General features: G+C 43.9%; 1 protein-coding gene across 1 annotated transcript; it reads right to left on the bottom strand.

The window, feature by feature from the left end:
* Positions 1 to 54,194: 54,194 nt before the first annotated feature.
* NFE2L3 (NFE2 like bZIP transcription factor 3) lies at positions 54,195 to 126,907 on the bottom strand. Its single transcript, XM_077491310.1, has 5 exons — positions 126,203 to 126,907; positions 91,796 to 91,969; positions 85,348 to 85,428; positions 64,759 to 64,860; positions 54,195 to 63,670 (listed from the first exon to the last, which is right to left on the bottom strand). Exons 1-5 carry the CDS (start codon positions 126,683 to 126,685, stop codon positions 62,420 to 62,422), a joined length of 2,091 nt encoding a protein of 696 aa, XP_077347436.1. The 5' UTR covers positions 126,686 to 126,907; the 3' UTR covers positions 54,195 to 62,419.
* Positions 126,908 to 144,179: the final 17,272 nt, after the last annotated feature.

Raw genomic sequence — 144,179 nt, 5'->3', positions numbered from 1 at the left:
TAACAAAAATTATAAAAAAAATAAATAAAAATAAAGGGACAGCGTAAAAATAAAAAAAATTCTCACACCCAAAGGCAAACGCAAGCATTGGTGTTGTGTCAATTGCACAATGCATGTGAGGTATCACTGCAAACGTCAGATCGAGAACAGTAATTCTACAAGTAGACCTCCGTAAATCTAAAGCGATAACCTGTAAAGGCTTTAAAAGGATTTTAAAAATTTATATAGTTTATCGCCACTGCGCAATTTTAAAGCATGTCTTGTTTGGTATCTATGTACTCGGCATAAGATCATCTTTTATAGTTTACCAAACATTTGGGAAATAAGATTTTTGCCTATTTTCCCAAAACTTGTGGCAAAATATAAAATATTCCATGGAGTCAACATGCCTCTCAGCAAATAGCTTGGGGTGTCTACTTTCCAAAAAGGGGTCATTGGGGGGGGGGGGGGGGTTGAACTGTCCTGGCATTTGATGCCCAACATTAGATGCTTATGCCACACGTCACCCACTTTTCTAACCACTTGAAGACCAAGCTCTGACAATTTTTGTTTCCATGAAAAAAAATGTATTTTGCTACAAAATTACTTTGAACCCCTAAACAATATATTTCTCTTATGTTCGCTGACTGACACAGCTCCTTTCTTAGACCACCGGGTTGTTACGCCACCTTCAGGAGAGGACTAGGCAGAACATGCCCCAGCCTGCCTCTTGCAGCTTCAGTTTTTTTCTGCCTAGTGAAGGAGAAGGACCTAGGAACCCTGCGGGCCCATCGGTCCGTGGATTTTTCTGCAGAAGTTTGCCTTTTGTGCAAGATTAAAGATCCTGTGATCTGCTATCAACAGCCGGCTGGGTGACAGGCTGGATACCCTTATCCTTGTAGTCTCCCCAACCTGGCCAGCGAGCGTGTGCAGACCAGAGCTCCACGCTGGGTCGGCCACGACATGCCCCCAGCTCCAGGGGCGGCCGGTGGGTGTAATGCCCCGGGCACACATATGACTGGGCTAATGATGTCTGCGTCACAGTGTGCCGGGCCAGCAGCCACCCCGTACTGATCGGAGAGTGGGTCTGTGATGGAATGTCTCCCAGCTCATCAGGACTGGTAAGTACAGCTCTCCCTGCCTTGGTGGGGCTGAGCAGCTGGACATTCCCTGGGAGGTCAATTCGGGGTTCCCTCACCTCCCTCTCTTCTCTCCCTGTTCCTATCTTCCACCCCTTCCCTGTGGGGGTTGCTGCATGGGCTGCTGAGCGGTGTGTGTGCCATAGACAGGGGTTCCCTGGGGGGCTCTCACCTGGGGTGGGGACTGCACTGGGTAGCTGTGCCCTGGATGTCTGTAGGTCTCTCCCCTGGGTGTCTGGAGGCTGTGTCTGCTGATCGCTGTAGAGCTGTGTACCTATTTCTCTGCCTGTTTTTCACTGTCCTTTATTGCATACAGTGTTCGGCGGCCATTTTTGGTGTGACCAGGGAGCAGCATGCTCTGACTCCATTTTACTGTAGTCCGGCGGCCATTTTCCCTGTGATTATGTTCTTTATACTGGATGCTCGGAAATGCATGCTCGGAAATACCATTTTGTTGAAGCCTGAACACGTTTTTCAGCTTCAACGATGTACACTGGAGCTCAGCACAGCACAGTTTTCTCTCATAAGCATCTGGGAGCTGGCACAGGACACAGGCACACCTATCTGGATGACGCAGAACTCGGTCAGGGTGGTGAGTCCTGCGGTGGGAGCCCCTCAGCCTACAGCAGTTAGGAGGGTGGGACCATCACTGTCCTAAGTCCCCAACAGGTGGCAGACAGGTTAGGGTCAGCATGCTTCAGAAACTGGTGTTTCTTCCCCCAAAATCTAGACAATTGGAACCGGTTCACCTGCAGACAATGCAGTGCCTCTGGATGCTTTTTCAGTGGTCCTTAATACGTTCGTTGCCAAGATGGAGGCGATGCGTGGGCACAAAGGTGGTAAAAAGCAGCCCCTGCCCCCCATCCTCCGGGGAGAGCTCTGATGCAGACTCGGGCTCTGCTGAGTCTGGTGACCCCTGTTCTGTCGTTTCAGATGACGCTGACCAGGACCGTTCAGACAGTGAGGATGATTCCTCGTCCGGGTCCGTGCACGATAAAGCGCTTGTTGGAGCACTTATCACAGCTGTACGTGAAACCCTGAAAATTCAGCAGATCCCTCTGCAGATGTAGTGGTCCCTTTTGGGTCCCGTAAGCCAGCCCGTACACCTAAGGTGTTTCCGTATCTGACTTATTTTGATAAGTTCCTTTTCGGTCCCCAAATAAATGAATGTTATCCCTTTGAGGAGAGCCTTTTCAAAAAATGGTCAGCTCCTCCGGTCGTGGACCCCCCAGTTAAACAAAGTAACCACGATCCCAGTAGAGGGGACTCCTGCCTTTAAGGATCTCACGGACAGGAAGGCCGAAGCAGTGGCTCGTTACTTGTTTACGGTTGTGGGGTCAGCAATGCGACCAGTACTGGCATCTGCATTTGTGTCACAGACACTTACTGAGTGGGCAAAACTTTTGCACCGTGAATTGGGGGAACAACAGGCTTCTCCTGTCTGCATGGAACTAGCAGACCAGTTAGTGCAAGACCTTAAGTACGTTTGTGATACCCTCCCTCTGTTTTCCAGGGCTTCAGTATCAGCTGTGGTGCTGAGGCGCCTGATTTGGCTAAGATGCTGGTCGGCTGATCAGGCATCTGACGGATTTACCCTTCCTTGGCGAGTGGCTCTTTGGTGCCTCGTTGGATGAAATTATTAAAAATGCCACAGGTGGTAAGAGTACTCTACTCCACAGGCCAGGAAGGGTAAGGAGTCACGCCGTAGGCAAGGGCCCTCATTTTCTGCTCACAAGCGACTTTTTCGACTGCCCGGGGCTTCGGGTAAACGTCCCCAGCCCGACAGGACGACCTCTGAAGGACAAAAACGTCCCTGGAACCGCAAGCCTAACAAGCCTGTGAGCAAAAGTGCTACCGCATGAAGGTTTGCTCCCACCCCCAACACGGGTGGGGAGTCGCCTTTGGGAGTTTGCAGCCCGGTGGGCCTCTCGGTTGTCCGACCAATGGGTCTGCGATCTGATCTTCTCTGGCTACAAGATAGAGCTCCTCTCTTGGCCGCCAAACAGGTTCTTCCCCTCCAGCATTCCCATACTCCCGGCTCACCGGGAGGCCCTGATGGGGGCAGTAAGGGACCTGCTGAGTCGCGGGTGATAGTACCTGTTCCGGAGCCGGAAAGATTCCAGGGGCTCTACTCCAATCTGTTTGTAGCCCTCAATTACTTTGTAAAAGTACAGAGGTTCAGAATGGAATCAGTTCGCTCAGTAGTCGCTGCACTCCATCTAGGGGATTCCCTGGTGTCTTTGGACATCCAGGATGCGTACCTATACATACCCATATGCCTTCAGCATCAGAAATTTCTGCAATTTGCAGTTGGGCAAGCCCACTACCAGTTTGTGGCTCTCCACTTTGGCTTGGCATCAGCCCCCCGAGTCTTTACCAAGGTATTGTCTCCTGTTTTGGCATTGCTGCGACAGCGCGAGACCGCGATCGTAGATAAACCTAGACGATCTCCTCCTGAGAGCATCTTCCACCTCAGAATTAGAGGAGGATGTGGCGATCACCATGCAGAGCCTGCAGGAATTTGGAAGAAAGGAAGTCGGTGGTTGTACCTACTCAGCGCTTGGAGTACCTAGGCTTACTGTTGGACTCCATGGAAGCAAGAGTTTTTCTCCCTTCAGACAAGCTGCAGACTCAGAGCTGCGGTAAAACTGCTGATGAACCGCAGGTGGTCGTCACTAGGCATCTGCATGCGAGTCCTGGGGCTCATGGGGCCTCCTTCGAGGCAGTACCATATGCCCAGTTTCACACCAGAGTCTTGCAGAAGGAGATCATGATGAAATGGGACAAATCTCCGTTATCCCTGGATCAGCAGATTCAGATGAGCCAGTTAGTCAGGGACTCCCTGCTCTGGTGGCTGAGGTCCCCAGTGCTTCGGTCTGGGAAGTCGTTCCTACTGCTACATTGGACAGTGATCACAACGGACGCCAGCCTAACCGGCTGGGGTGGACTAATGGGAGTTCAGTCGGCCCAGGGCCTCTGGATGGAGGAGGAATCCAAGTTGCCAATCAATGTGCTCGAGCTGCGAGCGATCAGGCTATGCCTCTCCACATGGTTGATAAGACTTCAAGGGCGTCCGATCAGGATCCAGTCAGATAACGCCATGGCGTGGGATATGTCAATCACAAAGGAGGAACAAGAAGCTTGGCCGCCGCACGGGAGGTCACTCACATCCTTCAGTGGGCAGAGCGACATGTACCGGCCCTATCGGGCCATTTACATCACGGGAGTGGAGAACTGACAGGCGGACTATCTAAATCGCCAGATGCTGGACCCAGGAGAATGGGCGTTGGATCGGGAAGTGTTTAGGCTACTGTGCCTGTGATGGAGCACACCAGACGTGGATCTTCTGGCCTCCTGTCTCCAGACGTGGATCTTCTGGCCTCCTGTCTCAATCAGAAGGTGCCAAGATTCGTATCCAGGACAAGAGATCCTTAGACAGATGCGTCAGGCGCACTGGTGGCTCCGTGGGATCAGTACCAGCTGATCTATGCCTTTCCTCCACTGAAACTGTTACCACGTCTGCTCTGCAGAGTGGAGGCCGAGGGGATTCCAGTAATTCTGATTGCCCCAGATTGGCCCCAGCGTCCCTGGTACGCAGACCTAGTGCGCCTGGTGGCAGACGCCCCATGGCAACTGCCGTTACGAGAGGACCTTCTGTCTCAAGGTCCAATTCTCCATCCTGCTTTACCATCACTGGTTTTAACGGCATGGCTATTGAGAGCCAGGTGTTGAGGAACCGGGGTCTTTCGGACTCCAGGATCCTAGTAGAGAGATCCCGAGTACACCAGAAATGGGCTTTAAGCACCATTAAGGGACAAATATCAGCTTTGGCTGTCTTTTTTCAGCGACCCCTGGCATCTCACTCTCTAGTGAGCACTTTTGTTCAAGGGGTCCGACATGTAGTTCCTCCGGTGCGTCCACCGTTACCCCTGTGGCATCTGAACCTGGTGTTATCGGCGCTTCAGAAACTGTCATTTGAAAATATCAGAGAGATCCCTCTGTTGACTCTTTCTCAGAAAGTGGTCTTTCTAGTGGCCATTACATTGGCCAGGAGGGTTTCGGAACTGGCGGCCTTGTCTTGCAAGTCACCCTATCTGGTTATCCACAAGGATAAAGTGGTGTTGCGTCCGCAACCTTTTTTTCTGCCGAACATGGTTTCGGCGTTCCACATCAATGAAGACACTGTGCTACCATCTCGCTGTCCTAAACCATTTCCAGGTGGATCAGACAGATTGTTTTACAGGCCTATGCCTTGAAGGGGCAGGTGCCCCCCTTTCCGGTCACGGCCCACTCCACCAGGGCAATTGGAACATCTTGGGCCTTCCGACATCAAGCGTCTGTTGCTCAAGTGTGTAAAGCGGCCACTTGGTCCTCTGTTCACACCTTTACAAAATTCTATAAGGTAGATGTCGGTGTATCGGCTAAAGCCTGTTTTGGCCACAAAGTTTTGCAGGCAGCCGTGTAATTTGCAATTGCACAAAAAAAAATTCTGGGTTTTTGGTAAAAACACAGTACCTTTTAGTAAATGCACTGTTGCATTTGTTACCGCAAGTTTTGAGGCAATTTGTGAGGTCGTGACTCCCAGATTGAGGAGCACTCTGTTTTTTTGTGGGAAAAAAGTTCTTGCTGTTCCCACACTCTGTTTTTTTTTGTGGGTGAAGTTTTATACTGGTTCTCACATGCCATTGTGGGTGAAGTTTTATGCTGTTTCCCACCCCTCGTTTTGGCACTGCTTGGGGACATCCCAGTGGTCTAAGAAAGGAGCTGTGTCAGTCGGTGAACATAAGAGAAAATAGGATTTTTTATACTCACCGTAAAATCCTCTTCTCTGTAGTTCACCGACTGACACAGCACCCTCCCCTCCTATTTTTTACGTTATACTGCTTGTTGACATACTGAAGCTGCAGGAGGCAGGCTGGGGGTTTGTTACCTAAGGTAACCCTTGAGCGGAACTAGAAAGTTCTAGTTTTGTTATAACATGTTAACATGTTTTGCCTAGTCCTCTCCTGAAGGTGACGTAACAACCTGATGGTCTAAGCCCTTGTACACACGGTCAGAGAATCCGTCGGAATGTGTCCTATCGGACCGTGTTGTCGGATAATCCGACTGTGTGTGGTATGCATCGGACTGATTCCGTCGGAATATCCGTCGGACCCAATTTTCCAACATGTTGGAAATATTTCCCGACCAACTGGTTCGATCGGACATACTCCGATCATGTGTAGAGAATTTTGATCGGACCAAGTGCCACGCATCAGATCAAATTCCTACATCAAAGCTATTGGCTACTAGACTGAACGTAGTCCCATCGTAACGAAATTACGTCATCACGTTCTGAATGATCGGATTTTTCGACAACTTAGTCCGACCGTGTGTATGCAACAGTTTCGGACAAGATCCGATGGATTTGGTTGTCGAAATCTCCGACCGTGTGTACAGGGGCTTAGAAAGGAGCTGTGTCAGTCTGTGAACTACAGAGAAAAGGATTTTACGGTGAGTACAAAAAATCCTATTATTTTTTTTAAAGCAGAGGCCCTACAGATTAAAATGGTGAGTGCTGCAATTTTCTTTTTCACACAGCATTTGTGCATCGATTAAAAAAAACAAAACACTTTTTTGAATTTAAATTTGCAAAAACACACTATTTTACACAAAGTTGTCACTAAATGATATATTGCTCAATAGTGATGGCCGAACGGTTCGCCCGGCGGTCGTTTCGCGGCGAATTTCCGACATTCGCGGTCCGCACGTTCGAACGCCTTTTTCCGTCGTTCGCCGCGGCGGACTTACGTGTTTAATGTATACAAGAACTTTAACCTTTGGTGACACGTTTATCATGTGATACAGGACAGCCAATTGAGACATGACAGCACATGGACACTTGTACATTCCCCCTAACCTATAAATACACCCGATCCGGTGGCCATTTTACATTCTTTCTTCTGTTAAGATAGGGACAGGTTCCTGTGTGGAGTAGGGAGAGATAAACCACTAGCTATTTGGTACACAAAAGTTCTTTTCAGGACTGGTATAGGTGTTAGGTGTTGATAGGTTTGCTGTGCTGCTGATTCTTGCAGCAGCCTGAGTGTCTTTTGTTAGTTTAGAGAAAGGGAAAGGACGGTGTATGCTACAGGGACAGCCAGATTAGTCTTTCATCATCATCATCATCATCATCATCATTAGCTGTTACTATCAAGGTCCACAAAAGAGCTGTTCCAGTAACCACTAATCGTTCTCTTTTTTTGCCAATTTGTATAGGGACAGGAAGGAAGCAGTGTTGTCAGGCAGTGAGGGTAATTTTAAAGACTTGCTGTTATTATTAGTTCCACAAAGGTTCTTTTCAGGACTGGTATCAGTGGTACAGTAATAGGCTTGTACATGTATAATATTCTTTCTTCCAAATATAGAAAGGATATTATACTTGACTGCTGCCCTTCTGCTGCAGTCTGCTAAACATTCACAACTCACTTGTTCCACAAAAGTTCTTATAAGGACTGGTAACTTGGTATAGGGTGCTACGGTACATAGGCTTGAGTGCGGTACAGTCTGCTGTTCTGTAAGGACCGCTATCGGTCCACAATAGATAGGGTTGACGTGCACCACTGCTGACCGCTGCCCTATACTGCAGCAGTCCTTCAGCGGTATAGGGACTGACGTACAGTCTGCTAATCACTAACACACAACCTGCTTGTTCCACAAAAGTTCTTATAAGGACTGGTAACTTGGTATAGGGTGCTACGGTACATAGGCTTGAGTGCGGTACAGTCTGCTGTTCTGTAAGGACCGCTATCGGTCCACAATAGATAGGGTTGACGTGCACCACTGCTGACCGCTGCCCTATACTGCAGCAGTCCTTCAGCGGTATAGGGACTGACGTACAGTCTGCTAAACACTAATACACAACCTGCTTGGTCCACAAAAGTTCTTATAAGGACTGGTAACTTGGTATAGGGTGCTACGGTACATAGGCTTGAGTGCGGTACAGTCTGCTGTTCTGTAAGGACCGCTATCGGTCCACAATAGATAGGGTTGACGTGCACCACTGCTGACCGCTGCCCTATACTGCAGCAGTCCTTCAGCGGTATAGGGACTGACGTACAGTCTGCTAAACACTAATACACAACCTGCTTGGTCCACAAAAGTTCTTATAAGGACTGGTAACTTGGTATAGGGTGCTACGGTACATAGGCTTGAGTGCGGTACAGTCTGCTGTTCTGTAAGGACCGCTATCGGTCCACAATAGATAGGGTTGACGTGCACCACTGCTGACCGCTCACCTATACTGCAGCAGTCCTTCAGCGGTATAGGGACTGACGTACAGTCTGCTAATCACTAACACACAACCTGCTTGTTCCACAAAAGTTCTTATAAGGACTGGTAACTTGGTATAGGGTGCTACGGTACATAGGCTTGAGTGCGGTACAGTCTGCTGTTCTGTAAGGACCGCTATCGGTCCACAATAGATAGGGTTGACGTGCACCACTGCTGACCGCTGCCCTATACTGCAGCAGTCCTTCAGCGGTATAGGGACTGACGTACAGTCTGCTAATCACTAACACACAACCTGCTTGTTCCACAAAAGTTCTTATAAGGACTGGTAACTTGGTATAGGGTGCTACGGTACATAGGCTTGAGTGCGGTACAGTCTGCTGTTCTGTAAGGACCGCTATCGGTCCACAATAGATAGGGTTGACGTGCACCACTGCTGACCGCTGCCCTATACTGCAGCAGTCCTTCAGCGGTATAGGGACTGACGTACAGTCTGCTAAACACTAATACACAACCTGCTTGGTCCACAAAAGTTCTTATAAGGACTGGTAACTTGGTATAGGGTGCTACGGTACATAGGCTTGAGTGCGGTACAGTCTGCTGTTCTGTAAGGACCGCTATCGGTCCACAATAGATAGGGTTGACGTGCACCACTGCTGACCGCTCACCTATACTGCAGCAGTCCTTCAGCGGTATAGGGACTGACGTACAGTCTGCTAATCACTAACACACAACCTGCTTGTTCCACAAAAGTTCTTATAAGGACTGGTAACTTGGTATAGGGTGCTACGGTACATAGGCTTGAGTGCGGTACAGTCTGCTGTTCTGTAAGGACCGCTATCGGTCCACAATAGATAGGGTTGACGTGCACCACTGCTGACCGCTGCCCTATACTGCAGCAGTCCTTCAGCGGTATAGGGACTGACGTACAGTCTGCTAATCACTAACACACAACCTGCTTGTTCCACAAAAGTTCTTATAAGGACTGGTAACTTGGTATAGGGTGCTACGGTACATAGGCTTGAGTGCGGTACAGTCTGCTGTTCTGTAAGGACCGCTATCGGTCCACAATAGATAGGGTTGACGTGCACCACTGCTGACCGCTGCCCTATACTGCAGCAGTCCTTCAGCGGTATAGGGACTGACGTACAGTCTGCTAAACACTAATACACAACCTGCTTGGTCCACAAAAGTTCTTATAAGGACTGGTAACTTGGTATAGGGTGCTACGGTACATAGGCTTGAGTGCGGTACAGTCTGCTGTTCTGTAAGGACCGCTATCGGTCCACAATAGATAGGGTTGACGTGCACCACTGCTGACCGCTCACCTATACTGCAGCAGTCCTTCAGCGGTATAGGGACTGACGTACAGTCTGCTAATCACTAACACACAACCTGCTTGTTCCACAAAAGTTCTTATAAGGACTGGTAACTTGGTATAGGGTGCTACGGTACATAGGCTTGAGTGCGGTACAGTCTGCTGTTCTGTAAGGACCGCTATCGGTCCACAATAGATAGGGTTGACGTGCACCACTGCTGACCGCTCACCTATACTGCAGCAGTCCTTCAGCGGTATAGGGACTGACGTACAGTCTGCTAATCACTAACACACAACCTGCTTGTTCCACAAAAGTTCTTATAAGGACTGGTAACTTGGTATAGGGTGCTACGGTACATAGGCTTGAGTGCGGTACAGTCTGCTGTTCTGTAAGGACCGCTATCGGTCCACAATAGATAGGGTTGACGTGCACCACTGCTGACCGCTGCCCTATACTGCAGCAGTCCTTCAGCGGTATAGGGACTGACGTACAGTCTGCTAAACACTAATACACAACCTGCTTGGTCCACAAAAGTTCTTATAAGGACTGGTAACTTGGTATAGGGTGCTACGGTACATAGGCTTGAGTGCGGTACAGTCTGCTGTTCTGTAAGGACCGCTATCGGTCCACAATAGATAGGGTTGACGTGCACCACTGCTGACCGCTGCCCTATACTGCAGCAGTCCTTCAGCGGTATAGGGACTGACGTACAGTCTGCTAAACACTAATACACAACCTGCTTGGTCCACAAAAGTTCTTATAAGGACTGGTAACTTGGTATAGGGTGCTACGGTACATAGGCTTGAGTGCGGTACAGTCTGCTGTTCTGTAAGGACCGCTATAGGTCCACAATAGATAGGGTTGACGTGCACCACTGCTGACCGCTCACCTATACTGCAGCAGTCCTTCAGCGGTATAGGGACTAAGAGTTTTGTCACAGGGTCATTTAAAAAATGACATGCAGAGGAAGAGGCAGGCCCTTCCGCAGGGGTGGTAGGGGTAGGGCAGGAGCAACAGGCTTGAGCCAAAGTGGGAAGTTGCAGAAGGTGCGTTCAATTACTTTAAAGGATGCACCAGACTTGGTTGAGTGGCTCGCTCAGCCTTACTCTTCTGCACCCTCCTCATCCTCTCGATCTGCACCCTCTTCTTCACTCTCTGCTATGTGCACCCCCAAAGACACTACCACCAACAACACGACCACCACCACCACCACCACATACCTTCCGCTTGAGTCACTGGAATTATTTTCCGATCCATATCAAGAGGACATTTCTGATGCGCAGCCACTCTTGGTATTGGATCAGGAAGAGGAGGTAGCAACAAGCGCTACTCAGCAGTCTGACGCCAGTACCCAGATCAGCCCAAGGAGGAGGTTGGTCCCCGGTGTTGCTGCCTACTCTACTTATAGCGGTGGGGAAGGTGACGTTGATGATGACGTGTCTAGTGATGTCACGTGGGTGCCCACAAGAGAGGAAGAGGAGGGGAGTTCAGAGGGAGATATGGACCAGCAGATAGGGAGGAGAAGCAGCAATGACTTACATTGCACAGCAGGGACAAAGCAGACTGCAAATGTATCAGGAGCGAGTCATCGACCATGTACGGTCACATCTGGCGCTCCCAGGACACCGGCACATGGCTCCGCAGTGTGGGCTTTTTTTAACGTGTCCGCTGCTGACAATAGCGTTGCCATCTGCAATCTTTGCAGTCAACGCGTTAGTCGCGGTAAGCCCAATACTCACCTAGGGACGACCGCCTTAAGAAGGCACATGAGCAGCCATCACCGAGCCCAGTGGGAGCAACGGAACACACAAAGCCACACTGCAGGCTCTCACCGTCCAGCCTCGTCTTCTACTTCTCCTTCTCCTCTCTCCTCACAATTGTCCTCCACTCCACCTTCCATCACGCCAAGCTCACATTTTTCTGCAAAAAGGCAGGCTTCCGTGGGCCTAATGTTTGAGCGTAAAAAAATGATGACGCCGGATAACCCTCTTGCCCAACGGTTGGCGGCTGGCTTGTCAGAACTCATAGCCCGCCAACTACTGCCATATAAACTGGTGGACTCGGAGGCCTTTCGCAAATTTGTGGCCATTGGAACACCACAATGGAAGGTCCCAGGAAGGAAGTATTTCTCAGAGAAGGGCATCCCAGAGCTATATGGCCATGTTCAGCGGCAAGTGAATGTATCTCTGGCACACAGTGTCGGTGCCAAGATACATCTGACCACAGACACGTGGTCTAGCAAACACGGGCAGGGAAGGTATATCAGTTTTACTGCCCACTGGGTGAACCTTCTGACGGCCGTCAAGCATGTAACCCGTGGCACCCGTGTAGATTTGGTTTTACCGCCACGGATTGCATGCAGGCCTGACTCTTCTTCTCCTCCTCCTACTCCATCCTCCTCCCTCTCCTCCTCAGCTGCCTCCTCCTTTTCCGCTGCTAGCGTCTCTTCCACTGCACCGCCCAAGCTCCCCAGAACCTATTCCACATGCCAGGTGAGACGTTGCCATGCCGTGCTGCGTCTGTTGTGCCTGGAAGCAAAGAGCCACACTGGCCCGGCACTCCTTTCAGCTTTGCGTTCACAGGCAGATGAGTGGCTAACACCGCTCAATTTGACAGTTGGTAAAGTGGTGTGTGACAACGGTGCCAATCTGCTTAGCGCATTGAAACAGGGCAAAATCACGCACGTGCCGTGCATGGCACACGTCTTAAACTTGGTCGTGCAGCGATTCCTTGTCAAATACCCTGGGGTCCAGGACATCTTGCGGCAGGCAAGGAAAATCTCGGCCCATTTCAGAAGATCTTACACGGCCATGGCTCGCCTTGCTGACATTCAGCGGCGACACCATCTGCCGGTCAGACGTCTTATTTGCGATTGCCCGACGCGATGGAACTCAACCTTCTATATGCTTGATAGGCTGCTCCAGCAGAAACGTGCAGTTAACGTCTACCTGTATGAACTCTGCGAAAGAAACGGTTCTGGGGAGCTGGGTTTTTTTTCACCGCGCCAGTGGCTGCTCATGCGCGACACATGCAGACTTCTGCGGCCATTTGAGGAGATCACCAAACTGGTCAGTCGCAGCCATGGCGCCATCAGTGACATGGTACCTTATGCCTTCTTTCTGGAGCGTGCATTGCGTCGTGTCATTGATCAGGCTGTGGAGGAGCAGGAGCGGGAAGATGAGGAAGTCGCAATGCTGGATGAATTCCCAGGGGGGGCTACTCTATCTGAGACAAGTCAACAACAGGAGTCTGATGAGGAGTCAGAGGAGGATGGTGCCGGGGCGGATGAGCAGGAGCAAGAAGAGCATGCTTTAAACCTTTCTGGGATCCCTGTTGTGCGAGGATGGGGAGAGGAGAATGAAGAGGACGACATTATCCTGGATGATGAGCAGGAGCCAGGCCACCACACCGCTTCCACTTTAGTGCAAATGGGGGCCTTCATGCTCCAGTGTTTTAATAGGGACCCCCGTATAAAAAGCATGAGGGTCAAGGACCAGTACTGGGTGGCAACGTACTTAGACCCCCGGTACAAACACAAAATGGCGGAAATGTTACCGCCGTCGCAGAGGGCTGTCAGAATGCAGCACTTCCAGGCCTTGCTTCGAGAAATGCTGCATTCTGCTTTTGCGTGCGCTGGCAGAGGAGCAATTCCCACTCCCAGAGAAGGATTTGCGGGTACCAATCCAACAGCGCCTGCAAGAAGAGGCCGGTTTGAAGATGTGTTGGTGACTTCGGATATGAGGTCATTCTTTCAGCCGACCCATCGACAGGTGTCATCCGGATCCAGCATCAGGGAACGCCTAGACCGTCAGGTGTCCGACTACATTGGGTTAACGGCCGATGTGGACGCTCTGAGGAGTGATGAACCCCTAGACTACTGGGTGGGCAGGCTTGACCTCTGGCCAGAGCTTGCCCAATTTGCAATCGAACTGTTGGCTTGCCCCTCATCCAGTGTCCTGTCCGAAAGGACGTTCAGCGCAGCAGGGGGGATTGTGACCGATAAGCGTACTCGCCTAGCTCACCACAGTGTTAACTACCTCACATTTCTAAAAATGAATGAGGCATGGATCTCGGAGGAATTCAACACATGTGATCAGTAGACCATGTATATGTCTATAAACAATTTTTGGAATCAAGCACACAGACCTTCTTAATTCATTTGGCTCACTTCCCTGACCCAAAAAAGCACACCGTACTATATGCCCCTACCCTCCTCTTTGAAGAGGTTGAGCGGTGTCATATTTCTACTGGGGCTGCTTATTATGAGGGGTTCCCACCATCCCTGTGCTGTGCTGACTTCCTCCTGGGTGTTCTTATTATGAGGGGCTCCCACCATCCCTGTGCTGTGCTGACTTCCTCCTGGGGGTTCTTATTATGAGGGGATCACACCATCCCTGTGCTGTGCTGACTTCCTCCTGGGGCTGCTTACGGTGCTGCTGTCAGCGCTGTATGTCACGGAGCTGCTGTCAGCGCTGTATGTCACGGAGCTGCTGTCAGCGCTGTATGTCACGGAGCTGCTGTCAGCGCTGTATGTCACGGAGCTGCTGTCAGCGCTGTATGTCACGGAGCTGCTGTCAGCGCTGTATGTCACGGAGCTGCTGTCAGCGCTGTATGTCACGGAGCTGCTGTCAGCGCTGTATGTCACGGAGCTGCTGTCAGCGCTGTATGTCACGGAGCTGCTGTCAGCGCTGTATGTCACGGAGCTGCTGTCAGCGCTGTATGTCACGGAGCTGCTGTCAGCGCTGTATGTCACGGTGCTGCTGTCAGCGCTGTATGTCACGGAGCTGCTGTCAGCGCTGTATGTCACGGAGCTGCTGTCAGTGCTGTATGTCACGGAGCTGCTGTCAGCGCTGTATGTCACGGAGCTGCTGTCAGCGCTGTATGTCACGGAGCTGCTGTCAGCGCTGTATGTCACGGTGCTGCTGTCAGCGCTGTATGTCACGGAGCTGCTGTCAGCGCTGTATGTCACGGAGCTGCTGTCAGCGCTGTATGTCACGGAGCTGCTGTCAGCGCTGTATGTCACGGAGCTGCTGTCAGCGCTGTATGTCACGGAGCTGCTGTCAGCGCTGTATGTCACGGTGCTGATGTCAGTGCTCTGTATTACGGTGCTGCTGTCAGTGCTCTGTATCTCCTGCACCCTCTTGTTTGCCTACCCTGGTCCCTGACCTTCCCTCTCCTCCATTGCCTTCATTAGCTCCATAGTCCTGAATTGTCAGAACAATTTCCCAAATAAAAAAAAAATGCTTGTAGTTATCGATCCCAAATTCACCTCATACATGTATTATGCTATTGTCCAGGTGGTGGGACTACGTGCTACCCCCTAATAATTACCCCGTGGCCGCAAATTCGACCTAAAGGTTTGCGAAATTCGCCTCCCATTGAAGTCAATGGAGCCCGCGGCGAACGGTCGTTTTCGCGAACGTTTGTGTCCGTTCGCGTTTCGCGTTCGCGAAACGTCCCGTCGGAAGTTCGTCCATCACTATTGCTCAATGCTCACACATACCATTGAAATATGTGGAATTACACCCAAAAATATATTCTGCTGCTTCTCCTGAGTACAGGCATACCACATTCAGGCTTTCTAAGGGCGTAAAATGGTGATTTCACTGGATGTTACCTATCACAGTTTCGGAGGCCATGAAATGCCAAGATAATTTTTTCAGTTTTCAAAACTTTGTGACAAAAAGCGAGATCTGCAAAATACTCAACATGCCTCTCAGAAAATAGCTTGGGGTGTCTACTTTCTGAAAAGGGTTCATTTGGGGGGGGGGGGGGTTGTGCTAGCTTGATATTTCATGGCCTCCAAAAAACTGTGATAGGCAGTGAGGAGTGAAATCAACAATTAATGCCCTTAGAAAGACTGAAGGTGGTGATTGGTTTTTCGGGGTCCTGTACGTGGCTGTAAATTTTTATTTATTTGTTATTTTTCAATCACTTGTGACAAAAAAAAATACTCAATGGGCTCAACAAGTCTCTCAGCAAATTCCTTGGGGGGTCTACTTTCTAAAAAGGGGTAATGGGGGGGGGGGGGGTGTTGTACTGCCCTGTCATTTTAGAAATCACTTTGTTTAACATTCATGTTATTTCAGTATTTCCACATTCACATAAAAACAGACAGTAAAAAAAAAGTACACATTGGGTGCCCGACCGGATCGATCTTAAATATCCCGAGAGGGATAAAAAAAGAAAGAAAAAAAAGAAAAAAAAACACACACCCCCTCCTCCTCTCCTCATGTGTTCAGAATTGTCCTTTTGTGATTTTATCTTGCCCATATTGTTACCCCTCCCACGTGACGCTTTTTCTTAATTCCAATTTGTGATTTGTGTAAGGTGGGGATTCCTCTCCTTCCATCCCCACTCCCTTCTACCCAAAAAAAAAAAAACCCCAGACAAACCCCCTAAAGGACCCTAAAACAAGGGGTCCCCCCATCTCCTCCCCCCACAAAAAAAAAAAAAAAAAAAAGGAAAAAAAAAGAAAAAAAAAGGCTACCGGAAGTGACGCAATCGAGCTCGAGGCTCGTTTATACACCATACAAAAACTCTGTCTGTTTGTGAGTACCAAAGCTGTTTTTATAAATAAATTTCAATACTGTTGAAAAATACTATACTATGGGGCTCCCTTCCTCCTTATCTGTTTAACCCCTTGCATAAAACCGCCGAGGTATACCACCAATTCCCCCCCCCACGCTGAAGTACCGCTGAGGGACCACTTACAGAGCCCAATACGGCACAGTAGGCAGGAGACGCCAGGACCCGGGGACACGTGAATAGGACCTCGAGGGATAAGGACCACCAGGAACCCTGAGGATACATATACCATATGCTGTTACCTTACAGCTGTAAGGTAAGGGGACACCCATATTCTGATTACACAGGACCACGTGGGAGATATCCACCATCACCATTATCACTGTTTAAATCTCTACCTTATAGTGCACATATATTTTAAGCACCAGCATTGCAGGCGATTGTCTTGTTACATGCGATTTTGGGCTAATCGCCACTTGTTGTTGCACCAGCTGAATGGACAATTTTAACTAGGATTACTGTTCCATTGTTGTTTTTTTATATTTTTTATAGCTTCAAACACTGTGCACCTTTTTCCTTCTGTTTTGGATTATTCCCAGAGGGTTGTTTCCCTCTCACCAACACTTGGATCGTTTATGCGTTTTGTTTTGATTCAACAATTTGATTTATTTTCTTTGATTGTATGATTCAATTTAGTGCACTGCACCGATATTTAAGTCTATGGTATAAAGACACCCGCACAGAGTCACTTTGCTTAACCCTCCCTTGGCTTTAACACCATATGCGATTTCTTTAGTCACAAGGCAAGCATTACTTACATCTTTTGCCTTATCTAGCTAATGATTACTTTTGTACACTGTTACACATATACTTTAACTTAGCAGATTTTCTTTTCAGATCTTTTTATTGTTCAGCACTAGCACTTTGTATGCGTTTTTCGTCATTTTTAACAAATCGCATGGTGATTCACTTTATATATTTTTTATTTCGTCCACTATTTTATGTATAGTACTTTAGTCACTGAAACAAATACAGTAGTAGTTATTTTCACGGACCTTCTTTATATTCAGCACTGCCACTTTATGCAACTCTGCTACCTAAAAAATCGCATTGGGACCACCAGTCTTATTTATCATTAATTGTTTTTCTTATCCATTTGTCTACCACTCAAAATACTACTACGCATAGGAGTGAGGGTCCCTCACTATATATACATATATATATATTTTTTATATTTTTTATATACATATATTGTCTTTTCTTTTTCTACGTTCCATTTATCACCTGTAGTGGAGACGATATTACATTTATCTTCTAATCTTTTGAGTACCTATTGAATATATTAAACCTGTTTTAACTAGATTCTTCACCATAGTACCGCGCACCACTACCTTTTTACCTTTTGTCTTCTCCAATTGGGGTTCAAGTACCCCATTTCAGTGTGTGCAGCGGTGCAACAATTAGATTACTCTTTGATTAGGCGCAGGAATATTTTCTTTTATAATAAACATTAAATATTCCTTTAAATATTGTGCCTGGGGGTCCCCTTAGTCTGCCTGTAAAGTGGTGCACCTGTGTGATGAGTAGAACAGTGCCGCAGCAAAAATACGTTTCTAAATGAAAAAACTGAATTAAAACTTGCTAGCGGCTGTAATGTGTTGCTGGATTCCGGCAATATAGATGAAAAATCAAGGTATATCAAGGCCCTTAGGTTCTGGTATGGATTTTAAGGGGAACGCCACGCTAAAATAAAAAAATAAAAATTAGCGTGGGGGTCCCCCCCAAAATCCATACCAGACCCTTATCCAAGCATGTAGCTTGGAGGTCAGGATATGGGGGATGAGCGAGCAACCCCCCTCCTGAACCATACCAGGCCACATGCCCTAAACATAAGGAGGGTGCGTTGGGGCCCCCCCAAAGCACCTTGTCCCCATGTTGATTTGGACAAGAGCCTCCTCCCGACAACCCTGGCCATTGGTTGTCGGGGTCTGCGGGTGGGGGGCTTATCGAAATGTGGAAGCCCCCTTTAACAAGGGGGCCCCCAGATCCCGCCCCCCATGTGAATGGGTATCGGGTACATTGTACCCCTACCCATTCACCAAAACAAAGCGTCAAAAAGTAAAAACCGCCCGATGGATCCGAAAAATAGAAAGAAAAAAAAACTCTGCCTCCATGGGAGGTCTCCAGGTGACTGCTGTCTTTTTGCTTTGACAGCTCTTATATAGGCAAAGGCGGGGCCACCCACTGACGTAACTGGATGACCCCCCCTCCTCTGACATCACATGACATTAGAAGGTGGTGGGATCACCGGTTATGTCACTGGGTGGCCCCGCCCTTGCCTATATAACAGCTGTCAAAGCTAAGAGACAGCAGTTGCCGGGAAGCCTCCCATCGAGGTGGAGCTTTTTTTATTTTTTTCTATTATTCAGGTCCGTCAGACGGCATTATTGAAGATGGATGTACATCGCGAGACACTTTTTTTTGGGGTTCCTCTTAAAGTGGTGTTGCCACCAAAAAAAAAAAAATAGTTTAAAATTCTTTAAAAAAATTAATAAAAAATAATTGTAAAAAAAAAAAAAAAATGTTTTACTCACCTCTAAATGCCTGTTGCTAGGGGGTCCCTCGTAGTCTGCCTTCTTCAATGCCCAGGCTGGTGACATCACTTCCCCTCGCGCCGCACAGTCATATGGGACCTGACACGTGTCCCAGATGACTGTGCAGCGTATCCCGGCGCCCTGCGCCGCTCGCGCATGCACAGTGGGTGCCTGGCTGTGAAGCCACAGCCGGGTGCCCACAGTAAGAAAGACGGCGCCACGAGCAGAGCGGGGAACGAGGGGGGCTTTGTTACCCCGCATCGCTGGACCCTGGGACAGGTAAGTGTCCGATTATTAAAAGTCAGCAGCTGCAGTATTTGCAGTACTTTTTTTAGGGGGCACCCCACTTTAACCACTTCAATACACTGTATTATATACTCTGCACTATATACCCTGACTTGAATTATATATACTACACTGACTGCACTTTATATATACTCTACTGTATTATATATACTACACTGACTGCACTATATACTTTCCACTGTATTATATATACAGTAGGGGATGCTGAGTGTTGTGGCCCACCTGTCACTCTGTCCAGCCCAGCATTCAATCCTCAGTCACTCCAAGGCAATGAACAGTCCATTAGCTTTGTTTTTATTATATAGAAATATATAATATTATATATACTATACAGACTGCACTACAGTATATACTCTGAACTGCATTATATACTCTGAACTATATTATATATACTATACAGAATATATATATATATATATATATATATATATATATATATATATATATATATATATATATATATATATATATTACACTAACTTCTCTATATACTCTGAACTGAATTATATAATATAAATATTACACTAACTGCACTATACACTCTGAACTGTATTTTACAGTTGTGTGAAAAAATATTTGCCCCTTCCTGATTTTCAATTTTTTTGCATATTTCTCACACAAATTTTAATATTACACAAAGATAACTGGAGTAAATCCAAGATGCAGTTTTTTTTATTTATTATTATTTAATTTATTAAGGGAAGTAAGCTGTTCAAACCTGCCTGGCCCTATATGAAAAGTAATTGCCCCCTCCCACGCTGAATCATGAATGAATTGTGATTAATCAAGTTTTTTTGGAAAGGAGTTAAATTTCACTTGCCACACCCAGGCTTGATTACTGCCAGATCTGTTGAATCAGGAAATCACATAAATAGAAGCTGTTTGACAAAGTGAAGCACGCTAACAGATCACAAAAAGCCACACATCATGCCACAATCTAAAAAAAATCAAGAACAGATTATATTAGTAATAGTAATGTATATGTATCGGCCTAGGAACGGTTTCAAAGCCGTTTCTAATGCCGCGTACACACGACTGGACTTTTGACAGCAAAGGTCAGACGGAACGAGTCCGTCGGACCTTTGCTTGCTAAAAATCCGGCGGACTTTAGAAATAGAACATGTTTTAAATTTTCTTGCCGCAACTCCGCCAGACCAAGAAATCCGTTCGTGTGTATGCTAGTCCGAAGGACAAAAAACGACGCTAGGGCAGCTATTGGCTACTGGCTATGAACTTCCTTATTCTAGTTCGGTCATACGTCATCATGTTCAAATCCGTCGGACTTTGGTTTGATTGTGTGAGTTCAAGTCCATTTATTCAGAAAGTCCGCCGGAACTCCGCCAAAAGTCAGTCGGGAAGACTGTTGGACCTAGTCCATTGAAAAGTCCGGTAGTGTGTACACGGCATAAGGCTTTGGAACTTCAGTGGACCACGGAAAGAGCCATTATCCACAAATGGAGATAACTTGGAACAGTGGTAAACCTTCCCAGTGGCCAGCCGACAAAAATTACTCCAAGAGCATGACAACGACTCATCCAGGAGGTCATAAAAGAACCCAGAACAACATGACTGTAGGCCTCACTTGCCTCAGGTAACATCAGTGTTCATGGTTCAACAAAAAGAAAGAGACTGGGCAAAAATGGCATCCATGGGAGAGTTCCAAGGCCAAAGCGACCGCTGACCAAAAAGAACACAAAGGCTCATTTCACATTTACCAAAAAACATCTTGATTATCCCCAAGACTTTTAGGCAAATATTCTGTGGAATGATGTGACAAAAATGTAACTTTTTGAAAGGTGTGCATCCCGTTACATCTGGCATAAAATTAATACAGCATTTCATAATAAGAAAATTGTCATGGTGGCTGATTACTGCCAGGCCTGTTGAATCAAGAAATCATATAAATAGAAGCTATCTGACAAAGTGAAGCACGCTAAAAAATCACAAAAAGCTACACATCTTGCCACAATCCAAAAAAATTCAAGAACAGTTTAGAAACAAAGTAATGTACATGTATCGGTCTAGGAAGGGTTTCAAAGTCATTTCTAAGGCTTTGGAACTCCAGTGAACCACGGGGAGATCCATTATCCACAAATGGAGATAACTTGGAAATGTGGTGAACCTTCCCATGAGTGGCTGTCCTACAAAAATTACTCCAAGTGCATGACGACAACTCATCCAGGAGGTCATAATAGAACCAAGAATAACATCTAAAGAACTGCAGGCCTCACTTACTTCAGGTAAGATCAGTGTTCATGATTCAACAATTAGAAAGAGACTCTGCAAAAATGGCATCCATAGGAGAGTTCCAAGGCCAAAGCCACTGCTAACCAAAAAGAACACAAAGGCTCATCTCACATTTACTCATTTACTAAAAAACATCATGATTATCCCCAAGACTTTTAGGCAAATATTCTGTGGAATGATGAGACAAAAATGTAACTTTTTGGAAGGCGTGCGTCCCGTTACATCTGGCATAAAACAAATACAGCATTTCATAACAAGAACATCATACCAACAGTCAGACATGGTGGTGGTAGCGTGATGGACTGGGGCTGCTTTGCAGCTTCAGGACCTGGGCGACTTACCATAATTGATGGAACCATGAATTCTGAGCTGTACCAGAAAATCCTAAAGGAGAATGTCCGGGCCATCAGTTTGTGACCTCAAGCTCAAGTGCACTTGGGTTAAGCAGCAGGACAATGATCCGAAACACAACAGCAAGTCCACCTCCAATGATTCAAACAAAGCAAAATGTAGGTTTTGGAGTGGTCTAGTCAAAGCCCAGACTTAAACCAATTGAGATGCTGAATCATGACCTTACACAGGCTGTTCAAGCTGGAAAATCCTCCAATGTGGTTGAATTAAAACAATTCTGAAAAGAAGAGTGGGCCAAAATTCCTCCACAGCAATGTGAAAGACTCATTGGCAGTTATCACAAACGCTTTATTGCAGTTGTTGCCGCCAAGGGTGGCACAACCAGTTATTAGGTTTAGGGGGCAATTACTTTTTCACACAAAACCAGGCAAGTTTGGACAGCTTTTTTGCCTTAATAAATGAAACCATCATTTAAAAACTGCATTTTGTATTTACTCGGGTTATCTTTGTGTAATAATACATTTTTGATGATCTGAGTCATTAAAATGTGACAAATATGCAAAAAAATTTGTCTTTGGCCTACCATGGCTCTCACAGCATGTCACGCTGTGATTGGCCAAAGCATGCAGGTCAGGTGCATGCTTTTGCCAATCAGCAGCCGTCAATGCACTGTGATCTCGCAGTGCATTATGGGGCACTCCGCGGCACTCGAATTTGCTGCGAACGCCCCATATGTTTGTTTGTTCTACAAACAAACAAACTTTGGGACCATCCCTACCTCTGGGATATGAGTTTTTTAATGGTACATACATTTTAAAAACACATTTTACATTTCACTCACTGTGACAACTGATAACAGGCATATTACTGAGGTTGATCCTTGTCCTTATGTGTTTACCGATTGATATTTGTTACACTCTGGTAACCATGTGGGTTGATTTTGGGTTTTGGGTTTCCCAATGCCCCTGGTGGTCATTTAGGTTTTTTCTTTAGAATCTGTATTTTTTTCACCCCCCAGCTCACAAGGCTATTGAGTGCACCATGGGCTATTTCTATTTTCTGCTTCTGGGGCTCCTGCATGCCAGGGCTATTCCTGTTATAGTATACATCGACAACATACTTCTGAGGGAGCAATCCTCTTCACTGCTGGAGACTAATGTGTCTCACACAGAGCACAATCTGGGGCAGTTTGGATGGGTTATGAATGTACAGAAGTCAGCCTTAGTCCCAACCCAGAGGTTTGAATTTGAATATTTAGGCCTGACTGTGGATACTATCCTGGTGAGAGTGTTTGTCTCCAGACAAATGTCTTGCTCTAAGGACTCAGGTAGTCTTGCTGATGACATTTTCAATACCATTGATTCATCTTTGCATGAGGGTTCTGTAAAAGGTTGTAGCCTCCTTCAAAGTAGTGCCCTTTGCTCAGTTTCATTCCAAGCCTATCCAGTGGAATGTCTTGGTGTCATAGAACAGGAGGATGTTGTCATTGGATTCCCTGATGTCCTTAATCCCCAGCACAAGACTGGGATATCCACACAGATGGAGGCAATGAAAAACACATTCCTCCCTCTATTTTGGAGAGTCCTGACAATGGATGCTCGCCTAATGGGCTGGGGTGGAGTTCTGGAAAATCTCTTGGTCAAAGGAACTTTGTCACCACTTGCTGTTAAAGCCAAGGCCTTAAGAGATGGGAATCTTTGATTCCGTAATTTCTACCCTACTGAAAGCGACTTCAAGGAAGATTTACTACAGAACTTTGAAATATTACTTTGCCTGGTGTGAGTCTAGGGGATTTCATCCTCGCATGTAGGTTGTGGGCCACATATTTGCTTTCATCCAATCTGGAGTTGATCAGAGTTTGGCCTTGGGTATAATCAAGGGTCAGATTTTGGCCTTGATTGTCCTTTTTCAAACAACACATTACTTGGTGTGTGCCTTTGTGCAAGGCGTTTCGTGTATTGTCCACCAGTCAGGACTGTTGACTATGAACTTGTTATTTTCTGTATTGCAGAAATCTCCATTTGAACTCACCCAGGATATTCCTTTAGTCTTTCTGGACATGGATGGTTGTTTTTCTGGTTGACATTACTTTGGCTCAAAGAGTTTCAGAATTGGTTACTCTTTCCTCTAGGGAACCTTCCTGGATCTCCACCGTGACAAGATGGTTCTACAACCTCAGCTGTCATTTTACCTAAGGTTATTTCTTTGTTCCATCTCATCCAGGACATTGTGTTGCCATCTTTCTGTCCTAAGCCTCAGATGCCCTTCACACCTTCAATGCAGTTGTGCTATCAGGTGTTACCTGAAGTTGACTGCTACAATTCATCAATTGGATTACCCCTTTGAGCTCCCTGAAAGCCCAATGAAGGGTCACGCAGTTTCCAAATCTATCATTTCTCGATAGCTTATTTCTCAAGCCCACAGTCTAAAAGACAAAGTTCCATCATTTTTAAAGATGGCTCATTCTGCCAGGAGTTTTGGTGCTTCCTGGGCTATTCAACATCGGGCTTCAGTAGATCAAGTTTGTAAAGCTGCTACCGGGTACTTAGTTCGTACTTTTACAAAGTTTTACCAAGTGGATGTTAGAGCCGCTGGGTTTGCTGCGTTTGGTCAGCTTGTCTTCCAGGCTGCTGCATGTGGTTCTAACCTGTTTTTATTTAATCGTTTGGGGCCAGTTGGCTTGTTGCCCTCCTTTTAGATTCAGTGCCTTGGGACCTCCCTATCGTTATGAATATGAAGATGCTCTGTGTCCTTTGTACGATAAAGAAAATGGGATAACTGGTTTACCTGTAAAATAATTTTCTTGGAGTACACTGTGGAACATGCAGGACACTTTAGAAAAACCCTGCCAGCCATAGCTTTTTCCATTTTAATGGAACCTTTCTGTTTTAGTTGGCTTGGAATGGTAACAAGCCAATTAAAGTATAAATTATCAGATCTATCTGCCCATTCTGACCTGGCTGGTGAAAAAATCTTAAACTTCTTCTGCCACATAAATGAAGGCACTGGAAATAAGGAAAATTTATTGTGTTAAAACCTAAATGCGCATCTTTCTGGCCCTGTTTATATCATGGGTTTAACACTTGCCCTTCGAAGCAAAACTAATGTGCACTGGCCTCAAAGTCAGCTATTGGGCGAAAGAACAATGTCTGGAAAGTCAGACAAAAGTTTCCACAGAAACCTTATCACAGAGATGTCCTTTTTTTAAAAAAAATTGGTGCATGTGTCTTGCTGTCCTATGTGCTGTTCTTCAGTATCTCTTGTAAACTGAGGGGTTCACGAGAATCAGTTACAGCTTATGGTGCATAACGGCACATTCACAGAGTTGAATAGGATGTCTTGGCAATTGCGTTCCTATGGAAACCTGATTGTTGGCTTTTATGACTGAATGCAGCGGCTTCTGCTTCAGAAGGTTTAGGGATTTGTTCATTTTCTTTTAAAGGGAAGAAAAACAAAGATAAAGAAAAAAAATGGCTGTTCAAGAAAATGGCACTTTCCAGTTTACCTCATAGTAAACCTATATGTATAGTGCTGATCACTCTTGAAACAGTCAATAGCCTTATCGTCGCACTTACTCCATTTGCATGACATGAGGTTTGCCTTTAGGCCTAGTTTGCATGGACTCCAGCTTGTTTGTTCACATGTGTTATTGGGAGGCAATAAAACCAGGTAGTGGAGCCGCATGGTGATAGTTGCAATTTATATGTCGCATGATATTGTCGCAATGGTTTTATAAAGCGCAGATTTTCAATAAAAATTACACAACATTTTGGTGCACACAAACACAATATGTTCCCTAATTTTTAAAATATAATATATATAAAATAGAAAACATAAGTAAATAGATAGTGAGCATATCAAGTTTTAAAATTGGATGGTATAGCTTTAAATTTAAAAACCTTTTTTGAGAAGTATGGCTTTGGAAAAAAAAACATTTATACTGACCTAGGTGGATGCAGCATTGATCCGATGCTGCATCTGTCCCCTGCCAGCTCTGTAGTGACAACTGAGTGAACAAACACCACTGATCACTCAGTTATCCCCCTCCAATCTGAGCTGAGAGCCATGACTGTCAGTCACTGGCTCTCTATTCTCCCCTCCAGCGCTCACTGGAGCACTGGGCTGTGGAGGAATGGGGGAGGGGCTGGCTCAGAATCTTGTCGGATCGCTGAAACCAGGTGCCCATCCAGGCTTCTGAATGGATCCCGATCATATGGTCTAGATCTTTCCAGAGACTGTACCCAATCTGTGACGTCAGCTGAAGCCCGCTATTGGCTGAAAATGGATCACAGGAGTGCAGATCAAACTGCTCTCCTGTGATTCACAGAAGAAGTATAGACAAAAAAGCTTTGGCTATACTTCTCATTTAACTTTATTAAACATTTTTATCATGTTTTTTCCCACAAATAGAGCTTTCTTTTGGTGGTATTTGATTATTTTTTGTTAAAAAAATTAAAAAAGACAGAATAAAAAAAAAAAATACAAAACTGTTTTATATTTTGTTAATAAATTTTGCAAACAGGTATTTTTTCTCTTTCATTAACCACTTAAGGACCGCCGTATTGCCATTGTACGTCATTACAATGGCACAGGCAGGCACAAGCACGTACATGTACGTGCCTGCCTTCCAGCGGGTGGGGGGTCCGATCGGACCCCCTCCCGCTGGATACGGCGGTCCGGTTCGCTGCAGGAGCGATCCGTGATGAGGGGATGGCCGTTGGTTTCTGGCCATACCCTCTCAATCGCTCCTGGCCAATGACAAGCTTCCTCCCACTGTGTATTGTATACACAGGAAGGAGGAAGTGATGTCATTCTCCTCGGGGCTGTCTTTTTGACCGGACTACGAGGAGAAGACAAAAAGTATGTGTGCACCAACACTACACTGAAATGTAGGTACACACAGGCACACAAACCCCCCCCCCCCCCCGATCGCCCCCCGATCCCCCCCCCCCCCCCCCCCCTCAGTCACAGTGTCACTGATTGCATTGATCATTTATTTACTGATCACTGCATTCAGTGTCAGTTGTAAAAGTAAAAACTGTCAGGGCAGTTAGTGTTAGGTCCAGGGTAGTCCCCTATCACCCCCCAATAAAGATTTAACCCCCTGATTGCCCCTAGAGTTAACCATTTCACCCCCTTTTGCCAGTGTCACTAAGCGATCTTTTTTCTGATCGCTGCATTAGTGTCGCTATTGTCGCTAGGTAGCTAGTTATTTTTTTAGGTTCACGCCAGGTTTTTATAGCGCTAGGTACCCCGATATACTACCCAATAATGGTTTTAACCCCCTGATTGCCCCTAGAGTTAACCCTTTCACCCCCTTTTGCCAGTGTCACTAAGCGATCATTTTTCTGATCGCTGCATTAGTGTCGCTAGGTAGCTAGTTATTTTTTTAGGTTCACCGCCAGGTTTTTATAGCGCTAGGTACCCCGATATACTACCCAATAATGGTTTTAACCCCCTGATTGCCCCTAGTTAACCCTTTCACCCCCTTTTGCCAGTGTCACTAAGCGATAATTTTTCTGATCGCTGCATTAGTGTCGCTATTGTCGCTAGGTAGCTAGTTATTTTTTTAGGTTCACCGCCAGGTTTTTATAGCGCTAGGTACCCCGATATACTACCCAATAATGGTTTTAACCCCTTGATTGCCCTAGTTAACCCTTTCACCCCCTTTTGCCAGTGTCACTAAGCGATCATTTTTCTGATCGCTGCATTAGTGTCGCTAGTGTCGCTAGGTAGCTAGTTATTTTTTTAGGTTCACCGCCAGGTTTTTATAGCGCTAGGTACCCCGATATACTATCCAATAATGGTTTTAACCCCCTGATTGCCCTAGTTAACCCTTTCACCCCCTTTTGCCAGTGTCACTAAGCGATCATTTTTCTGATCGCTGCATTAGTGTCGCTAGTGTCGCTAGGTAGCTAGTTATTTTTTTAGGTTCACCGCCAGGTTTTTATAGCGCTAGGTACCCCGATATACTACCCAATAATGGTTTTAACCCCCTGATTGCCCTAGTTAACCCTTTCACCCCCTTTTGCCAGTGTCACTAAGCGATCATTTTTCTGATCGCTGCATTAGTGTCGCTAGTGTCGCTAGGTAGCTAGTTATTTTTTTAAGGTTCACCGCCAGGTTTTTATAGCGCTAGGTACCCCGATATACTACCCAATAATGGTTTTAACCCCCTGATTGCCCCTAGTTAACCCTTTCACCAGTGATCACAGTATAAGTGTCACTGGTGACGCTGGTTAGCCAGTTAGTTATTTAGGTTCCCCGTCAGGTTTTTTATATAGCGCCAGGGACCCCCATATACTACCTAATAAAAATTTGAACCCCTGATTGCCCCTAGTTAACCCTTTCACCAGTGATCACCGTATAAGTGTTACGGGTGACTCTGGTTAGTTTGCTTTTTATTGCATCAGGGCACCCACCATTTATTACCCAATAAAGGTTTAACCCCCCGATCACCCAACGGGTGATATCAATTAGGTTTTAGGGTCAGGGTCTGTGTCGCCCCAGGCAGCGCTAGGTTAGTGCCAGTACCGCTAACACCCACACGCAAAGCATAAACCTCCCGTAGTGGTATAGAATCTGAACAGATCAATATCTGATCTGATCAGATCTATACTAGCGTCCCCAGCAGTTTAGGGTTCCAAAAAAAACGCATTGTTAGCGGGATCAGCCCAGATACCTGCTGGCACCTGCGTTTTGCCCCTCCGCCCAGCCCACCCAAGTGCAGTATTGATTGATCACTGTCACTTACAAAACACTAAACACATAACTGCAGCGATCGCAGAGTCAGGCCTGATCCCTGCGATCGCTAAGTTTTTTTTGGTAGCATTTTATATTTAAATCCGGAAGGCAGTGCTTGGGTTTTCGGGGTCCCGTACGTGGCTAGGCTCCCAAAAAGTCCCCCACATGTGGTATCCCCGTACTCGGGAGAAGCAGCAGAATTTATTTTGGGGTGTAATTTGACTTATGCCCATAGCATGTGTGAGCAATATATCATTTAGTGACAACTTTGTGCAAAAAAAAAATTTTTTTTTAAATTCCTGCAACTTGTGGCAAAATATAAAATATTTCATGGACTCAACATGCCTCTCAGGAAATAGATTGGGGTGTCTACTTTCCAAAATGGGGTAATTTGGGGGGGTTTTGTGCTATTTTGGCATTTTATGGCCTTCGAAACTGTGATAGGTAGTGAGGAGTGAAATCAAAAATTTGCACCCTTAGAAATCCTGAAGGCAGTGATTAGTTTTCGGGTGCCCGTACGCGACTAGACTCCCAAAAAGTCCCACATATGTGGTATCCCCGTACTCAGGAGAAGCAGCAGAATATATTTTGGGGTGCAATTCCACATATAACTATGGCATGTGTGAGCAATATATCATTTAGTGACAACTTTTTGTAAACTTTTTTTTTGTGTCATTATTCAATCACTTGGGACAAAAAAAAAAAATTCAATGGGCTCAACATGCCTCTCCACAACTTCCTTGGGGTGTCTTCTTTCCAAAATGGGGTCATTTGGGGGGTTTTGTGTTATTTTGGCATTTTATGGCCTTCGAAACTGTGATAGGTAGTGAGGAGTGAAATCAAAAATTTGCACCCTTAGAAATCCTGAAGGCAGTGATTAGTTTTCGGGGTGCCGTACGCGGCTAGACTCCCAAAAAGTCCCACATATGTGGTATCCCCGTACTCAGGAGAAGCAGCAGAATATATTTTGGGGTGCAATTCCACATATAACTATGGCATGTGTGAGCAATATATCATTTAGTGACAACTTTTTGTAAACTTTTTTTTTTTTTGTGTCATTATTCAATCACTTCGGCCAAAAAAAAAAATATTCAATGGGCTCAATATGCCTCTCCACAACTTCCTTGGGGTGTCTACTTTCCAAAATGGTATCATTTGGGGGGGTTTGTACTGCCTTGCCATTTTAGCACCTCAAGAAATGAGATAGGCAGTCGTAAATTAAAAGCTGTGTAAATTCCAGAAAATGTACTCTAGTTTGTAGACGCTATAACTTTTGCGCAAACCAATAAATATACGCTTATTGACATTTTTTTTTACTAAAGACATGTAGCTGAATAAATTTTGCCCTAAATGTATGACTAAAATTGAGTTTATTCGATTTTTCTTATAACAAAAAGTAGAAAATATCATTTTTTCTCAAAATTTTCAGTCTTTTTCCATTTATATCGCAAAAAATAAAAATCGCAGAGGCAATCAAATACCATCAAAAGAAAGCTCTATTTGTGGGAAGAAAGGGACGCAAATTTCGTTTGGGTGCAATATTGCATGACCGCGCAATTACCAGTTAAAGCAGCGCAGTGCGAAATTGTAAAAAGACCTCTGGTCCTTAGGGTGTTTATTGGTCCGGGACTGAAGTGGTTAATGTAGGCTGATGAGGCTACACTGATGGGCAAACATAGACTGCACTGATGGGCACCAATAGGCTACATTGATGGGCACTGATAAGGCAGCACTGGTGGGCACTGAGAGGTGGCACTGATAGGTGGCACTGCTGGGTGGAAGTGATGGGCACTGATTGGCACTGGTGGGTGAAACGGATAGGTAGCACCGCTAGGTGGCACTACTGGTGGGCATTGATAAGTGCCACTGATTGCTGGCACTTATGTACTGGTGGTCTCTAATTCATGGCACTAGCAGGCGTTACTGGTGGGCACATATGAGGTGACTTTGCCTCTTCCTCTTCGGGACCGGTGTCCCTTCAACAGAAGCCAGCAATTGTCTTTTTTTTTTCTCCTCACGCTGTCAGAGTGAGAAGAAAAAAAAACAATTACCGATCTTCTGTCACATGATCAGCTGTCATTGGCTGACAGCTGATCACGTGGTAAGGGGTCAGGATTGATCCCTTACTCCAATCTGTGATCACCCGAGTCTCATTGACTCGGGTGATCACAGTGCTCTCCATGCACACCCTTCAGGGGTGTGGACAAAGGGGAGGACATCTATTGACGGCCTCCTGGCAAAGCAGATCCGCGCTGTAGCTTTCGTTCGGCTATAGTGTGGATCTGAAGGGGTTAATGGCTGTGTGTTGAGTTATTTTAAGGGGACAGGCAATTTACACTGTTATACAAGCTGTACACTAACTATTTTACATTGTAGTAATGTACACTGTTTTTTCAGTGTTGTCACATGAAAAGATATAAAATATTTTGAAAAATGTGAGGGGTGTACTCACTTTTGTGAGATACTGTAAATGTACACACACACACATACACACACACACAATGCCTTGGAAAAGTATTCATGCCCCTTGAAATTTTCCACATTTTGTCATGTTACAACCAAAAACGTAAATATATTTTATTGGGATTTTTATGTGATAGACAAACACAAAGTGGCAAATATTTGTGAAATGGAAGGAAAATGATAAATGGTTTTCAATTTTTTTTACAAATAAATATGTGAAAAGTGTGGCGTGCATTTGTATTTAGCCCCCCTGAGTCAATACTTTGTAGAACCACCTTTCGCTGCAATTAAAGCTGCAAGTCTTTTTGGGGATGTCTCTACCAGCTCTGCACATCTAGAGAGTGACATTTTGCCTATTCTTCTTCAAAAAATAGCTCAAGCTCTGTCTGATTGGATAGAGAGCATCTGGGAACAGCAATTTTCAAGTCTTACACAGATTCTCAATTGGATTTAGGTCTGGACTTTGACTTCGCCATTCTAACACATGAATATACTTTGATCCAAACCATTGGGGCCGTTTTCCTGCTGGAAGGTGAAACCTCCGCCACAGTCACAAGTCTTCTGCAGACTCTTAACAGGTTTTCTTCTAAGATTGCCCTGTATTTGGCTTCATCTACCTTTCCATAAACTCTGAAAAGTTTCCCTGTCCCTTCTGAAGAAAAGGGATCCCCACAACATGATGCTGCCACCACCATGTTTAACGGTGGGGATAGTGTGTTCAGGGTGATGTGCAGTGTTTGTTTTCAGCCACACAGTGTTGCTTTTAGACCAGAGCACCTTCTTCCACATTTACTATGTCCCCCACATGGTTTTTTGCAAACGGGACTTCTTATGGCTTTCTTTCAACAATGGCCTTCTTGCTTCTCTTCCATAAAGTGCACACCTAATAGTTGTACTGTGGACAGATTCTCCCACCTGAGCTGTGGATCTCTGCAGCTCCGCCAGAGTTAGGCCGCGTACACACGGGCGGATTGTCTGGCCAACTAAGTTCGTCAGACAATCCGACAGACAGTCCGTCCTACTTTTGAATGAACGGACTTGACCACACACGACGAACAGACAGTCCGCTGAAAGCTTGCGCGATGACGTGTACGGCATGTACGACGGGACTAGAAATTCGACGTCCAATACACTGCAATGCAACCTTCGGCCGTGTAAATCCTTTCTGAGCATGCGCCATACTTAGTCCGTCCAACTTGCCTACTCACGAGCGGACTGTCCGCTGAAACCAAGTTTGGACGGACTGTATTACGGAAATTCCGAAAGACTTAGTCCGCCAGACTGTCCGCTGAAAAAGTGCGCTGAAGCCCACACACGAGCGGATTGTCCGCTGAAACACGTTTCAGCAGACTAAGTTGGCCAGACAATCCGCCCGTGTGTACGCGGCCTTACTATGGATTTCATGGCTGCTTCTCTGATTAATGCTCTCCTTGCACATCCTGTCAGTTTAGGTGGATGGCCATATCTTGGTAGATTTGCAGTTGTGCCATACTCTTTCCATATTGAATGATGGATTGAACAGTGCTCCGTGAGATGTTCAAAGCGTGGGATATTTTATAACCTAACCCTGCTTTAAACTTTCCACAACTGTATCCCTGACCTTTCTGGTGTGTTACTTGGCCTTTATGATGCTTTTTGTTCACTAAGGTTCTCTAAGAAACCTCTGAGGGCTTCACAGAATGGCTGTATTTATACTGAGATTAAATTACACACAGGGGGATTCTATTTACTAATTAGGTGACCTCTGAAGGCAATTGGTTCCAATAGATTTTAATTATGGGTATCAGAGTAAAGGGGGCTGAATATAAATGCATGCCACATTTTTTCAGATATTTGTAAGAACATTTCAAAACCATTTAGAATTTTCTTTCCACTTCGCAATTATGTGCCACTGTGTGATGGTCTATCACATAAAATCCAAATAAAATACATTTACGTTTATGGTTGTAACTTGACAAAATATAGAACATTGCAAGGGGTATGAATACTTTTTCAAGGCACTGTATATAGATATATTTCTATACACACACACATATATATATATATATATATATATATATATATATATATAATTGAGAGAAGGGAAGTGTCTCTAAGTATCCTGTCACACACGCACACGCACACGCACACGCACACACACACAGTTAGGTCCATATATATTTGGACACAGGCACAATTTTCATGCTTTGGCCCTGTATGCCACCAGAATAAAATTAAAACAAAACAATCCAAAATGAAGTGCAGACTTTCAGCTTTAATTCAAGGTGTTGAACATAAATATTAAGCACAAATTTTAGGAACTGCAATAGTTTTTATACACGGTCCCCCTATTTTCAGGGGCCGAAATGTAATTGGACAAATTAATATAATCATAAAGTGTTACTTTTTAATATTTTGTTGAGAATCCTTTTACTGGCAATGACTGCCTGAATTCTGGAACCCATGGACATTACCAAAGACTGGGTTTGGCTGAATCTGGACTCACAGTATATCAGTAAACACTGCAGAATTAATTTGGCTGCTTCTGTCTTCTGTCACATCATCAATAATCACCAATGACCGAGTGCCACTGGAAGCCATGCATGTCTATGCCATCACACTTGCATCTACCATGTTTTACAGATGACGTTGTGTGCTTTGGGCCATGAGCTGTTCCAAGCCTTCTCCACACTTTTTTCTTCCCGTCATTCTGTTACAGATTAATCTTATGCCGCGTACACACGATCAAACAATCCGGTGGAAAAGTCCGGCAAACTCAAGTCCGCCAAACAATCCCCCCGTGTGTAGCCTCCGGCATACTTTTTTGACCCGAAAGTACGGCGGACTTAGAATGCCGTGTTGCACACCAATCTATCCGTCGGACTCGCATTTCAGCGAACAATCCGGCCGTGTGTGTGCCAGTCCGCCGTACTTTTGAAAGGAGCGGACTTTTCCCGCCCGGAGGAAAGTCCGCTAATTTCGAGCGGGTCTCCAGGTAGGCGGGGCCCGCAAAGGAGACGTTGCTGGCCCCGCCGCCTGGTATGGACTTAAAGGGGAACCCCAACGCCGAAAAAAATCGGCGTGGGGGTCCCCCCCAAGTCCACAACAGACCCTTGTCCGAGCACGCTACCCGGCCGGCCAGGAAAGGGGGCGAGCGAGCGCCCCCCCTCCTGAGCCGTACCAGGCCGCGTGCCCTCAACATGGGGGGTGCTTAGGGGAAGGGGGGGCCACGCGGCCCCCCCACCCCAAAGCACCTTGTCCCCATGTTGATGAGGACAAGGGCCTCTTCCCGACAACCCTGGCCGTTGGTTGTCGGGGTCTGCGGGCGGGGGGCTTATCGGAATCCGGGAGCCCCCTTTAATAAGGGGGCCCCCGGATACCGGCCCCCCACCCTATGTGAATGAGTATGGGGTACAATGTACCCCTACCCATTTACCTGTAAAATAAAAGTACAAAAAAAAACACAACACACAAGATAAAATACTTTATTGCACAGCTCCGGGGGTCTTCCGTCTTCGGGGGTCTTCTCGCCGGACTCCTCCGCTATCTTCTTGTAGCTCTTTTGCTAGCAGAGGAGTCCGGCTTTCTTCCTCCCCGCCGCCGGCCTCTTCTCCCGACTTCGGGGGTCTTGTCCCCCTCTTCGGTTCTTCTGCCGGGTCACCGCGCCTTCTTATAGCTCTTTTACAGGCGGTGGCCCGGTCTTCTGTCGCCGCCGCCTTCCGTACTTCTTCTTCTTCTCCAGGAGATGTTGACTCGACGATCTCTCCGGCCGCAATGCCAGGGAAGCGCTGCGCTGCCACTTATATAGGGACAAGGGGCGGTGTCACATGGCTTTATGTCACATGGGTTGGTCACATGGGTTGATGTCACATGGGGACTGTGACATCGTAAGGGGGCGGGGTCACCATGTGACACCAACCCATGTGACATAAAGCCATGTGACACCGCCCCTTGTCCCTATATAACTGGCCGCGCAGCGCTTCCCTGGCATTGCGGCCGGAGAGATCGTCGAGTCAACATCTCCTGGAGAAGAAGAAGAAGAAGAAGAAGAAGAAGAAGAAGAATGGAAGGCGGCGGCGACAGAAGACCGGGCCACCGCCTGTAAAAGAGCTATAAGAAGGCGCGGTGGCCCGGCAGAAGAACCGAAGAGGGGGACAAGACCCCCGAAGTCGGAAGAAGAGGCCGGCGGCGAGGAAGAAAGCCGGACTCCTCCGCTAGCAAAAGAGCTACAAGAAGATAGCGGAGGAGTCCGGCGAGAAGACCCCTGAAGACGGAAGACCCCCGGAGCTGTGCAATAAAGTATTTTATCTCGTGTGTTGTGTTTTTTTTTGTACATTTATTTTACAGGTGAATGGGTAGGGGTGCATTGTACCCCATACTCATTCACATAGGGTGGGGGGGCCGGTATCCGGGGGCCCCCTTATTAAAGGGGGCTCCCGGATTCCGATAAGCCCCCCGCCCGCAGACCCTGACAACCAACGGCCAGGGTTGTCGGGAAGAGGCCCTTGTCCTCATCAACATGGGGACAAGGTGCCTTGGGATGGGGGGGGCCGCGCGGCCCCCCTTCCCCAAGGCACCCCCCATGTTGAGGGCACGCGGCCTGGTACGGCTCAGGAGGGGGGGCGCTCGCTCGCCCCCCTTTCCTGGCCGGCCGGGTAGCGTGCTCGGACAAGGGTCTGTTGTGGATTTGGAGGGGACCCCCACACCGATTTTTTTCGGCGTTGGGGTTCCCCTTTAAGTCCATACCAGGCGACGGGGCCAGCGACGTCTCCTTCGCGGGCCCCGCCTACCTGGAGACGCGCTCGAAATGAGCGGACTTTCCTCCGCGTGTGTGGGCGAGTCCGTTCATTTCGAAAGTACGGCGGACTTAGTACGCCGTATTAGTCCGCTGAAAAATTGCCGTGTGTGGGCAAGTAGCCCGTTCGGAAATTCCGACGGACAGTCTGGCGGAAGTCTGCCAGACTAAGTACGTCGGACAGACGGCTCAAAGAATGCTTTTCCAGAACTGGTCTGGCTTTTTTAGATTTTTTTGGGCAAAGTCTATCTGACTTTTCTATTCTACAGGCTTATGAATGGTTTGCACTTTGTGGTGAACCCGCTGTATTTGCTCTTGATTGTAGACTTTGATAATGATGCGCATACCTCTGGGAGAGTATCCTTTACTGGATTTGTGAATGGGGTTTTCTTTACCATAGAGAGGATCCTGTGATCATCCACCCCTGTTGTCTTCCGTGGTAGTCCAGGCTTTTTTATGTTGCTGAGCTCCCGAGTGCCTTCTTCTTTCCTCAGAATGTACCAAACTGTTGCATGAATCAAAAAACAAGAGAGGGAATTAGGGATTTTAACGGTGCAAATAGCGACTAGATAGTAAACATTATTGAATAGGATACAGAATTATAATACAAATATTTATTGAATTCAAAGTTAAAATCATTAACAAATTATGCTTGAAATATAAAAACACAGGACAATGCAGTGCAGTGGTTGTTCTCATTAAACACACATAATCCCGACATGTTTTTCGCAATAGGTTGCTTCTTCTTTTTTTTTTTTAATCTTTAAATTTTTTTATTTTATTTGCTTTATATTCAAATTTACAAATATTGCCACAAGATAATCACATACAATAATTCCCCTTACAAACAAATTTCCCTTATCCCCCCCTCCCATCCTCCCTCCCCTATCAACCCTCTCCCCCTCCCATTCCCTCCGCCGATAATATTCAATTCACAATTTATACAAAAGAACATTTTTAAATAACATCAAACTTAAACAAATTACTCATTCCCTTCTCCCATCCCCCTTCCCACCTCTCATTCATTCCCTCCTTCATCCATCACTCTTACAACTTACTCACCCTTTCTCATTGCTCACCCCACTTTCCCCATATTTTAACAAACTTCCCATAATTACCTCTTTTCCTATATATGTATTCCTCCTTTTTTATGTTATCTTTCACCCTTTCCATCCATTCCTTTACTGTAGGCGCTTCCCTCCTCTGCCATTTAAACGCAATTAATTTCCTCCCCTGAAAAAGGCATCTAATAACCGCTGTGTGGATATCCCCTCGTACCTCCTCCTCTTCTATCAATCCCATTATACAGATTTTAGCTTCTACTTCCAATGATAACCCAAACACTTTATTAATTTTCCCTATTATTCCTACCCAATATCTATATAATCTTGGGCATCGCCAAATCATATGTATTAAATCTCCTCTTCGGTCCCCACACCTTAGGCATTCTGCGTCCTGTCTACTCCCAAATCTAAACAATTTAAGAGGAGTGTAATATACCCTATGGATTAAATACATTTGAGATATACTATGTGATGGAGATAAGGAAACTTTTGCCCCCAATGCTAGAACCTTTTCCCACTGTTCTACCGATATTGGGCCCACCTCTCTTTCCCATTTTGCCTTTTTTTCTCCTCTATTACCCCTTCTTGTTCTGTTCCCTTTAGATACCTATAGATCTCAGAAATACCTCCTTTCGATATATTATAGCTTATGATTCTCCTGAGTGCAGGCATCTTACTCCATTCCAACTTCCTGTCTCTAAATTGTGCCTCTAACGCATGTTTAATTTGTATATAATTAAGGAGGTAATAAGCCGGTAACCCATATTCATCCCTTAGTTCCTGAAATGTTTTCAGTCTCCCGTCCTTATATAGTTGTACTAAGAAGTGTACACCCCTCCGATCCCATTCTACTAATCTCCCCATTTTCTTAATTTCCTCTAAGTTTTTATTTTCCCATATTAGTGAGAATTCTGTATATCCTCTATACCCCAATATTACTTTTACCTCCTCCCAACACTTTACCATCAGTTGGACTGTGGGGCAGCTGGTCCTAAATGAGTCGGCTTCCACGGCTTCCGCGACCGTATTATGTGGAGTATCCCTCCCCAGGGGACCACCCCCCCCTTCCTGTCACTGCTACCTGGTTACCTCCCCTCATATACTGTAATTGGGCAGCCAGAAAGTAGTATCTCATATTAGGTAGTGCCATCCCACCCATTTCCCTTGGTCTCTGTAGTACTTGTAAGCTAATTCTTGCCACACTGTTCTTCCATATCACCTCTCTAAACAAACTTTCCATTTTTTTAAACCAATATTTTGGAATCCAAACCGGTGAGTTTTGTATAACATATAATATTTGAGGCATCCACACCATCTTAATTAAGTTGCACCTACCGGCTACTGACAAGGGGAGGTTCTTCCATATTCTAATTTTATGCTTTAATTTTGACATAAGTGCAACTAAATTCCCTGCTATATACTGCCTTGGGTCTGCCGTCATATTCACTCCCAAGTACTTCATTTGTTTAACTATTTCTATTTGGGATACCTGTACTGGCAGTGGGGTATCGAGGGGATCCACTGGTAGGAGGGCAGATTTTTCCCAGTTAATTTCAAGTCCAGAGAAATACCCGAATTCTTTTATCAGGGTCATTGCCGCCACCAATGAGGGCCCCGTGTCCCCTAATAACAACAATACATCGTCTGCATACAAAGCAACCTTTTCCTCTTCGTTCCCTCTTTTAAACCCCCGGATATCCTGTGCCTCTCTCAAGGCTATAGCCAGAGGCTCCATCAAGAGGGCGAAAAGCAGGGGCGACAAAGGGCACCCCTGTCTTGTCCCCCTCTCCAAATGGAACCCCTCTGAACATTCCCCATTTATTCTCACTTTCGCCCTAGGACCTGTATACAGTACTCTTATCCATTGCATAAATCTCGGATCAAATTGAAATTCCGCCAACACCCTCCTCAAATAATGCCACTCCACGCTATCGAAGGCTTTTTTTGCATCTAAGGACATAACTGCTCTATTCCCTTTGTTTTCTGAAGGAATCTGAATGTTTAAATAGGTGCGTCTCACATTCATATTTGTGGACCGCCCTGGGATAAACCCAGTTTGGTCCTGATGTATTAGTTTTGATATTATATTTTTTACCCTTGTTGCAAGTACTTTTGCCAAGATTTTAACATCTGAACACAGTAACGATATAGGTCTATATGATGCGGTCTCCAATTGGTTTTTCCCTTCTTTTGCTAGGACCACCACTGTGGCCTCCATCATTGATTGCGGCAACTGTCCCGCTTCAAAAGCGCCATTGAACACCTGTAGGAGAGCCGGTAAAAGTATCTCCCCAAATTTTTTATAAATCTCTATCGGCAGTCCGTCCGGACCTGGTGCTTTCTGATTTGTCATTTCTGCTGTTACTTTTTGCAGCTCCTCCAGGGTCAATGGTGCTTCCAAGCCCTCCCTATCTTCCTCCGACAGCCTGGGTAATGTTATTTTCCCAAAAAATTCCTGCATCTCCCCCTCTACTTCAGAGTTTGAAACTTAATATAGTTCCTCATAATATTTTCTAAACTCTTCCACTATTTCAGGTGTTGACTTCCTCATACCTCCCTCCCTGTCCAATATCGCCGGTATTATTGGGGACGAACTATTTGATTTAGCAATCAATGACAATACCCTCCCCACTTGTTCCCCTTCGCCAAAGAAGGACTGCCTCTGGAACTGCCTTTTCTTCTCTTCTTTCTCCCATATAAGTCGTTTATATTCTACCTGATTTTTCTCCCATTCCTTGGAACTTTCTTCTGAGGGGGCCCTTATATACCTCTCTTCTGACCTCCTTACCCTTTCTTTTGCTTCTATTTCCTTTGCTAACCCATTCTTCTTAATCTGCGATATCTTTTTTATTAGTTCCCCCCTTAAGAAGGCTTTCAAGGTATCCCACATTATTCCCAGGGACGTAGATCCCGCATTTATGCTCAAAAATTATTTTAGATTTTCTTTTACCCCCTCCATGTTATCCATTAGTTCTAACCAAAATGGGTTTATCTTCCATTCCCTTCTACTACATCCTCTCCCTATTGTCATTAAAAACATTACCGGTGAATGGTCCGAAATTCCCCTTGGCTCGTACTCCACTTTCTCCACCATCCCCAGCGCCTCTTCATTACACAGCACCATATCGATCCTGGACAAGGTGGAGTACGTCTTAGAGTGACAAGAATACTGTTTTTTTTAAGGGGTTCCACCTTCTCCATATATCCACAAAACCTGTTTCTTCACAGAATTGAAATAACAACCCATTAGGTCCCTCCCTACTACCGACCTTCTGTGGGAACCTATCTATTTTTTGATCCATTATCATATTAAAGTCCCCTGCTATTATGACTGGGATTCTAGGCTTATCCTTTATAAACTTCAGCAGTTCATATAATATTTCTGCATTAAATGGTGGTGGGATATACACAGTTGCAATCACACATACTCTATCTTCTATACCACAAAAAAGGAACACATATCTCCCTTTAACATCTATGATGCTCTGCCTGCAGGTTAGGCCCGACCCAGGATCTATTAAGACACTCACTCCCCTTGAGTAGGAGGTGTATGTAGAATGATATTGTATCCTATATTTTCTGTGTCTTAGCACACTGATTGTATCACGGTCCAGGTGGGTCTCCTGCAAACAGAGCATCCCATAATTACCCATATTCCCCATGGAAAATAACGCACGTCTCTTCAGCTGTTCCTTCACCCCCCGTATATTCCAAGAACAAATTTTAACCTTTTTAGTGAAGTTCCCTACCTTACTGCTTACTCCCATATTTAAAGCCTAAATCACAATATCATACTTTTATTCTCCATTCTACGTGCTTTCTCTGTGTTTTCATACGTGATCTCCCCCTTACTTTTTTCTTTTTTCCCTGTGCGCCAAAATTTTAGTCCCACACATATTTTGTATCTCAAATTTACCATATTTCTTATGCACATTTTACACACATTTTATATAAATTGAACAATATTATTTCCTTGTGCCTCCCTTAATTTCATTTTCTTGTGCCCTTTTTCCCTGACCACCGTATTCAATGCAATTTCACCCATCAACTTTATACTTAAATATTTTTTTTGTGTAATTAATAATCCTTTACCATGCCTGCCTATATCCTTTCCTATCCTTTCAACCTCCTTTCTCTCGCTATCATTCATCCATTCATACTCCCCATCCCTTTTTTCTTTCCCCTCCCCAACCCTCCCATGCCCCACTTGGGGCCCTTCTAAGGGGCTTCCAACATGACCGTTTTTACCTCCCAGGGTGATATATCCTCCCCACCTACTCGCCCTACCCACCCACTCCCATTACTCTTATTTCTATAACAAAAAATAGTCCACATTACTGCCGAAAAAAAAAAAAAAAAAAAAAAAAAAAGGGGGAAGGGGGGAAGACGAGAGGGAGGGAGACAAACAGAGCAATATGGGGGCATTCCCTCTTAGTCCAGAAAAAAAAAAAGGAAAAAAATGTCCATTTTCTTTCTGTTTTCATATTACAGCATTCCCCTCTGTTGCAGCAGACATTTATTTTCCTCCAACCACGACTTAACTTCTTCTGGACTATTAAAAAATTTGTTTTCCCCAAATGCTGATACCCTCAACTTTGCCGGATAAAGCAATGCATAGTTCACTTTAAGACTCTGCAATTTCTTTTTGCACTCTATAAACTTGGCTCTCTGTCCTTGCAGCTCTGGGGAAAAATCCGGATACAATGAAATCTTTATCCCATTATATTCAAGGTTACGCAGTTCTCTTGCTCTTTGAAGGATAACAACTTTATCTCTATAGGACAGCAATTGGATGATTATGGGTCTAGGATGACTTCTTTCTTCCACCATCCTAAACGGAATTCTATACGCCCTTTCAATTGCAAAAAATCTTGATAGCTTCTCACTCCCTACTTTATCCTTTATCCATATTTCCATAAATTCAGCAAGATTATTGCCTTCACTTTTCTCCGGAACACCTAAAACTCTGATATTTTTCCTGCGTATAATATTTTCCATATTGTCCATTTTAGCCATACACAAATTTAACTGGCCCTTCATCATTTGCATCTCCTGTTTCAGCGGGAGTACATCATCCTCCACCTGGCTGACTCTCTCCTCCATATCTGATATACGGGCCGCAGTTTTCTGTACTTCATTTTTAAGATTTATCCCATCTTCTCTTATCTGCTTTAATTGATCTGATACATCATCCAATGATAATTTACATGTATTCACCGCAGAAAGAATTTCTTTTAGTGATGGTTCTTTACCTTTTACCCAAATTTCTCCTTCTGTACTTATCTCAGTGTCCCGTCCAGTCCCCCTCTCCAAGGAGAGATTACTCACGGACGCTTGTGCTTCCGATATTCCACCCATTACACCCGTAGTGTCCGACCGGACTGCCACACATATTGCTTTATTTAAACTTGTCGGCTCTATTTCGGTCGTCAAGCCCTGGCTTTTCCTTCCGACTACTTCCGAGTACTCTGCGGCCGCCCCTCTCCGACTTGCGCGTTCTTTTTGGGTGTTTGGTTTGGAGTCTGATTAGGCGTATGGGCATATCGCTCCAGTTTAGAAGCGGCGGCAGCAGCAGCAACGCCTGTCAGCCCGGTCGAGTGACCAGCCTTATCTTTGGAACTACGTAATGTTTGTGATCCATTATGTGTGGTCGCCTCCTCCACCCCCCTTTTCCTAGTCATACCTTCAGGTCTTACGTCTCTTCCACCGGGGGGGGGGGGGGGTATCGCTCAATCCCTCCCTTCGCTTTGATTCCCTCTCTCACAGGGTTTCTTACGTGGGGATCGGTGTTCCTCTATGGGAGAGCTTCCTGTGGCGACCTCCACATATCTCCACTGTTGCGCCGTTCGGTCAACCGAATGTACCGTTACTCTCGCTTTGGTGGTGTCACAGCTTCGCAGCGTCCCCTCGTTTCGGCACCTCAACGCTCGGCTTCTCCTTCCCTCCTCCTCCTCCACACTACCTCGGCAGCATTAGTCTCTGGAGCGAGCGGTAGGTCTGAGCCCGCCGCGACCTCTCACCCTGACATCCAGTCACGCCCCCCCAGGTTGCTTCTTCAGGGGATGTGTGAATATTTCAACGAAATCTAAATCAAAATACAAAATACAAAATAATATAGTAACAAAATAATTTACAAAAGTGTGACGAAAATCAATAAGTACGAGTGCAGGCTTGAGAAAAAAAAACAAAAAAAACAAAAACACAAACCCACCTTAAACCACTACGTAGATGATAAAGTAGGGAATTTGTCCACCTCAGGAGTTAACCACAACCATGCTGGGTCGCAGGGGGCTAAAAAACCGGCCAAAAATTGCTGATAGGAGAAAGTATATAATGAAAGAAAGGATTGTTGGCAAGTCTCAGTAGATATAGGTAAAATTTTAAAAAATAAATAAGTAAATAAATATAAAGGTTTTTATTTTTATTTTTTTTTATTTTTTTTGTTGTTTGTTTTTTCTCAAGCCTGCACTCGTACTTATTGATTTTCGACACACTTTTGTAAATTATTTTGTTACTATATTATTTTGTATTTTGATTTAGATTTCGTTGAAATATTCACACATCCCCTGAAGAAGCAACCTATTGCGAAACATGTCGGGATTATGTGTGTTTAATGAGAACAACCACTGCACTGCATTGTCCTGTGTTTTTATATTTCAAGCATAATTTGTTAATGATTTTAACTTTGAATTCAATAAATATTTGTATTATAATTCTGTATCCTATTCAATAATGTTTACTATCTAGTCGCTATTTGCACCGTTAAAATCCCTAATTCCCTCTCTTGTTTTTTGATTCATGTTTCAATTCTCAGGGATGTGGTGCCTTATCTATTAGGTGTTCTATGATGTTGAACCACTAAAACTGTACCAAACTGTTGTTTTGGCCACTCCTAATGTTGCTACTATCTCTCTGATGGATTTGTTTAGTTTTTGAAGCCTTACAATGGTCTGTTTCACTTGCATGGACAGCTCCTTTGAACGCATGATGTAGGTTCACAGCAATAGATTCCAAATGCAAATACCACACTTAGAATCAACTCCAGATCTTTTACCTGCTGAAGTGAAGAAATAATGAAGGATTAGCCCACACCTGGCCATGAAACAGCTTTTGATTCAATTGTCCAATTACTTTTGATCCCTTAAGGGGGAATAGCTATTCTTAAGAGCTGTAATTCCTAAAACCTTCCTCCGATTTGGATGTACATACCCTCAAATATACCTTAGAGTGTGCACTTTCAGCCCATATCCATTATATAACTATAGCTTGAATATGTTTTGGTAAATACCTGAAAAAAAATTGTGCTCGTGTCCAAGTATACAGTGCTGTGAAAAAGTATTTACCCCTTCCTTTATATTTCTTTTCATATTTCTCACAATTAAATGATTCAGATCATCAAATTTAAATATTACACAAAGATAACCCCAGTAAATACAAGATGCAGTTTTTAAATTAGGGAAAAAAGCTGTTCAAACCTGCCAGGCCCTATGTGAAAAAGTAATTGCCCTCTCCCATGCTGAATCATGAATGAACTGTGATTAACCACAATTTTTTGGAAAGCGGAGTTAAATTTCACTTGCCACACCCAGGCCTGATTACTGCCAGGCCTGTTCAATCAAGAAACGCCAGACACACCGAACGTGTGGAAGAAGGTGCTCTGGTCAGATGAAACCAAAATCAAACTTTTTGCCCACAATGCAAAACTATATGTTTGGCGTAAAAGCAACACAGCTCATCACCCTCACCACACCATCCCAACTGTCAAACATGGTGGTGGCAGCATCATGGTTTGGGCCTGCTTTTCTTCAGCAGGGACAGGGAAGATGGTTAAAATTGAGGGGAAGATGGATGCAGCCAAATACAGGACCATTCTGGATGAAAACCTGTTGGAGTCTGCAAAAGACCTGAAACTTCCAACAAGACAATGATCCCAAACATACAGCAAAATCTACAAAGGGATGGTTGACAAATAAACGTATCCAGGTGTTAGAATGGCCAAGTCAAAGTCCAGACCTGAATCCAATCGAGAATCTGTGGAAAGCGCTGAAAACTGCTGTTCACAAACGCTCTCCATCCAACCTCACTGAGCTCTAGCTGTTTTGCAAGGAAGAATGGGCAAGAATTTCAGTCTCTCGATGTGCAAAACTGATAGAGACATACCCCAAGCGACTTGCAGCTTTAGTCGCAGCAAAAGGTGGCTCTACAAAGTATTAACGCAAGGGGGCCGAATAATTTTGCACGCCCCACTTTTCATTTTTTTTATTAGTTAAAAAAGTTTCCACTTCACAATTGTGTCCCACTTGTTGGTGATTCTTCACAAAAAATAAAAATGTTATATCTTTATGTTTGAAGCCTGAAATGTGGCAAAAGGTTGAAAAGTTCAAGGAGGCCGAATACTTTCGCAAGGCACTGTAAAACTCCTTAGAGGGGTGGGTGCTGTGTCTGTCAATAAACTCAGAGAAATGGATTTTATGGTAAGTCAAATATCCCATTTTCTCTTTCGTTCATTGACAGACACAGTGCTCCATTATTCAGAATCATAGGGATGTCTCAAAGCAGTACCAAACATGAGGGGTTGGACAATGAAAAATCCCAAGGCTAACAAGAGCCAAGCAGGTAACAGGAGCCCAACCTGAACAATACCCCTTCAAGAGGGAATAGACCTTCTAAACAGCAGCCTGCAAAACCTTGCGGCAAAAAAAGAGATACCAACACATCCACTTCGTAGAACATTGTGAAAGTGTACTACAACGACCAAGTGGCCGCTTTGCAAACTTACACAACAAATGTCCGATGACAGAAGGTCCAAGAGCACAAAGCGCACGAGAAGAATGTGCCGTAACAGGGAAAGGAGGGACCCGATGCCTGACAGAATAGGCCAGAGTCATCTGTCTGATCCATCCAGAAATGGTGCAAGAAGACGCAGATAGCCTCGTGCTCGGCCTGTCCATGATCACAGTCAGTCTGACATCCAAAAAGACTCAGTGGCTGCCAAATACACCCGAATCCCCCAAACCATATACAGGGCAGATAAGGCAAATTCCTTAGGATGTGTTGACCGAGGACACAAGGAAGGCAACACAATGTCCTTATTCAAAGGCAAATCAAAGGATGGAACTATGGAAAAGGGCAAAGAACCACCTTAACCTTGTGTAACATTGGGTAACGTGTACGACAAGATAACACCACCATTTTGGACACCCTGCGAGCAGAGGCGATAGCCACCAAGAGGCTACCTTCCGAGAGAGTAAGTAGTGGAATCTCCCAAATGTATTATAAGAGAGGCTTCTGTAGAACCAAAATCACCAAGTTCAGATCCCATGGCAGTAGAAGAGACTGCACCAGTGGAACCAGGCGTCGAACCCCTTGAATAAAAGGAATGCACCAGGGAGTGCGAGACCAGGGGACACTGAAGAAGACCTCCCAGGCTGACACCTGGCCCTTGATGGTACTTGAGGCCCATTCCTGCTCAACCCCCCCCCCCATGAAGGGAGGCTGGAAATCAGAGCCCCCGAGAAAGAATGAGGAAGAATGCCTGGTGACTCACCACAAAAAACGGAGGGGGCCACCAACTGTCAATGAACTTCAGAAAAAAAGATTTTACGGTGAGTACAAAAATCCTATTTTCTCTTTCGTTCATTGATGGACACAGCTCCAGTAATCTTGACACTGCTTGGGGACGTCCCTACGGTCATAAAGAGGGGTGGGAACAGCAATAAAAACTTTACCCACAACCAATGGTGCTCCCTAACAGGGGAGTCACCATCTTAACTTGCGGTCAACAAATGCAACAGTGCATTAATAATCAAAATGAACCGTTTCTTTAAAATAGAAGAAAGAGTGCAGAATTGCAACATTACACGGCCGCCTGCAAAACTTTGCGGCCAAAGCATGCATCCGAAGATGCGCTTACATCCACTTTGTAGAATTTGGTAAAGGTTTGAACGGACGACCAAGTCGTCACCTTACACACTTGAACGACTGATGCTTGATGTCGGAAAGCCCAAGAGGTCCCAATTGCCCTGGTGGAATGGGCCATGGCAGGAAAGGGGGCACTGGACCACAATAAGTCTGATCCAAATGGAAATGGTGGCCGACAAGTCCGCCATACCTTTTTTCGGACCAGCTACCGAAACGAACAGAGAGTCTGACTTCCAGAAGGGAGCCGTGGCAGACAAATATACCCTTAGAGACCAGACCACATCCAGGGAATGAAGGGACCACCTTTTTAGGATGTGTCGGTTTAGAACACAGAGATGGTAACACAATGTCTTCATTAATGTGAAAACGCCAAAACCACCTTCGGCAGAAAAGAAGGTTGCGGATGCAACACCGCCTTATCCTTATGGATAACCAGATTGGCGGCCTTGTCTTGCAAGTCGCCCTGTTACGAAACCCTCCTGGCCGATGTAATGGCCACTAGGAAGACCACTTTCTGGGAAAGAGTCAACAAGGGAATTTCCCTGATGTTGTTAAATGGCGGTTTCTGAATCGCTGATAGCACCAGGCTCGGATCCCACGGGGCAAAGGTGGAAGCACCGGAGGGACTACATGCTGGACCCCTTGTATAAAAATGCTCACTAGAGAGTGAGACGCCAGGGGTCATTGGAATAAAAACAGTCAAAGCTGATATTTGTCCCTCAATGGAGCTTAAAGACAATTTCTAGTCTACTCCTCGCTGTAGGAACAGCAGGATCCTGGAAACGGAATAGGTGCGCGGACGCCACCCCTTCTCCTCACAAATGGAGATGTAGGCCTGCCAGGTACGATGGTATATCTTCTGAGAAGAAGATTTTCGTGCCCTCAACATAGTTGAAATCACTGAGTCTGACAGGCCCCGGTTCCTTAGCACCTGGCTCTCAACAGCCATGCCGTTAAAACCAGCAATGGTAAAGCAGGATGGAGAATTGGACCTTGAGACAGAAGATCTCCTCGCAACGGTAGTCACCAGGGAGCATCCGAAACCAGTCATACTAGGTCGGCGTACCAGGGACGCCGAGGCCAATCTGGGGCAATCAGTATCACTGGAATCCCCTCGGCCTCCACTCTGCGGAGCAGACGTGGTAACAAATGATCGGAGGAAAGATTAGTCGGTACTGACCCCATGGAGCCACCAGCGCTTCTGACGCGTCTGCCCAAGGATCTCTTGTCCTGGATACGAATCTCGGGACCTTCCCATTGAGAGCGGAGGCCAGGCGATCCATGTCTGGTGTGCCCCACCACAGGCACGGCAGCCTGAACATCTCCGGATGCAATGCCCATTCTCCTGGGTCCAGCATCTGGCGACTTAGATAGTCCGATGCAGAGGTAGGAACGATTTCCCAGACCGAAGTGACCTCAGCCACCAGAGCAGGGAGTCCCTGACTGACTGGCTCACCCGAATCTTCCGATCCAGGGATAACGGAGATTTGTCCCATTTTATCAATATCTCCTTCTGCAGGACTCTGGCGTGAAACTGGGTGTACGGTACCGCCTTGAAGGAGGCCACCACGAGGCCCAGGACTCGCATGCTGAAGCGCATCAAAGACCACCTGCGGTTTATCAATAGCTTTGCCGTGGCTCTGAGAGTCTGCAGTTTGTCTGAAGGGAGAAAAACTCTCGCTTCCACGGAGTCCAGCAGTAAGCCTAGGCACTCCAAGTGCTGAGTCGGTATAAGCACCGACTTTTTAAGGTTCAACAGCCACCCAAATTCCTGCGGGGTTTGCATGGTGATCGTCACATCCTCCTTTAATTCTGAGGCGGAAGCTGCTCTCAGGAGGAGATTGTCTAGGTAACCTACGATTGCAATTCCACGTTGTTGCAACAACGCCAAAATTGGAGCCAATACCTTGGTAAAGACTCGGGGTGCTGACGCCAAGCCAAAAGGGAGAGCCACAAACTGGTAGTGGGCTTCCCTACTGCAAATCGCAGAAACCTCTGATGCCTGAGGCATATGGGTATGCGCAGGTACGCATCCTGGATGTCCAAAGACGCCAGGGAGTCCCCTTGATGGAGTGCAGCTACCACCGAGTGAACTGATTCCATTCTGAACCTCTGTACTTTTACAAAGCAATTGAGGGCTTTCAGGTCCAAGATTGGACGTACCCCTTCCTTTTTGGGGACAACAGATTGGAGTACAACCCCTGAAACTTTTCTGATTCCGGAACAGGCACTATCACCCCACGGCTTAGCAGGTCCCTTTCTGCCCCCAATAGGGCCTCCCGGCGACCTGGGAGTAAGGGTATGCTGGAAGGGAAGAATCTGTTTGGTGGCCAAGAGAGAAACTATCTTGCAGCCAGAGGAATTCAGTTCGCAGACCCATTGGTCAGACAGCTGAGAGGCCCATCAGGCTGCAAACTCCCAAAGGCGACCCCCAGAGACAGGTGGGGCAAACCTTCATGCAGTAGAACTTTTGCTCGCAGGCTTGTTAGGCTCGCTTTTGTCCCTCAGAGGTCCACCTGTCAGACTGGGAGCATTTAGCCGAAGCCCCGGACGGACGGAAAAGCCTCTTACGAGCGGAAAATGAGGGCCCTTGCCTGCGGCGTGGCTCCTTAGTCTTCCTGGTCTGTGGGAGCAAGGTATTTTTCCCACCTGCGACATTCTTAATAATGTCATCCAATGAGGCTCAAAAGAGCCGCTCACCAAGGAAGGGTAGATCCGTCAAGGCTTTTTTAAATGCCTGGTCCACAGACCAGCATTTTAACCAAATCAGGCGCCGCAGCACCACTGCTGACACTGAAGCCCTAGAGAGCAAAGGAAGCATATCCATGGCCGCTTCACAAATGAACTTAAGGTCATGCACTAACTGGTCTGCTAGTTCCACGCAGACAGGAGTAGCCTGCTCCGTCTCCAATTCGTGGGGCAGAAGTTTTGCAACACAAGCGCGGATGCCAGTACTGGTCGTATTGCTGACCCCACAACCGTAAACAAGGAACGGGCCACTGCCTCGGCCTTCCTGTCGGTAGGTTCCTTAAATGCAGGAGTCCCCTCTACCGGGATCGTGGTTACTTTGCTTAACCTGGATACTGGGGGGTCCACGACCGGAGGAGCTGACCATTTTTTAAGAAGGCTCTCCTCTAAGGGGTAGCGCACCACCATTCTTTTAGGGACTGAGAAGGTCTGTTGCGGGCTTCCCCATTCCTTGTATATGAATTTATCGAAATAAGTCAGACACAGAAGCACCTTAGGTGTACGGGCTGGCTTACGGGACCCAAAAAGGGACTGCTACTTCAGCAGAGGAACATGCTGTATCCTGAATTTTCAGGGTATCACGCACAGCTGTGATAAGTGCTCCAACTAGCGTTTTGTCTTGCACGGACCCGGACGGGGACTCATCCTCACTGTCTGAACGGTCCTGGTCAGTGTCATCTGAAACAGAGCAGGGGCTGCCAGTCTCAGCGGGGCCCGAGTCTGCGTCAGAGCTCTACCCAGAGGACGGGGCGGGGGCGCTTTTTACCACCTTTGTGCCTGCACACCGCCTCCACCCTGGCAACAAACGTTTCAAGGACCGCCGACAAAGCGTCCAAAGGCACTGTTTGCAGACGAGCCGGTTGCAATTGCAGGGAGTTCTTGGGAAGAAACACCAGTTTCTGAAGCCATGCTGACCCATCCTATCTGCCACCCTTGGGGACTTAGGACAGGTGCACAATCCCACCCTCCTAGCTGCTGTAGACTGAGGGGCCCCCACCGCAGGACTCACCACCCCAACCGAGTGCTGCACCATTCAGTTACAGGTGTCTGCATCCAGTATCAGCTCCCAGGTGTCCCGAGCAAAAAAAAAAGCGCTGTTCTGAGCAGCAGGGACCAGCGCTGAGGATAAAAACCGCACTGGGCTACAACAGAATGGCCACCGGCCACCCTGTATAAGGGACATATCACAAGGAAAATGGCCCTTGACCACGCTTTCCACTGTGGCACACAAAAAATGGCTGACAAACAACTGTACGCAGTGAATGGACAGAGATAATAGCGGCAGATCAGCGCTATGGCGATCAGCACATGCAGACCTCCAGATACCCAGCGGGGAGACCACAGACATCCAGGGACACAGACACCCAGCATAGCCCCCAATCTAAGGTCAGAGCCACCTGGAGGACCCCTGGCTCAGGTACACACACCGATCAGCAGCACCTCATGCAGCATCCCCCACAGTGTGGGGGGGGGATAGGGTCAGGGAGAGGCAGGAAGAGCTGTACTTACCATCTGGACATCCCATCACAGACCCACTCCCGAGCAGTATGGGGTGGCTGCTGGCCATGGCACACTGTGACAAGGACATCGGTAGTCCGGTCATATGTGTGCACCGGAGCCTGAGGGGCATGTCGTGGAGTCCCTGGAGTCCAATAATAAACCTAGATACTCCAGACGCTGGGTCGGTACAATCACCGAGTTCTTTAGGTTCAACAGCCACCCAAATTCTCGCAGACTCTGCATGGTCTTTGCCACATCCTCCTCTAATTGATGCCGAAGGCATATGGGTATGTGCAGGTACACATCCTGGATGTCCAAGGACGCCAGGGAGTCCCCTTGATGGAGTGCAGCGACTAGTGAGCGAACTGATTCCATTCTGAACCTCTGCACTTTTACAAAATGATTGAGGGCTTTTAAGTTCAAGATGGGACGTACCCCTTCCTTCTTGGGAACCACAAACAGGTTTGAGTAGAACCCCTGGAAGCGTTCCGATTCCAGAACTGGTACAATCACCCCCTGATTCAGCAAGTCCCTCACCGCCCCTAACAGGGCCTCCCGGCGAACCGGCGATGCTGGAGGGGGAAGAATCTGTTCGGCGGCCAAGAGAGAAACCATCTTGTAGCCTGTGGAAATCAGATAGCAGACCCATTGGTCGGATAACCGGGAGGTCCACCGGGCTGAAAACTCCCGAAGGAAACCCCCCACCCGATAGGTGGGTGGGGGCAAACCTTCATGTGGTAGCACTTTTGTTCGCAGGCTTGTTAGGCTTGCGGTTCCAGGGACGCTTTTGACCGTCCATGGACGTCCTGTTGGGCTGGGAACGTTTTGTCGAAGCACCGGGTAGACCCTTGCCTGCGGTGTGGCTCCTTAGCCTTCCTGGCCTGTGGGAGTAGCGTACTCTTACCACCCGTGGCATTTTTAATTATGTCATCCAACGAAGCTCCAAAGAGCTGGTCGCCAAGGAAGGGAAGATCCGTCAGGGCTTTCTTGGATGTCTGGTCAGCAGACCAGCATTTTAGCCAAATCAGGCGCCTCAGCACAACAGCTGACACTAAAGCCCTGGATAACAGGAGGAGAGTATCCAAGGCCGCGTCACAAACGTACTTGAGGCCTTGCACTAGTTGGTCTCCTAGTTCCACGCAGACAGGGGAGGCCTTTTGCTCTCCCAATTCACGGTGCAAATGTTTTGCCCACTCAGTCAGTGTCTGAGACACCAGTGCGGATGCCAGTACTGGTCGTATAGCTGACCCCACAACCGTAAACAAGGAATGAGCCATCGCCTCGGCCTTCCTATCCCTGGGATCCTTGAATGCAGGAGTCCCCTCAACCGGGATCGTGGTTAATTTATTTAATCTAGATACTAGGGGTCCACGACCGGAGGAGCCGACCATTTCTTGAGAAGGCTTTCCTCAAAGGGGTAACGCACCGCTATGTTTTTGGGGACCGAAAAGGTCCTTTGCGGCCGACCCCATTTCCTGTAGATGAACTTGTCAAAATAAGTCAAATACCCGAACACCTTAGGTGAACGTGCTGGCTGGCGGGACCCAAAAGGGACCGATACATCAGCAGAGGGATCCGCTGGCTCCTGAACCTTCAGGGTATCACACACAGCTGTGATAAGTGCTCCAACAAGGGCTTTGTCGCACCCGTACTCTGACGGGGAATCATCCTCGCGGTCCGAATGGTCCAGGTCAGCCTCGTCTGATAGGTCAGAGCAGGGGTCACCAGCCGCAGCAGGGCCAGAGTCTGCATCAGAGCTCTCCCCAGAGGATGGGGGAGCAGGGACCTTTCCTTCCACGCACCTCCTCTATTCTAGTAACAAATGAGTTAAGGACCGCCGTCAGGGTGTTCATGGGCACAGCGCTATCCGCAGGTGACCCGGTTGCAATAGCCTGGATTTCGGGGGGAAGAAACACCAGTTTCTGGAGCCATGCTGACCCTACCCTGTCTGCCACCTGCAAGGGGACTTAGGACAGTGAAGGTCCCACCCTCCTGCTGCCACCTGGGGGGGGGAAAGGGGGGTTCCTAGTGCCAGACTCACCACCCTGGGGCGTTCTGTGATGGTCACTAGCTGTGCCTGTAGTCCCCAGGAGGTTACCCAAGTGCAGAGTGAGGAAACTGTCGGCAGCAGCTGTAGAAAATAGCAGTGAAACGATCTGCAGATCTTGCACCAGCGTTCAGGAAATGGCCATCCAGCATCCTGTACACACAGTGGACACAGGAAACAGCATGTGAGAGCACATGTAATGCTGTCACAAGAGAACTGCGGTGAAAAGAGCACTCAGGCTTCACAAACATGGCCGCCATTGCAATAGGAAAAACTCCCAGAAAATTATCGATGAGGCTCACAAGGGGAACCTGCTCTGCCCTCCGTAAAAATGGCCGCTGGACAGCGTCATGCGGTGACAGGAAAATCAAACAGCGCTGCCTTGAACCAGCAAGAATACCCCCACAGACACCTTTTGGGACCCCCCACATAGGGACCAGGACCGTCACTAGCCGCACAGACCCCCCACATGTGAGAGACCCAGCGAACCCCATACACACACCAGTTTCAGACCTTAAATCGTATAGAACATTTATGGAGGGAGCTGAAACTTTAGAGTTGCCAATCAACAACAAAGAATCCTTAAGGATTTAGAGAGGATCTGTAGGACCAAAATCCCTCCCGTGATGTGTGCAAACCTGGTCGCCAACTGCAAGAAATGTCTAACCTCTGTGCTTGCCAACAAGGGTTTCTCCAAGTACTAAGTCACGTTTTGCTTGGGGATCAAAGATTTATTTTACTCACTGAACTGCAACTCAAATTATAGCATTTGTATTTTGTGTTTTTTTTTTCTGGATTTTTGGTTGATATTCTGTCTCCATTTAAAATACACCTATGGTAAAAATGCTAGACCCTTCATTTCTTTGTAAGTGGGCAAACTTACAAAACCTGCAGGGAATCATATAATTATTTTCCCCATTGTGCAGAATCTCCTAATTACATGAATATATTTATACACCTCACGGTCCCTCTAAGTCACCTTTTAAACTGATTTACGTGGTTAAAAAAAATCAGTTGTAACAGGTCAAACAAGTTTACGACCACAAACCATATCCTCCAGCAGAACAAGGCAAAGTAACAGATTTCCATGGTTTTGTTCTGGTAGAACACGTACAAGAGTGATATAGGATTGTCAAGCAACTTCAAATTATTAGATATTTGATTTCTATATAAAAAAAAAAATGGACACAAATACTGAAAATGGTAAATATGCAAGTTTATTGGTTGCTTATTTTTGACATTACCCCTTACTGGTAAACCAAATCTTGTAAAATTGTGAGTGAATTAGTGACTAAAAATAGTTACTCAGCTTATCTATAAAAAAAATTAATACACAGACCCAAAACAGAAAATGGTAAATATGTAAGTTTATTGGTTGTCTATTTGAAACATTACCTTTTAGTGGTAAACCAAACGCTTAAAGTACCGGTAAAGCAACCATGTTTCAAGACAACAGAGATACTAACAGACCTTTGATAGCGTTTACAAATGGTAATCAAGTAATAAGCAGAATCTCTTAATGATAACACTATCAGTATATTAGAGATTTTGAAGTGACAAATGTCTGCTTAGACATTATGTAAAAAAAACAAAAAAACAAACAAACAAAAAAGCAGGAAGTAGATATGTTTGCCCCAATTGCATACAATTGGGTTGATTTACTAAAAGGTAAATAGACTGTCCACTCTGCAGTTGCTCCAGAGCTTAGTAATTGAGGTAAAGCTTCACTTTGCAAAGAATAACCAATCACATGCAAGGTAAATAAAAAAATAAAAATAAATAAAATTTTGCTTGCATATAATTGGATAATGGAAGTTAGCAGAATTTCTGCTCATTTACTAAGCTCAGGAACAACTGCTCCTGCTCCAGTTTTCAAAGTGCACAGTCTTTTTGTCTTCTGTAAATCAATTCCAAAGTTTTTTGCTTAGTCCACACTCCTTTTAAATTATACCCAAAAAGTGGAAGATTTCCATTTTTAGTTTTGAGATATTCTTATAGCATGGCTTTTAAATAATCGTTACATATTGAAGCAAATCAGGCAAGAGAATTTTCTCTCTTTACCAAGAGGTCTAACCCCACTGGGACCCCTCCAAGAGGAGCAGGGGTACAAACACAATGTTTTCCAGATTATATTAATATAGTTTGATGGTGTACTCTTAAAGTTGGGGGCAGATTTGGTTAGGACAGCCCCATTGGTCTGGAAAATAGCTTGCATGGCATTGCCTTTGGCAGGATCCAAGGACCGGTTTAGTATATATATATATTTTTTTATTTATTAAGAACATATAAAGATAAATTTTTCTGTCTGAATGCATGTACGGTTAAAATAGACTCATCAACTATAAAAGAAGGGAAAAAATATTGATATGTGAAAAATTAGTGATAAACCTAACCTGTCCTAATATTGGGTTCTACTCTTAGATAAGGTCAGATATACAAAATCCTCTGTGTATAACCTACTGAGAAACGAGTACCGGTAATTTTTTTTCTTCTTCATTTATCTTGGTGCTTGGGCAATAGAGGCCAGTAATGGTTAATTGTTCACACGTAAAATGTCAGGCACTATTTAAGCAAAACCACATACAGTAAAAACCGGAATTTTATTATAGTTAACCAACAGATTCCATATTTCCTTAATACTATACATTTAATTTTGCCATGTATAGGTTTTAAAAACATCTGCATCATGTACAGTATACTCTATGGGCTAACCCTACAGTGTTTATATTCGAGGCAGGGATAGAAGGTCATTGTGGTGGGTTAGCAGATGTGTCTGACTTTGAATACTATATAGTACGCTTCTAAGAAATTGTGACAAGCTTTAGGAAAAAACTGTCCTCCACCACACAACAGAAATCCTTATGGAATCATGCCTTCAAGGCTAGTTCAGCACAAATGATTTTATATATATATATATATATATATATATATATATAAATAATGTATATGTAGACTGCACAGCATGTATATATGCTTGTCACTGTTTTGTGTATTTATGACATTTATTTATATTTCTAAATGTCATATAACCTGCATATTGAACTTACTAGGTGGGAAAAAATGATAGCAGTATTATTAAACTGATATTTGCTAAAGCACTGCTGGTACTGTATACAAGCAGTGAAAGATATAGTTTACAGCACTGGGAAAACTGGAATTGGTGCAGTGCTGTCTAAGCTTTTTCAGAGCTCATTGCCTCTCTGTGCTGATCCATGGGGTTATTTTGCTAACATGGTTTGAAATGCATGAAACTAAAGGAGAGTATGGATGCTGAAGTCAGCTGAGATATTGTAGGAAACACTTCAATAACAAGAAAACTGTTCACCCCTTAGTACAACTCACATTTTATAGATATCACTGGCTGGTATGGTATATATTTTCAGAGTGGTTGTAAAACATCTGAAATGAACAGAGTATATCACTCTACAGTGTGTAATTGCCTCAATCCAAAGCACCTAGGGTGATTTCCCCCCCCCCCCTCTTCTCTCTATCTGCATTAGTTACACCTGGCAGGTCATCTCGACCCAACAGAATCTTGGTAGACAGCCTGACCTCCCTCCAGTACACAGAAAACAATTAACAGCCTTAGCTCTGTGTGTTTTCTTATGAGACTGCATGAGGGGGGTGTGTCCTTTCCCTCCACTCAGGTTTCAGGTTACACTCAGTTCTCTATGCAGTGTGTGACCATCATACCTCTCCCTTGCCTTCTGGATCTTAGGAATAGTCTATAATCTAGGTGTTTTAGGGGCATGTAGAGAAGAGAGGGCTGAAGATAAACAGGTACAACTTATAAAGGAGGATTAGTTTCATCTATGTATATTAACCTGAGGCTTGTCACTTCAGTGGGGGAGATTTTCCGAAAACTGCTGCACTCAGAATATGGTGCAGCTGCACATGGTAGCCAATCAGCCTCTAACTTCAGCTAGTTCAATTAACCATTGGCAAGAACACCTGGAAGATGACTGGATTGTATGCAAAGCTGCACCAGATTTTGCACTCTCTGGTTTTAGTAAATAACCACCAGTGGGTATATGTAAGAATTTACAACCACTTTTTAACGGAATGTACCATCAAAACACAACAGTTTGAGTTTCATAAGGCCTAAAATACAGTGAGACTAAACCAGGGGTCGCCAAACTGTGGCTCAAGGGCCAGATGCAGCTTTTATCTTGCCCTTGGGGGTCAATGATGAAAGGCACTATTTCTCATGCTGATAGTTACTATGGGGCACCATTTCTTTTGCGAATACCAATGATGGGGCACTATTCCTCCCACTAATACCAATGATGGGGTACTGCTTCTCTATACATAGGAGGTAAGGTTGAATAAAGACAACAGTCCATCCAGTTCAACCCGTGTGGGTGTGTGTGTAGAAAATAATTTCCCATATCCCTGTATACAGTGTTCGCTAGGATGTCCATCTAAGAGTCTTTTTAAACTACCAATACTTCCTTCTGCTGAAAACCAACCCTGCGGCCATGTTTATTCTCAATCCAGCCCCACTAATGTTTGAAAAGTTTGGAGATCCCTGCACTAGAGAAACGAAACAGCAAATCAACACACTAAAAGATACTACTAAGCTGCCCATATGAGGTCAAATTTAAATTGATCAGATCAATAAACTGTGGAGCTAGGATGGCCATAAACAGCCTGATCCAATGGCTTGAAACATGTCTGCACAACTGGTTAAATCCTACCCCTTTCATTGCTAAGCAGTGCATGACCACAAGTTTCATACTAATCTACCAGAATGGATATGATTTGAAAAGCTTTGCCAGCAATATCGCAATTGGTAAATTTAGCTTAACTGAAAACCTTTGCATTCTTTGTATGGTCAAATTTAAGGTTTATCCCCCTTCAGATAGACTTGGAGAAAGTAAATCTGTCAAAGCCCAAACTTAAGGGAGAAAATGGTGTCCCATCAGGAGTTGAGGAAAAAAAAAAAAAACTGGCTGCAGTGCTCACCTCCTCTTCTGTGCTTTCCCTTGCAGTAACTCATTTTTTTTCCACTGGATGCCCTTAGTTCCAGGCACCATTCAATCCAAAAAGGCCATCATGTGACTTGAGAGCATCATGAACCTGTACCATGAGTGATTATAACCATGGTCCCCAGAGCATACATACAATGTTGTAGAGAGTGATGCTGACCTTGAGCATTGCCCACCAGTGGAGAAGATATGAAGAGGACCCTCTGTCACATGATCAGCCTGAAGAATGTACACCCAGGATGGAGCAATAGGATTCCAACTTATCTCTGTTGCATTTTTGGAAAAAATCCCCATGAATTCTTGACATGTCAGGAAGCGTGGGAACATTTTTTAATAAAAACCTGGCAGAGGTTTAATCCCTACCCAATTACAATAAAAAAAACGGTCTGGAGATGAGCTTTAAAGCTTCAAATAAACAGATATAGCAAAATATCAAACAGTTGGTCATGTGCAATGCATTGTGCTGATCCCCAGAAGCCTGCATGTTTCAGTATATAATTACAGTTCCTAAAAGGCACCATACACTCAGATATAGGTTGTCCCTTTTCTACTTTAAAATGCTCTGGAACATACGATTAGTGTGACCGTGGTACACAGAGCTGTATAGTAAGGGCCGGTTCACACTGCGGGCGATGCGAGGCGACACGACTTGCCTCGCCGCGATCTGACAAGTCGCCCCCGTTCTGTACAATGTAACCGTTCTGAGAGGAGCGACTCGAGTCGCTCCGACTCGGAAAAAAGGTTCCTGTACTACTTTTGGGCGACCTCGGGGCGACTTGCATTGACTTCTATACAGAAGTCATTTGCAAATCGCCGCTGAGGTCGCGGCGAGGCAAGTCGGTGTCGCCTCGCATCGCCCCGTGTGAACCGGCCCTAACTGTTCTACTGCATCCAGGAATACAGACCTGGAGTTGCAGCAAAAATAAAACTTTAGGGACTCCATAGGCCATTCCTAAATCAGAGCATTTTACAGCTACAAAGACTTTGTAATATAGTGGTGTACAGGTTTATGTACAGAGTATGGGAACATATCACTATTGCTATTTGCTAACATGCTCAATGTAATTAAGGAAACATGCTGCACTGCTGTCCTTCCATGTACTTGTTACATGTAGGCACAATGAGCAACTAGACCACTAACTGAATGGTTTGTGAACCCAATTATGTAAAATTGAATTTTCTGAGAATTATCAGAATTCTTATTGTCTTTATTACCATGTCAACTGACTTGACTACCCTCAGACTTTAATCAGAAATTTTACATTTTTTAAGTGGCCTTTGAAGATATAATGGGGGGAATTTATCAAAACTGGAGCAGACAGAATCTGGAGCAGCTGTGCATGGCAACCAATCATCTTCTATCTTCAGCTTGTTTACTTAAAGCAAGTTCCACCCCAAAGTGGAAGCTCCGCTTATCGGACTACTTTCCCCCTCCGGTGCCACATTTGGCACCTATCAGGGGGTACCTACCCCCACTTGTGAGAGATCTCGCTGTGGTGAGATCACTTGGAAGTTCGGCCCCCCTCCTCATCCCCCATTCAGAAAGTGCAGCGCACTTTGCGCATGTGCAGTAGGGAACCGACTGTGAAGCGGAAATGGCGGTCGCAGAGCAGATGGAAAAATAAGCTGGGGTGTCGACATCTCTAGATTCCAAGACAGGTAGGTGTCCTAATGTTAAAAGTCAGCAGCTGCAGAATGTGTAGCTGCCGACTTTTAATTTCTTGCAGGGGGTTTGGCAGGACGCCTCTTTAAAGTGTCATTAAACCCGCATCATAAAAAAAACTATCAATAAATGCTGAATTACACGCTGTTCACAGTCATTATGAGATTTGTTTTCTCCATTCTGCACAAAACCTGGTTGATCCTGCTGCTCTCTATCACCACCTTCTGTTCATGGCCCCAATTCAGCCAGGGATTTTGCAGCTGTGGTAGCAACTCTGCACATGCTCAGTTTTCAGAGAGGTTTCTATTCTGAGCATTTCCTCAACTAGCTAAAATCAATGGGGCAGGGAGATTACATGTAGATTAATGGAGGTTTCACCTCCCTCTTATTCTAAGACACAGGCTGGAGGGGCGTGACACAACCTGTGACTGGCAGAAATCTGCCCACATCATGTTATTGCCAAAAATAATAAAGATTTGATTCAAACATAAAATTTGTATGCCAATTTAAAACTGTTTGATATTACATTTTTACTCTTTATTCCAAAGGCTGTTTTTTTTTTTTTAACATGTGACCAGCAGCAGAAGACTAGAGGGAAAGAGCTGGGTCATGTGACAGCTGTGTATCAATTAGGAAAATGGTACTATTTTTATTAAAATAATTACATTGCCATCAACATACAGAAATAGAAGGGACAATGTAAATTACACAGTGTGCGTTTAATGTCAATTTAAGCTGTAAAAATGAAAGAAGCTGATTGGTTACCATGCACAACAACTCCCAGTTTTTGGAAATTCCTCCCAGTTTATGCAGCTTTCCTAAGCATTCAAAATGTAGTGTATTTCTAAAGCTGCAAAGCAAAGCTCAATATTCCAGAGGAAGAGGGAATTGGGTATTTGGTGGCTGAAGAAAGAACAGTTGATTATCTCTGTACACACAAATAATTTTTATTCTAAAATGATTTTTTTTTTCCAACAAATAACTGAAGGTCAGTGTAAAAATAGAAATTTCCAATCATCTGGTGATGAGCAACGAAATCATAAACTATAGGTGCCGTAGTCACTATGGAAACTGGTGCATTGCAGACAGGTAAAATGGTTATCCATGTAAAGTTTATATGATGTGAATGTTTTACATTTTTAGAGAAAGGCCAATAAGGCAGACTAGCAATTTTGTGATGTCTGATTTAGCGCCAATATTTTTTAAACCACAAATGTGGACCATACATTGTAGCCACCAAAGTTCTTTAGAAACTGGTGACATCGGTGTGGTACTGGCAAGGCTCCAAATGTTTGTCTGGCCCGTGTGGATGGAACAGGCAGACATTACAAGTTTTTTCCCATATTTTAAAATTCAACTGAATAAAAAAAAAAAAAAATAATAATAAAAAAAAAAAAAAAGTTTATGATTTAGATTTTTCTACACCGAACTGAAGGATCCAGCCTGCTACACGCCATAAAAAATTGCTAAAGGGCAGTTCTTATGCCACTGTTGCAAAGGACAGATTTGAAATGTTAAATTCACCACTAGTGATGATCTAACAAAATTCTTATAATCCATTATGTGAGGATGGAAGACAAATAATACCAGGGTAAAGTTATGGCACCATGTAAAATATAATAAAGAGGCCACACATCAGGATGTTGTGGAGATGGTCTCCATCATGGGCCCCTTTATATTAAACCGGACAATTCTTTGAAACAGCTGCTGACATCCATCCATCTCTCTCAGAATGAAAGGCCACACACTAGGGCTGAAAACAAAATACATGGGGGTGCAAATACTTTATACCGAATAAAAATCTCAGCCATACAAGTTCAAAATAACGAAACAGGATTTCTAGAAAAAAAAAAAAGCATATTATTTCCCTGTAGTATAAAATGCAAAATAAGTTGATCGTAAATGAAAAATTTCTTTAGCAAGTATTTCCATTGTAAACAAAAAAAAAAAATTGTCAGCCAACATTTATACTGGAGAAATTACATATAAAACAATACAAAATAAGCAACTCCAGCTTGCTATTTAATGATAGTCTTAAATACTGTGTATGACAAATATACCAGGATCAGCCACCAGGACTTTTTTTTTTTAGTAGAAAAAAAACACAAGATGAACAAGAACCAAAAAAAAAAAAAAAAAAAGTAGAACTCATAATTTATAGACCTATTGTATAAATTAAAAACAAACAAACACCACTTATCTTAAATGAAACAAAAAAGCAAGAATAGAACATTTAGCAATGTGCTCCAGTGCGACAGACTAAATCTAAGGTCACTTTGTAATTAGACAATTTTGTCTTTTTTGGGGTGTCAAGGTCTTTGATTTCTCATATCTCAGTATTTGTTTAAAAAGAAAATCAAATTATAAAAAATAAAAGGCAAAAGAAAAACCAAATACATTATATTGATATAAGAATGCCTCTTCTTGTACAACCTAAGTCATATTATACACCAAATGTCCACATATGAAGCAGGATAATATTGTACAGCCATGATGATATCAATTCGTAGTCACACGGTCTGTACAAGTTTAGTGCCAGATAAAAGCAGCTTCCTCATTTTTTTTAATTTTTTTTTATTCTTTTATATATTTTTTTTTTTTTTTAGGAGTGCATAGCTGTCTTGTGGAAAAAAAATATGTTAACAGCTACTTTATCATTAGCACACATAGTCCAGTGCTCAATGTCTGGCATGTTACAGTATTATATCACTGCTGCCACTGTGTTTTGGGATAGTTTGTCTCTCCTTAGAACTACTGCATTAATGAGTTCAGTGTTTATTTTTGTTTCTTGTCTTTCTGTGAATCTTTTTTTTGCTCAGATTTGAACAGTCTCCTTGGAACAACAATGATGCTACCATCACTATTACAGTGCAGTGCATATTGGCTTGGATTGACTGGTCTGCCCTGATCGTCTCGTAGTCTGCTAAACACATTGCGGTAGAGGTCATTAAGTTTCTGTTTCAAGTGGCTCATGGACTTGCTGCACTGAGCTCGCTCTTTCAAAAGCTTTTCTTTCTGTGCCTTCAACTGATTGACATCGTCCTCCAAGTTCAAAATTACATCCAGCTTACGTTTTCTGCAGTTCTGAGCAGCGACCTTGTTTTTCCCCCTACGCCGAATATCTCTTATAACAGATATCTGTGTCTCAGTCAAGTAATGCTTGGATAACATGGTGTTAAACATCTCTACGGGCATGCTAACAATTTCATCTACTGAGAAGGGAATTTTTAGGGACTTAGCCCGACGTTCATCACGGCTGAGGCTTTTCTCCATTCCACCAACACAGGGGCTTCCTAATTTACCTGATTTTGCTGTCCAGCTGTAATGATGTTCAGGACTGGACTCTGAATGGTCAGGCAGCTGATTATATGAATGGTTATGCCGGACATTATTTAACGACACTTCATCATAGTAACTTGCATCATCTTGATAATCCATCTGGCAAAGTTTGTTGATATCTGTCCAACTACCTCCAACTGCCCCTTCTAGGCCATCATAAGAGACAGATTCAGAGTCACTGCTGTAGCCAGCAGCTCCTTCATCCTCCCCATAGGTTATCGATGAAGAATCAGATATGCTTGCAGAGGCAGGGCTATGGCTTGAATTAAGGGAAAGTCCAGAATCTGAATCTGGTTCTTCAAACAACTGAGACACCTCCAGAGGATCAAATCCTTCTTCCAAGGCTAAGGACATTAAGTTGATTTCATCAAATACATTCTCATCAAGACCACAAAGAAGATCTTGATTTGTTGAGTTTCTAGAGCAGTTGTCAGTAGCTGGAAATAAAGATGTTAAATCTGTTACACTCAGGGGTCCTCCAGGAACAGTATTTGAGTTTAATTGCATGAAGCTTTCTGGTGTCTGGGTCAACTCTCCAATGGACCGGACACTGTGATTTGATGTGTACATGGCTTCCTGCAGACTTACATCTTGACTTATTGCCTCAGTAAAAACCACATTGTAGGGTGCAGTAGAGCTGATTGGATTGTTGGTATTTGAGATTGACTGGATATCCTCCAATGTAATCTGGGGGAAAAAAAAATCATGGATTCACATTACTGTTTTATTTGTAGATCTATTCTATTCTGTTCAGCCCCCATTAATTCTGCAAACTCTAAAGCACAACGTTTACTGTAGCTTTTGGTCAATCCATTTGAAACCATAAAATTAAACCATGCCATTTGTCTTGCTATCCCATCTAACAGTACTTGTGCATAGAATAAGCTCTTTATTGCTCCCTCATATGTTACAAATAGCAGCTGTGAGAACCCAGAGGGGAAATTAAATCTTTGAAGGTAAAGTTGATTTTTACAGTCTGTCTGGACACAATTATTATCTCTCCTTTACATACAGCTTAGAACTATTTGAATGCAGTATGTTGTCTAAAGGCCAACCAAAAATCCATAATTCCAGCCTATGGGGGGGGGGGGGGGAGGAAAGAAGGCTGCTATCTAGGGATTAAGAGGGCCCTGCTCAGAAGAGCTTACAATCATAGATTTACTTACACACAGTGGTGTAGTGGGTAGCACTCTCACCTAGCAGTAAAAATGGTGACTAGTTCGAATCCCAACCAAACCTACCTGGAGTTTACATGTTCTCCCTGTGCCTGTGTGGGTTTCCTCCGGGTACTTCAGTTTCCTCCCTCACTCAAAAGACATGCCGGTAGGTTAATTGGCTTCTGTCTAAAATTGGCCCTAGTATATCAGTGTGAGTTAGTGATTCGATTTGTAAGCTGCTTGAGGATGGGGACCAATATGAATGTACAATGTATATGTAAAGCTCTGTGTAAACTGACGGCGCTATACAAGTACCTTAAATAATAAAATAAGTGATCAAAGCAGAGCAGTGTTTATTTGGTACCAAAGGCTGGGTTCCTACTGTCTAGTGATGGAAATCAAGCCCCGAATGTGGCACTGCACTTCAGATCATTACATTGGGAAGTGTAATTAAACTAACTGTAACATGTACTAACAAAATGTACATTGTTATTATCATCTTGTTTTATTGGCCAAATGCTGAGGCCACTATTATTGTCAATTACATTCTCGCATTACTAATATTAATAATAATAAAACTGCAACATTTTCAGGACCAAAATACCCAAATATACTTACATTTATATCAGGCAAAGAAAGGAGGTCTTGCCATAGTTCACTGACTGAATTTCCTGTTCGGGGGGAGGGCTGAGTATTCTGAAGAGAAGTTTCACTTGTGCCCTGCACAAAGATCAAAATTCATTGTTGATATTAGCACAAATGGTACTGACGTTCAGACACACATGCAGAATATTACAAAAAATAACAGGCTTTGGGCTTAAAGTGAACTTGTCACCCACTGTAAAGTAACAAAAGTAACCCTAAATCTAGCCCTAGAGCATTCTCCTAAAGATGCTAGTTATTAGATTTCGAAGCTTGAAAACCCTTTTTTGTACCTTTCTGTTCACTTGTAAAGTGGAGTTCCATCCAAAAGTGGAAGCTTTGCTTATCTGACTCCCCTCCCCCCCTCCGGTGCCACATTTGGCCACTTTGCTCAGATGTCAAATCTCTAATAACAAAGTGAAACAAAGATCAGAGAGGTGGACAGACAAGGGTTTTCTGGCTAATAAAGGTAGAAGCAGTCATGTGCACTTAGTTTTAAAATGTTATAATGCATGTCGGGGTTGCTTTAGAGTACCCTGGATGTTGGATCACGGATACCGGATTATTACAGTGCAAGAACAAAATCTTTCAAAATCAAAATTCAGATGTGAGCAGACACCCCCAGCTAGAGGCGGGTACGCACAGATCCGAATTTTGATCTGCGTCTAACCCTACCTGTTTGAGAGAAGATGATTGGTAGATCTAACAGGTCTGTTGGAAAAACTTTCATTTGATCAGCCGCTGCAGTGCAGGTCAGTGTATTCTGGCAGCGAAGGACTCCTCCATCCACTTCGCTTGTGTGGATGGGGGAGTCAGTTTATTTTCGTTCCACCCCCCAGTTGAAGGAAAATGTTATTTTCTTGGCATGTATACCCAGCTAAAAAGATACCGAGCTTTTAAGAGCTGGTCCATGCTCTTAAAAAAAAAAATCCCAACCATATGGTTCGGGATCCACCCAGAAGCCTGGACTGCCAGTTGGTCCTCCTGTCCCTTCTGCCCCCTCCACAATCCAGTGCTCCAGTGAGCACTGGAGGGGCAGAGCAAAGAGCCGCTGACAGACGGTCATTGCTCTTTGCTTAGATCGGAGGGGGAGAACTGAGCAATCAGCAGTCTTTGTTGCTCAGTTCTCACTGCAGAGCCGGCAAGGGGATCGATCCTGCATCCACCTAGGCGAGTATAATGGTTTGGATTTTTTTAAACCCCAAACTTCTTTTAATGTTAGTCTAAGTTGGCCAACTCATTGAAAACAACCTTGTATTTTAGTGTTCAATTTACAACTCTCTATATTTAATACATTATCAAAAATACGCAGGCTGTGGCCCTTTCTTCAGAGTGCATGCACCAGTGATGTCACTGGCTGCATGTAATGTAAATATCTCCTAAACGGTGCTCGTTTAAAAGATATTTACACTACCTGTAGGTAAACCTTATTATAGGCTCACCTATAGGTAAATGTCAGTGGAGGAAGTTTACCTTCTCTTTAAGGTTAAAAACCGCCATAAGTAGTCAAGGTATACACTATAACTCCTTCAAACCCCATCTCTCATAATGTATTCATGAAATCCTAGAACACTGAAGGACTGTAGATTTGTCAATTTTCATTCCAAACCACACTACTATATGCAGATAACGTGTACAGATAGCGGCTTTTTATTGTCTTCAGCCGCTAGCCTGTAACAATTATTCTGCATTTGGCGACAATTGGAGTTTTGTAATAGAATAGCCAACATATTTTGGAATTGTCAATTAGGCCCTCCAATTGTTGACTAAACAACTGTTACCAATTACTGAATAACAAAAATTATTTTTTGTGAAAAAGCCCTAAAGTGCAGCAAAACATCTGTTTCTGTCTTACGTGTTATACATAAGAGCAGCTCTGAGACAACACTGATGCTAGACAAAAGCTTTAATCAAAAGAAATACACTTCATGGTTCCCCAATGCCAGGTCTGTTATAGTTAGCTATTGCACAACTGTGTACTCCGATTTTCTAATTTATTAAATAGGTACATGGTATACCTTCTGCAGTTTATGGAGCACGTTAATATGTCAGACGCACAAGTCATAATTATCTATAACTACATACTGTATATTTATTCAGCAAGGCAGCAAACACAATTGCAATGCAGGAGAGCTTTGTACAGCGACTCTATAGCATAAAAACAAAACAGCGTCTCCAAACCAATAACTAAACTCAGGTTAGTTACCAACAGGGTGCTCCTTAAGGAGTTCCTCAAAACAATCAGGCAGCATCTGTACCTTTTCAGAGTTCTGTCAGCACTCAGCCTTTTCACACAGCAGCAGGCTCCCATACCGGAGAGAGAGCCCTAAACATCAGTCAGCTTACATATTTAAAAGGCATGTGGACAGCTAAGACTATTAATGAGGCTTTAGCCCACCCAAAGCTCTACAAAGCCACTGAACGTCAGGGCCCAGAACAGAACAGAGCTTTGAACAATGTTAATGGCTGAACCCAATTTTGCAACTTTGACACGTGTTAGTAAAAACTGTACATCTAATCACAACTACTTTGTGTATCCAGGTGAATTATACCTTGGGCTTACTTTTATCGGTATATAATTATTAACCACTTCAATACCGGGCACTTATACACCTTCCTGCCCAGACGAATTTTGAGCTTTCAGCGCTGTCGCACTTTGAATGACAATTGCGCGGTCATGCTACACCATACTCAAACTTAATATTTATCATTTTTTTCACACAAATAGAGCTTTCTTTTGGTGGTATTTGATCACCTCTGGGATTTTTATTTTCTGCTAAACAAATAAAAAAATGCTGAAAATTTTGAAAAAAAACGTTTTTTTTTTGTTTCAGTTACAAAACTTTGTAAATAAGTAAGTTTTCTCCTTCACTGATGGGCACTGATAAGGTGGCACTGATCGGCACCAATGATGTGGCATCAATGAAGTGGCACTGATATGCGACACAGATAGACATGGATAGGCGGCACGGATAGGTGGCACAGATGGGCACTGATAGGCAGCACAGATGGGCACTGATAGGCGGCACAGATGGGCACTGATAGGCGGCACAGATGGGCATTGTAGTGTACAGTATTGTAGGGATGGATGCCAATCAGTGCCAAACAATGCATGGCAGTGATGCCCATTGTGGGCACTGATTGGCATCCATTGTGGGCACTGACTGGCATCCCTGGTGGTCTAGGGGGGGCATACCTTGTGCTGCACATCCCTGGTGGTCCAGTGAGGGCATCCTCGGGGGGGGGGGGCTGTGCTGCTAATCGATCAGCACAGACCCCCCGTCAGAGGAGTGAGGAAAAGCCGATCACCGGCTCTTCCTATTTACACTGTGATTGGACACGGCTGATCACATGGTAAAGAGTCTCCGTCAGAGACTCTTTAACGAGATCGTAGTTGCGGTGTGTCAGACTGACACACCGCAACAACGATCGCCGCGATGCGCGACCCCGGGGGCACGCAGCGGCTCAATATCCTGATCACGTCATATGACGTCCGGTCAGGATATTAAAACCACTTTGCCACCGTCATTTTGCTATATGGCGGGCGGCAAGTGGTTAAAGGAACACTGGCCCAAAATAGGAAAGAAACATCTAATTTATTTTTAAATTTAGCTGTATATTTCTTGCTATTACCATTACGTAGCACTAAAGAACAACCAAAAATAAATTCTCCTGTTCCTGATGATCGCAGTCATACCACATGTGTGTATGTTATTTGTTGCTTGTACTTGTAATAGGGCCCAGAAACAATAGTACGCATTTTGCTTTTTCTATTCTACCCAAAACCCACCGACACCAACACTACTAAAAAGGGGGTGTGGTCCAACTAGGGAGGAGTGAGGATGCGCTGTGCCTGAGCTCTATCTGGTCCACAGCTACACAAGAAGCTACAGGGGCGATTCCTCTGAGTTTTCCACCCAGGGCATGTCACAGTCGAGCATCTTCACAGCCCAAAAAAGCCCACCAACAAGGCCAGGGATCACTGGAATCGTTCCTCTCCAAAGATCCAAGATGGTGCCGGAACGAACTGTCCCACAGCAGCACCATGAGGTTCAGCCTGCGCCGCCAGCGTTGTCTCCTATCCCTTTACCCAGGGTGGTAAGCGACTCCACCCCCCCGCCTAACCCCGCTTCTCCTCATCACAAGACTAGGGCGCAGAGATAGCAAACCTGCAGGAGACAGGGATATCAAGCAGCACCTGTGGTCTCTCCCCACTAAAGAGGACTTGGAGCGTTTTACCAGCCAAATTGAAATGGCTTTTAAGCAAGACATTGAGCAATTGAAAACAGACACCACTGAGCAAGGACAGAGTAGAAACTTTGGAGCAGAAGTTTAATGAAACTGTGCCCGCTATCTCTCAGCTCAGAGAACAGTCCTTTGCCCATAGTCACCAAATTGAGGCCCTCCTATGCCAATTAGATGACATGGAAAACCACAGCAGGTGAGCGAACATTCGCATACACAGCCTACCAGAAGCCACCCCGCCTAAAGACATATCTACGCTGCAGGGGGTGATCCATGAAATCCTGAGCCTACCACCCTCAACCCCGATTGAGATAGACAGGACCCACAGAGCACTCAGGCCCTATCGGACGACCTGGAGAACCCCAGGGATATTAATTTCAAACTCCACAAATATACCCAAAAGAACGCATCATGCAAAAGATGCACAACAGACTGGTCTTTGACTTTGATGGAGCCCAGCTGTCCTAACAGGACCTCTCCAGATGCACCCTAAAGCAGCAGGCCTCACATACCCCCTGGGACTTCCCATTCAGCCTCCAGGAGTCCAAAAATGGCCTATGGGCCGTGCTGCGCACCAAGGATGACCTCCCGCGCTTCTTGCACACCCTGGAACTTGACCCAGTTGACGTCCCAGATTGGCTCAACATTCCTAATATCCCGATTCCCCAGATACCCCAACAGTGGATCCCCGGCGGCCCGTCAGGCGTTGCTCCCGTGGTCGCAAAAGGCAGACGGAGTGACCTTCCCCGGGCCCCACTGTCCCTAGAGACTGACCATGCCGCTGATGAAACTTATCAGCAGTCCCTTGAAAGGACCAAGATCATCTCCTTTCCTCTACTGGTTTCCTGGAATTTGGCATAGGAGCCAAAGACACAATGCTGTAAGCAGACCCACTCCACGAAGGGCACTGAATCTGGCTGCCCCTGTGCTATTACCCAGCATTAAGTTGAAGCTCCTGCTACATGCCTTCCCCCTTCCCCTCCTTTCTTTTTCTCTTACTCTCCTCAGTCCCCCACGTTGCTTCTGATAGCTGTTTGTTGCTTTGGCCTTCAGGTTGTTCGTTTTTTTCCCCCCGTGAACGCCCACAAGGAACTGAGGGGTACAGATGGACCAATTGTCATTGGCTTCAGGTATGCCATCACTAAAGGTACTGTCTTATAACATTAGGTGGCTCTGCTCTCCACAGAAGCGCAACAAACTATGGCTTGAACTGAAATGCCTGCGGGCCCCAAGTAGTGTTCCTGGAGGAAACTCACTTTAGACAGCAATCCCTTCCCAAGATACCCACACATCTCTATAACCAATGGTTCTTTAGCAACTTCCCAGTAGCTAAAGGACGTAGTACAGCCATCGCATTTCCCAAATCCTGCCCATTGCAACCTTCGGAAAGCCACGTAGACCCACAAGGCCGTTATGTCTTTGTGAAAGGAGTCATGGCCAACACAAAATTAATGTTTGCAACTTCCTACACATCCGATACCCAACAACTTTCCTTTATAGACTCCGTATTAGAAAAGCCAGACTTTAGAGAGGGCCTTTTAATTCTTGGAGGCGACTTCAATGTTGGCCCTGACCCACTTCTAGACACATCTCGTGGCCGTCCCACACACTCCCAGACCTTCCTTAAATATTTTCGCAAATCGCTGCAGAATAATTTTCTCATCGACACATGGAGAGTAGGGATGAGCTTCGTGTTCGAGTCGAACGTACGTTCGACTCGAACATTGGCCGTTCGGCGAATTCCGAACGTTTTGGCCGTTCGCGTCAAAATTCGAGTGACGCGCGCGCGGACCACAATGCACTGCGTTGGCGCAGTGCATTGCTGCCCGATGATTGGCCAAGCATGCACTGTAACCCCGCATGCTTGGCCAATCGCAGCGCCGGCAGCGAGGAGAGCCATGATTGGCCACAGGCATCCTGCCTGTGGCCAATCATAGCTCAGGCTGTGTAGTGCACGCCCCACACTATATAAGGCCGCCTTTAAGGCGGCCTCCTGTAGTGTGTTACTTTGCATCTGAAGCAGTGGGTGTTCTGTGTACCTTCAACACAGTACACACCAATCGTTTTTGGCTGATTTCCTATCTTGCTGCTGTGTAGTGGTTGTTGTCTGTGCCCTGACTGCAGTATACACCACTATATTCACCTCACCTATATAGCTAGTGATCTAGCTTTAACCACTTAACAACTGCCCATTGCCGATTAACGGCTTCAGGGCGGTTGTTTAACTCAGAGAGGCCGTTAATTAACGGCCTCCCAGAATTCTGCTCTCGCGTGCCCCGAGGTGTGCGCACTCGAGAGCATCCGTGACCGCCGGGTCCATAGGACCCGGCGCATCACGGTAAACGGCCGCTCATAGCGGCCGTTTACCACGTGATTGCTCCGTCAAATGACGGAGTGATCACTTGGAAACAAACCGGCGTCATGTTATGACGCCTGTTCCTCCCTCCCCTTTCTGTACCGATCGGTACAGCGGAGGGGAAAGAGATCGGTGTCAGCAGCGATGTGGGCTGCATCTGCAGTGCCCACATCGCTGCTCACCGAATTTAACCCCTCAATTCCCTGCCAATACTCTGCAATACCAGTGCATACTCTGCAGTACCCCGCCATTACTCTGCAGTACCCCGCCATTACTCTGCAGTACCCCGCCATTACTCTGCAGTACCCCGCCATTACTCTGCAGTACCCCGCCATTACTCTGCAGTACCCCGCCATTACTCTGCAGTACCCCGCCATTACTCTGCAGTACCCCGCCATTACTCTGCAGTGCAGTACCCCGCCATTACTCTGCAGTGCAGTACCCTGCCATTACTCTGCAGTGCAGTACCCTGCCATTACTCTGCAGTGCAGTACCCTGCCATTACTCTGCAGTGCAGTACCCTGCCATTACTCTGTAGTACCCCGCCATTACTCTGCAGTGCAGTACCCCGCCATTACTCTGCAGTACCCTGCCATTACTCTGCAGTGCAGTACCCTGCCATTACTCTGTAGTACCCCGCCATTACTCTGCAGTGCAGTACCCCGCCATTACTCTGCAGTGCAGTACCCTGCCATTACTCTGCAGTGCAGTACCCCGCCATTACTCTGCAGTACCCCGCCATTACTCTGCAGTGCAGTACCCTGCCATTACTCTGCAGTGCAGTACCCTGCCATTACTCTGCAGTGCAGTACCCTGCTATTACTCTGTAGTACCCCGCCAATACCCCGCCAATACTCTGTAATACCCTGCCATAAATTGCCATACCCAGCCATACTCAGAGATACCCAGCCATACTCGGTGATACCCTGAAATACCCAGCCATAGACGCCCCCCACCCCTCACCGCCCTCCGGTGCTTCTACCAACTCGCCAGTACGATCAAAGCCAGAATCTTTTTTTTATTTTTTATTTCAGGCTTCCCAGCCTAGAGGTGAGATGTGGGGTCATATTGACCCCCCAGATTTCACTGTAAAGAGGACCTGTCACCCCATATTCCTATTACAAGGGATGTTTACATTTCTTGTAATAGGAATAAAAGTGATCAAAAATATATTTTTGGGAAAAAAAATGTCAAACTAAAATAAATAAAGTAAAATGAACAATAAAAAAATAAAATAAAAATTAAAGCGCCCATGTCCCCATGTGCTCGCATGTGCCACACATGTGAGGTATCGCCGAGAATGTTAGAGCGAGAGCAATAATTCTAGTCCTAGACCTCCTCTGCAACTCAAAACATGTAACCAGTAAAAAAAAAATTAAAGCGTCGCCTATGGGGATTTTTTAAGTAGCGACGTTTGGCGCCATTCCACGGGCATGTGCAATTTTGAAGAGTGACATGTTTGATATCTATTTACTCAGCATAACTTCATCTTTCACTTTATGCAAACATTGGGCTAACAAGTGGTTAATAATAGAGCTTGCAGTCAGTAGTGTTAGGAGATAGTGCGTGCTGTCTGCGTGCTCTGTACCCAGTACATACCGCTATAATATAGGGCAGGCCCCTACTTTCAAACATCCAACTTACAAACATCTCCTACTTGCAAACGCAAGGAGACAGCAGCAAGTGAGATGAAAAAAGATGGACGACAAAACAAATTATACAGGGGTGATAACCCTTCCCTATGTTTTCCAAAAAGCTTAAAGATAGTTTTTTTGACTGGAGCTACACTTTAAAAATGTACCGGTTGAAAATGACAAACAGATTCAACTTAACACAACAAACCTACACAGTCCCTGTCTTGTTTGCACCGCCTGTATACTGCTGTTCTGAGTATATAGGGCCTGGGGGCCACACGCATTTCCTTTTTTTAATATGGGTACGGGGTTCCCCTTAATATGCGTACAAGACCCAAATAGGCTGGTAATGGGCAGGGAGGGCTACCCATGCCATGTTTCTCAATGATTTTCAACCATATTGCAGGAACCAGATATAACATTAAAACCGCAAGCAGTTTTAAATGGTGTTATTTCCGTTTAATGTAATTTTGTGCAGGGACTGTTCTAAACACGGGAAACACGTGGCACTTCACAGGCATACTACAGACACCCCGCAGGCACCATATTTAAAGGAATATTTCACTTTTTTTTTTCACTTTAATCGTCATTAAAATCAGTGCTCCCGCCAAAACGGTAGTTTTTAAAACTTTTTTTTGCAGTGACCCATGTCCCCTGAGGCAGGAGGCAGGTCGCCAAACCCTTTTTAGGACACTATCTTGCATATTAGCCGTTAAAATGAGCACTTTCCAATTCGAACGTTCGAGTCCCATAGACTTCAATGGGGTTCTAACGTTCGTACCGAACGCGGGGGTCGTTCGCAAGTTCTGGTGCGAACCGAACCGGGGGGTGTTCGGCTCATCCCTAATGGAGAGCACTCCATGCATTGGACAGAGATTATAGCTACTACTCAGGGGTGCATAATGTCTATACACGCATAGATCTCATGTATGTAGATCACGATACCTTAGAACTACTGCAGACAGCTGAAATAGGGAATACCATATCTGACCATGCCCTTGTTCTTGCTATGATCAGGATCCCGGATGGGTCCCGAACACATGGTCTTGGAGACTCAATGAAAATCTCCTGGACGATGCCTCAGTGGTAGGTAAGGTTTCCGAAACCATTACGCACTATTTTGCAGAAAATTTGTCTGAGGAACTACCAGAGGGAGAGCCATAAAGCGGTACTCAGGGGAGAACTGATCTCACTGGGTTCTAGACTTAAAAAAGAAAGGCAGATAAACTTTCAGAGGGTGCCGTCAGCTTTACAACGGGAAGAACTTACACACAAATGCCAGGGGGACGTTGAGGCCTGCAAAATGACTGACCAAGCTGAGGGAGTGGTTCTCACACCTTCTTGACCGCCGCGCCCGCAGGCAACTATGCTATTTATCCCACAAATATTACAAACACGGTAATAAGTGCCGCAGAATGCTGGCCAGAGCACTCCAAATGCGACGAATACCTTCTCATACATACACGCTTCAGTCCCCTGGCAGTACGGCGACCCTACACTCCTCTGGGATTGCTTCGATATTAAGAGATTATGCAGACCTATATCACTTAGACAAAGACATTTCCCAGACGGAACAGACAGCCAAACTGCAGGCTATTGGCGACTACCTCGCCCGGCCGGGCTCCTCTCTCTGACACCTGAGCAACAACTAGACCTCGAATCACCCATTTCCCCTCAGGAGGTTATCAGGACAGGGAAAGCTCTGCCTAATGGGAAGAGCCCTAACCCGGATGGATATACAAAAGCATATTACGCAAAATTTTTCCCCTTGCTACAAAATCATATGTGCAGGTACTTAAATTCATTCGCCATGGGCCACCAGATCCCACCTGAAGCCTTGCTGGCTCATATCACGGTGCTTCCCAAGGAAAACAAGGACCCCACCTCCCACAAAGCAATCAATATCACTAATTAATGTCGACGCAAAACATTTTTGCAAAAATGATGGCAAACCGACTAAAACACATCATACCATCTATCATTCAGCCCGATCAGACGGGATTTATATCAGGAAGAAAGGCCAGAGACAATTCCATCTGGGTCATGCAGCTCATTCAGTGGGCCTGCTCCCACAGTGACTCCACCCTCCACCTCATTCGGTCCACGGACGCTGAAAAGGCTTTTGACAGAATAGATGGGTCATACCTCAAGGTGGTTCTGGAAACCCTGGGTTTAGGCCCCCACATGCACCAATGGATCATGGCCCTCTACACAACTCCCAGTGTGAAGGTCAAGGTTAATGGCCATCTGTCCTTGGGATTCCTCATGCAGAATGGCACGAGGCAGGGGTGCGCCCTCTCCCCCCTCCTGTTTGCCTTAGTTATGGAGCCTCTCCTTAGAACTGTATGGGAGAGCAGCGATATCAGAGGGGTGGCGGTTTGGTCCACGGAACACAAACTTTCAGGCTATGCTGATGACGTTCTTTTTCACCTGCCAAACCCCCTTGTCTCGCTGTCAAACCTTATGAGAGAACTCAACATTTTTGGACAAATATCAAATTTTAAGATTACACTAAATCTGAGGTCCTACCCATTACCCGAGACACTGGCCATTAGTCTACAGCAAGCTTTCCCATTGAGCTGGTCCAAAGCCTCCATTAAATACTAAGCCCTTGTATACACGGTCAGAGATTCCGACAACTAAATCCGTCAGAGTAATTCCGACGGATTAATTCCGACGGATTAATTCCGGAAGAGGTCCGGAAGAGGTTGCGTACACACGGTCGGACTAAGTTGTCGGAAAATCCGATTGTACATAACGTGATGACGTTATTTCGTTACGACGAGACTACGTTCAGGCTAGTAGCCAATAGCTTTGGTCTAGGAATTTGATCTGAGCATGCATGGCACTTTGTCCGTCGGAGTAGGCTACACATGATCGGAGTATGTCCGATCGGAGCATTTTGTCGGAAAATTTTACCGGCAAGTTGGAAAAGTTGGTCCGTCGGAATATCCGACAAAACGCTCCGATAGGAAACATTCCGTCGGAATCTCCGACCGTGTGTACAAGGGCTTAGGCATCCAACTCACAGACCAGTTTGACACAATATATTACGCTAATTTCCCTACTCTTTTGGGCACGGTGCGCAGGGATCTTCAAAACTGGGCCAAGACCTCTTTCACATGGCTAGGCAAAGTTAACATACTTAAAATGAGTGTCCTCCCTAAGGTACTTTTCTTTATGCAGATGCTATCTATCCCCCTCCCGAAAAGCTTCTTCACTCAGCTTCAAAGCCTAACGATTAGTTTCATATGGCACAATAAAAAAAACCTAGACTGGCTGTGTCCCCAGTGCAGAAACCTAAAGAGATGGGAGGTCCAGGCCTTCCAGACATACGTCGCCATTACGATTCAACACATTCTAAACTGGCGCCATCATACCAGCACCAAAATGTGGGTCTCCTTAGAGAAAAGCCTAGTGGATCGCAACCTGTCATACGCCCCTTGGCTACCCTGGAAATAGGGGGCTTTGAGACAACTTCCCCACTGACTACTCATGCCCATCGGGGACCACACCAACGCTTTATATGCCCTAGCACCCCCTGGCTCCCCGCTAGTACCGCTAGGAGGATTCAGGTGGTTTCCTCCTGGGGAACACAAAGCCTTTTCTGGGTCCTGGGTCACCAATGGTAACTATAGCTGCGGTAAATTCTTGGATAAGGGCAAGCTGAAATCCCTAAACACCTTGAGGGACAGGCATGGACGATTCCCAATGGACTGGTGTAGACACAAACAGCTCCACCGCTTCTTTGCAATCCTTGGTGCTTCTATAAGAGGACTGGACACTCTTACCTCACTTGAACGATTGTTCATAGAAGAGCCCACCCCCCCCCCCCTCCCCGATCTTTGAACTATATCATCTTCTGGGATCAGCCCCTGCTGTCACCAAACGGGAATGGGAGCGCGATCTGGGAGTTTTTATTTTTTTATTCGTTTTTACAGAGTCTCAGAGGGCAACACATCCTATATCAATCTAGAACCCCCCTCCCCCCCCCCAAAAAAAAACCCAGCCGTCAGCACGAGACCAGGAGGAATATAGCACCAGTAAGTTGCAATGGGAGTTCTGTTGTGCCATTTATCCTGCTGGATGCAGGGGGATGAACAGTAGAATGATCATCTATACGTTTAGAGTATACCCCTCAAGAATAACTTCAAGAATTGACATTACCCATCTCATATCCATGGAATTCTGTATTCCAATAAGCTAAATATAAGAAAAAGGAAAAAAATAAAAAAATAGGGAAAAAATTGCTAGCTTAATTACATCAGCCCACCATTGCAGAGGAATCCAACCATGGCTGGCAGACCTTAAAGAATTTTTTCTTACAGCCCCTTGAGGTGTACGTGGCCTTATAAAGGTGGATAATGGAGTTCATTAGGCCCTTCCAGTATGCTATTTTAGGAGCATTTGCTTTTTTCCAATGCAATAGGGTGGCCTTCCTACCATAGAACATTCCTATATTAAGTAAGGTGCAGGGACCACCTCCTCTACCAAACCTATGAGACATACAGTACTCTTGGAGTCACAGGGATTGGGATACTAAGAACCTCAGACAAACAGGAGGTGACCGCAGACCAGAAACACTTGATCTGCGGGCAGCTCCAGCAAATAGGTTCTGCAATTGAGGAAGAACATCTCCTGCATTCATCAGTGGCAGAGGGGTATATGTGCGCCAGCTCGGCTGGCGTATAATAAATCCTATGTAGATACTTAAAGTGAATAAGGGGGTCTCTAGCGGATACCAAGTGTTTGAAAGGGTGGTCCCACATATCTTCCCAGTCTACTCCTTGGATTTCCGGGATGTCTGCTAGCCATTTTTCCCTACATCTACTCACCGCTGGAGGCGTTTTTTTTTTAAAAGAGATTTGTATTTGGCTGATAAGGGTTTGGGCAATGCTTCACCCATCAAGAGATCTTCCAGGGCAGATGGTAATACCTCCACCCTTTGGGTGGCAAATTGTGCACGAAACGTGTGTTAGGTAGATCATGTCTCGCTTTTAGTTGGTGAAAAGATAGGAGTTCCTCCTCCCTTGTTATATCACCTAGTACTTTAACCCCCCTACTAGCCAAACCACCAAGTCCAGTATGGAATAGAAATGGGACAGGTTAGGGTTCATCCACAAAGGGGCAGACAGTGTAATTCCAACATAACTAGGGGATATTTGGGTTGTGGCTGCTTCCCAGGCCTTAATGGTTGCTTTCATAGATTCAAGTTAGATTTTGGATCTCTACAGAGTGCTAGTTTTAAATTGGGCAGCCTCCAGAACCGTGGCTGAATCCCCATTTTCTGTCAACAGCCAGCGTCTTGCAAAGATCAGCTGACCAGCCAGGTATTACTTTTGCCAATCAGGAAATGCTAACCCCCCCCCCCCCCCCTTGGTTCTTGGAGTACTTTTATACTTATGCGGGGTGACTTGGGAGACCGGATAAAAGGATCCAATAATGCTATTAAGTTTGCGGAAAAAGGATTTGGGAAACCATAGAAAATTGTCTTCGAAATATAACTACTGGCAAGAACTTCATTTTCAAGAGGTTTATGCGTCCTATTAGAGATAGGGGAAACCTCTTCCAAGCCTGTATTTTTGAGTTAGCCGGGAACTAATGGAAGGAGATTTAGTGGTATGTAATCCCGTATATTTGCGGTGACTTTTACCCCTAGGTAAGTGATGGCGGTAACCCATTGCAGTGTGAGATCGTCCTTATCCCCCTTTCGTGCCTCCGGCCCCAACTGGAAGTTGAGTTTTCAGCAGACCAATGGTCGCACATGTATAGACTCGCACACTCCAGCTCCATCGATTCCAAGACACGAGAAACTAACAAGCTTTTGACCCACTGGTACCATGTACCTGCGGCACTATCATGCATCTACCTCTCAGCCACAGACTGCTGTTGGCGTGGCTGTGGCCAGAAAGGCACATTCCTCCATATTCGGTGGGACTGCCCAGTAGTTAACCCATTCTGGTTAGAAATTCACGCCTATATAAAAGATGCCCTGCAGATCGAAATCCCATTTCCCCCCACCTCATTTTCTCCTGCACCTCCCTGCTCTTCCTATGAGCCACTACAATAGCACACTCCCTCACCTCTTAAATGCTGCTAAATGGCTTATAGCTCTGCTGGAAACACCCGCAGATTCTTACTATAACAGAGTGGCTCAAGAAGGTCAACGAAATTAGAGAGGCGGAGGAGTGGGTGGCGAGGTGCAAGGACAGGAGCGAACATTTCAACGCTATCCGGGCTCAGTGGCAGAATTATACTGCCGACATGTACCCGGTACCATCTAGCCTGGATGTTGCACTGTTGGAGTTAGCGGAGCTCTCACTGAAGCTGAAGAGGCCTGTCAATAGTGATGTGCATACCTGATCATGACCTCTCATAAACCCTTATTGCAGGGAAATTACCTGTGCCCCTCTCTCCCCCTCTACGGTGGAGTGCCTGTCGGGTCCCAGTTGGCCACAAGGCTGGGATATGCCCAAGCATAGTGGCTGGGAGCTATGAGGAGGTGCGGGCTCCTGGGATGAAACTTTGCCTATGTCTTTTAATGATACCGGTTTCTCCCTATACCCCCATTTCCTTCGCCATGTCTCCCCAGTTTTTTCCTGGTTTTTGCATTACATAAACTCAGATGTGTACAACATTATGTTTTTAGGCTAAAATAGCCACTCTGCACCCTCAATAATGACACATTGTTGACTCCATTATACTTTATGCATTTTATATGTTTAATAAAAATAAAGATTACACAAATAAAAAAAATCCTACCTTGACCTTTACACTAACTCTTGGACTGACCTAGCTCAAATCTTGATCTAGCCATTTTTAAATTAAGTTATTCTTATTTTTTTTACACACTTCTGTTTGTTGACATTTTTTTTGCTCTGCAAGTAGAGAAACACAGGGGTAGGCTGCACAGTGACTGATCACTGTTATAGCCAATCGTTTGTAAAAACAAAACAAAAACAAAACAAAAAAAAAACCTGGGATGAAAGCCTGGTCTCTGTGCAGTGCTCTCCTTTTTGTGGATCCCTTTTCAGGTGATCTTTTCCACTGTCTCTGCTCCCACACCGCCATTTTTAAAGCGTATTGCATCCTGCGCATGCACGATATGAAATTTACGACATCATATAACTAGTTTCATGCGTCCGCCATACATTACACTCATCACTTTATTTTTAAAACCTTCCCCTGAGATTTTAGGGAGCAAGTTTTATTGTTAAACCGAAAATATTAATGCTGTACAGCGCACATGCTGGTTGAAGCGATTGAGACCATGCACTTTATCTTGCACATGTGCAGCATGGGAATACTGTGAGATCTTGTAGCTTAAATACAGGATCTCCCGGAAAGGCCCTAATGATGTTGCTTTCCCAGGGGGGCAAACTGTGCGGCTATGGCTACGTCACTAGTGCCTTCAGGGGAATCAGGATGTAGACCAAAAAGGTAAATCAAAAAAACTTTATTTTTTTACATCATTAAAGTGGATGTAAACCCGATGCATGAAATTTTACCTGGACACAAGTGTAGTGTTTACTTATCTCTCGTCAAAGCCCCAACTCCTCACAAGCGATGTCTTGATATACAAGTAGCGTCACATCACAACAGAGTATAAAAGAGAAGAGAGGTGCCTCTTAGTGTAGCAATATGGTTACAGTTAATGAAAGTCTAAGTATGCAGGCATCCAGGGTAAAGCTGTCCACAGACCGCCCTCCATACCACCATTGACATCATCCCTTGCACGCTGTGCTCCATGAGCACTTTCAGATTGCTCTACTGCAGCGTCGTTTTCTCGGTTTAAACTGACAGCAGTGAGAGCCGGCGGTGCGGAGGACGGTCTATGTGGACAGTTTTACCCCGGATGCCTGCATACTTAGATGAGTTTTTAATCAATGTGAGTTGATAAATGTTGTACCTTCATTAAATGTAACCATATTGCTACACTTAGAGGTGTCGCTTCTCTTTTATACTCTGTAGCTCCTGCTAAATTTTGCTTCTAATCCCCTTGTGGAGGATGTCATTTGTGGATGGACATTTTATGGTTACACAACCTATTACATTGCTATAATCTCTTTATATGGGCTATAAACTGAAAGTAAATGGTTGTGGAACAAATCATCTGAGTTTCCATTATTTCTTATGGGGAAATTTGCTTTGATACACAAGTGCTTTGGATTACAAGCATGTTTCTGGAACAAATTATGTTCGCAATCCAAGGTTTTACTGTAAGGTGATGCATGCTGATGTGAAATTTAATTAAAAGGGGAAGGTCAGCTTTAAAAGATGATGTGGCTGATATGCTTACTGTACTTTGCACATTACAATTACTCCTTGAATGGTTTGAATTTTACTGTCTTTTCATTGTATTTGCCCTTGGAAAGCCCTATCTATACTACATACATAACAGACAACAAACCAAATAGAAAAAATTAGGGTTGCGCAGATACCAAGCATGTGCATGAGTATCAGTACTCGTGCAAATGCGCTGATACCTGAAACTGATATTTTCAGGCTCGGTTCTTTTAGCAGGATTCCCCCACTAACAGCTGAATTATCAATCATCAGTTGTTAAGGACCGGGGCTTCCACTTCTTTAACAACCGATGACTCAATCAGCTGTCAGTGGGGTTCCCCTGTTGACAGCTGAAGTGTTAAAAAAAAAAAAAAAAAAAAGGTACAGCAATTGGATCGATCACAAAAAAAATTATTTTAAATATGATTTTTAAAACAGCTTACCTGTAAAATCCTTTTCTTTGAAGTACATCACGGGACACAGAGCCATAGTAGTTACTATGTGGGTTATAGGCCACCTTCAGGTGAGGGACACTGCCCAGGAAGTACTAATAGCCCTGGTGAAGAAGTGCACTTTAATATGAAAAGGTGGAATTTTCCTCTTTAACCACTTGCTTACTGGGCACTTAAACCCCTTCCTGTCCAGACCAATAGTCAGCTTTCAGTGCTGTCGCACTTTGAATGACAATTGGGTGGTCATACAACACTGTACACAAATTTTTATAATTTTTTTCCCAAAAATAGAGCTTTATTTTGGTGCTATTTTATCACCTCTGTGGTTTTTATTTTTTGTTAAAAAATAAATAAAAAAAATAAAAAATGTAAAAAAAGACCGAATTTAAAAAAAAAAAAAATTTTAAACTGGTAATTTTTCCTCCTTCATTGATGTACGCTCATGAGGTGGCACTGATGGGCACTGATAGGTGGCAATAATGGGCACTGATTTGTTACACTTATAGGCAGCACTGCTAGGTGGCACTGATTAGCACCACTGGTGGGCATTGATAGGCGGCACTGGCAGGGGGTACTAGTGTGCACAGATGAGTCCCAGTTATTCGGTGATCACATCGCGCGCAGAGTGTGCACAGGGGAGGCCGTCATATGATGGTCTGCGCTGTGGCCATCATTCAGCTATAGCGCAGACATCAAGCTGTTAAACAATAAGCTTGAACAATCACTTGACGAATCAATTCAGAAATAGTAGATTTCGATGCTGCCTGTCCTCTCTTAGGACCTTCTGGCAACTCAAACAAAACATCTGTTTTACGAATCTGAGCAGTCGCCTTCAAGTAGACCTTAACTGCTCTCACCACATCAAGAGAATGTAGTTACCTTTCTTCCGTAGAACGAGGTTCTGGAAAAAATGAAGGCATAACAATATTCTGGTTTAAATGAAAACCAGACACTACCTTAGGTAGGAAATTAGGATGAGGATGTAATACAATTCCTTATGAATAATCAAATATGGCTCTTTACAAGAAAGAGCAGCCAACTCTGATACTCTTCTTGCAGAAGATATGGCAACCAGAAAAACGAATTTCCTTGTCAAAAGGACCAAGGAAATATCTCGTATCGGCTCAAAAGGCTGTTTATGTAACACCGACAGGACTATATTTAAGTCCCAAGGGTTCAGGGGTGACCTAACATGAGGATTCTGCGCTACCCCCTGAATAAAGTTACGAACCAGAGCGCATGAAGCGAGTGGTCGTTGAAAAAACACCAATAAGGCCAACACCTGGCCTTTGATCGCACTCAAGGCCAGCTTCATTTCAAGTCCCATCTGCAGAAATTCAAGAATCCTACTTATGACATATTTCCTGGGGTGCCAATCCCTGGATTCACACCAAAGACAGACATATGCCTTCCAGATTCTCGACTCTGGGGGCCTGTAGCATTTAACCAAAGTAGAACTACTGAGGCCAACCGCCCACGATCTAGGCTTTCTTGTGGCTGCAAAAGTCTTTCTATAGCCCTTTTTTTTTAGGCGTTTTTATTCCCCTTCCGACCATAGCCCGATGCAAAAAGCAGAGGTACTACCAGAAGGATTGCATCCACTGCTTGAGCAATAGAAGGAAGGATTGCATCCACTGCTTGAGCCCTGCCACTGCTATTAATGCCCAGCCTGATGCAATAGTAAATGTGTCAAAAGGAATGCCCGTGTCACCAAACCTCTTTCATGCCCCTCTTTGCTCTTGTGTCCCTCCGTCAGCTTGCAGCAGCAATAATGATGCTTTTAAAAAAACACATTCCTACACTGGACGTTGGGGGGCGCCAACGCTGTGCTAAGCCCCGCCCCTACATCACCTTAGGCCCTCCTCTTTTTTTTAAAAAAGCTTTCCCGTGCAAGCGCCTTTGATCCTACGGGATCATTCTGTAAGGGGAAAAAATGGTGAGGAGAGCGCCTGGAAGCCGCCAAGTAGGGCGGCGTGCTGATTGTTTTTTTTTTTCTCCTCATGTTCTCCCTCGTGAAGAGGGGGAAGAGTACAGCACAGGTGGGGGGTGCCAGACTTATTGGAGGTCTGCTGCTAGCTGGAGAAAAAAGAAGCCTGCTGTTCCGGACACAGCATGATCTCTTTGAGGAAGCATGAGAAGGTATGTGCTCCATACAGCCCCCAGTGGTGACACTTAGGCATGACAGCATTTACCAATTAAAGGATACATTTCATAAGAAAATTCAAAAATTTCTTAGAAAATGCCACTTCCCATTCCCAGGTTTTCTGTGGTAAAAACCAACAGACTCAATCTTCACCCTTCACATTGGGTTCCATTAACAAACCTTTAGGAGCCGGGGAACCCACAATCCTGGACCTGTAATAGCATCCGCCAGTAAAACTTTATGGCCATAATACCAAAAGTACTGGATTCCGGGATCCAGCTCTCTAAAGAGAGAAGCCTTTACAGGTAAAATCTCATTTCTTCGGACACGAGGACCAGGTACCAACCAATTCGGCCTAAAAGACACTTTGAATGGATCTGGCTGCATAGCTAGCCCAAGCAAGGATTGCCCCAGTGGAGCTCAGCACAGCACATCTTCACTCGTGACTCACACCTTAGACACTGGCAAGAAAACTGAGGTACTCCCAGTAGGGGGGGAGGGGTTATACAGGGAGTAGACGTCTTGTCTTAGGCTGCGCCAGTACCTGTCACCCCCATAGTAACTACTATGGCTCTGTGTCCCGTAATGTATGATAAGAAAAATAAAGCAGCTGGGCAGTGTTTATCAACAACCTTGCTCAGCCACTGAAACACTAAGATAGAAACAAACATCGTTTTTTTTTTTGTATTTTTTTTCTTCATCTACAGATTAAAAGGATGAACGTCAATCTGCAGATAAAGTTAGTTTAAAAGCAACCTGTCAAGTAAAAAAACATTTATGTGTTTCTTTTAAATGTTCCTCTGTTTAAATCCCTTATTAACCCTTAATTTACTCTAATCAGCCGTAATCAACTCCTTATTCTCCTGATGATTTTTTATTTTTTGTTCACTAATTTTTTATAAAGTATTAATAAAATTAAAACTTTTTTTTTTGTTAATATTTTTACACCTTTAACATATATTTACAAGTTTCACATTGAAAAAAAAGCACAAAAAGTTTTTTTTTTTTTTTAAATGTATTTCATTTGTAAATAATTTTTCAACTCTTTGTATCATTGCTTACAGCTGAAGTGTAAACAAAACAGTTGTGGTAGGTATTGTTCTCATTGGTATATAAAAAAAAAAAAAAAAAAAAAAAAAGGATGTGGTACTCATAAAAAATAAAGTAATAAAAAAAAAAAAAAAATAATGGTATTGATACATCCCTAGAAGTTATTATTGCACTGGATTTACATAGTGCCAACAGCTTGCGCACAGCTTTAGGGAGACAATACAGCAACAATACAAGAGGGGTTAGGAGGGCCCTGCACCTACGAGCAAATACTGTGCGACTTCCAACTTAGGATACAAGCATAAATGCTTTGCATATACCTCTGCCCTGATCAGTTCTGGTCAATAATTCAGAAGTCACATCTACAAAATGCTCTTGCAGTAAAATGAACGGATTTACCTCTAGTGCATTTTCGGTTTGTGCTAGCAGCTGAATAAATTCTTCAAAGAAAAGAGAAGGCTCTGTTGTGTTTCCTTCAATCTGAAAAAAGGTAAAATCACTAAATAAGATAAAAGTTATCATGCAATAAAAAACACAACCTGCATATTACAAAGAAAACAAGCCATGCAGTACACATGAGAATCTTTTTATACATTTATAATTTTAATGCACACCTATTAACTTCTACCTATTTTGCAAGGCAAATGATCAGAAAACTGTAAAAAAAATAAAAAAATAAAAATAAAAAGTTGAGTTTTACAAAAGTACTTTAACAGGGTTAAATGAAAGCTATCAAGAGAAAATCATATATTTGGATAACCATATGTGGTTGAAAAAATGAAAAAACATTTAATACTCTATTTCACATGGCATTATGTTATGTTTTTCTTTACAAGTTGATCAGCAAAAGTAACAGCGACAGGGGTTAGGACAAACAGCCCTATTGGTGATTACAGTGGTTTTCTTTGATTTACATGTAATCTCTGGCACTCAGACAGCACCACAAATGCATTGTGACCTCTTTTTGGTGCAGTCTACATATCTATCTGTGTAAGGAAGGACGGAACACACAGTTCTTATTCATAGATTATTAGCTGCCGTTAAAAAAAAAAAAAAAAAAAAAAAGTACAGAACTGCATAACTGGGAAATAATCCTACATTTATTCACATGAATGTAAGAGTTAAATAGGTTTAAAGCGGTTGTATACCCCGCTTGGTCATTTTTACCTACAGGTAAGCCTATGATAAGGCTTTTCTATAAGTAAAATGAACATCTCCTAAACCTAGAGATATTCCCCCTACATGCAGCTGCTGACATCAGCGGCGCATGCGCTTGAAGGTCCAGCAGATCGTGACAGAACTTCAGAGCTCCTTGCTGGAACCGAGGATTCCTGCGCTCCTGGCGTCATCACTACTCTGGCCACTCACAGCGCCGGAGCACGCAAACCCAGAAGAAACGCTGAGGGAACATGTCAGCCACTCAGCAGTTTATTACCGCTTTAAAAAAAGAACCGGACTGTGGAAGCGGTGTCTAAAAAAGGCAGGCAGAGGGCAAAGGACTCATCACTAGTATTGTGGTCTCCCTGCAACTTATATTTTCCCCTTACTGACTTAGCATGCCTTGTTCTGTATGGAAGGCATCTTGGTAGAGACAGGAGTTTGCTTCCCAATGACAGAGCCTCCAGCAAGGAGAACAGTGAGCAGCACAGTAGAGACATTGCCAAATTCCACTACACCCCATATCTGAGACCTGCAGTCACAGGCAGCAGAGCCATTGGGCTTATTCACACAGGTGCAGAGAGATGTACACTGTGAAAAACAAGTTTATGTCTGCAAAAGAAACTGGTGTTTGCATACAGCCACAAAAAAAAAAAATATATATATATATACATCACTGTTAGGCTGCGGCTGTACACTGGTAACTAAACATCCGAGCATTTCCTTGTGTACAGAGAAGAATGAGCAAGCCTGGACGAAAACTGAATTGGTTTTAGCAGAGGTGCCTTGAGACCTGGATATTATTTTAAAGGGTTCCACTGTAACTTGGGTAAGTTTTCAACAGACAAACTACAAGCTTTCATATCCTGGCCCCAACAAATCAAAGTCATGTAGGCCACTCCACGAAACCTCAAGCAGTGTTAGGCCGCGTACACACGCGGGGACTGTTCGCTCAACTTTGTCCGCTGAACAGTGTTTCGGCGGACAGTCCGCTCGTGTGTGGGCTTTCAGCGGACAGTTTCAGCGAACAGTCTGCTGAACAAAGTTTTTCGGAATTTCCGAAAAACTGTCCGCTGAAACTTTGTTTCAGCGAACAGTCCCCTTGTGTGTAGGCTTGTTCGTCAAACTAAGTTCCGCGCATGCTCAGAAAGGATTTACACGCCGAAGTTTGCATTGCAGTGTATAGGACGTCGTTTTCTAGTCCCGTCGTACGTGCCGTTCACGTCATCGCGCACGGTTTCAGCGGACTGTTCGTTCGTCGTGTGTGGCCAAGTCCGTCCATGCTAATTTTGAGCGGACTGTCCGCTGAAACTGTTTGACGAACAAAGTTGAGCGAACAGTCCCCGCGTGTGTACGCGGCCTCAAAGTGGAAAATTCCTTTTAAATGCACGATATACATCATTCAGCCATATTATTATTACCGGTCACTATAATTATACATCATTCAGCCATATTATTATTACCGGCCACTATAAACCATTAAAGCATTTACTCAACTAGACTTATGAAGGTATGCTACTATGGTATCTGGCACCTGGTAGGAGATCCTTTAACTCCTGTAAGTATCGGAGTGGGACCTCCATGGATCAGACTTGTTTTTCTAGTACATCCCACAGACGCTCGATTGGTTTGAGAATTTGCAGTCCAAGTCAACATCTGAAACGCGTTGCGTTCCTCAAACCATTCTTCAATTCATCAGACAGGCCATCTTCTTCCATTGCTCCTTTGTCCAGTTCTGATGCTAATGTGCCCATTGTAGGCCATTTTGGCTTTGGACATGGGTCAGCATGGGCACCCAGACTGGTCTGCAGTTACGTGGCACCATAAACAACAAACTGCAATGCAATGTGTGTTCTGACATCTTTCTATCGGAAACCGGTATTAACTTTTTGAGCAATTTCAGCTATTGGATTGGACTGTACAGGCCAGCCTCCACTCCCCACACATGCATGAATGAGCCTGGGCCTCCCCCCATGACCCTGTCGCCAGTTCACTGGTTCTCCTTCCTTGGACTACTTTTGGTAGGTTCTGGCCACTGTAGTCTGGGAAAAGTCCACAAGAGGTGCAGTTTTGGAGATGCGCTGACCCAGACGTCTAGCCATTAAAAATCGGCCCCTGACAAAGTCGCGCAAATCCTTATGCTTGCAAATTTTTTTCTGCTTAAAACACATCAATTTCATGGACATGTTCACTTGCTTCCTTATATAGTCTACCCGTTTTCAGATGCCATTGTAATGAAATAATCAATGTCATTAACTTTACCTGTCAGTGGTCTTGCTGTTATGACTGATCAGTGCATATACTGGATAATATATATATAAACTACAGTAATTTTTAAAATAACTAAAAGTCAGCAACTACAAAAACTGTAGCTGCTGATTTAAAAAAATAAAAAAAATAAAACAGACATTTACCAGCCCAGAAATCCAGCACCACCTTAACCCGAGTCGGTTCTTTGCTGGCCTTCGGGACCCTGTCGTTGCCTTCTTAGTTATGGAGAAAAAGCTGTGAATTCCTGCTTTTTCACAGCGGGCTCCCCACTGTGCACGTGCGAGACATGCTACGCTTTCACCAGAATTTCTAGTGTTAACATGTGATCACACCCCTTTAGCACCTGATAGATTATATGCATATACAAGCTATTGGTACTTGAGCACAAGTATATCTTGTGGTCCTCTTTCAGACTGCAGCCACCTGGGTCATGTGTAGTGTGGGATCAGCGGAGGGGAAATCTTCCAATGGGGATACTAGTTCTGGTAACCTGAGGGGGCACCAAGGGATTTCCTTCATTTTCAGGGATTTTCTCTCACTTCCTTCTTTGTCTATGGGACAGGAAGTGAAGGTGCATCTGCCCAATGGGACACAGTGGGTTAAAGCCCTCCCTTACTATATAAAAATTGGGGGGGGGGGAAAAAAAGTCTTGCCTATAGTTCTGCTTTAATCTCCTCAGTGAATGCGGGTTAGAGTCATCAAATGTCTAACATCCTCGGAGCGCTTTGCTTGTTTACGCGGCTACATCAAAATGCCTTCATTTCACAGCTCACTGAAGTACAAGATTTCTTATAAGGTCTTTGAACACAATATTACAGAATCCCTATCACAGCTTTGAAATTAATACATCAGCTGCAGAAAAATCACTTCCTACATTTTTTTTTTCCAAAGATGAATTGAAATAGTTGCCAGGCACAGTGCTAGTTTGGTTTTATATTGTAATATGCTCATAGAAGATTACACAATGTATCATTGTGTAGGTTTTGGGTAATTGTGATTCTATACAAGGACTGGACAAAAAAATAGTAACAAAAATAAAATAAAAATTATACATATATAAGAACATATGGTATATTGGCAATTACACATTAATATGTGATATTTCCTGCTATATATATATATATATATATATATATATATATATATATATATATATATATATATATATATATATATATATATATATATATATATATATATATATATATATATATATTGCTGCTGTATTTCTATTTGCTATGAAGTTAAATGTGCCTATTGATTTCTCTTGTCAACCATCGTAGGCTAAAAAGGCTGCCTAAAGCTGGCAGATCTCTGCATGTGAATGAGGAGCGGTGACAGACCCATCAATCACTTAGTGAACACTTTACACCATTGCTGTCTCCATTTGGATGCAACACAAGTGGGAGTAGGGGGACCAATGCCTTTCTATAGAGACAAAGGGAAAAATGTTTGAAACACCTGCAAGCCTTTAAATACATGTACGAGTGATCATTGTTGTTTTAAAGTTGAATTCCCAGCTAAACCTAGTCTTAAAAATGCTCCTTCCCACCTCCTAACACCTATGTTGATCTGCATAATAAGAATGTATATATTTGTCTAGTGCGGTCATGTGATCTCCTGAGTCAGGCAGTAGCGTCTGCAGCGGAGAGGAAAGAGAGCTTGACAATGGCTGGTAAAGCCTGGAGCGGTGATGTTACCCATAGATTCCTGAGGCCCATTCATTGTTGGTGCTCCCTCCTCTCCCCTGCAGCCATCGCTAATTGACACAGGGGAGATCATGTGACCGGACCGAAGCAGGCAGAAAATAGGTAAGTATATACAACACAGGTGTTAGGAGAGAGCATTTTTAAGACTAGTTAGGTATCACCTGGAATTCTACTTTAAGTTAAACGGTACACGCTAGTCAAAATTGAAAATTAAATAATGAGGTCTACACAATGGCATTGCTAGACATTCTTTCACCCGGGGTAAAGACGCAGTTCGGCACCTCCCACTCCAAAGAGGACAGTGTCAGCAGAGCAGAGGTTGGTGTCAGTAGAGCAGTGCATGCACAATGTCAGCAGGGTAGTGGGCAGTGTCAGTAGTTTTTTTTTTTTTTCCATTATTTTATTATTTTTTACATTTTTTTTTTTTAGGAGTCCTGTTGGGGGGTGGGTAAAACAAGGGGTTGAAACAGACCTCTGTTGTTCCTCCTTTGATACAGAGAAAGGGACCGAGGACAGTTTCCCCAGTCCCTTTCTCTGCAGCCTCAAGGGCCCCTATTGTTAAGGATACACAGTACATAGTTAATAATAGCTATAAAAATAAATCCAAATAAATATCCACATGTTCATATTACCAACAAATAAATATAAAAGCATATTCACAATGCCTACAGTCACTTTAGCAACAATGAGTTTGAGGTGTTGACTTGCCTCCACATTTTCCAGATCTCAATACAAGTAGACATCTATGGGATGTGCTGAAAAACAAGTCCAAACCATGGAGGCCTGTCTAAACTCTAAAGTCTAGTCTAGTTTAGTTCATGCCTCAATGGGATATGGTGTGAGGTCATAATGTTATGGCCAATTTGTGTATGTAGCCATTTAGCCTAAAGTGACACTAAAAGATACTTAGGCCCTTGCATATGGGACTGCCCAAGTGCAGTATGTCCCTCCCAGTGTTTTAGTGTGGGGACATTGTAGTTTCTCCTCCTGGGTACACTAAAATGACGGGAAACGAATCCAAACATAATCCACACGCATCTACAGCTTAATGGCCCTGTAATTGATTTTTCCTGCTACCTTGTAACAGCCTCCGTGACTTTCTGAACCTCTCCTTTTCCCACTTAATTCTGTTTGTTTGTAATGAGCAGTGCAAGTTATTTGTGGTCACGTGAACTGCTCTATGCACACTACAATTCCCATAGCCCATCTCTACTGTGAGCAAAAGAGGATGGCTATGTTCCCACAGAGTAGGACCATGGAGAACAAATATAGCCACCCTCTACCACAAAGTCAGATCATAGCAGAAAAAAAAGAAAAAAAAAAAAAAAGGAATTTGAACATCCAATAGAGGCTGGAGAGCAATAAAAAGACAATTTGGAGCCAAGAATAAAAATGTTTTAGTGTCACTTTAACGGTGTGTTTGAAACCGGTTTCATACCAGCATAACAATATTGCAATATCTCTAAAAATAACAGTGATCTTATAGTGACCTCTAAAGAAAACACACAGGTCACAGAAATAAATCAAAAAGCCAACCATATTCTAAAAAGTCAGGTATAACCTACTCTTAGCTATAAGCCACTAACAGGTTTTATTGAATGTGTCTTAAGGGCCAGAACAGAAAGCCGATCCTTAATGTTCTTGGATCATAGCTTGGCCAGATCAGGATCCACTGAATGATTTGGGACTTCATTTATCATAAGATGTACCTCTGATCTTAGGTTGCTGTTGGCACTTGAATCTGTATTTCTAGCGGCTCCAATTGTGCCATCTTGGCCGTTTTGCTGAGCCACGTCCTCGTCCAGTCCTCTCTTCCCATTCTCACTCTGATGGTAGGTGTAACCATAGGAATCAGCAGCATATCCCAACTTTTCTTCTTGTGTCTGAAATACAGTGTACATCTGGTTAGATTGACTCTATAGAAAGGCAATTAAGTGTGTGGAAAACTGTACAGTGAAGGACAAAATCCCAGTGTTTTATTTTTTCAGTTTATTTTTTATAAAATATGACAGTCTGAAAAGACCTGACCACCTAATTGCCAAGTAAATTCTATGTAAAAAAAAGGCTTTCAAGCATACCAGACATGGTACCCGTAGAGTTGAGGATATGACTGAATGTATATACACATACTGTACACACAAATACAGTAGTATAATTAAGGCACCCTTTAAAAGTATGCAAAATCTCGGAGGCACCCCAGTCAAAAACACAAAACACAGCTAACTCCATGAAATTAACTTTACATGAAAAGCCCACCATTCACAGCAGAGGCCCCATAACAGAGTCATAGGCTCCACATCAGAGCCCCCATACATGATAGCAGCCCATCACATCAGATAACCCCTACAACAGAAACCCCCCTTGACAGAGTCTCTTGTCACCATATAGTGCCCCCCTCCCCATTACATTTATTTTATTACAGGTACTTGTATAGCGCCGTCAATTTAGGCAGCGCTTTACCTATACATTGTACATTCGCTTCAGTCCCTACTCTCAAGGAGCTTACAATCTAAGGTCCCTAACTCACATTCATACATACATTACAGGGATGTGCAGTCAGGGGAGGAACATGAACACAAAAAAACAAACACACAATCGAGATTTGAGGGTCATAGCTAGGCGACTTGGGGTCACAGAGACCCCAAATTTAGGGGTTAGGTAGCTGAAGTCCTACGGGCTCCTATGACCCAGTTTCTATTGATACACAGACAATCAAACTGTCATATGTAGACATTTCTAACACACTTTCTTCAATTTTTATTTGAGTATTTTGATTTGAACACTTCATGCATGCGTGAATAATAATGTAACTGTATGCATTATTAGATGCCCTATAACAGCCGTCATTAAATGGTGGTGCGCGGTCCGAGTCCGGACCGAACGGAACTTCTGCCCGGACCGCCGTGCCGCCAGCATACTACTAAATTGAAGCAATCACTGGTTTGCTGGGACCGCGGGTTTCGCCAGCAACCAGTGACGCTGCGCGCATGCGCCCGCCCCCTGCTCCTGGCCGTGTCTCTCGAAGCTGAAGAGAGACACGCTCACGGGCAGTAGGGGTGTGACGTCACATGCTCGCCCGCCCCCCTGCTGCCCGCGGTTCCCTATTCCGGGGTCCTGGCTTTCCTTGCCAGGCAGTTTCAGTTGTGCCCTCGCTCCTGTAGTAAAGGTATGTGGGCACATTATGGATAATTCATTCGTTTTTATTGTGCACACTGTTGGGCATATTTTAAGAGGCACACTGATAGGTATATTATTCATATGCACAATGCTGGGCTTTTTTTGTAAGGAGCACATGGGTATATTTTTTTATGTGCACACTGATGGGCATGTTTTGTTTAGGTGCCCCTTCACAAAATTTGCCCATCAGTGTGCACAATAAAAATATACCTATCAGCGTGCCCCTTAACATAAAATAAGGGTCACGCTGATGGGCACCTTTTACGTTAAGGGGTACTCCGATGGACAAATTTTATTTTGCGGGGCACGCTGATGGGTATATTTTTAATGTGCACATCGATGGGCATATTTTGTTAAGGGGCAGGCTGATGGGCACAACAAAATGTGCCCTACAAAATATGCCCATCGATGTGCACATTAAAAATATACCCATCAGCGTGTCCCGCAAAATAAAATTCGTCCATCGGAGTACCCCTTAACATAAAAGGTGCCCATCAACCGATAAGCATCAGGTTGCATTGATGGTAATGGTGAGGTTGCAGATAGAAACTGACCCTTATTTTGCTTCAAAGTTCCTTATTTAATATGCAAGTGTTTTTCCTGAAACTTCCCTCTTAAAATGAATGTGCATGTTATACGCCGATAAATACAGTAATCCATGCCACCCAGGCCAATTCTGACAATTCTCTACTACATGTAAAAATCATTAGCCCGATTATTTTTTATAACATGAAAGATGTTACGCCGAGTATAAAGATACCCAACATGACATGCTTTAAAATTGTGCAAACTTGTGGAATGGCGCCAAACTTCAGTAATTAAGAATCTCCATAGGCGACGCTGTACATTTTTTTTTTTTACTGGTTACATGTTTAGCGTTAGAGGAGGTCTAGTGCTAGAATTATTGCTCTTGCTCCAAAGATACTAGCCAGTGCCTCACCAGCCATTGACCTCACCGCACGTCCCTGATACATTAGGGCCAAATTTGAACTCTAAATATCCTACCAGCATGTCTTTGGAGTGTGGGAAGAAACTCACGCAGGCACAGGATGAACATGCAAACTCCATGCAGGTAGCTTCATGGCTGGAATACAAACCACTGACCCTAGTGCTACTAGTCATAAATTCTAACCGCTTAGCCACTGTGCTGCCCATTCATTTCTGATCCAAGACAAACTGGATCTTGGGCTCGCAACACCCAGGTGGACCCCAAATAGCAACCTGGTTGAAAAACACTGGTCTAAAGTAGAGCAAATGTTTCATATCAGTCCACGATATTGGCATTTCGTTCCATGTCACAATCTGTGTTGTCAGCAGGCCTACAATCCAAGTACATAGACAGAGTGTTACCATTTGCCTTCTCTCTACAGGAAATAAGACTAAAGCTGGCCATGGATGGATCGAATCTCATCTGGTTCAGCAGGGACTGGCCAAGATTCTACGCATGTATGGGCAGGCTGATTGGACCAAAGTCGGTCCATGGATTGACTTGCGTACAACCAGCATGTTGGAGTTTTAGCCTGCAATTATTGCCAGCGGCTATAGCCACTAGCGATAATCACCATGTTCTCCCAACAGGGATAGCTCACTGGAACAGAGCTGAGGCTGTCAATCTGGAGATCCCTCCCGTCACTTTTATCTCCTGGTGTCAGGAAATTTGTCAAAAGAAAATCATGCTGATAGAGGAACAAAGCAGCAGAGAGAAATTACACTTAGTGCTCTGGATAGAGACAAGTAAACACTATAGAGAGGGATATGCTTTGCTCATAATTCACACCTAAGGTTCGCAATAATGGATGAAAATTAAGTAAAAACTGTTTGAATAGAATAAAACATGGCACATTTTTATTATACATGGTGCTTTTTGCAAATTAAATGTCAGTTATTGTTTAGATCTAATTCAATAGATGCTTCTTTCAAGTGTGCCAGATGTAGTATTTGTGTAGGAGGCCTGAAACACAAGTCACCATTGTAAAGCTGGCCATAGAGAAGTCATTTTACGTTCACCCAGCGGGTAAAGAAAAAAAAAAAAAAGGGATAGATTCCACCATGCACACAAATGAGTTTTCCAGCATGTCATTTTTACAGACATAATCAAATGATGGACTTCTGTCAAGCACAGATAGGCACACACTGATCAAAATTCATCTGTCTCAGTCTAACTTCACGCTGTCTATTGCCAGCTTGTTTGCATCCTCCCCCCATCTCCCCTTTTTTTGGGGGGCGGGGGGAGTCTGGGCCTGAAAGTCTTCTGGGGCACATCACAGGTCCCAGGAGACTACGGGACCATTCACAAAGCATAGTGCGACTCCTGCATACGCAGTAGAAAAACGGTTGTAGAGCCTCGAGGCTTTACTGCTTGTTCCCCCTTACTTACAATGTCTGCGCTGAAAGACGATTGAAGAATCAGCTCTTGTGTGGACATCGCTGGATCCCTGGACAGGTAAGTGTCATTAAAAGTCAGCAGCTACAGTATTTTTAGCTGCTGACTTTAAATTTTTTTGAAGGGGGGGGGGGATTGCCTGGATCTTCTCTTTAACTCTTAGCTATTGCCCTAATAGCTCAGCCTCAGTATTTTTCATATTTTTTTTCCCAGGTTACCAAATATTGAACTAAATAATAAAAAATACAGGCAGTCCCTTAAGTTCTGAACATCCGAGTTGTAAACAACTCTTACTTATGTACGGAGGTGGCGTGATGTCACTGCTGGCTGTTTGCGCTCCACACTGGTCCTGGACACCGCTGAGCGGCCATCTTGCAGCGCTCGGACACATCTCACACTGCAGTATTGCATGGCCACAAAAGCCCCAAATAACATGAATAATGCATGCCCAGAAGGGACCTGGAACATCCCACATCACTGCACAGGCTGGAGTTACACTTAAAAATATACTGTTCCGACTTACAAACAAATCTGACATAAGAACAAACCTACAGCCCCTATTTTGTTCGTAACCCGAGGACCGCCTGTATATAGAATACAAAAAGCACAGACTGGCTCGCTCCTAAAATGCTGCAATGGTGCAGTTGGATCATCAAGATTTTGCCTCTATCACAGGTAATTTTATCTCTAAAAAGGCTAAAAATTGACTGGACACAAGTCCTTCAGGATTAACGCTCAGCAGATGTTAAATTGCATTGTAAGCCTATTGTTCAGAAAGGCATTCTCTAGCAGCTGCTGTGTCAGGGAGACAGCTGTCCTTCTACCATTACCCAGAATGTAATGTTCTCTTCTCATCAGAGCTGAAGAACTCCTGTTCAAAGACATGACAAAAAGTGGTGTTCTTGTGACAAAGGAGGAGGGAAGGGACGCACACAATAAAATTGGGTCCGATTACTTCAGTGCCAAAAGAAGATTACAAGGAGCCGGGCCACAGGGGGGGGGGGGGGGGGGTCTAATGATGCCTGTGGGAGATCTGCTGTCCAAAGTGTGACTTTGGAGATAATAGGCTGTATAATTAAAATGCAGGTCTATAGCACAAGGCATGCAAAGATGCCTTTAGCACTATGACCAGCTGTCCTAAGAAAAAGGTAGGTTAGCAGCTTAAAGGGTATGCCAAGGCATGCACATGTCCCCCACGTTTTATCAATTTAAAACCCCTGCAATAATACTACCTGTTGATCTGCCAGAAATGTACTCAGCTCCTAGGCTGCATTCCCACCTGAACATAGTGTTTTTGAGCTTTTTTTGCTCGTTATTGGCGCGTTTATGTGTGCAATTTTGAGCTTTGGTGTTTTGTTTTGTTTTATTAGCCAATAGCGAAAACTCATCTGTTGCATAATTTGTTGCTAGGTATTTTATTTTTTAGCTTTTCCATTAGCTTTTTTTCATAATTTTTTTCGTTAGGGTAAGGAGTTAAGGTTAGGATTAGGGGTTAGGGTTATTTTTTTTTCTTAGTGCGTTAATACTGCTACCAAAAAATACATGTAAAATAAATATTAATAAAAATAATCATAAATTCAATAAATGAATACGAAGTAATAAAGTAATATATAAAAAATAATCCCCAACTCTTAAAAAAATAAAAACACCCGAACACAAATTAAACACCTTATTTTTTTTGGGGGTTTGGGCATTTATTTTATTAATAATAAAATATTTAACCACTTAAGGACCAGGCAAACTGTTCAAACCCGGTGTTTACAAGTTAAAATCCCTTTTTTTTTGCTAGAAACTTACTTAGAACCCCCATTTTCTTTTCCCCAGATAGCCTAGAGAATAAAATGGCGGTCATTGCAATACTTTATGTCACACCTCATTTGCGCAGCGGCCTACCAATTTTTTTGGAAACTTTTTTTGACTTAAAAAAAAAAAAACAGTAATTTTATTTTATATTGTGAAAGATAATGTTACGCCGAGTAAATTGATACCCAACATGTCACGCTTCAAAATTGCACCCACTCGTGGAATGGCAACAAACTTTTACCCTTAAAAATCTCCATAGATGACGTTTAAAAATTTCTACAGGTCACATGTTTAGCGTTACAGAGGTCTAGGGCTACAATTATTGTTCTCGCTCTAACGATCACGGCAATACCTCAGATGTGGGTGCGACTTAGGTATGCGTTCGCTTCTGCGCACAAGCTTATTATTTAACCTTTTATTTTTACAGTCCTTTAAAAAAAAAATTGGGTCACTTTTATTCCTATTACAAGGAATGTAAACATCCATTATAATAGAAAAAATGCGCCCAATAAAAGTGAATCCGCCGTTGAGACCACTTTTAACCTATAGAGAGGACAGGCCACCATTTTTTAAAAATACCAGGGTTATGGCACCTAGCTGCTGCCATAACAACGGTATTTAACATCAAAGTAGCGACATATAACGGCGGCTGGTCCTTAACCACTTTCAGACCGGACCATTTTGCTGGTAAATGACCAGAGGTCTTTTTACACTTTGGCACTGCGCTGCTTTAACTGGTAATTGCGCGGTCATGCAATGTTGTACCCAAACAAAATTTGCGTCCTTTTCTTCCCACAAATAGAGCTTTCTTTTGATGGTATTTGATTGCCTCTGCGATTTTTATTTTTTGCGATATAAACGTAAAAAGACCGCAAATTTTGAAAAAAAATGATATTTTCTACTTTTTGTTATTAGAAAAATCCAATAAACTCAATTTTAGTCATACATTTAGGCCAAAATGTATTCAGCCACATGTCTTTGGTAAAAAAAAAGTCAATAATTGTATATTTATTGGTTTGCGCAAAAGTTGTCACATCTACAAACTAAGGTACGTTTTCTGGAATTTACGCAGCTTTTAGTTTACGACTGCCTATCTCATTTCTTGAGGTGCTAAAATGACAGGGCAGTACAAAACCCCCCCAAATGACCCCATTTTGGAAAGTAGACCCCCTAAGGAAATTGATAAGAGGCATGTTGAGCCCATTGAATATTTTATTTTTTTGCCTCAAGCGATTGAATAATGACAAAAAAAAAATTTTTTTTTTTTTTTTACACAAAGTTGTCACTAAATGATATATTGCTCACACATGCTATGGGCGTATGTGAAATGACACCCCAAAATAAATTCTGCTGCTTCTCCTGAGTACGGGGATACCACATATGTGGGACTTTTTGGGAGCCTAGCCGCGTACAGGGCCCCGAAAACCAAGCACCGCCTTCAGGCTTTCTAAGGGCGTAAATTTTTGATTTCACGCCTCACTACCTATTACAGTTTTGAAGGCCATAAAATGCCAAGATGGCACAAAACCCCCACAAATGACCCCATTTTAGAAAGTAGACACCCCAAGCTATTTGCTGAGAGGCATGTTGAGTCCATGGAATATTTTATATTTTGCCACAAGTTGCGGGAAAATTACAAACTTTTTTTTTTTTTTTTTTTTTTTCACAAAGTTGTCACTAAATGATATATTGCTCATGCATGCCATGGGCATATGTGAAATGACACCCCAAAATAAATTCTGCTGCTTCTCCTGAGTACGGGGATACCACATATGTGGGACTTTTTGGGAGCCTAGCCGCGTACGGGGCCCCGAAAACCAAGCACCGCCTTCAGGCTTTCTAAGGGCGTAATTTTTTGAGTTCACTTCTCACTACCTATTACAGTTTTGAAGGCCATAAAATGCCAAGATGGCACAAAACCCCCACAAATGACCCCATTTTAGAAAGTAGACACCCCAAGCTATTTGCTGAGAGGCATGTTGAGTCCATGGAATATTTTATATTTTGCCACAAGTTGCGGGAAAATTACAAACTTTTTTTTTTTTTCACAAAGTTGTCACTAAATGATATATTGCTCACGCATGCCATGGGCATATGTGAAATGACACCCCAAAATAAATTCTGCTGCTTCTCCTGAGTACGGGGATACCACATATGTGGGACTTTTTGGGAGCCTAGCCGCGTACGGGGCCCCAAAAACCAAGCACCGCCTTCAGGCTTTCTAAGGGCGTTACAGTTTTGAAGGCCATAAAATGCCAAGATGGCACAAACCCCCCCCCCCAAATGACCCCATTTTAGAAAGTAGACACCCCTAAATTTAGGGGTACACTAGTGAGACTAGGTAATAAATGGCGGGTGCCCTGAAACTATAAAAAAATAACTAACCAACCAGCGTCACCTGTAACAGTTATATGGTGATCACTGGTGAAAGGGTTAACTAGGGGGCAATCAGGGGGCTTTATGCGGTAGTATATGGGGGTCCCTGGCGCTATAAAAAGCTGCGGCGAACCTAAATACCTACCTGCCTAACTAGCGTCACCTGTGACACTAATACAGCGATCAGAAAAACGATCGCTTATTAGGCTGGGTTCACACTGGAGCGATGCGGGAACGCCACGAATGCGCGGCGGGTTCCCGCATCGCATGCCTCCCGGCGGCAGTTCACACTGCCCTATGCGAACTGCTGGGAGTGTCAGTGAAATGTTAATGACACCCCCAGATCAGTTCGCATATCGCAGTGCGATCTGCAAACTTGGATCGCATGGTGTGAACACCCATGCGATCCGATTCTGCTGCGGACCAAAAAAAGGGTCCCGTGCGAGTTTGCGGCGGGTGCGGCGGGTGCGACACGAATTCAGCCATACTATCTGTATAGCTGAACTCGAATCGCACAGAGATCGGATGTGATTTGCACTGCAGTGCGGTGCGAATCACATCCGTTCTCATAAACCGCTGCAATGTGAACCCAGCCTTAGTGACACTGGCGACGGGGGGTGATCACGGGGTTAAACCTTTATTGGGGGGGTTAGGGGGGTACCTTAGAACTAAAGGGGGCTAACCCTAACTGCCCTAACAGTTATTAGTCACAAATGACACCTGCCGGGTGATCAGGGGGTTAAACCTTTATTAGGTAATAAATGGCGGGTGCCCTGAAACTATAAAAAAATAACTAACCAACCAGCGTCACCTGTAACAGTTATATGGTGATCACTGGTGAAAGGGTTAACTAGGGGGCAATCAGGGGGCTTTATGCGGTAGTATATGGGGGTCCCTAGCGCTATAAAAAGCTGCGGCGAACCTAAATACCTACCTGCCTAACTAGCGTCACCTGTGACACTAATACGGCGATCAGAAAAATGATCGCTTATTAGGCTGGGTTCACACTGGAGCGATGCGGAAACGCTGCGAATCCGCGGCGGGTTCCCGCATCGCATGCCTCCCGGCGGCAGTTCACACTGCCCTATGCGAACTGCTGGGAGTGTCAGTGAAATGTTACTGACACCCCCAGATCAGTTCGCATATCGCAGTGCGATCTGCAAACTCGGATCGCATGGTGTGAACACCCATGCGATCCGATTCTGCTGCGGGCCAAAAAAAGGGTCCCGTGCGAATTTGCGGCGGGTGCGGCGGGTGTGGCGGCGGCGTGCGGCGAATGGCTGAACTCGAATCGCACAGAGATCGGATGTGATTTGCACTGCAGTGCGGTGCGAATCACATTCGTTCTCATAAACCGCTGCAATGTGAACCCAGCCTTAGTGACACTGGCGACGGGGGGTGATCACGGGGTTAAACCTTTATTGGGGGGGTTAGGGGGGTACATTAGAACTAAAGGGGGCTAACCCTAACTGCCCTAACAGTTATTACAGTCACAAATGACACCAATGCAAAAAAAAAAAAAAAAAAAAAAAAAATGACATTGGTGTCACTGTGACTGGGGGGGCAGGGGTAATTGGGGGGGTGATCGGGGGGTAAAGGGGGGGTGTGAGTGTGCCTGGCATGTTCTACTGTGTGTGGGATGTGTTGGTGCAACTCACTGATCCGCTCTCCTCCGTGTCGGAACGAAAAATACCGACACGGAGGAGAGAATACATCACTTCCTCTCCTGTGTTTACATTACAGGAGAGGAAGTGATGTCACCGGGGATTTCCATTCGTCGGGAGCGATCGCGAGGGGGTGGCCATGAATGAATGGCCGTCCCCTCGTCCGGGATCGCTCCCGAACGAAAACCGACCGCCGCAGGCACCGGGCGGGGGCCCGATCGGGCCCCCGACCCGCGGGAGGCAAATCACGTACATGTACGTGCTTATGCCTGCCCGTGCCATTCTGCCGACGTACATCGGCGTGAGGCGGTCGGCAAGTGGTTAAGTAGTTAAGGTTAGTGGTTATTTATGTATTGTTATCATTTGGCTTTAGGCGACTTGAAGTGGCGATGTGAAACATCTTTATAGAGAATAATAGATTTTTTTTTTCTCCTCCAGCGTTTGAGCTTCAAGCGACAAAACACTGAGGTGCGAATGGGGCCTCATGGTGGCCATATACACTTTCATTTTATTAGCAGATCAAAGTGCGTTTCAATCAAAACGGCAAAACTCCTCCACTTGGGTCCCCATGCCGACACTCCTGGCTCCTCCCCAGGCACTTGCGCGGGCTCGATTCCGAGCTGCACTGTGTCTCCATTGTCACACAGACCGTGGCTTGCTGCTGTCTCTGTCCAGTGAGGGGAGGGGAGATGCTTGCAGAGATTTTTTTTTACCTTACTGCAGAATGTATTAGGGTTAAAAAAAAAAAAAAAACCTTCTGCCTTTAGAACCACTTTAACCATTTGCTGACCACAGCATTGTCATCCAGTTCTGGGAAGGCTTCCATTGACATCCTCCAATAATCCCGCCCCCCACGCCCCTGGGGCACGCTCTGTAATAGCGGTGTCCTTTGGACACAATTGATCACAGATCGAGGTAAAGGGCCAAATACAGCAGGCCTTTACTATGTGAACAGCTGATCCTGTGTAAACAAATGCCGGCATTTCCTTTCCTCAGTGCTGTCACTGTGTGAGGAAAGTTAAGTCAATAACTGGCGGCACACATTTACACTGACTGATCATCAGTGCAGCCCCATCAATGCCAGACTCCATCAGTGCCCATCATTTTATAACAGAAACTAACAAAAAGTTGTTATTCCCCCCCCAAAAAAAATTTTTTTTTTGTTGAGCAAAAAATATAAAACCCAGCGTGATTAAATACCACCAAAAGAAACGGTCAAAAAAAAAAATTATAACATTTATATATGGGTACAGTGTTACGTGGGCGCACAATTGTCAGTGTGACAGCGCTGAAAGCGCCCTGTATTGAAATGGTTAATACAGAGCCTTGCAGATTCTGTTTTTTACAGGTCATGCTAGAGAAAAAACAAAAAAAAAAAAACACACAACAGCACCTAAAACCAGTTATGATTTTTGGAAAACAAAATATATGATATAGAAAAAGTGATTTACTAATAGTGGTGGGTGGCACTTTTTCTTCAGATATCCAAATTTGCATCAACACAAAGCTATAAAATGAACATTTATTGACATTAATTTTTATTTTATTTTTTAAATTAGGAAACACAATGAACAGAGTAGCAAAGCTCAACACAAACTCTCTCTCTATAGAGAGTTAATGCTAAACCTACATTGACGAGGTGTCATTTTAGTTTTCACGGTGAGTAGTTACAATGATTGACAGAAACAGCCCCCACCCAGCCTCAGTATATAAAGATTACCATGCTGACTTAACGAAATATTGCAAAATTAGCCCACAGGCAGATGCAGACACAGAACACCTTGTTCCCAGCTGTATTACTTTATAATGTCAGGTCACAGAGATAGGGCAAAAACTTAAAGAGTGGCACAGGAACGATCTTGAAAGATGGAGAAATATGCAGATTAAATGAATAATTTATGCCCATGTGTGCAGCAGGCATAATATATAAAACCATGGCCACAGCAGGTGATAGTTAACCTCTTGCGGACCAGCAGCTGCAGGCATCCCCGGTACTGTCTTGAATTGCTTTTACAAGCAGCGGGAGCTGACGTACCCCCCCACCCCCCCCCCCCTCGCAGCTTCACAAGGCTGTCCCATCCCACTGGGACACCTGATCGACCAGCGGGCGCTTCCACCAGCTGATCATAGAGTTGAACAAAGATTGGATCAGTTTTGTTTGGTTCTAAGATATAGTAACCCGGAACCTTACATTACCTCCAGTTTACCCGAATGTAAATGGCACCATTTTTATAAATGAAAAGCATTTGATCACACCAATCTTGGTCTAAACAAATGCTTTTAAGGGCAGAGGCGGGATCTGGGGTCTTATATAACTAGTATTAAAGTGGTTGTACACCCATGTATGGGAGTGACATCACGCGACTCCAGCCAGTCACAGAGCCGGAGTTTGCAGCCCCGGAAGGAAGAGGGATTGAAGATGGACGCTCGTTGCTAGTGGGGACAGCAGTGACATTGCAGGCTTCGGTTTCAGGTAAATGACACATACAGGGCTGCTATGCATCGCATAGTAGCCCATTATGCTTTGCCTTTGCAAACAATAGAGGACAGATGAATGACCAGCTGATCCAAAAAGTATGTGCTTCTATCACTACCAAAACTGCTTTTTGTATGCAAGGCTTCGTGTACACTTGTATGCAGGTACAGTCTACTTTCTCCGCTGCAGTTGGGAGAGGAAGTCAGAAGGAACATCTTGCAGCCATCTTGGGTCAGGCAGAGGTTTTTAAAGACTCTGATTCCTGTGTTTGATGCACATTTTGTGAGTTGCCTGGTAAATTCAGAACTAGTGACAGGGAAAGGTTCCCGGCAAGGAGGGAAAAGCGGAAGGCTCGTAACGTCTCTGAATACCTGCCTGCTTCTGGCACAAGACAGTCAGGATGCATTCTATCCCTCTCTACCAGTGCTGTCAGTTTGGCTGAATCCAGCTCTACACACTTTTGGAACTGTGAGTGTTCCTGGCTGGGCTGCTTTCTCACCAGTTATTTGTGAACTGTCTTTGATTATTTCAATACAAGTTCTTTCATTGCACTGGGACCGAGTATGTTATACCCCACCTACACATTGGGCATTTGGTCCCGATGTATGAGATCCCAGTTTTTGGTGCAGGAGTAAGAACAGGTGCATTGTCAAGCCCTGCTTCTGGCAGCCTGTAATAAAAAAAAAAAAAAACCCTCTATGAAAAAAGGCTAAAAGCTTCTGCAGCTAGATGGTGCACAGAGTGGTACAATGTGGTACAGAGAGGTAGACTGAGCAAATTTATTTCCTGCAACCACGGGTTACAGAAAAGAAATTTGCTCGATTCCTCCATAAATAGTGATAGTGTTCTAAGGAGAATCCTTGCCACCAAGTCATTGCATTCTTCCAGCCGGGCAAGCCTTCTCTGCCAGGAGAAGAGTGATGATTATTGCTAGCAACTATAAACAGCCATTAGCGATAACTGCATGTAAAGCTGGCAGGCTGGTTGTACCTAAGTTGATTAATCGATCAACTTGGGTACATTCAGCCTGTCCATAGATGGTTCAAATCTTGGCCAAGATCCGAACTGTCTATGGTTGGCTTTAACCGGTTCCCGACCAGCGCACGCCGATGTACATCGACAGAATGGCACGGGCAGGCATATTGGCGTACAGGTACGTCCAATCTTCAATGCCGCCCTGCCATCGGGTCGGGACCCCCGTGAGTCCGGTCGCGGGACCCACGGACTTGATCGCCGCGGGCATACCCGCGATCATCTCACGGGATGGCTGAATGGAGGAAATGCCGTTTAAACAGCATTTCTCCATTCTGCCTAGCAACTAGTGACGCTGATCTCTGCTCCATGTGATTGGAGCAGAGATCAGTGTTCACTAAATGAAAGCTCAACCCCCCCACAGTTAGTAACACACCCCTAGGAACACTTAACCCCTACACTGCCACCCCCTGGTTAACCCCTTCACTGCCAGTGTCATTTACACAGGAATCACTGCATTTATATAGCAGTGATTACTGTATAAATGACAATGGTCCCAAAAATGTGTCAAAAATGTCCGATGGATCCCCCACAATGTCGCAGTCACAATAAAAAATCGCTGATCGCCGCCATTACTAGTAAAAAAAAAAAATTATTAATAAAAATGCTATAAAACTATGCCTATTTTGTAAATGCTATAACTTTTGCGCAAACCAATTAATAATCGCTTATTGCGGGTTTTTTTACCAAAAATATGTAGAAGATTACGTATCGGCCTAAACTGAGGGAAAAAAATGTTTTTTTTTATATATATTTTTGGGGGATATTTATTATAACAAAAAGTAAAAAATAATGCGTTTTTTTCAAAATTGTCGCTCTATTTTTGTTTATAGCGCAAAAAATAAAAACCGCAGGGGTGATCAAATATCACCAAAAGAAAGCTCTATTTGTGGGAAAAAAAAAAGGACGTCAATTTTGTTTGGGAGCCACGTCGCACGACCGCGCAATTGTCAGTTAAAGCGATGCAGTGCCAAATCGCAAAAAGTGGTCTGGTCTTTGATCAGCAAAATGGTCCGGTCTGTAAGTGGTTAAAGAGGAAGTAAAGGCACCTTTAAAAAAAAAATAAAAAATGCAATCTGCAAGGCAAAGGCATAATGAGCTAGTATGAATAACTTACCTGAGAACGAAGCCCCCAAAGCGGTCCTCCTTTATCTTCACCGCTGCCATGTATCCCGGAGTGACTTCCGGGTCTCGCTGCTCCAGCGCTGTGATTCGCCGGAGCCGCGATGATGTCCCTCCCGCGCATGCACACGGGAGCCGTCACGAGCGGCCTATCGCCGCGATCTGCGGCCTGCTTAGTGCTCACCGCTGTCTACGGCGCATGCACCGTAGACAGCGGTGCCTGTCTTTTTGTAAATATCTCCTAAACCGTGTAGGTTTAGGAGATATTTCTTGGACCTACAGGTAAGCCTTACTTGTAGGTCAAAGTGGTTTGTAAGGGTTTAAGGCAGTCAGCACCCAGGGACAAATGTCCAGAATGTTTTCTGGACAGTATTATATGAAACACTTAATACATGGCTTCAATCCATACCCACCTCTACGCTAAAGCTGGTCACACCAGATTGGATTTCATCTGATTTCTACTAGATTGCGTCTAGGGCCCGCAGCTGCTAAATACAATAACTGGCAGCAGGAGATTACTTTGTCTATGCTGTTTAGCATAGACTGAAAAATCAAATAGATTTCTCTCGTTCACTTACAGGCTGAACAAGAGAATTCTTTGTGTGGACGGCTAGCTTAATTCTTCTCCACTTTATTCACTCCAGCTGGAATTGGGATTTACCAACACATGTACTTTGTACCAGTGTTTGCCGATGTGCAGCAGGGAGGTTGACCGGTAGAGCAGAATGATGGACTGTTTAGTAAATGCCGAGCAGATAATGTATAAGATGATGTATGTAATTACCAGTTTGGGAAAAGAAAAATCTAACTTAATTCTCATCTGGAGTGACCCGTTTTAGCTGCAGCCATTTATTACTGCCCCAGAACCAGATCTACAGGATAAATATCGATTTGACTGGATAATATACAGCCATAATGAGATCATTCACTGGTAATTAGGCTGACAAGTAGGTCACCCGTAGACATCACTGGAAAATGTATGGTACAGAGCTGTTTGTTGGCCCATACAATGAGCACAGCGGATGCAATCTTCAAGGAGTATCAGGTTTTCTGCTGCTATGATGTAAGCTGCTGTCTTCTTGCAAAAACTTAATGCCCCATACACACTATTAGATTTTCTGCAGATTTTTCTCTTTGTATTTACTAAAACCATGTAGTGCAAGGGCCTGCCTGATTGCATACAAATTGAAGCTCTTAAGCCTTGTACACACGGTCAGATTATTGGGCGGATTTTCGCCAGTTTTTTGTTGGATGCTAGTCCCAAATCGAAAGTGAAGAGGGTACTAACCATCATAAAACTTTCGGACGACAGAATTTAACGCCAGAAGTGACGTAATGTGTTGAATTGTTTTTCATATGTTCTTTCATTTCCGAGCATGCCTAGTCTTGCTCTTCAGATTTTTTTTTTTTTTTTTTGGCAGAAAACCATACTAATGAAAAAAATTTGTAAATCGGCTGTCAAAAGGAGCATACCAACAATCAGAAAATCGTCAGATCGTTCATAGGACGAAATTTTACTTCAGATTTTTTGACTGTGTGTATGGGCCTTTAAGCTTGACCTCATATTATATGGTTTTGGTAAATCTGAAGACAAAAATCTGCAGAAAATCTAATACTGTGTATGGGGCTTAAGGCTGGCGTTACTAGGAAGAGATAATAGTCTTTAAGTCACAAAAATAAAAGATACATCTTTATTTATAGGACTATTGCTTCAACCCATATACTTCTGTACATGCTATACTAGATGAGGACTTGCCATGTTCTTAACCCCGGCCTTTATGTGTGAAAAAAAAAAAAACCCTGTCTTTTCAAAGATATATAGAACAGGCCAAGTAAAGAACAATATATAAAAAAGCAATATGGCATCTGTCATTAAACATCTACAAACCTTATTTATGCAGGGCTCCATTTTGTCATGCTCCATGAATGAGTGCAAATCCCCCAACACTAAAGTGAAGGCCCCATATCTGCAACCATGCTGAAAATGATGTACTGATGCCTCCTCTACACAGCAGACAAACTGGATGAATCCCTGTAATATGGGCGACCTTCATTATTTATAGCCAGTGTGGATAAAGCTGGCAGAACATGAGGATCCCATACATCATTGGAAAGAAAAGTCCTATGAGGAGACGTGGACTTTCTAAAAACGGAAGTGTTTGCCCCAGTTTTATGGAGAGTGTCAGCTTCATGAACATAAAACAATAACGTCTGTCAGATGAGTTACTCATATTCCTCTGTTATTCCTTTCCTCCAGCAGCAGATTTACCCTGCACCATCCATCACTGCTAGTTATTCCCAATGCTTTCATATATATGTCATAAGCCATTCCTAACTGGGGCTCCTAACCTGCATCCCCAGTGCAGCACATCTCCATAATGTCAGGAAAAATACTGCCCCATATCAACCACGAAACCTCTCACTGAGCAGGTTTTTTACATTAGAACTGTAAAAGTGATAATTAAACAAGCAAATAATTAGGAGGTGCACAGAGTGCAAGTTTTGGTGCCAAAACTGAAAATGACAGTTTTAAAGAATATATATATATTTTTTTTTATATAGAATTGTATTGTATTTGATTTTTTGATTAATATCATGAATTTAGGTGAATATGTTTTTATTGTCAGCCATTATCAGCATCTTTCACGCTAGAAAAAGCTCAAGAAAAATGTATCACTTTAAATTCTATGTATGTCTTCACACTGGTCCCTTGTGCTTCCATTGTTTTTTTTAAAACCTTGTTTGCTGCAGTTTAGGTCAGTTACCAAAACTGCACCAAAAAGCACCTGCCCTTGGAAATGGATTGAAAACGCAGCAAGAATGCACCCGTGTTACATTTTTGATGCAGTTTTCGAGTCACATGACTTATGAAAAACACCCCATAAGCACAGTAAAATCGTGTGTGTTTTTGGCGCCATTATCAGCACCTTTTTCTCCATCGGCAAAATGCCGAAAACCCCATTTTCAGCTGATCTGTTTTGGTGCATCTCTACAAATAGTAAAAAAGTAATGCATTCATATTGGAAAGGTGGCTAAAACAAAAAGGTCTTTCTCCCAAGTCCCTGCCTAACTCATTTTTTTTGTATGTACAGTATGTATCTGTTCAGTTTTATCTGACTGTCAATTTCCATGGATCCACTCACGGTCACCACGTCCCATATACTGGAAAGCATTTATTCACAGATTTTTAGCATTGTTTAGGTAAGTTAGGTCACTGGGTCTTCCCTAAACTATTAGCTTGGTGCCATCATGCAGGATATAACACCACATGTTAATAGCCAGGCACACTACAGTACTTTCTGCTTACTTCTTTAGACACATCCGCCTACTGCTTCTGAATGCTATGGAATCCCTTTCACTAGAAAGTGAGCAATATCTCACTGGCCCAGCTAGCAAGGGAGCGAATCTTAGCGAGCAATTTGTTGTGGAATGGCACCAAGACTTTTTCTCTATGGCTGTGGCAGATGGACGGAACTGGGAACTTAACCCCCCCCCCCCCCCCCATTGCCATAGTCCTTGGAAGGTGCAAGGAGTGACAGCAGAGCGCTCTGTGATTGGATGCAGTGGAGATCAAGATGCTACCGCCCCACCTCTCCACCTTGTCCAATCAGAACATGCTTTGCTTTACTGTTTTGTTATTCAATTCATGAAACGTTTGAAAAATTGTTGCGAAAAGACTGCGTGACATAAAAAGTTGCAACAACTGCCATTTTATTCCCTAGGGTCTCTGCTAAAAAAACAAAAAAAAAACAACATATATAATATTTGGGGGTTCTGGGCAATTTTCTAGCAAAAAAAATGATTTTTACATGTAGAAGAGGCGTGCCAGAATAGGCCCAGTATAAAAGTGGTTATATGCTCAATTAGGTCTAGGGGACGGGGAGAAAAAAAAAAAAAAAAAAAAAGCAGCTCAATCACCCAATTACCCCCAGGCTCCCTCAACACTGCTAGACCGGTCCCTGCAGCCGCCTCTCCCCTACATTACATGAGTTGTAAGTCCTCCAATGTCATCAAGTACAATGCAGACCCCATAGCCTTTGCCCAGAGATTGTAAGCGTTCACAAGCAGGGCCCTCCGAACCCTCTCGCGTTGAATTGTATTGTAACTGTACGTTCTCCCTTTATATTGTGAACTACTGCCCAAACAGGTGGCACTATATAATTCCTCTACAATAATGTCAAAAATGTGTGTATAAAGAGTTGCGTTGCCCTGCTTATTTTAGTAAGAAGTTCCATTTTATCCTTCAGTTCCCTCCATTTCAGTACATTAAGTGACATTGAAGATTAATGGGTGACTATTCTACCGGTTGCATAGAACACATCCTGATAAGTCAACAACATAATAATACAGTTTTATTTATGAAGGAAATTGCTGACAAAAGGATTTCAGTAACTCATTTATTGTGCAGGTCAACTAGAAGTTATTATATGCCAGTTGGACAATACAGTGTGTGTAACATTGTGTTCAGAAGATCTGAAGTCATTTGCATAAATTTTGTTTCTGTATTGTTCCACAGAGGTGGAATGGACTTTGTAGTCACATTTTCCTATAAAGAAACAAAACATGACTGTTGATTTCCTTCCAGGAAAGGGACTGCTGTGAATTAACAGAAGAGAATCTATTCAGAAATGACAGCTATCAGGGCAAAGTTGCAATAGCTTCTCAAAGGATATACACAGCCAAGGTCCAGTAATTAGCAGCTGAGAATTCTGTACCTGTAGCTATTAATTCTGCCTCATGTACTTCTTGTACTTCAATAATTCTTAGGCCTCATGTGCACCATTGGTAAACGGACGTTCAGAGGCAGTTGGATGCTTTTTTTCAACTGCCTCTGAACTCATCCAATGTTACATGTCATGTACACACAGGTTTGTTTAATGTTTTTAGTCAGTTGCGTTTATAGGCTTTTCTTTTAAGACAAAAAAATGAGTTCAGACGCCAAAGTTTCTGACAATAAACGCGGTAACTTGTGTTTTGTTTACAGACATTTTTCACTTTTGGTTATTTTGAAAATAAAAATAATAATATATATATATATATATATTTTTTTTAATAAATAACTGTGGCAGCTGGTCGGCAAGTGTTAAAATGAGACATATAACATACATCTCCAGCCCTACATCTACATAAATAAAAAAATAAAAAATTAAATTAAATACTTTTAAATGAGGCATTTAGGCCAAAACTGGCAAATAGGTCAACGGTTAAAAAAATAATGTTTATTTACTTAAAACCATGCATAAAATGATGGAATATAATAAATACATGAGTTGGTGAACATAATAGCATGTTAAAATCCATAATAAAATATGAGTAACAACATGGCATGTTGCACAGTAAATGTGAGAGATCATCTTCCATTACATATGAATGCTTTTAAATTAGTACTGTGAATCAGTCTAAAAAAAAAACAAAAAACAAAAAACAAAAAAAAAAAAACATTGCATCTCCATGAAAGTCCAATGCATTTCACTTCATCAGGGGAGGATGTATCAATCGTCTATAGAAAAAACATAAATGTGTCAAAGTATTGGACCCCACTTTTAAAAAAGGAAAATAGGTAGGGGAAACCGCACCCATCCCTGGGATTACTGTGGTGTCAACTGTATATGGAACATGGAAAACTGGAGAAAGGCTGATTACAGTGTCTGTGGTGAGGGAAGACCATAGGGAAGCTGGGAGCACACATATGATCCCCAAAAGAAAGAGTATCCAAATAATAGTATATAATAAAAAAAAAAAAATTCTAACCCTTGACCTATTTGCCAGTTATGCCCCAAATGCCTCATTTAAAGTCCCAACCCACTTTTTTCTTTATAGGAGATATGCATACTTACATTGTGCCAAGGTGGATCAATGTATGTAATACAGGTCATTCCTGGAGTTCAAATTTAAAGGGTCAGTCCATCCAAATTTAATATCTTGTTTTTGGCAGATGCTGGAAGGTGAAACCACCTCAGTTTTTTTATATCTCTTGGGACTCCATTGCTGAGATTTCTGTTATCTGTGAGGGGTTCTTACTCCCTGGTGTTTTGCATATTACTTACTTTATATTACAGGAAATGTAAGAGGAAGTTCTGGCACATGTACCAGTTGGCACAAACACACAAAACTCCCAGATGGAAAAGCACAGAGTTTATTATAATTATAGCAGAGCGACCTCCTTGCTGGTGTATCCTAGACTACCAAATTAAAATGACTAAAATATAAATTTTAGGTGGAATTGCTAGAAACCATCATCTTCCTTTTTACTTGGATTGGTTTAAACAAATTATATATATAAAAATAAAGAGTTTTGCACAGACCAGCCCAATCCTCCTCTTCCCCTGCTGGTGCTCCTGGCTCCACCCCCTTTCCAAGTGCCCCCATGGAAAACCACTTGCTATGGAGGCAAGGCACTTGTGTGGGCTGGATCCCAAGACATATTCTGTGTGTCCAATGACACACAGCGCTGCTTGCCTCTGCCCCCGCTCTCTCCTCACAGATTGTGATTGACAGCAGCAGGAGCCTATGGCTCTTGCTGCTGCCTCTATGTCCAGCGAGGAGAAAAGTTAGTGGAGAGAGCAGCTGCTCTTGGAAACCATGATGGATCGAGATTGGGCTCAGGTAAGTATAAGGGGGACTGAACACAGACACAGATTTTTTACATTAATGCATAGAATGCATTAAGGTAAAAAAAAAACCTTCTGCTTTTAGAAGCACTTAAGTCCAACTTCAGTAAAAAAAAATATTTTAAATAGTGCATTGTGCATCAATCACCTTACTCATCAGTCTTGATTCCAAACACCTTCTTTGTTAGTCACAGTTTTGGTTAGGAGCAGAGCTAACTCCTGCCCTGGGGACCAGACATTTTCCCTGCTCTTCATCTTCTTGGGCACCTCATACCCCTGTGAATTCTCCTGCCTTTGGATCATATGAGAGAGGACGTGGCTGCTGGAAGTGTCACCTCCATCCAAACGAGGAGTCAACTTCATTCAGGCAGTGATGTGAGCACCCAGAGAAGGATGGCAGGAAGTAATCAGTAAAGAGGAAAGGATTGGGTCAGAGCTGTCACATGACCATTTGATTAGGTTTTTTTCGTTTTCTATACCAGGGAGGTTAGTTAGGGCTTCGGTGGGAGGGAGAAGTAGGAATGGGTTGCTAAAACCCTGGAGTTGAGCTTTAAACCTTCATGTTGCTTTACACATCAGATACACTTTTAGGTTAAAGGATTATTGCATCTTAATGTGAACTGTATACATGTTGGACCTTCAGCCATGTAATAAAGCAATTTCCTTTATGTTCACTGCAGAGCCTTAAAGATTCTGATAACTAATTGTCAGTTACGGTGTTCATCACTCGGATGGAACTATAATAAGCTGGAGAAAGGAGAGAAAGGAAAACCAAAGTCACTGCTTCCCTATAAGATATCAAAAACGTACGTAGCGACACTTTCAGAAGACTTCCCCACATGGTTGTCTAATATGTGCGCTGCACCTTCTATTTTCACACATTTTTTGATGGCGACAACTGAAATGCATTTCTCGGGCACTACAAGACTGATAATAGTCCTATACGGATGTATAACCTGTCTGCATAGCTCTGAGCAATGAAACGGAAAGGGCTTCTCCAAAGGATATCCAATGCACAGTTCAAAGTCTACCTGAACGCAAAAGTAAAGATTTACTATCTTATGGAGAAATGTTAATTGCACCTAAACCATACCATTAAAAACAACCTTTTCTCAGGGTATTCTTCCTGAAACATAACAGAACACAATAGTAGCACACCTCCTGGTATGTGAGTGTAGCTGTAGGCTCATAGCTGTGTATGCGATGTAAGAGTCACTGCTGCCTCTGCTATTCTTACAAGGATTGTAATGGGATCCGTGAGGTCTTTACTGTGCTGCTTGCTGGAGAGGAAGCTGTTATGTATGCATTTTCCATCAGAAAAAGAACGCAGAAACTCCAGGGCATAAATCTGGCTCTGCCGGATGGGAGGCAGCCAGGGGGAGGCGATGTAGGGGGTGGGGAAAGAGGTAGCCGGCAGGAAGATTTGGCGATGGAAATGAGGGACTAAAACCAGCTAATTTTTTAACGAAAGCGGCAAATAGACACATCTAAATTAAGGTTGCACCAATACCATTTCTTTAACCAGGGAGTACAAGTACGGATACATTTGGTGAAGTACTTGCCGATAACGAGTACCGATACCTGTGTGGTATACAAAATGAATGTGCTCAAATCACGCTGCAAAGAATCACTATGAAGTCACTATGACAGGCCTGGGTTCACACAGAAGTGGTGGGGGAATGCGATTCGGACAGGAATCACACCGTATTCCTGTTTAAATCACATGCGATTCTTTGCAGTTTTTGATTTGAGCCAATTCAATTTGTATGAGCTCAAATCGCACCGCAAAGATATTAGTTTCAGGTATTGTGCATTTACACGAGCACTGGTATTTGTGCAAAAGCTTAGTATCGGCACTGATAACAATACCGGTATTGGTGCAACCCTAATTAAAATGACTTTTGAAATCGCAGTACCATGATAAAGCCTAAACAATATATATATATAGAATTGTGTTTACATCTACTTTAAAGGGGAAAGGGCCAGCACAGCTGAATTGATTCTTTATAAGAGAAGTCATTGTCCTGGAACTAGTATGCAGCCCAGGAGTGATGGAGTGGCCGGCCGGCCATCCATCCATCCATCATAACAGGTGTTCTGTTCCCAACCAATTCCTTCAACCTCCCTAGAGGTCTTTTGTCGGAGCTCAACAATTGTATGTCTGGGAGGAGGGCAGATATCCCTTTACAATACCAGGGAGGCATTTTACAGAAACACATATACTAAAGTAGACAATTGCTTTTAAACCACAAAACACTGTATGAAGATTACTGGCAAAGCAAAGTTTGACTTACTGATGTATTGCCATCAAGTTATACAGACATTCTGTTCTCTTCTTCCATTATTATCAGTTCTGAGATAGATAAGGAAATTCTTGTGCATAATATATATTTCCCCTTCTCTCCCTGGTTAATACTTTATGATCTTGTATTGTTAATGCACTGAAAGCCACAATAGAATCTCTCTGTGATCTTCCTCTGTCTTTGCATTGTGGACAAACAAGTAACACTAATGATATACATATATAAAAAAAATAAGAAAACCCAACAGATTCACAAAGCCACCGGAAAATGATAAAATGAAAATTTTACACCTGCACCAGCCTACACACCAGCTGTATAGAGCAAGAAAGAAACCGTCTCTTTAAAAGTACTGCTCGGGTTTTCATGTTTTTTGCATTTCAAATCGGTCAGAGAAACAGCAGTTTAGGGCACAAAAATAGATACATATACAAATCATAAAGAAATTACTATTTCTAAAGAAAAAAAAAATGATGTAACGCACAGGAGCCTGAAAAATCTGGTATTGCTCTGCATGAAAACCAACCAACTTCCAGATTTTATTTTCAAAGCTTAATTGAACAGGCTGAAGTTAGAAGCTGATTGGCTACCATGCAGAGCTGCAACAGTCAGTGCTTCAGTTTAGTAAATCTCCCCCATTATGTGCTGTCCTCCCATATAGGATGCATGCTTTATGGAATACAAAAGTAAAAAAATGAATGAGGATTACTATAATATAATTATATGTAACATTTGTTTACATCAGGTCTCTTTACACCAGGGGTCTCAAACTGGTGGCCCTCCAGCTGTTGCAAAACTACAAATCCCATGAGGCATTGCAAGGCTGACAGTTACAAGCATGACTCCCACAGGCAGAGGCATGATGGGACTTTGAGACCCCTGCCTGCGGCCCTTTGCCTACTTTTATCTGGCCCTTAGCATTGCATACTAGCACATTATGATAGACCTAGCTTAAAACAATGCCCTCCAGCGGCGCCCTGTCACTGCAGCAGAGGCTTCCATCTTCACTCGGTCCTCCTGCCGGGTACATGGGCTACTGCCGCTTGAATGGCTGAGCCGCAAAGACATCACTCCCACACATGCGAGTCAGGGCCCTTGGCACAGAGCACTGAAGGAACGGCATGGGTAAGCGGTTCCTTCAGAGTGCATGTGCCAGTGACGGCTCCATGTGATCCTCCCTAGAATAACTCCTAAATGGGGCACGTTTAGGAGATATTCATTTAACTTATGAGTTTGTTTTATTATAAACTTACCAGTAGGTTAAAATAAAAATAGAGCGCTTACTACTGCTTTAAATAGCAGCAAAATCACTTAAGGTGAGGAATAGATTTTTGGATTTAGAAGGAAAATGACACTGTGTGGGTACCTAGTGTTTGGTGCGTTTTCCTTCCTTAAGTTAGGGGTAGCTTTTTGGGATTCTTTGTTGTGCTCTCTATATTATCACTAGTTCTACAATTTAAAAACTATTGGGGCACACCAAAGTAAAAGTGAAAGTATAGATGGCAAATTCCACAGTGGAAATTCCCTTGGCTGAAAGATTAGATAAAATAAGATTTCTAGTTCACAACAATGGCATTTTTTACACTGTACTTCCCTGAAGTCCTGTGCCTCTGGGACATGGAGGGACTTCTAGGGACTTACCAGGAAGAAAGCTCAAATCAGAGTCTTTGAGATGCCCCGTATGCCACACAGTCTCATTATTTTCCAAACAGCAGTAACTTCTGACTATGAAGCTGGCCACACACATGGTAACTTTCAGGCAATTTTAATTGGAGTTGGAATTGAAATTCTGAGCAATAAATTCAGAAATGAGTGGTTTTGATCGACTGCAAGGAGATGGGATCAAAATTGCCGTGATCAAACCTGGCAAAGAATCCATCTCTTTCCAGGAAAATGCCATCGTTTTCTGGTTTCCATTTTTTTTTTTTTTAATAACCTGCATTGAAGCTGCTAATGCATAGTCCAGTTTAATTGATCGAATCCAGGAGAATGATCAAACTTGTCTGTGTTGAATTGCTTGGTTATAGGAAACCAATTTTGATAGCATGTGCGATACTCATTTAAACTTGTAGTAAAGTCTGAATGTTTGTTTTAACCTAACAAGCAAGCTTTATTATAAGCTTACTTGTAGGTTAAATGAATATCTCCTAAACATGTATCATTTAGGAGATATTCTAGGGAGCAGCAGCTGGTAAAGTCACCGGCACATGCACTCTGCAAGAAGGGCATTACATGCAACACAAACAGTGACATCATCACGACTCAACCATTCAAGCAGGTGCAGCCTGCGAACCCAGAAGGAAGACCAGGCGAAGATGGAACACCAGGCGAAGATGGAACACCAGGCGAAGATGGAACACCAGGCGAAGATGGAACACCAGGCGAAGATGGAACACCAGGCGAAGATGGAACGCTAGGTTTCAAGGTCTTTTTTTTTTTATAATGTGCTAGTATGCAATGCATACTTGCACATTATGCCTTTACCTTGCAGGGTTTTATTTTTTTAATTTTTTTTATTTAAAGTAGTTGAAAATCCCATGAATATCCAGCTGAAAGCCAACCTTTTCCCTCTTCAACCACATTCTATGAGGTTCGCACTCCCCCCTCCTCCTTTTACACTTTTTTTTTTTAGTAATACCATATTTGTGGGAACTGGACCCCAACTTCTGGCTTTCTTGCCTCGATGAGAATGATATCAGCTGGCTGATGCAGTCTCTTGCAATACCATATCTCACAACCCAGAGGCCCACCACGTTGCTCGGGTCCTGGGGAAGCCAAACCACACTGTGCATACACTGCTGCATGTTATAAGGGCTTATTCAGATGGGCACTGAGACTCCTCCTGCATGTTGAGCCGCTTTGTTACCTGCAGGCAGCCCATAGAAGAGGATGCAGATGCTGCACAAATACAGTCTATGCACCCCCATGTCAGATTTTGACATGCGACGGTATCCATGAAGCTGCCGTGTCTGCATCACGGACCTCCGAGATGGATACACACAGCAAAAAAGCAGCAGCACAGCATGGAGGACAGGTCTCAGCCCCCATTGGAACGTGCCCTTAGGGGGTCAGCAGCAAGAACTAAGAAGAGACAGCTGGCTCCTAATGACCTAAGAGAAGATGGCGACCTGGGACCTGACCGTGCAGCAGATTACACCAGACAATGCTGGATTTTGCTTCTTTAACTCTCTGAAATAACATGTCACCCAGGTACTGCCACTAGTTAAAATACACTATTATTGAATACCTTTGGCAGTTTACTTGGAGTAAAGGGCAAATGCAAAGTTACTTATGCAAACAAAGAAATAATCCTGTCTAACAAGCAAGTACATTATGTTTTCTGCTCAGCTGTCTTAGGATTTCTTGTCACGGCACTCATTACCTTGCAATTATACATTGAAAAAATGGAAAAAAATGAGCCATAAATGTAAAGTAAATTCTTAGATTTAATGGCATCAGCTATTGATTTTAAAACAGAAACATGTTTTAGTTCTCCAATGATTAAACAAATTTCAAGTTGACTGTATACTAAAAAGTTGGACAAAATCATGTCCGATTCTGGAACCAAATAGTCTAATCTTGGAACCAGCAATAAACATTATTCATTTAGAATGTATAAGCCTGCAATGACATTGATAACAATGACTCTGTTAGGAGACTTTAGAATTGTTACATATATGTAAACACAATCACTTTGATCTCATACAGGCTTTGATGTGTACATTTTTTATTTATTTTTAATTAAAAGGAAGAGAGGTTTAATATTTTTAAACCTGTAGCTTCCATTAACCACTTCAGCCCTGGAAGATTTTACCCTCTTCCTGACCAGAGCATTTTTTGTGATTCGGCACTGCGTCACTTTAACTGCCAATTGCACAGTTGTGCGACGTTGTACCCACACAAAAAAAAAAATTCTTCGCAAATAACGCTTTCTTTTGGTGGTATTTGATCACCTCTGCGGTTTTTATTTTTGGCGCTATAAACAAAAAAAAATAGCGACAATTTTGAAAAAAAAAAAAAGCAATATTTTTTACTGTTTGCTATAATAAAATATCCCCAAACAATATATATAAAAAATAATTTCTCTCACTTTAGGCCAATATGTATTCTACATATTTTTGGTAAAAAAAATAAATAAATAATCATAATAAGTGTATATTGATTGGTTTACGCAAAAGTTATAGCATCTACAAAATAGGGGATAGATTTATGGCATTTTTTATTATCATTAGCAGTATAATTTTTTTTTTATCGGAACTGCGACATTACGGCGGACAGATCGGACACTTTTGAAAATATTTTGGGACCATTAACATTTATACAGCGATCAGAGCTAAAACTAGCCACTGATTACTATGTAAATGTCACTGGCAGTGAAGGGGTTAAACACTAGGGGGCGATCAAGGGGTTAAAAGTGTTCTCTCAGCATATTCTAACTGTAGGGGGGATGGGCTACCTAGGACATGAAGGAGATCCCTGCTTCCGATCACTGGGAGCAGTAGATCCCCGTCATGATCACAGGCCACCGGCGGACAGTGTTCACGGGACCCGCGGGCACCCTCCTGCGCCGCCAGCGGTGTGCGGCCGTTAGCCCCGGGATTAAGAAAGGACATACGGGTATGCCCTATTCCGCACCATTCTGCATACATCGGCGTGCGGCGGTTGGGAATCGGTTAATAATAATACTTGGTGATCCTGCCATGAATGACCTACCCCTGTTGTAGGGTGCCAATATTCTGTCTGTCTCCCATGTGTGCTCCCGACATTGTCACCCTGTCACACAGACTTGTGATGGAATTACACACAGCTTTTTTTTTTTACCAAATATTATTTGGGCATGGTTGACTGTTGCCACTATCAGGAAACCTGCCTTGAGATTTGCCATGCAGCCACTGCTGGAATGCATGTGAACAGGAGGGGTTTGCAAAGATACAACGGGAGATCACCAGCACTAGGATGCAAAAGAGGGATAAAGGGAAAAACAAAACAAAACAGAATTGCATGTGACCTCATTGTGGCTCCGGCCAATTACAGCGACAGAGCCCACGAACCTAGCAATAACTCCAGGAGACATGCCGCTGGTCACAGCGGTGTGTGGGGCTACTGCAACAGCTTTGGTTTAAGGTAAGTATTTCATAATGAGCTAGTTTGCGATGCATACTTGCTCACTATGCCTTTGTCCTACAGGTTGTTTTTTTGGGGGGGGTTTACAACCACTTTAAAGCAGAATTCCACCCAAAAGTAACTTCTGCTCATGTGTCTTTGACAGGTATCTTGTTCCCACTTCTGGGAGTCTGCACTGCGGCCCATGACGTCACTGTGGGGCTCCCTCCTCCTCCCCATCACCGGCCCAGTAGGAGAGAGGAGCGGGGCCTCGCACATACACAGTAGGGTTCCCTTACCCGCAATGGCGGTGGCAGCACCCAACAGCTGATGGAAACATCAGCTCCGGTGCCGACATCGCTGGACTCCAGGACAGATTGGAAATTGCAAATTGGACACAAAGTGACACGAATACAGCGATCAGTGCACTCTCACTGTACAACTTACACTAGCAGGAAAGGTGTTAACATGGGGGGGGGGGGTTTAACTGGAGGAAGAGAGATCTGTGTTCCTGGTTAGCAGAAACACAAGATCTCTCTTCCTCTGAAACAACGGCGGGGTCTGCCTCTCCTGCGAACAATTGGCAGGTCCCGGCAGCTCCTGCTGTGTCCAATCACAGTGGGAGTGGGTTACCGGTGGTGAGCAAGCCCGAGACCCTGAAGAGGAAACAATGTACAGGTACGTTGTTTTGCACAGCTGGGCCGCCCTTGCCACAGTAAATTTGCGGTGGACGGTCCGGAAGCGGTTAAAGGGCAACGACGGCAAAGCTCCCCTCCTCCGGGGATCTTTGATTTCCTCCATGTTGTCCAGTAGACCTCAACTTCTTATGGCAGGGGTAGCAACCTTTCAGGTTTACATTTACTTGAAAGGAAACACGTCGTGATAAAAAAATAAAAAATAAAAAAAAAAGCACACCATTGCTGACCTCCTTCTGTACATGTCATTACTCTGACCCACTGACTTCAAAACACTTTCTGAGTCACCAAACCAAAACAAGTGTAAAGTTCAGGGAAAAACAAAAAGTTTCAAACTACATACTTATTTTAAGTCAGTATGAAGGTCTGCATGACATCCAGGCAACTAGCATTTTCAGAAAAAGAAATGGCAACCTGCATGTTTTTCATGAACCGTTTGTGCTTTGTAGATGGTTGGTTCATGGATCTTGTCCAGCTCTTTGCTGGAATATTTGTCCTATTCTCATTATTTACACATGGGGAATCATTTTTGTATGTATATCTGCTCACAGTCATATCGGAACAAAAGAACAAAAAGGTAAGGCACTAACTACGTCAGAGGTTTCGTTTTAGGCTTATGGCTGGGTGAGGCTTGGCTTTAAGTTAAAGAATAAATTACACTTTAAGATGCATTTTGAATGCAGTAAAAACACACAGACATGCTTATTACATATTTTAACTATAAAATTGCAACAACCAAATCTGAAACTACACGGTAAAATGCATATGTTTATAAAATGCAAAAGTGTGGCCAGGGATATATTTCAGAGCTGCCTTTCTTAACCAGGGTTCCTCCAGATTATGAAGACGAAATCATACACCAGCTTGACTGCTGTACCCAAAATACAAAAGGCTGAAGACCAGTTCTCTGGCTGGGATGTTCAGTGCTCAATACAGACACTTCACATTCAAATTAAGAAGGCTACTAAGGGACACAGTATACATATCTCTAACGCGTTTTGGTCAACACAGCCTCCCTCATAGCAGCAATTAGCCAAAACACGCTAAAAGTCCATATACTGTGTCACTTTACTTTACACGTAGCCAATAAAGATCAATTTAGAAGACTACACTGAGTACCCGGCTTCCTCCAGAGTATACTAGGGGTTCCTTGAGAGATTGTGGGGGGGGGGAAGAGGAAGAGGAAGAGGAAATCTCCAAAACAGGAACAAGGACAGTAATAAAAATGTGGCAAATGTTTAAAACCTACCCTACTGTATCCAAACAAAAAAATATATGGTTGGAGTCTCATCTGCTCAGGTGGGTTCACTTCACATATCCATTCAGGAGGTAAAACGTTTCAGCATAAACATGAATGCTCCAGCCCGCACTGCAGTGATTGTTCCAATAAAACACGCCACTAGTGTCTACACTTTGGTTTTATCTAGGTATCAACCACATAGGCTAGCTATACACTTCTAAACCACGGTGGATGGGGGAATCTGCCTTGCTGGCTGTTGTATTCAGACAGTTGCAGCACCAATGGCTATACAACAGGCAGAACATTGACTGAATTGGATTGGATGAACTCATCGTTCCTCCAACAATTTTCCACCTGGCTCCTTTAAATTTTTCAAAGTTTGACAAGCCAGACAGGGTCTTCCATGGCTTGATTTCTAGCTGATTTGGCAGGAGTCAGCCAGATTTGAGACGTGTTTGGCTAGCCACTGTGTTCGTTCAGACCAGTGGTTGCCAAACTGTTGCCCGGGCGCTGGATTGAGCCCTATGCTTGCCTTTATCCAGCCCTTGAAGCACTATTCCTCCCACTGACACCAACAATGAGGCACTATTCCTCTCACTGATGCCAATGATGGGGCACTATTCTTTACCCTCATGCCAACAATAGGGCACTATTACTCTCACTTATACAAATGTTCACTCCCAGGGCATTTTCTATTCAGTCTGGCTCACCCCAAATTCTGTAGGACAGTAATCTGGCCCTTTCTTTGAAGTTTGGAGACCTCTGGTTTAGAACAGGAGTCTCCAAACATTCTAAACAGAGGGGCAGTTTACTGTCCTTCAGTATTTGGGGCCAGACTGTGGCCAGTGGGAGTAGAAAATGCCCCATTATTGACTTTAGTGGTAGGAATAATGTCCTATCGATGGGATCAGTAGGAGGAATAGTTCCTTTGGGGTCAGTAGGAGGAACAGTGCCCCAAGGGCTGGATAAAGGCAAGCAAAGGGCCACAGTTTGGGACCACTGTTCTACATCAATCTTTCTCAAACTTATCAACACAGAGGAACCCTTGAAATAAACTTTCAAATTTCAGGGAACCCCTGCTAAAAATGACTATATCTACAACTCATTATACATTAGTGCGATGGTCAGTGGAAAGAATGCTTCTTACACTTGGTCACTGGGAAGATTTACCTTCTGTAGGTCAGCCATACATGGTTCAAAATTCAGCGGAGAATGGACATATTTTGATCCATGTATGGGCAGGCTGGTTGAGCAGAATCTATTGACTTCCATACAACCAGCCTGTCTGTTTTTTCCCCGATTGGTCAGTGCCGTTGGCTATAGCCGGCAATACTGGTCAGTGTATTTTGGTGGCAGGGAACTCTCGTCTGCTGCCAGAACACAATGCCTCAGCAGGAACACTGAATATGAATATGTGGATGGGGGAATTGGGTACGGAAAAAAAAAAAATGACGTTGAACCCACTGGTTGAATGAAAAAAAAAAAAAAAAAAGAAGTGAAAGATTAACATATGGCCAAGCCCTTAACCTAGTACACACTATCAGTTTCTTTTTCCATTCAACCCAGTGGGCTGAACAAAAAAAATAAGCTGAAGAGCTTGTAAGGAGATCCTGTAACAATCCAATGGTAGTACAGTGATCTCCCTGCTGAGCTATTGTGATCTGATAGGGGGCGCCCCCCCGCCAGAGCACGCCGGTCAATGGCTGAGAGCGCTGATTGGATGCTGATTGGCAGACATTTTTCAATCATGCCTCTTCGACAGAAGCTGGTCCGGCTGCTGTACACACGGGCCAAATGTCATCTGGTTTCTATTGATATTCGGCCCACGTGTATGGGGCTTAACAGAGAGCTAAAAGATCAATGCTGTCAGTAGGAACTTATCTGAGAGGCAGAAATTGCTCATGAAGCTCCCCAGCAACCTCTGGAGGAACCCTAGGACTCCATGGAACCCTTTTTTGCGAAACCCTGGTCTACATTCTACATCCTTGAAGCCTAAATAGATGAAACGCTATTACTATTGGTATTACTATGACACCAAGCTGAGGTGCAATATAGGCCAGACACTACACTAATCCAGGAACTCAAATGCTTCTGGCCACTTGACAGACAGATGTTGAGTGCACCTGCTCCTCTCCATTATTCTCCATGAACCAGAGACGATGAGCTTATGTCTTCACTTCTCTTTAATGTAAAAACCTTTGAAATCTTAACAACATAATCTCCTCTGTTTATTGCTCAGTCAAAGATTTCATGAGGTTATAAAGTTTCACATGTGTTGCAACACCTGGAAAAGCATCCCCTCCCGTTCATATGAGGTTATACACCAGATCTATATGAAACATGACAGACTATGCTCCGAGGCTATGTAGGAGACATGGCAATGCCAAACCACCACCCCATTCAACAGCCATAAACAAAAAGACAATACAAACATCTAAAAAGAGACAGTCATGCCATTCATTCTTAGTTTTAATATTTACATATTGCTAGGAGGATCTCCAACAGACCAGTCTGATTACCGGGGCTGTGGCCGTTTTGTGTTCCTAACATATATAATAAGTGTACACAAGAAAATCAGGCAGGGCGTGGTGCACCATACAACAGACACATGCTCTCTCCACTAACAGACATCTATTCTACCAACAAAGGCCTGGGAGCTCTGGGGTTGATTTACTAAAACTGGAGTGTGTAAAATCTGGTGCAGTTGTGCATGGCAGCCAATCAGCTTCTAACTTAAGCTTTGACAATCAAACCTGGAAAGCGGATTGGTTTCTATGCAGAGTTGCCCCAGATTTTGCACATTCCAGCTTTAGTAAATCAGCCCCTCTGTGTCTGTACATTTAATATCACAAACTGGCACATACATGTAGATCTATGTGGATAACGTACACCAAAAAGTGAAAGAAAAACCTTAAACAATCTCATAATTGTAATAAAAGCCTGCTACATGAAAGCTCCGAGCCACAGACTGGTGATTTCTCACCAGGAAATGGCTTGCGAGGACTTGTGCACGTGGGGATACCTATGCCAGACACATGATGGTCGTTTTGGTGAACGTAGGCTGGCATATACGCATAGACCAAGGCAGATCTACGACATTTCAACACAACCCTTTTTATGTAAGCTGTACCCACTGATCTATGTTAGAGAGTTCATCCCTACTACATGGAAACCTGCGCCTACCATGCCAGTAAGAGCCAATATACAAATGCCAATGTAGATCTGAGCATTGGGCATCAAGATGCATCTCTAAAGTTACTGGTCAGTGCACATGGTCCCTCTGGCTTTCCTTTTTCAACTGGAAGAGTTGAAACAGCATCGAGATATACAGATACAGTAGCAGTTTTAACTGCCAATTCTGTTCAGCCAGTCTTAATATTTACAGACATCTTCCAGACAGAGCAGCCCTCCTGCTACCCAAACAGAAGCCGCACTCCTCCTAGAACTTGACCTTTAGGTAATCAGTGTGTGTTTGAAGTGTCCTGCTATGGATGGTGGCCTGCCAAACACCAGAAACTGAGTCACTAGCACTCCAAATAGCATATTTATCGAGAAGACATCATAAGGCCATAAGAAACCAATGTTTTGGGGGCCTCGCATGTTCCCTTCTTCGAGGCGACATAACAAAGGCTAGGTCACCTTGAGGAAGGGACCCTACGAGGCTTCAAAATGTCAGTTTCTTAAGAGCCACTAATGTTGTCTTCACAATAAATATGTGAAACACATCAATTTGGGGTGCTGGTGTATCTTGTAGTTAAATACCAGAGTTCAGTCACTTCCTTGCCCCTTACCGGTAATTGGACAATGAAGGAGCAGCAGCAGATTGTGAAGGTTATCTTTCTGCTCTCTCCTGTCAGCACATGTGCATGCAGAACACCTGATTGGCCCAAAGTACTACCCCTCCAGTCTAAGTGCTGTTGGGCTGAAATCAAGCCAAATTTTGGTATATACTAGGTTCTTTACCCCAGAGGTGGGCGGTTGGGCTCCTGGTCATCAATAGTAACCAGCAGTGGTTGGTGGGGTGCTGAGTGAGCATGCTCCTAGCACAGATCACATAGGTTGGGGCGCAACATTGAAGCGATCAGGTTAAAGCGTACGAAGTATGGTTGAAATAAAGCCATAGGGGTAGGTTACCTCTTTGGTATAGTCTCCAGGGCCGGCCTCTGTAGCGATGTGCGGTTGGGATGGGGGGTCATGGCTGGGCTGCAGGTTGCTGCTCCTGGCAGGTGTCTGGCTGGGGCCCTCATTGTCACTTGGGGGGTCAGCAGGGCTCTCCTCATTGGTTCCCAGCAGAACACCGACCGGTCCAGCCTCGGCATCCCCGGGCACGGCGTGAACCAGCCAGGCGCTGAGCTCAGTCCTGGGGATACGGGGGTCCCCCAGCGCCCTCACCTCGTCCAGCAGCCTCCTGGCGGTGAAGAAGGAGTCCAGCTCCGGGCTCTTGGGGTGCAGGCTGAGGCTGTGGAAGGGGATGGGGGAATAGGCAGAGCTGCTCCCCAGGATGATCTCCCGGATGGGGGGCAGGTAAGACTCCAGATCCACCCTTACCCCAACCAGGCTCAGCAGGATGGTGAACTGCAGCAGACCTTCTGTCATATACTTCTTCAGATCCTTCATTGTATCCCTGCCGGGCCTGGGGGGAGCTCCTCACTGTCCTGGAACTAGTGCCCTGCTCTCAGCATCACCGGGGGGAGGGGGGAGCAGCCGGCGGTGGAGCGCCACTAGCAGTAGACAATAGAGCACGCCGGCTGCTCCGCTCCTCTGCAGTGAGACACAAAGACATGAGAAGCACACATACACCGAGAGTGAGAGCCGGGAGACGGCCAGTCCGCGCCCCCGCATCCCTACACACGTGCACGCCCATAGAGCTGCCCTGCCGGCCCCAATGCGCATGTGCGTCCTGCTGAGCCTGCTTACATTGTATCTCCCACAATAGAAGGACATCCCTGTACATACACACTGTACAAAGTCTAATTGTAACACAATCTTCATACTGAATGCTAATAGACAAGTAGTAAAGGTATACTTTACATTAGAGGTACACTGAATGACATTCAGGGCTACACCAGATTCATTGATCTGCACAGACCTCCAAACTTCGGCCTATGGGCAAGATGTAGGCCTTTGCCTTTATCTGGCCAATGGGGTACTAAAACTCCTACTGATACAATCAGGCGCTATTCTTCCCCATGGCACCAATGACGGGGTATCTTTCCTCCCACTGTAAGGTGACCAGATTTTTAAAATGAAATCCAGGGAAATTTTTTTTTTACTGATAATGGCGCCAATCAGTGACTCTCTGCCCATCGCTGCTGCCGCCCACCTCAAAGCATGTCAAGTCTTACTCTCCAGGCCCCGGATACTACTGGGTGGGGAGCAGAGGAAGATCACTCCGCCAGGGAAGGCAAGGAGATAAGCAGGCCGGCGGCTGGCCGGGACTTGAGCCAAGGCAGAAGAACGTGTGAGCGGAGCTGAATGGGCATGCGCCCGAGACTGAAGAAATGGTCATCAGAAAGGGGCACAGATAATGGAAAAAATACACCCCCCTCCCCCAAGCTAGTAGGAGTGGTGGAGCGGAGGTGTGTAATTCTGATTTTTTATTCTGCACTGACTGTTTTTGAAATTGCCCCAGTCCCTGTTCAAATCCAATCCGGGGACAAACTTGGTCTGGGGACAGTGTCCTCAAGATGAGAGGACATAGTTCCTGCCATTGACACCAACAATGGGGCACTATTCCTTACACTAACACCAATGATGGGGCACTATTTCTCTCATTGACACCAATGATGGGGCATCATTTCTCTCATTGACATCAATGATGGGGCATAATTCCTCCCACTGACACCAACAACGGGGCACTATTCCTCCCATTGGCACTAATGATGGGCCATCATTCCTGGTATTGACACCAATGATGGGACATCATTCCCCCCCATTGACACCAATGATGGGGCATCATTCCTCCCATTGACACCAATGATAGGGCATCATTGCTCCCACTGACATCAACAATGGATGGAGCAATATTTTTCCCATCAACACCAATGAAAGGACACTACTTTTTCCATTTACACCAACGATTGGGCATCATTCCTCCCTTTGCCACCAATGATGGGACATCATTCCTCCCATTGATATCAATGATGGTGCATCATTCCTCCCATTAATATCGGGACATCATACCTATCATTGACACCAACAATGGGGCACCATTCTTCCCATTGACACCAATAATGGGACATCATTCCTCCCATTGCCAACAGTGATGGGACATCATTCCTCCCATTGATACCAATGATGGTGCACAATTCCTCCTAATACCCAGCAATGCCCTGCCAATACTCTGCAATGCCCTGCCAATACTCTGCAATGCCCTGCCAATACTCTGCAATTCCCTGCCAATACTCTGCAATGCCTAGCAATGCCCTGCCAATACTCTGCAATACCCTGCCAATACCCAGCAATGCCCTGCCAATACTCTGCCATAAACTGCCATACCCAGCAATACCCAGCAATACTCTGCAATAGCCTGCAATACCCTGTCAATACTCTGCCATAAACTGCCATACCCGCAATACCCAGCCATGCTCGGTGATACCCAGCCATACTCAGTAATACCCTGCAATACCCAGCCATACTCTGCAATACCCAGCCATACTCGGTGATACCCTGCAATACCCAGCCATACCCGGTGATACTCTGCAATACCCAGTCATACTCGGCCATGATCAGTCATACTCGGTGATACCCTGCAATACTCAGCCATACTCGGTGATACCCTGCAATACTCTGTGATACCCAGCCATGCTCTCGGCCATGCTCGGCCATGCTTGGCTGTACTCAGCCTCTGTATGTGGCCAGGCTGTGGAAGTCTCACACATGTGGAATCGCCGTACTCAGGAGGATGTAGGAGAATCTATTTTGGGGTGTCATTTTTGGTATGTACAACTTTGTGTTAAAAAAAAAATGCATTTTAACCACTTTCCGCCTGCTGGCCGTCATATGATGTCCTTGACTTTGTGCGGGGATATCTGAATGATGCCTGTAGCTACAGGCATCATTCAGATATCAGCTTTTTCAGCCGGCGATTCCCTACACCATAAGCCCTTGTTCACACGGTCGGAGAATCCGTCGGAATGTGTCCTATCGGACCGTGTCGTCGGATAATCCGACTGTGTGAAAAATTTGAAAAATTGCTGCGCAAATACCGTGCAAGATAAAAAGTTGCAACGACCACCATTGTATTCTCTAGGGCAGTGATGGAGAACCTATGGCACGCGTGCCACAGCCGGCACGCCAAGCCCTCTCTGTGGGCACTTGAGAGAATCCTGTACGGAGGTGTATTTCATGCACAGCTCCCCTCCCCATCGAACTAAATTTCCCACAAGTCTCTGGGGCAGGGGTGATGTGTCTAGGATGGGCGTGGATGAGATGAAGGGTTGCTCTGGGTTGGATGGCAGGTGGAACATGTGGTGGGGATTGAGCCAATGGGGGGCTGTGTCTAGGATGGGCGTGGACTGGATGAAGAGTCGCTCTGGGTTGGATGGCAGGCAGAACATGTGGTGGGGAAGATGCCCAATCACAGGCCGTTCTTGAGCCCGGGAACTGAGTCGGCTGATGGGTTTATTATTGGAGTGCTGTGGCAATCGTTGTTAAAAGTAAGTGTACATGCTGCGTGGGGAATAAATGTCTTTAGCTGTGTACACTGTTTCTGTGCCTCTTCAAATAGAATCTATTTCTTGGGGACCTTTCTTTTTTTTCTTCTTGTTCCCAAGATTGCCACAAAATAAGGAAGGGTATGATCAGAATAATGTTGTGTATATGCTGTCTGTGTTACTCTCTATCAAAGCTGTTGGAAGCATTTTCTGTAGGATATGAGCTTTGATGATACTTTGTGTTGGCTATTCAGGTTTATCTGGCTGGGAATGCCTGCTAGATTTAGCAAAGACCACTGCAGTACAGTGAGATGTAAATACATATCGTTTTTGTCCCTGCCATTCCCCTGTATTTCATGACACAAGTCACATGACACAGTCCAGAATCACTGGCATTATGCAGGGAAGAAGTGTAGAGCTGCTGGGAGTTTGCATTTGACATGCATTGAACTGCACAGCATTGTGGAGTGAACTGCATTGGTAAAGCATTATTGCTACAGTTGTCCTTGAGTGTTTCCGTTCTGAAGGATGTTTCCTGGACATATAGGACTGTGAACATAGTCAGGAATGAGAGATTTTTGAAGTAGTCTTCTGCTACAGCAATGCAGAGCAACCAGTACGTCTTCAGCTGGAGTAGAACTACAGATCTCAACATACCTTGGCAACCAAACAGTGCATAATGTGTGCCAGCAGGGCATGGGGGGACTGGAAGTTCTGCTGCAGCTGGAGAGTTGCTGGTTGCATGTCACCCCTGTAACAGGGTTTCTTTATCATCCAGCCGGTGCTTCCACTGAACAACTAGTCATTTAAAGTGCACTTGCCATGCAACTTGACTGTATTGAATATTAATATATAGTTAGTAGAATAGTGATCCTGGAATTTGATTGCACAATGCTAGCACAACTTCCAAAAAATTTAACTTTTGTCAAAATGTGTTCTAGTTTTAGATCTTCTTGTACAAAACACTATGACTACATAGTGAATGCACAACGGTTTCTGATGTGTCCCATGTTCACCCCCAGACATCACAGCACACGCTCATCAAGTTCTGTATATGTTGGCACTTTGAAATTAATACGTTGGTTTTGTGTTGCAGTTTGGGCACTCGGGCTCAAAAAGGTTCGCCATCACTGCTCTAGGGTCTTTGCTAAAAAAATATATAATGTTTTGGGGTTCTATGTAATTTTCTAGCAAATAAATTATGATTTTTACATGTAGGAGAGAAATGGCAGAATTGGCCTGGGTGCTCCAGAACGCCTGATGGTGCTCCCTGCATGTTGGGCCTCTGTATGTGGCCACGCTGTGTAAAAAGTCTCACACATGTGGTATTGCCATACTCGGGAGTAATAGCAGAATGTGTTTTGGGGTGTAATTTGTAGTATGCATATGCTGTTTGTGAGAAATAACCTGATAATATGACAATTTTGTGAAAAAAAATCTTGATTTTGCAAAGAATTGTTGGAAAAAATTACAACTTCAAAAAACTCATCATGCCTCTTACTAAATACCTTGGAATGTCTTCTTTCCAAAAAGGGGTCATTGGGGGGTATTTGTACTTTTCTGGCATGTTAGGGTCTCAAGAAATGAGATAGACCGTCAGTACTTCAGGTGTGATCAATTTTCAGATATTGGCACCATAGCTTGTGGACTCTATAACTTTCACAAAGACCAAATAATATCCACCAATTTGTACTTATTTTTACCAAAGATATGTAGTAGTATACATTTTGGCCAAAATTTATGAAGAAAAATTACTAATCTGCTCAATTTTATAACGGAAACAAAGAAAAATTATTTTTTTTACAGAATTTTTGGTCTTTTTTCTTTTATAGCACAGAAAATAAAAAACCCAGCGGTCATTAAATACCACCAAAAGAAAGCTCTATTTGTGTGAAAAAAAGGACAAAATTTTCATATAGGTACAGTGTTGCATGAGTAATTGTCATTCAAAATGTGTGAGCACCGAAAGCTGAAAATTGGTCTGGTTATTCAGGGGGTTTAAGTGCCCAGTGGTCAAGTGGTTAATATCAGTGATGGGACATCATTCCTCTCATTGATACCAACAATGGGCCCCATTCTTCCCATTGACACCAATGATGGGGCATCATTCCTCCCATTGACATGGAGGCAGCTGCTAGTGAGAATCAGTGATCCTCGTCTGCAAAATAACTAGCTAGACATAAACAGTGTGTGTGACCCACTACAGCCAGCAGCAACGCACACAGATTGTACCAAGTACAAATCTATGGCTGGTACGGCTGTTGTTGCTCGGGTGAACCGTTACATATAATTAGGGACTCCAACCAGCACTGGGAGAAGCCAGTTTGTGTCCAGGGACAGTGTTTCTGGATGCAGTTAATCGTTCAGTTTGTATGAGGCCATAGTGCAGTGTGCTGTAGCTGAAAAATGCGACATTTTACCTCTGAACACATTTGTGAGGCCTAAAAATGAGTGAGGCCTAAAAATGCAGCCCCGTATGTCACTAATATACAGTGGGGACAGAAAGTATTCAGACCCCCTTAAATTTGTCACTCTTTGTTATATTGCAAACATTTGCTAAAATCATTTAAGTTCATTTTTTCCTCATTAATGTACACACAGCATCCCATATTGACAGAAAAACACAGAATTGTTGACATTTTTGCAGATTAAAAAAAAAAAAAGAAAAACTTAAATATCACATGGTCCTAAGTATTCACACCCTTTGCTGTGACACTCATATATTTAACTCAGTTGCTGTCCATTTCTTCTGATCATCCTTGAGATGGTTCTACACCTTCAGTCCAGCTGTGTTTGATTATACTGATTGGACTTGATTAGGAAATCCTCACCCCTGTCTATATAAGACCTTAAAGCTCACAGTGCATGTCAGAGCAAATGAGAATCATGAGGTCAAAGGAACTGCCTGAAGAGCTTAGACACAGTATTGTGGCAAGGTATAGATCTGGCCAAGGTTACCAAAAAAATATGCTGCACTTAAGGTTCCTAAGAGCACAGTGGCCTCTATAATCCTAAAATGGAAGACTTTTTGGGACGACCAGAATCCTTCCTAGAGCTGGCCGTCGGCCAAACTGAGCTATCGGGGGAAAAGAGCCTTGGTGACAGAGGTAAAGAAGAACCCAAAGATTGCTGTGGCTGAGCTCCAGAGATGCAGTTGGGAGATGGGAGAAAGTTGTAGAAAGTCAACCATCACTGCAACCCTCCACGTGATGGGGCTTTATAGCAGAATGGCCCGACGGAAGCCTCTCCTCAGTGCAAGACACATGAAAGCCCGCATTGGGGTTTGCTAAAAAAACACCTGAAGGACTCCAAGATGGTGAGAAATAAGATTCTCTGGTCTGATGAGACCAAGATAGAACTTTTTGGCCTTAATTCTAAGTGGTATGTGTGGAGAAAACCAGGCACTGCTCATCACCTGTCCAGTACAGTCCCAACAGTGAAGCATGGTGGTGGCAGCATCATGCTGGGGGGGGGGGGGGTTCAGCTGTAGGGACAGGACGACTGGTTGCAATCGAGGGAAAGATGAATGCGGCCAAGTACAGGGATATCCTGGATGAAAACCTTCTCAAGAGTGCTCAGGACCTCAGACTGGGCCGAAGGTTTATCCTCCAACAAGACAATGACCCTAAGCACACAGCTAAAATAACAAAGGAGTGGCTTCACAACAACTCAGTGACTGTTCTTGAATGGCCCAGCCAGAGCCCTGACTTAAACCCAATTGAGCATCTCTGGAGAGATCTAAAATGGCTGTCCAAAAAGACTCATGGCTGTATTAGATCAAAAGGGTGCTTCTACTAAATACTGAGCAAAGGGTCTGAATACTTAGGACCATGTGATATTTCAGTTTTTCTTTTTTTAATAAATCTGCAAAAATGTCATAAATTCTTTTTTTTTCTGTCAATATGGGGTGCTGTGTGTACATTAATGAAAAAAAATATATATACTTAAACGATTTTAGCAAATGGCTGCAATATAACAAAGAGTGAAAAAAATAGGGGGTCTGAATACTTTCCGTCCCCACTGTATGGAAGGAATTAGTCCTGCAAGCTGCAAACCCTGTGTGAGGGAGTATGTGGCAGCCTCAACCCGGGCTCCAACCAGGCCACGCCCCCATCACAATTCACTCCACTCCCACGGGGATCCTCTAGAGCAGGGATATGCAATAAGCAGAACTCCAGCTGTTGCAGAACTACACATCCCATGAGGCATAGCAAGACTCTGACAGCCACAAGCATGACACCCAGAGCCAGAGGCATGATGGGACTTGTAGTTTTGCAACAGCTGGAGGTCCACTAATTACATATCCCTGCTCTAGAGCTTCATAAAATCTCATTTAAAATCTCCTTAGACTATCAGAGGCAGCAGTGCAGTAAAGAGGAACTTAATCCATGGCCAAGAAAATCATCCCTAATATTTATCTTACCTTTGATGCTGGTTTATTCAGGAAAAACATACTCACAAGGCCTATGTTGTGCTCTTCCCTGTGTTGGACTAGATCCTGCACTGGACTCCCCTTCCTCCTTCCATTGCACATACCATACCTCGCCGCCATCTTCCAACTCCCATAATCATAACCAGGAGCCGGATGTCTTCCTCATTTTTACAGCTGGCCTCCTGATGGCATGCCTTTGATCTTGCACATGCGCAGGTGGACTACACGATATCATATTTTGATTTCTTGCACTTGGATATATCTCACTTCAGAGATTTCTTTATATTATGTTTGTGTATTATATATGTATTATCACTATTATCACCAGTTGCACTTGTTATATAGTCATATGAGCTGCACTTTATGGATTTATGTTATGGCACTGATATTCACTTCTGAATGTTTTGTTGATTTGCATTGATTAACGCTTACCTTTGTTGATTGGGGTGCTGCAAACGTATGGTTTAGTAAACATTTCTAGATGTTTTCTATGTAGCAAATCTTAATCTTTAAATTTACTTTCATAGAAAAAAGCCCATACAAATTTATACAAGTTATATTACTTTCATTTTGTTTTGTCCCATATAATAATAGATTTTAAAAAGGCAGCGTATAGAGCCGCAGCGTGCACAGCACCACCTAGATGACAGAAGGGGCAATCGGGAAATGTGCACGTCTGTAGGGACACTTGGGATGCCATTTATGTCCTCCAACACTTGGCACTTGGCAGAGTTGCACTTCCCACAGGCAAGCAGGCAGGGTGGGAGGCAGAGCCATGGAGAGGAGGAATTGAGACTGGCAAGGAGGAGGAGGGATGAAGGTGTGAGCACTACAACCCATCAATTTAGAGACATATGACAGTTTTTGTCATTTTCATTCCTTGAGAAAATAATTAAGGGATAGGAGACAGTTTACATTCTACAGCAATGTTCAGAGAGTACTGCAGTCTATACTGAGTGCACCACGCCATGTATTATTCTTTATTTGTTAAACAGATTTGCTTACAGTTGTGCTCATATGTTTACATACCCTGTCAGAATTTATGATTTCTTGGCCATTTTTCAGAAAGTATTAAATGATAACACAAAAACGTTTCTTTCACTCGTGGTTAGTGTTTGGTTGAAGCTATTTATTATCAATCAACTGTATTTACTCTTTTGAAATCATGACAACAAACTACCCAAATGACCCTGATCAAAAGTTTACATACCCTTGTGATTTTGGCCTGATAGCATGCACACAAGTTGACACAAAGGGGTTTGAATGGCTATTAAAGGTAACCATCCTCACCTGTGATCTGTTTGCTCGTAATTAGTGTGTGTGTATGAAAGGTCAATGAGTTTCTGGACTCCTAACAGACCCTTGCATCTTTCATCCAGTGCTGCACTGACATTTCTGGATTCTGAGTCACAGGGAAAGCAAAAGAATTGTTAAAGGATCTGCGGGAAAAGGTAGATGAACTGTATAAAACAGGAAAGGGATATAAAAAGATAACCAAGGAATTGAGAATGCCAATCAGCAGTGTTCAAACTTTAATCAAGAAGTGGAAAATGAGGGGTTCTGTTGAAATCAAACCACGGTCAGGTAGACCAACTAAAATTTCAGCCACAACTGCCAGGAAAAATGTTTGGGATGCAAAGAAAAACCCAAAAATAACTTCAGGTGAAATACAGGACTCTCTGAAAACATGTAGCGAGGCTGTTTCGAGATGCACAATAAGGAGGAACATGAAGAAAGATGGGCTGTATTGTCAAGTCGCCAGAAGAAATTCATTACTATGCAAATGCCACAAAGTATCCCACTTACAATATGCCAAACAGCACAGAGACAAGCCTCAAACATTCTGGCACAAAGCCATTTGGAGTGATATGACCAAAATTTAGCTTTTTGGCAACAGCCATAAACGCTACATTTGGAGAGGAGTCAACAAGGCCTATGATGAAAGGTGCACCATTCCTACTATGAAACACAGAGGTGGATTGCTGATGTTTTGGGGATGTGTGAGCTACAAAGGCACAGGAAATTTGGTCAAAGTTGACGGCAAGATGAATACAGTATGTTAGCAAAATATACTGGAGGAACATTTGTATTCATCAGTCAGGAAGCTGCACATGGGATGTACTTGGACATTCCAACATGACAATAAACCAAAACACAAGGCCATGTCGACCTGTCATTGGCTACAGCAGAATAAAACAAAGGTTCTGGAGTTGCCATCTCAGTCTCCTGACCTCAATATCATTGAGCCCCTCTGGGGAGATCTCAAATGTGCAGTTCATGCAAGACAGCCCAAGAATTTACAGGAACTGGTGACTTTTTGCCAAGAGGAATGGGTAGCTTTAGATAAAGATAAAAAGCCTCATCCACAAATACCTCAAAAGACTTCAAGCAATCATTGATGTTAAAGGGGGCAATACATGTTATTAAACCTGAGTATGTAAACTTTTGATCAGGGTAATTTGGGTAGTTTCTGTTATCATTATGAGTTAAAAAGAGTAAACACAGTTGACTGATAATAAATGGCTTCAGCCAAACACTACCCATAAATGAAAAAAAATGTTTTTGTGTTGTCATTCATATTCTCTGAAAAATGGCCAAGAAATCATAAATTCTGCCAGGGTATATAAATTTATGAGCACAGGAAAGACATTTGCACGATTCCACAGACACTGCTGACAGGGGAATCCCTCCTGCCAAGCAATTGTTTGCTCCCAGCAGATAGTATCAGTAAAGGGCCCAATAGACGTCCTGGTGAAATTGTGCACACATGCCCGGGTATATAAAGTTATTTATAGAGATACCTCCAGATGAATGTTGCAGCAAAGTCCTGTTGCTGGGACCCCTGAAGATAATGCAACATATGTCTTTGTGTCCGAGACCTGAAGTCAAGTTCTGCAGTGATGAGTGGATCCTCCAGCCCTTACCCAACTAGTCTGGCACGCAGTAATAGCATGCAGCATGGGTACTCTATTTGTCAAGTATTTTCAGCAATACATTCAAGAAGCTATGAGCAGCTGCAGTTAAATTATTAAAACATAGAAATACTTGCATAATTGCCTCTTCTGATCTGGTATTAGTAGCATGGACAGGACATGCGGCTGAGACCTTTTCACTTGATCCTTCCAGGAAATTTTACCAACAACCTCAGAGTCATGAAGTGACGTACATAATTTTAGATTGCAGTGTGATATAGCAGCTGACAGTAGAGGGCAGCAGATTCCTCCGCTAATACAGTAAATGTATATTTATATTGAAATATTATCAGTTATTGATGGGATACAACATATCAGCGGCAGAACTACTTTTCATCATTGGGTATAGCCACAAGTGGATGAGCAAGGTTGGACCTAGTCATGAAGTCAATGGACTCAGGACCCAGTAACAATGTCAAGCTAACTCAGAGAGGGGAATATAACAAGGACCTTCATTTCGATCTTTCACCCCCTTCTCTTTGAACAGATAGAGGAATATGGTAGCAGCTGAACCTGGCTAGGTCCTCCCAACCCTTCCCTATTCTATTACCTCTACTCCTTTGCCCCCATAGAGTTAATATTTGAGATCAGTTTGCCAGTAATATTTCTGCTTGATCGTTTTTGTTGTGCTTTCCTATTCATCAATGCAAACACTGATCGTTTTCTCTTTCTATCAAACTGTACATGACTTATTGTACTCTTGAGTTTCACTTTCATTGCATCTACCTTTTTAAAACTTAATACAATTTTTGTGTAGAAGTGATCTCAGACAGGGGTACAGAATTTACTTTTAAGGTGAATAAAGTTAATAGCAGATATCTCATGTGCCTCTTCTAAATCAGGAGTGCAGTTTCACTTTAAAGGATGAGACCACTAAACTGACATTTTGGTACAAGCTATACAGACGAACCACCTAAAGGTTCCTTACATCTCTTGGGGGCACCAATAGTGAGATCTCTGTGCTGGATCCCACATTTTCTCATCATCTGAGACCATTATGAGTGGGTCCCATTCACCCTCTTGGATAGCTATTTTAATTTTATATCATGAAGTATACAGACAGCACATAAATAAGACAATAAATGAAGAAAGACAGACAACACAGCTAGTGAACCTGGAACACAGAAAATGTCAAAAAGGGCAGACATAGAGACAAGAACGATAGTGGAAGATCTTGTCACTGGAATCCACAAGAAATGTGAGACACCAAGGGGAACTCAGCCAACCAGTAACTAAAATATATCTAGTTTAGATGTACTGACTCTTTGCATACACTTGGGAAAATGGTGTAGGGAGCAGAACCCCTAGTAATGAAAGCAGTAGTAAACTCAAAAGTAAACATGTATTATATTGCAGCTTACCAATTCTTAGATGCGGTGGCTGCATTAATTTTTTATTATTTTGTTTTGGCTTTCTTTGCTTTATGATCACATGGTGGTCCAGCCAGTAAGTCTGTTTTTTTTCAACAGTGCAGTTACAGGGATGAGACAAACCATTTAACATTGTCAGGGGTGCTTAAAATGATCAGATTTTATTTATGTAAAACCTTTATCTCAAAAGTAAAAAAAAATACAGCTTATTAAGTGTTAGCTGAGGTTTGGCTTCTATTTTACATAGTAGGTAAGGTTGAACAAAGACAACAGTCTATCCAGTTCAACCAGTGTAGGTGTGTGTGTGTGTGTGTGTGTGTGTGTGTGTGTATACGTGGAAAAATAATTTCCTATATCCCCGTATATATTTTTTTCTAAGATGCACGTCCAAGAGTCTTTTAAAACTATCCATACTGCCCGCCGACACCACCGATTGTGGAAGAGAGTTCCACATCCTTACTGCACTCACAGTGAAAAAACCCCTACGCAGCTAACGGTTAAACTGCTTGTCCTCTTATACTCCCTGGGACTGAAAAGTTTCATACTTACTCTGGGATCACCATTGAGATATTTGTATATTGCTATCATATCTCCTCTCAAGCGTCTCTTCTCCAAGGAGAATAAATTTAGCACTTGTAGTTGTTCCTCATAATTGAGGTCCTCCAGTCCACATATTAATTTAGTTGCCCTTCTCTGGACTCTCTCAAGCTACAGCACTTCCTTTCTGAGGATTGGTGATGGTGACCAGAACTGGATGGAATTCTCCAGATGCGGCTGAACCAGAGTTTTATAAAGTGTCAGAATAATCTCTTTATCTCTGGAGTAAATTTTCCTTTCAATGCATGCTAATATTCTGCTGGCTTTGATAGCCGCAGCTTGACACTGCATGCTATTACACAGCCTGTCTTCTACTAGGACCCTTAGATCCTTCTCCATCCTGGAAGCCCCTAGGGGTTCTCCCCCATGAGTAACATTTATATTTTTACCCCCCAAGTGCATTACTTTACATTTTTTTAATGTTAAACTTAATTTGCCATTCAGTAGCCCACTCCATTAATTTATTCAGGTCCTCTTGTACAGTATCTATATCCTGCTGTGTCGTTATTGCCCTACAAATTTTTGTATCATCAGCAAACACTGAGATTGAGCTACTTATTCCATCCTCTATATCATTTATAAATAAATGAAACAGAATTGTTTCCAGGGCAGAGCCTTGTGGTACCCCTCTAACCACAAGACTATTCTAAATAAACATTATTTAGACACGCCCCCGTAGCCAGTTTTCCATCCAAGAACAAACCTTATAGTTCATGCCTACAGACCTCAACTTGTATCAAATGCTTTTACAAAATCCAGATACATTACATCCACCGGGCTGCCTTTGTCCAGATGGTAGCTCACTTCCTCGTAAAAGGATAACAGGTTGGTTTGGCAATAGTGACCTTTTCATAAACCTGTGCTGATTACTGCTAATTATACTGTTTTCATCAACAAATTCTTGGATATGGTCCCTTATCATCCCCTCAAATAGTTTACAAAACTACTGACGTTAAACTGACAGGCCTATAGTTCCCAGGATAATATATCTGCCATTTTTTGAATATTGGTACCACGTGGGCCTTTCCAATCTCTGGTACCAATCTTGTCAGTATGCTGTCCATAAAGATTAGGAATGGTGGTCTGGCTATAACCTGAATAAGTTCTGTAAAGATTCTCGGGTGTAAGCCATTTCATCCTGGTGATTTATTTATGTTAAGCTTCTCTAATCCTTACCGGACCCTGGCCTCTGTTAGCCACAAGGGTATATCCTGTGGCATGTTGCTAACAATACCATTGTGGTTGTTATACCCATCCTTTTCCTGTGTGAAGACTGAGGAGAATAAAGCATTTACTAGAGCTGCCTTCTCCTTGTCATCTGTAACGATCTTTCCTTCCTTGTTCTTTATGGGGCCTATGTGTTCCGACCTTGCCTTTTCACTGTTAATATATTTAAAAAACTTATTGGGATTATTTTTACTCTCCTCTGCTATGTGTCTCTCATAGTCTTTTTTAGCCATCCCGATTGCTTACTTACACTTCTTATTGCATTCCTTGTAGTGTTGGAATGCTGTGAATGACCCCTCTGCTTTGTACTTTTTAAAGGCCATTTTTTTTGTCCTTAATGTGACATTTTATGTTTTGGTTTAGCCACTCAGGTTTAACCTTTGTTCTTCTATATTTATTACCCCTTGGAATGCACTGGGTGATACTTTTATTTAATATGTTCCTAAAGCATTCCCATTTTTCCTCTGTGTGCAATGTTTCAAGGATTTGGTCCTTCTTAATATCTTGCAGCATTGAGTGCAGTTTAGAAAAGTTGGCTCTTTTGAAATTTTGTGTTCTTGTACTCCAATCGTGCCTCCCTTTTCTATGATTTATGTGGAATGTGATAATTCTGTGGTTGCTAGCTCCCAAGTTGTCCCATATTTCCACATCTGCAATCATATCTGTATAATTTGCAATTAATAGATCTAGCAATGCGTTATTTCTAGTTGGGGAATCCACCAATTGGGACATGAAGTTGTCTTGTAGAACATTTAATAAGTGGCGGGCCTTTAAAGAGTGGCTGTCCCTTCTGCCCAGTCAATGTCAGGATAGTTGAAGTCCCCCATTATGATGACATTGTCCAGTCTTGCTTCCATTTCTAACTGTGAAAGGAGATCCAACTCCACTTTTCCTTCAGGTTAGGGGGACTGCCACATACGCCGACTAGTAATTTCCTGCTTCCTTCCATCCTTTGGAGTTCCACCCATAAAGACTCCACCTCCCCCCTTGCCCCATCACGGATGCCATCTTGCTCTTCTACCTGTAAATCATTTCTGACATATAGACACACCCCTCCCTGTTCCTCCAATACAAGGAATACCCCTGGATGTTTGCCAGCTAGTCATGTGAGCTGTCAAACCAAGTTTCTGTTATTCTCATGAAGTCCACATCCTCCTTGTGTAATAGCAGCTCCAGTTCCTCCATTTTATTGACTATGCTCTGGCATTTGTGAACATTCCCCTGAGTTTTGTATTGGTGCATATTTTTTTTCTTATGATTTCTCAGGCTTTGTTTTTGATTTAATAACCCCGGGATTAGACATTACGGATATAATATCACCAGTGTCTCCACTAATCCCCTCTGTCCTATGCTCACTGTTGGTTATCGCTACCTCTAAACCCTCCTCCCAACGCCAGTTTAAAAGCCCCTCCAACTTTGTGGCCAGCTTTCTTCACAATAGAGCTGTACCATCCCCACTAGGGTGCAGCCCGTCCATATTAAAAAGCTGGTAACTGACTGAGAAGTCAGCCCAGTTCTCCAGGAACCTGAACCCCTCTTTCCTACACCAGTTCCTCAGCCACTTGTTCAGTTTCCTAAGCTTCTGCTGCCTCTCTGGTGTGGCTCAAAGCACAGGTAGTTTTTCTGTGAAAACTACCTTGGAGGTCCTTCTCTTCAATCTATTCCCTAAATCCCTGAAATTATTTTTTAGGACTGTCCACCTTCCTCTTACTTTGTAATGGTGCCAACGTGTACCATGACAGCTGGGTCCTTCCCAGCCCCACCCAATAATCTGTCCCCCCGATCCGCATTGTGCCGAACCTGAGCGCCCAGTAAACAACATACTGTTCGGCGACCTCGGTCTTTGTAACAGATTGTCCTCTCTGTCCATCTAATAATTTGTTAGTATATTTAAATCTTCTCGTATATCTAACACAATGCAGGAAGTGTGTTACTGGCCAGATCACCAGGTGAAAACAGATGGGGGGAAATGCCCAAGAAAAGAAATACAGCTACCACATCTAATGATTAAGTAAGCTGCAATATAATACATTTTTGGTTTAATACCACTTTAATCAGATTACAGATTTCAGATGAAAGTTAAACATTGGTTTCTGTTGGTCATTTTATTTAGCTTTTTCCTTATTCTTCATCTTCCAGTTTTAGGCTTGAGGTCATACTTTGTTTTCCTGTACAGTTGATGATGCTGTGGCCTACTCGCCATATGCCTTTTAGTGCTTTTAGCACTAAATGATTTATTGATGACCTTTACAATCTACCCAGAAAAAGCACTTCATATAGTTATAATACACCCACATAAATGGGAAAATATAAAAGTGCAAAGTGTAGGGCATTAAGTGTTTTCTGAAGCAGATGTGGGTGAGTATGTTCTATTTGGTTTTGAAGAACATGGGTAGAGGTGGAGAAGAAATGGTAAACAAAGGTCATAAAGGAATGCATTTAAGGAGCTAAAGCTCATTTTGGCTGACTGTCTTAGACAGACATTGTTTGTACACTTTGTAAGACTTTGTTCATCTTTATGATCAGCTGCAGTTGTCAACATTCCTAGTAACATTTGAACACTTTCCTGCAATTGGAAACAATGGCTGTTTGCGGCAACTTGTGTGCTAGCTACCACTTAAAGCTTATGTAGTGTTAACATCTTAACCACTAAAGGACCGAGTCTCTGTTTAAGATGTGTTATTTACAAGTTAAAAACAGTTTTGTTTTTTTGCTAGAAAATTACTTAGAACCCCCAAACATTATAATGTTTTTTCTAACACCCTAGAGAATATAATGGCAGTCATTGCAATACTTTCTGTCACACCGTATTTGGTGCAGCGGTCTTACAAACGCACTTTTTTTGGAAAAAATACACTTTTTTGAATTAAAAAATAAGACAACAGTAAAGTTAGCCCACTTTTCGTTTATATTGTGCAAGCTAATGTTACACTGAGTAAATTGATATCCAACATGTCAGACTTCAAAATTGCGCCCGCTCATGGAATGGCAACAAACTTTTACCCTTAAAAATCTTCATATGCGAAGTTTAAAAATTCTACAGGTTGCATGTTTTAAGGTCTAGTGCTAGAATTATTGCTCTCGCTCTACCGATCATTGTGATACCTCACATGTGTAGTTTGAACACCAGTTTCTTATGCGGGCGCTACTCACGTATGCGTTCGATTCTGCATGCAAGCTCGGCAGGACGTAGGCGCGTTTAAAAAAAATGTTTTTTATTATTTATTTTACTTTTTATTTTGTATTTTTACACTGTTTTTAAAAAATTGTGTTACTTTTATTCCTATTACAAGGAATGTAAACATCCCTTGTCATAGAAAAAAAAAGCATGACAGGACCTCTTAAATATGAGATCTGGGGTCAAAAAGACCTCCGATTTCATATTTACACTTAAATGCAATAATAAAAAAGAAAAATTGTAATAAAAAAAAAAAAAGAAGCCCTTTAAGAGCTATGGTCAGAAGTGAAGTTTTGACGTTGCATCCGCCCTACATTGTAATGGAGAGAGGTGGGGGCCATCTTCCCCTCACTCGTCTCCATGGCCAGGAAGGGGGAAGACCTGATGACCTCCGCACTGCCGACAGCTCCAGTAAGCAGTGGTGGGCACCGGAGCGCGGTGGGAACCTCTCTCCCACCGCTGATAAAAGTGATCTAGCGGTGAATCCGCTGCAGAGACCACTCTTATCGGAAATTGAACCGCCGGCTGAAGAAGAGGATACCGGGGTTATGGCAGTTGGCGATATCCCAACTTCAAAGTAAGGACAAACATCGCCGTGCGGTGGTCCGGAAGTGGTTAAATAGCTATCATAATAGTACTGGTAAAACAATGAAATCTACAAAGTTTTCAATATCTTTTTT

Source organism: Lithobates pipiens, unplaced genomic scaffold (assembly GCF_037356315.1).
Source record: "Lithobates pipiens isolate NorthernLeopardFrog02 unplaced genomic scaffold, aLitPip1_a1.2 Scaffold_19, whole genome shotgun sequence".
Classification (NCBI taxonomy): Eukaryota; Metazoa; Chordata; class Amphibia; order Anura; family Ranidae; genus Lithobates; species Lithobates pipiens.
Note: the sequence above shows the minus strand (reverse complement) of the source record. Positions and strands in the feature narration are given on the sequence as shown.

What these genes read in the sequence shown, in the direction of transcription:
- NFE2L3 (XM_077491310.1), bottom strand. Translation starts at nt 126,685, where the DNA reads ATGAAGGATCTGAAGAAGTATATGACAGAAGGTCTGCTGCAGTTCACC. An exon ending in CTGGAGACTATACCAAAGAG is followed by an intron (nt 91,970 to 126,202) that starts GTAACCTACCCC and finishes ACTGTATTTCAG; the next exon opens with ACACAAGAAGAAAAGTTGGG. An exon ending in AAACCGAAAATGCACTAGAG is followed by an intron (nt 64,861 to 85,347) that starts GTAAATCCGTTC and finishes ATCTTTGTGCAG; the next exon opens with GGCACAAGTGAAACTTCTCT.